At 37.9% G+C, this 114,443-nt stretch overlaps 6 protein-coding genes across 13 annotated transcripts; 5 read left to right on the forward strand and 1 right to left on the reverse strand.

The window, feature by feature from the left end:
- The first annotated feature begins 9,182 nt into the window (after positions 1-9,182).
- On the forward strand, positions 9,183-53,483 carry igf2bp1 (insulin-like growth factor 2 mRNA binding protein 1). Of its 2 annotated transcripts, none has more exons than XM_067460499.1 (15): positions 9,183-9,800; positions 11,006-11,066; positions 32,462-32,510; positions 34,559-34,610; positions 34,837-34,900; positions 35,535-35,825; positions 36,028-36,162; positions 39,906-40,028; positions 40,152-40,287; positions 40,399-40,521; positions 40,698-40,814; positions 43,450-43,524; positions 43,646-43,777; positions 45,975-46,088; positions 47,753-53,483. In XM_067460499.1, exons 1-15 carry the CDS (start codon positions 9,626-9,628, stop codon positions 47,897-47,899), a joined length of 1,794 nt encoding a protein of 597 aa, XP_067316600.1. In that variant the 5' UTR covers positions 9,183-9,625; the 3' UTR covers positions 47,900-53,483. The 2 variants fall into 2 exon arrangements, with proteins under 2 accessions (XP_067316600.1, XP_067316608.1); XM_067460507.1 differs by having other exon boundaries at positions 40,405-40,521.
- A 1,184-nt stretch (positions 53,484-54,667) lies between these two features.
- On the forward strand, positions 54,668-65,442 carry si:dkey-225f5.4 (ZW10 interactor). Of its 2 annotated transcripts, none has more exons than XM_067428845.1 (10): positions 54,668-54,715; positions 55,356-55,452; positions 56,774-56,897; positions 56,990-57,147; positions 57,355-57,411; positions 57,555-57,697; positions 58,196-58,361; positions 59,661-59,800; positions 64,447-64,609; positions 64,989-65,442. In XM_067428845.1, exons 1-10 carry the CDS (start codon positions 54,693-54,695, stop codon positions 65,052-65,054), a joined length of 1,137 nt encoding a protein of 378 aa, XP_067284946.1. In that variant the 5' UTR covers positions 54,668-54,692; the 3' UTR covers positions 65,055-65,442. The 2 variants fall into 2 exon arrangements, with proteins under 2 accessions (XP_067284946.1, XP_067284949.1); XM_067428848.1 differs by lacking the exon at positions 54,668-54,715 and adding an exon at positions 54,716-54,808 and having other exon boundaries at positions 64,989-65,441.
- A 1,918-nt stretch (positions 65,443-67,360) lies between these two features.
- Positions 67,361-75,288, reverse strand: nr1d1 (nuclear receptor subfamily 1, group d, member 1). Its single transcript, XM_067460517.1, has 8 exons — positions 74,426-75,288; positions 70,891-71,205; positions 70,717-70,805; positions 70,452-70,596; positions 69,484-70,187; positions 69,213-69,398; positions 68,905-69,115; positions 67,361-68,298 (listed from the first exon to the last, which is right to left on the reverse strand). Exons 1-8 carry the CDS (start codon positions 74,454-74,456, stop codon positions 68,102-68,104), a joined length of 1,878 nt encoding a protein of 625 aa, XP_067316618.1. The 5' UTR covers positions 74,457-75,288; the 3' UTR covers positions 67,361-68,101.
- Positions 75,289-84,620: 9,332 nt separating this feature from the next.
- Positions 84,621-87,459, forward strand: LOC137094676 (major histocompatibility complex class I-related gene protein). Of its 2 annotated transcripts, none has more exons than XM_067412414.1 (7): positions 84,621-84,827; positions 85,096-85,356; positions 85,835-86,107; positions 86,200-86,490; positions 86,569-86,687; positions 86,787-86,808; positions 86,894-87,459. In XM_067412414.1, the coding sequence occupies exons 1-7, from the start codon at positions 84,752-84,754 to the stop codon at positions 86,920-86,922; spliced, it is 1,071 nt and encodes a 356-aa protein (XP_067268515.1). In that variant the 5' UTR covers positions 84,621-84,751; the 3' UTR covers positions 86,923-87,459. The 2 variants fall into 2 exon arrangements, with proteins under 2 accessions (XP_067268515.1, XP_067268516.1); XM_067412415.1 differs by having other exon boundaries at positions 86,897-87,459.
- Positions 87,460-87,602: 143 nt separating this feature from the next.
- On the forward strand, positions 87,603-93,109 carry msl1a (MSL complex subunit 1a). Its single transcript, XM_067460525.1, has 9 exons — positions 87,603-87,736; positions 88,346-89,015; positions 89,174-89,367; positions 89,703-89,941; positions 90,045-90,109; positions 91,469-91,536; positions 91,625-91,749; positions 91,839-91,911; positions 91,994-93,109. Exons 2-9 carry the CDS (start codon positions 88,395-88,397, stop codon positions 92,082-92,084), a joined length of 1,476 nt encoding a protein of 491 aa, XP_067316626.1. The 5' UTR covers positions 87,603-87,736; positions 88,346-88,394; the 3' UTR covers positions 92,085-93,109.
- A 399-nt stretch (positions 93,110-93,508) lies between these two features.
- On the forward strand, positions 93,509-114,139 carry casc3 (casc3 exon junction complex subunit). 5 transcript variants are annotated; one of them, XM_067412442.1, is made up of 13 exons: positions 93,509-93,747; positions 94,611-94,635; positions 94,875-94,930; positions 96,731-96,925; positions 99,149-99,294; positions 99,429-99,605; positions 100,729-101,564; positions 101,646-101,707; positions 107,954-108,062; positions 108,206-108,322; positions 109,503-109,708; positions 110,701-110,899; positions 112,712-114,139. In XM_067412442.1, the coding sequence occupies exons 1-12, from the start codon at positions 93,562-93,564 to the stop codon at positions 110,857-110,859; spliced, it is 2,274 nt and encodes a 757-aa protein (XP_067268543.1). In that variant the 5' UTR covers positions 93,509-93,561; the 3' UTR covers positions 110,860-110,899; positions 112,712-114,139. The 5 variants fall into 5 exon arrangements, with proteins under 5 accessions (XP_067268543.1, XP_067268551.1, XP_067268528.1 ...); XM_067412450.1 differs by having other exon boundaries at positions 110,701-110,860; XM_067412427.1 differs by having other exon boundaries at positions 94,878-94,930; positions 110,738-110,899.
- Positions 114,140-114,443: the final 304 nt, after the last annotated feature.

Here is a 114,443-nt window from a genome sequence, read left to right on the forward strand (position 1 = left end):
TACATTTATAGTTAAGTACATTTTACTTGATACTGGCAAGTAATGTGTACTTGATATCACAGCAGTAAAATTTACAAAGAAAAATTGAGTGCAAATTGTTATTTACTTGTGTGTTTTACATTTTTGAAAAAAGTGGTTCTAGTAAGTAAATATTACTTAGAAATAGCCAGAGTAAAGATTACAAGCACATTTTGTGTGGAAAACGTTGCCCAATTTTTTTTTTAAAGTAAATGGCACTCCAAAAAAAAATTCAGTGCACAAGTCCTCATATTATAATGATTTCTGTGACACTGAAGACTGGAGTAATGATACCGAAAATCCAGCGTCACCATCACAATAATAAAATACATTTCAAAATATATTAAAATAGAAACTGGTTAATTGCAATAATATTTAATATTAAAATTTTAATGTATTTCTGATTAAATAAATGCAGCCTTGGTGCAAAATCCTTTTTTATCTTGATAGTTCACCCAAAAATGAAAATTCTGTCATCATTTAACATCATTGAACACAAAAAAAAAAATGTTCATAACAAAGCAAAGAGAGCAACCATTTACTACCATAGTAGGGAAAAATACTACGGTAGTGAATGTTTTTTCTGAATGTTTTTGTTACGAACATTCTTCCAAATATCTTTTTTTGTGTTCAGCAGAACAAAGAAACAATTTGAGGGTGAGTAAATGATGACAGAATATTTATTTTTGGGTGAACTATCCCTTTAATGGCCCAAACTTTTGAAAGGTAGTTGTTAGGAGCCCCTGCTCTTTCTCTTGTTTTGTCTTTCCTGTCTGAGGATAGCTGCAAATTGAATGGGGGCGGGGCCTGTTTTTTGTTTTGTTTTTTATTTTAAATCAGGCTCCACCACCCCCATTCAATTTGCAGCTATTTTTAGACAGGAAAGAGAAAACAAGAGAAAGAGCAGGGGCTCCTAACAGTAGTGTATTAAAGTGATGGTTAATATAACATGCCGTTTCATTTTAGTACTTAAGAAATATTTTAGAAATATGTGTCAATATTTCATCAGGTTTCAGTGTTTTTGGGTTTTTAGTTTTTTAATATTCCTTGCAATTAACTTTCAATCAGTTTTATGCGAAGTTTGTGAAAACAAAATTCACGTTCATATATTTCTAAAACATTTTTGTACTGACTATTTGGACAGTTGGATCTTGAGTTGATCTGTTTAGTGCACATCAGATCAAGACAAAAAAAATTACATTTAATTTTAAAATTACATTAAAAGTTTCAGGGCACAAAAATATTCCTCATGTTGTTTTAAAATACTGATACACACTGATACACAATTAATAATAATAAATAACCATTAAATGAGCACTTTTGATAATGTTAGTACAATCACGGTGTAATTGCTCATCTTAGGTCCACTGCTAAAGAATTGTTATCATTAGGGGGCAGTGGTACATAGGTTTTGTTTGTTTGTTTGTTTTTTGGGGGGTGTCTGAACTTATGATGATGCTTGGCTAAACAGTTAGATCTGTTTTTCTCAGGCAACTTTATATGAATCCTGAAGGTATATCAAAAAGTTATATCTCTGTTTGTAAATATTGTAGAATATATGTAATATAGTGCAGTAGAATATTGTTTAAAAAAATAATTGAGAACTGTCTCAGTGGTTTTAAATGTATGCTTGCTGTTTTTATATCCTCTTTCTTCTATACCAGAGAAGATATTAAAGACTTGACTATATGTGCAGCCTCAGATTAGACAAGCTGTTTGACAAAGTTTGTATGTAGTAAATATGATACAGAAAAGCATTAAAGAATTTTAGCTCTTCTTTTGAGGAAATATACCATAGTTACTACTCAGGTATATCTCTTGCTATATACTTGCGATTGTAAGTTGTCAAAAGATCTTTGGTTAACAGAAACAAGTTGTCTTTACAAGATTCGCTTGTAGACAACATGGACCTTCAGCCCTTAAACGAATTCCTTCGGGTTAAATTAGTTTCCATTCAAAAGTATAGCCACATAGGCTACTGTATGTTATCGTAATGGTCACTCATATTATTACTATATATCTTTCACTTATACATCATATCTGTGTTTGCCACATTAGAGCCTCGTGAATAGACTCATGAATAGAACCGCAGGGTTTATTCCCCCGACGTAAGTATATCACCACCATTCGAACTCCAGGGGAGGGGCAATGAAACTTAACGTTTCATGACTTCACTTTCTCAGTCCTGCGTAGTTTTTTAAGCAATCAGAAATTCCAATCAAACCAACCAATAGGCTAAAAAAAAACAAATCCATGCAATGCACCAATACAAAAGTTAAATAGGCTATGACAACAAAAACACTCGCGATGGGCGGAGAACTATGCACGCTTGTGACACAATAACAAACACCAGTTCTGTTAAAAAAGGAAGTTTTCAGAGGAAGTCATGAGGTTAGATATCGGGGTGTCTGTATGCTTTTTTATGCTAAATGAATTAGCGCGTTTAATTGTTTGTCCGATAAGATGGCGTTATCTAAACCACACTTTTGTATTGCTCTCAAAACTGTGAACAGTTTGAGTTTCACACTTTATTCATTGATTTACTGTCTAAGAACAAATAACTATCCACTTTAGAACATCAGATTCGTTTTATCTTCAGTCTTTCGTTATAGCAAACTGTTTATTGAATTCGTTCAATTATTATAAAGAGGTAAACATCTTGATTTTTGTAACAGATCCCTCGAAACATTTGGATAACTCGTTAAATACGCAGAACACAATTAAACAATTTAATTTGTCTTGTTTAGGTCTTTGCTAAGATAATTCAGTGTATCTTTTATTTAACTCAAAGTAGCCTATATATTTAAGTGTGCCATGTTAATCTCTTTTTTTGTTTGTTTAGTCTCATGTTTGTTTTCTTTAACGTGCTTCGAGTAGCCTAAATAACAAACTTAGCAATGGTGAAAAGATTCTGTAGCTATCTAATGTTTAGCATTGCTGGGAAATTATATAATAATTAATCACACAACGGCAATACATTGTTTCGTTTTACTTCGTTAGTGCAGTTGTTTTTCTGTTTTCTCGCGTTGAAAATATCACAGAACATTTTTTGAAGTACAATGTCTTTTGACAGTTCGCATTTGTAGCCTACACATGACCAAATAAATAAAATCAATACAGCCTGCACTAACTTTGAGCATCTGTTATGTGTAACTGTGGTGCAACACAACTGTCGTATCCAGATAACAAATTATGAATGAAATGTCTGTTAAACAATACAATTTTTGTATCGCACGTGACATTAGTCTGGCAAAAGTTTTAAGTTAACGAAATTCATTATGATTCGAAACCAAAGACGTATAACAGTATTTATCAGCCGTTTGGGATTTGCTCCCATGATGTAGCTGAAGAAAATGTCACTTGCTGTTGGCTGGAATTCTGATGCCATTAATTGCCTCATGATAAATTATTTCAGTTAATGGAGCTGCACGTGGTAGCTACATCTAGCCTAAATAACTGCAAGGAATAAATGATAATGCACGCTTTAAATTAACTTACAGCGAGCAAACAATTCTCCGAGTCTCTTTGAGATTGCATTATCTCAAAATGCCCACTTGGTGGAAGCAGCCACGTGCAAGTCATTGCTCTAGTGGGCATGATATAGGCTGCTTCAAACATCAACATCATATAGATATCGGTCTCGTCACATTTTTAAGTGTTTAACATAGCCTAATTCGTTTTTTAAGGATTGGATATGTCGATACATCAGCTATGGTATGAGACATACATATGAGAGCCAACCAAAACTTGTTTTGCAATGCTCGCTCGCTCGCTTTCTCGTCTCTCTCTCTCGCGCGCTACGCGGAAACCAGTCTCATTTGACATGTATTAAAGGGACAAAATTGATCGTTGTGTTCATATGCTCAGTACGGTATAATTTCTTCAGATTTAAGAAGAAAAACATACTTTGATAAACGTGAACTGAAACATAGGCTAAGTTATATGGACAAGGAAAATACAACAACTGCTGTTGAGGACCCTATAATCGTTCATAGTATTTTACGCACAGGGGTGTGTTATGTACGTCACCAGCTTAGAGACGAAACACTTTTCTGATTGGACACACCCTCCCTCCCTCTCCATTTTGTGGGAAATCGCGTATGCTATTAGCTTCAAGTTGCTGCTTATTAAAACTGCTTTGTTTTTTTGTCGTTACAAAACGGATATCGAATATTTAATGTATTATCTTCGAGAAGTCGTACACAATAGAGGAACTGATGATATGAATCAGTCAGGTACTTTAACAACAGCGTGTGCAATGAGCCTGATGATCATTCCCTTTCTTTCTTTCTTTCTTTCTTTCTTTCTTTCTTTCTTTCTTTCTTTCTTTCTTTCTTTCTTTCTTTCTTTCTTTCTTTCTTTCTTTCTGTATGAGTGTTAAGTCAAATTCACTCTGCTTTTAAATATGTTAACAAAACTATATTAAAAAATGAAGCTTGCATGATTAAAAATTGCAGTGGTATTTTTAATTGTGCAAATTGTTTATTTTAAAGGCGATTGTATTGTGCGTGTTATTACATAATTTAGCTTGTATGTTGTTCTATAAAGTATCTACTCTGTTTTAGTTCTTCCTATGGGCTTCAAATATGTTGTTGCACTCTTAACTTGTACACTGTGTATTTGTAAGAGAAAGATATATCTTATTTGACCAATCTTTATTTACTTATTTTACTGTGAGATTAGATTATAGTTAAATTTATATTAGATTAAAATAAACTAGAAACTTTATTGGGAGGGGCTGATTTAGGCTATCAAAGATACTTATTTTTTTAACATTGAGACTGCATGTAAAAGGATGTAAATCATTTGTAATAATTTGTGCTTGTAATTTAATGTAAATGAATTGTCTTTATTTATTTATTTGCATATTTTAAGTCACTTTTTGGGTTGGATAGCCTATGTTTCGCTTACTTTGCTGACATATCTTTTTAAAAAGACATCTAGTTCAGATGGGCTAGAACTGGGAACATTTCTACATGTATTTTTAGAAGAAAAAAAGGGAAGACTGTTTTAAACAATTAATTCTAAATTCACAATTTATAGACATGCAACAAAACTGGTTCAAGAGTTGGAAACAACACCTAAACATGCTGCTGGGGATTGCTTCATTGTGGCTTAGTGCTTAGATTAATAAGACTGGATTTACAGGGTTTTTACAAATCCAGATTATATTGTGTTATTGCCAAGACAGCAGAGAGGGTCTCACATAAATTGAGTGGCATCATGGGAAATGACAGAGCCAGTCATTCTCAGATTCCTTCAAGAGGGCAGAAATACCTCACTGTTATCACGTGTTTAAATAGTACAGTCTGCTTTCTAAAAAAATCTTAAAATATAAAACATTATTTGTATTATTCCAAGGTGTTCAGAGAGAAATCCAAAATATATAATTTGTATCAAAACGTTTTAGTTTTTTTTTATACTTTAAATCATATTTGACGCTGCTGTTTTTTAATATTTATTGTGCTGTCATGACTGCTTAAACCAAGACTGATATCAACAAGTTTTGATTACTTTTTATAACATTTATGTTCATATTTGTACAGCATACATTTATTTTAACTCAAAATGAAAAAATATTTTGTATCTACTTTTGTGTTTTTAAGTTTTAATTTTTCATTTAGGCTACAGTTTACAAATGTCATGACAACAAATGATTTATGTTAAGATACTATAGCTATATTTTCTATATTTTAGCTATTAAATGTTATTTAATATCTATTAGCATCCATTAGCATGGATTACAAAAGCAAGCAAGCAAGTAGTTTTCAGGGAAACCATGAATGAAGCAATGAAGTCTTAACTTCTTACACAGTTAGACGACCGTCTGCAAAAAAGTCTTCAGGTGATCATGTGAGTTGGGCAAATATTACAAATCTGCCCTTCCTGTGATATATATTTTTTTTACTTTGGGTTGTATAAAAAATGTTGAGACTAAATAAAATGAAAGTCATTTACATGCAAGAATTTTGTATTTCTGTCCCTAAACTGCATTTTCACACTAACACAAGCATTGGTTATAACTTTTTCATAGTTATTATGAAACATTTCTTACTTTTTTCTTTCTGTAAAAAGGCTTACATTACCACTGATAACATGAATCATAATGAACAGTCTACGATTTTCAGCTACAGTCTTTATCTTTCCATGTTTAAGACTGACATTGCCTCTGGTCTCACTGCAAAGGACGCTTTCCAAATATTAACTTTTTGAAAATGTCCTAACTTGCCTTACAAAGGCATGTTAGCCAACCAAATCAGACAACCATGGAGTATTTGTAGACAGACTTTAGTTACATTTAGAAGAAAGTAATGGGTGGTGTAGCATTTATTTAAGCTTTATTTATCTGTATCTATGTAGCTATAATTTCTGAAATAAATTTGTTGCACCACTCATTCCTTTATCTTAAAAGGAAATACAGTTACTAAATCGGTTATTATTCTTAGTCATTTTTGCTTCATCCAACCATGCTTTGTTGTTCCTCAGAGTAAGAACCGCAGACATTTTATGAGCAACTTTATGCAAGTGAAATCAAAGTACTGATCATACCATACCGTCAACTTCCTAAAATAATTGCTTAAGTCATTTATTGATTTTTTTTGTTTTGTTTTGTTGCATAAGTCATCTCCTCGTGATGCTGGCCACCTCTGGTAAAATCACCCACATCCTCAGTTGAACAGATTATGCAGTTCTACCCCTGTAGTATAATAGCCTATGTCAAGAGTGTGACTTAGGCCACTTTATTTTGCCTAAGTCAAAATACAGTGAGACTCAGGCAATTTTACAAGCTTTTCAAGATGGCAGCTGCACCAGGAAGATCTACAGTCTACTCAACCTCATAAGTTATTGGTTCAGTTTCTTGTGTTTTCCCAGAAACCTGAAAAAAATTAATCCGGCAATAATTTTAGGAAGGTGACAATATCTAAAACAGCGGTTATAAATAAAATGATTATTTTGTATAATAAACAGCATTTTGTAAAGAAATATCAAGGGACAGTTTTCATAGATGCACCATCAAACTCTAAGTCCCTGTTCTCCTGGATGAGCTCCATGCCTGTGGTCCCCCTCACTCAGAAAAGATGCCCTACCCCCACATCAGCCATTCCTGACCCCCCTCACAGTGTGTGGTCAGGTCACAATCTCAAATCTCAGAGTCCCTTTTAAACTCACAGGGGGTTGTATTGACATGCCAATTCTTTCACATGACCACAAAATGCCCCCTTTGCAACAATTTATTTACTGAGTGTAACATGACTGTGAAAAGAAATGCATATGCAATGTAATATATGATAACTCTGTCTGCAGTATTGCTTATATTGTTGCAATGAATAGAATATGGGTAACACATGGATTTGACCTATCAACTTTAAAGCTAACTCAAAAAAGCTTACCACAAAAAATACAGCTTCTAGCTGAGTTTACACAGATGCCATTAATACAGTGACCCCTTTAGTTAGTAGTTCTTCCTTGCATGTCATATGGTGTTGCAACAGAGACATCAACATGTCGGTGACGTGCAGCTGAATGCATAGTGATCAAAATTCACATAGGTCTGATAGACTGAAATATTGCCCTAAGGGACGATAAAGCGTTTCTGAATTGACGTGAATACAAATAGAGAATATAATAATCTGGGAAAACCTGCACGACGCATCCATATAGGTTATACATCGCAGAGAACCTCGAGATGCGTGCGCGTATCAGAGCATAGGCTTTATATTTACCCAGACAATAAAAAAACGATGATTAATAATTACAGACGTGTTGCACAGTTCATATATGCGTATAACTACGCCCTTTTTGTCAACTCATCGTAATCACCCTTGCGCCCAAGTTACTGAATGACGACGCCATTAGTGATTTAAACATGTGCGAAGCTCGGGGAACAGAGGAAATGGGGTTGACAAGGAATCTGCTCCTTATATCATTTGGCATGTTGGCCAAAATACTATTCATTGTGCAGCAGTTCAGAACCACTGTAGAGTGCCTGCGATAGCCTACGTGAATCATCCCTCATTCTTAATGGACGGGGAGCCATTTTCTCACAGTGAGCCGGTACTGCCGCCACGTGTACAATTTCAGAGACACGTAACAAAAGTAACCGCTTGAAAATCCCATCTGATTTGCGTTTAACTCATTTGAATGGGGATTTGAGGTCGGATTTTTCAGACCTGAGTATATAGCTGAAAAAAGCCTCGCGATAAAACATACACAAGGGTGTACAGACAATAGGCAGTGCAACAGTTGCTCACTTCCTGTTGGTAGGCGGTATCCTCGACACTAGGCCCTGCTGTCTCAACACCCCCCATTTTGAATGAGTTGTTGGACCTTCTCATGTCTTGGTTTGGCGCAACATGGAGGTGAGCACGAGAACTTTTGAGATCTCCGTGGAAATGTGTCTCTGGTCTCGGAGCTGACCTGTTTAAGCAAAACTGGATTCTGCGTTGCCCGCACGTCCAAGATCCGAAGAGCCGAAATAAAAAAGGATACAGTGTTTCAATAAAACCATGCATTTAATATGTGTGTTACTGCTTAGTAGGCTATTTACTCCACCTCAAAAATGTTTGCCATAAACTTTGGTTGTAAAACTACTCTAAGTAAATATTTTATTTCACCGCCCTGGTCGTGACCCACAGCTAACAATGTCATGTACATAAAGACTAGCCTATTGGTTTTAGTATTAGAAGTACGTGTTTCACTATAAACTTCTGTCACTTGCGTAAGACTGCTGACTGCAAAGAGGCAGCCGAGCAACATCACATTGGGGTTTTATTTGCCTATTCACAAAATGTAAAATTGCACTGAGCATTTTGTAGCCGATACTGTAGGCTACATTGTCTCAGTGGAATCTGCAGAAAAACAAACCTGAATGTTGAAACAAAACGTTAAAATAACACCAGAAAACACATGAGAACAACCGAAGTAGGTGTGTGCTAGTATGAATGTGTGCATGTCTGTATGCAATGCATGCAACGAATATACGGCGCAATGTACAGAGAATGTGCCTGTCTTTCCAAGCACAGCCAGCTTGAGAGAGAGGGAGCGCGCGCGCACGAGAGAGCTGAGGACCGGCCCCTTCTCTAGCTACTCTGAGACCACGTGGTTTCTTCTTTGCAAACAAAAAAAATTAGTAAATTCGACTCGGTTTTAGAGGCGGTGCCATCGCCAAGCGGTAGGATCTGTGTGACAGTGCAGGGTACAGCTTTAGGTTGAGGGGCAGCGAGAGGAAAGAATTTCTCCCGATCCCGCTATATTCTCGTACCACTATTCCATCGTAACAAACATCAGCTTAATTCTTCAAACTGTTATCATTTCTACAACGTGCTGGGAATTCGCGAAGGTTGCTACAGTGAAGAATATTTACCACTCGCCTGCAGGACTTAATCAGACTACAACGTTACTGTTAGTCGAACTTTCCCCTTTTTATTTTGGATTGTCTTGCAGTTTGATTTTTTTTTTTCCTCCACGTTTTTAATTCTAACCGGTTGACCTTTACATGCTTTCCTAATCTGCGGGTGTCTTAGTCATTTTTCAAAATTAAGAGCGTTTTGACGGAAAGTTTTATTTTCATTTCTATTTTTGGGGGGGAACGTTACAGTTTTTCACGATGAACAAGCTATACATTGGAAATCTCAATGAAAACGTGACCGCAGAAGACTTGGTTAAAACCTTTGACGATTACAAGATCCCATACTCTGGACAGTTTCTCATGAAAACTGGCTATGCGTTTGTTGATTGCCCGGACGACCAATGGGCAATGAAAGCGATTGAAACATTTTCTGGTGAGTAGGCTAAATTGATTTTAATGGGCCTTTCACCGGTTTTCTTTAATGACTTAAGCATTTTGGCTGTTTATCATTCAAATTCTACTGTTTTACTTAAGATTTCGGTATCATTGTGAAAGTGAATAATGCTTTACCCTTTTTTTTGCCATTTAAGTCAGTGCAAGGTACGGCTCTATAATGCAAAGGTGCCTGAGATAGTGAACTTTTTAAGTGCAAATACACTGAAAGCATTCATGCACACATCAACTACGACTTACTTTCTTTACTCTGACAGGATTAAAACGTGCTTGTATTCTACTTTGATAAATAACTACATTTAGCGTCAATGTGATTGCAAGCTGTAGGACGTAGTTCTCCTAAACTCAATCTTTAGGTTTAGTCCAACCTACCAGGCACAGAGCTATAGAATCAGGTTTTACCCCTCCCCCTTTTGGCTAATAAGCCAGTGGAGCTAAAATGAAACATGTTTTGTGAAGCCCCTGTTGAGTTAACAGGCACAATACTGAGGGTTACCTTCGGGTCTTTAATATACCCGACCATATAGCATTCATATATGCTATCTTAAACAATGCAATTTCACTACATCTGTCCTACTGACCACAAAATATGTCTCTCCTCGGTCCTCCACATATGTAGCATGTGACGTGTGCTCTATATAGCACGAAGGTCGCCATGCTGATAAGGATCCAGTTAAAACTATCAACCACATGAAGTCACGGTCAAGATTAATTCATCTTCAGCTGTTCTTTTCATCGCTGTATACCCCTTAGGTCTCAACTAGACTAATAGTGCACTAGCCTACACATATGGATTCTGTCACACAGTTAACGCGAATAGTTCTTGTAGCCTGAGCAGTGAACCTTGAAAGAGTCCTAAGAATTATGTCATTTAACAGTGCCATCTAAATATACAACAAAAATATTTGTTCAATTACTTTTTAATAAATAACAGGCCTAGCCTTTGTAACCCCCACACCTCGAAAGCTCGTTTAGGCCCATCGTAAAGCAAGTTATACAGTAAAAAACAGTTTCTCTTCACACAGGAAAGTATATTAAATCGTAGGCACACATTTAAATGTTAATTAAATGTAATGTTTTAGAGTTGACGCTGATCAAGGGCAATTTAAGTAAGATGGTGACATAATTTGTTAGTTGGTGTTAAAAAAATAGCAAAAAAATAAATAATTTGTTTCCCTTTTCCAGGTAAAGTGGAACTTCACGGCAAACGAATTGAGGTGGAACATTCTGTCCCTAAAAAGCAGAGGTATTTGCTTTCTCGTGAATCATTCAACAATTGTTTGCGTACTGTATGTAAGCTGAATGTATGTCGTGGCGGTGGTACAACTGTGTGGATACATTGTGGATATGTTTGGTTGAAACGGTTAAGTTGTTGATACTTTTTAGGAGTCTAGCTCTCTATACGAATATTCTTTGTTTTTCTTCATGTGATTAATGGTATAGGCTATGCTTGGATGTAGGTACAAGTGGCATATGCTCTTAGCTTTACACCACGTGCTGTTACATTCATAGTTACTACAGCGCTATAGCACTCGTCTGCTACGTTAGGTATGCGTGTATATTTGTCAAACATGTAACACTGGTCTCTGTCATTTCAGTCACTTGTTCACTGTTGATTAGGCTTTGGCCTACTGCAAGGCCTAGGCCTCGGTGCTTGATTCGTTGTAACGGTTCATGCTACATACATTTACTTTTCTAGTCCGCTGTGATTTAAAATCTGCTATTGCTTTGGAACTGCGTGGTTGTTAGTACTTTTGTACGGATATTTAAAGGATGGTGAAGCCGCTTCAGGTCAGTGCAGGAGAAACAAAGCGTAGCCTATGTTTCGTTAACTATACAGTTTTAAAGAATTGTTGCACAAATTATCATTTGTCCGCGTTTCTACCAATGGTTATGAGTAAATCTGAATATCAGAGTAGAGTTCTGCTGTTTGGAATTAAAATTATCGTCAGAAATGTAATTATTTATGCTCTGGGAGCTTGAATGGGGCGCAAAGACTGTTTATGTGGAACAAAAAGGTCTCCCTATTCGTCCCCACCCAACTCAGCTTTTTGTAATCGTCCAAACTACACCTGTTATAACCTAGCTGGCGTATAATTTGCGTGTGTAGTGTTTTAAAATCACGTGAAGACCATAATTTGTGCTAAATAATATAAATGAACAATTTGCTGTTAATGTTTAATTCGTTGTCTCATAGGCTATGTTTGGATACATTTGTGGTAGCTACAGTTTATACATTTACGTTGTTATGAGGGGCCGCTTTCTGAACAGTTGGACCAGCGCTTTGTTTGTGTTCCCCTGGTCTGAGCACTTTAGCTAAATCAGGCGTTTTGTGAGAGAACATATGCTTTGTAGTATATTACATTATGTAGCCTACAGTATTTTGTACTTGTGATGCAGACGCATGTGTCTCCAGACATATTCTGATGATAAATAATTATTAATGATTGTGCAATGGATATAATTATTTAAATATAGCCTACCTTAATAGCATATACGTTGTGATTAGTGTTGAGAGGCCAACCTTACACTGATAGTATGACACGTGGTCGCCATTAGAGTAACCAACGTCAGCAATTGAGAAAATGGCGTACAATGTAGCACTCTGTCGAAGGCTCCGTTTGAAAGCACTGAGGTATTCATACCAATGGGTGTAAACACATAGGCCTACATACGTATTCATGTAATAGCGCCATGTAAATGCGTTTACTAATCCGTGAGCTGATCCTCAATATAATTGAGTTAAAACACGTTTTGCTCATAAACTCCCATATTTTGCCATTTACGTTTATACCTAAGGGACTTTTTTCTCCCAGTGTGCGTGTGGTAATTTTAGAATTCGTATAGCCTGCTCTGGGTAGACGCTATATATGTGGTTCTTTTGATTTTTGAAAATTCCACGTAATCAGAACACACGCACTTACCACTGGTTTTGGAAAAAGAATGAGAAATGTTAATTAGAGTGGAACTGTTACTCGTCGCCATTTTGATAAAGGTCTTTGTGGGACTGGCCTCTGAGGTGCAGGACTTTAACAAGCAATGCACACCCCCAATTCAGCGTGTATGTCTCTTTGACCCTTTGTTATGGTGTGTTTTTATGTGCTGGTGAAAGTGTTGCTCTGACGTGTTTTTTCCTTTTTTGCTTACACATTTGTGCATTCACATGTGTTCATCTGCTAAGTTTCATTTATTGGTTTGGATAAGTGTGAATGCATGATAAGTAACACAATTTGGGGAGGGGTGGAGGGTCAGAGCAGCTCCTTTCCTGTTGTACACACCCCTTGCATTTGGTAACATGGGGTCTGTCTTCTTATGTAAGTGCTCATACATAAAATTAGAAATGCATTTTTTTAAAGACGTCTTAATGTTGCAAATCAACAAATAATACTTGTCAAAACACCAAGGCCACCAATAGCTGGTAATAAAAGCATTTTAATGTATGATGCAGGCAAGGGAGTTGTTGGTAAAACTGTTAAGTTAAATTTGAGCAAAGAATACAGTGAAGAAGACCATAGAGGGTGTAGTGAGTAAGCCATAATGTTTTGTGCATAGAGCTGTGTGGGCGGCTCCATGTCTCACGCCTTGAGTTTCTCCCTGCTTTATGTAATGTTGCATTGGTGTGACGGGGCCATTTGCAATGGCTTGATGGGCCACTTTTGAAGTTCTTTGGCGGTAGAGATTTAGAGACAAGAGGAAGAGCCACACCTTTATGACAATACCGGCCTGGTGTTAAAATTGTAACAATTGCACTTCCCCCTTCCCCCTTCTTCCAAATGCCACTATACATGATCCCTTTTCTTTGTAAGCACCCATATATCAAGATCCAGAAAGCAACATGGGCTTTGCTGCCTTTAAAAAAAAACCTGACAAATTTTGGCAATAGCACATTCTTTGTGTGCTAAATAATGCACAGAAGTAGTGCAAGACGCAAGAATGGTGCAGTTTCAAAAACCGTTGACCTGGAACTGCAACATAAATGTGTATTTTAAATCTTTTAATAAAACTAAAATAACTGAAAAAAGTGGACCCCCCCCCCCCCCAAAAAAAATGCTGGGGGAGGGGGGGGGGCATTTTCATTGATGAGAAGCTTGTAGAACTGTAAGTTTCTTTAGGTTTATTGATAAATAGTGAGGAAAGACCTGTTGAAGTGTATGCATAGCATTGGTAGGTTGTCCCTTTTGGGAGGTTTTGTCTTATGATATTCCATATTTGAATTGTTGATTAAAAAAGATTTTTCTTTCCAGTGCCTAATTTTGGAGAAAGCTACAGAATCACATTTACCATAGCCCATGTTTACAGTCACACCTTTGTTTAAATTGGTACAAAATATCTTTTTAAACAACAAAAAAATGGGATTGTTTACTGTCTTGCAGTTTGACAGTGCTGTAGTGCTGTTTTTTAAAATTAAATACAAAGTATGACAAATGCTTTGGTTGCTTACACTAGAGGAAAAAATACAGACTTACAGTAGGATATCTTCTCTTTGAAATAATAGCAGTTTTGTAAAAGAAACTCCTAAGTAAGGATTTGTGCATTTAAAGAAGCCACGTCTCACCAGACCTTTGCAAAGTGGATTCAGCGAGAAAGGAGGAAAAAAAAGAAAGCTTCGGATTAGAATCGAATCACAGCGTTTCGCCGGGTAAATAAACGAGCGTGTTGCCATTGCATGCTCGGGCAGTCTGAAGCCACACTTGCCTGCTCTGTCTTCTCTTTCCCTCACTCGTTCTCTCACTGGCTCCCTCCCTTCTTTTCTCTCTGTCCTTTTTTCTCCATCTCCGTTTGTGATCGTAGTACTACAGAAGGCAGGGGGAGGGGTTTTTACGGAGAAGGAGGTGCGACCAATCGGGGGCCAGGAACACCTGTGTGCAGTTTCTCAGAAGCCGTTGACGGTGCTGCACGCGAGGCAGCCTCGTTCTCATTCTTCCTCGCTCTCTCTCTCCCAGCAGCGTGCTTGCTTGCGTGCTGCTTTTTCCCTTTTCTTTTCCTGGCTTGCACTTATGTTCTGTCTGCTTCTTTCTTTTGCTCTTTCCCTCCCTTTGTCCCTCTGTATTGCATATGCTGTCTTTCTGTCGCAAGACATGCTTTTTTTTTGATTGATTCCCACATTTGCAGGGTTGCAGAACGTGCAGGCAAACAGTCCATGTCAGTTTGGTCATATGACGTCCTACTTGCAGGGCTTGCCTGAGCAGGAAGAGGGAGGAGAGGAGGAAAGAAGAGGAGATAAGAGGAGAAGAGGGGGTGGGGATTGAGGAGGGAATGCACAGCAGCACTTCCTTGTGGGCTTCCCTTTTTCTGCCGTTACAGAGAGCGATTATTCTCTCAAAACGGCTGATGTTTTGAAAAGAGAAAAGAAAGATGGGAGAGAGAATGAGGGACAAAGAGAAAAATGCCCATGGCACGTAGACATACTAAAAATGTGAAGGTTAAGTGTGTGTTGTGCCTTTAAGAGCACCCCTCCCATTTTAACCCCTTACCAATGTGTCCACTTCTCTCCCCCTTTCCCAGTTTTGAACCATCTGTGCTGTGTTATTTGAAAAGGATCGAAGTCCCTTTACCTCAGCTTTAGACTATTCATTCAGTAGCACAAGCATGCCCAAGGGCTTTTAGTCAGAAATTAAAACATTTTGTGTAAAGGGGTTAAAATAGGCAATTAAATTGAGTGTTTTTATTGAGAGATTTCTTTCAATAAGCATTTTTTGATGTGTGTAGTGCCTGTGTTAAGGAAGGATTTGGATAAATAGATTTAGTAAGAGCTGGTTCTTGTTCACTTTAAGGTCAAGAAACTAGCAATGGAGCATAAGAACATTTTCTTTCATAGTGTCCATTTGACAACATTTATTTATGACTAGGACTTCAGAAACCCTGTATCAGAGATGCATGTAACCGCAGAGTCTTGCTGTCACGAGGCAGCGTGAACAGGTGGAAGGGGCTTGGCTTGAAGTTCAAATCATTTGTTGGCGCCATTTTGCAGCATGGCTGCCCAAGTTGCTGTGGGACAGGTTTCAGGGTCTTGACTTATTCATATTAAGTTTTTTTTTGTACATTTAAAAAAATATATATGTAATGAATTATTTCATATTTGGAACAGAACTAGAGCATTTACATATTTATTTAAATGGTAAACACTGAATAAATTTGATTTCAGTAGGAGCAAATAAAAGTAGTTCACTTTGTGTTTGAACTGTTGACATTTCTCCAAAAATGGTACTATTTGTGCTTCTTGGCTAGGCTTGATGTTCTGAATAAGAATTAATTGTAAAACCTAACCTTTTTTTGTTTGTCTTGTTTTTTCATTTTTAGTTAGCTTTGTGGGTATTTCTATATGGACGGTCGGTGCACTGTGGCATTAAAGAGCAGTCTGGATACGCATGTGGCTCTGTATTTTTGTTTTTAGTGCGTGTGTGGGAGAGATGTGAGACTAGGGGTGTTTCCCAAAGGGGAAAAAAACTTCATGGTGGTTTAGCCCTCTGAAGTATGGGCCCCCTGTTTGACTGCCTTAACCCCCCACCCCCCCAATGACTCTTTATTTCTCTGTTGAACTGGCTGTTCCGAAGGCGTCGCCATCATAAACACTGGTGAAGGGGGGGTGCTCCTTGAACCTAAAATTCTTTACATTTTTCCTCCACCAACCCCCTCCCCAAAAATGAACCAATGAATGTGCATTGAGTGCCTGGGCTCATAGTACATATGATGTTGACACAAGCAACATGAACTTATTAATATTCAGTCAAGTTCTCATTGCATATTTAAATATATGCTCTGCTTTCATTAAGAGCTAAATAAATGAAGTGTGTTCTAAATTGGTTTTGTTGCACTGTAAACAATGAACCTATTTTGCACATTGTTCTTCTGCAGGATGTGTGTTAAAATGCTGCTGGCTTAAATTCCTGCGCTATTTGTGTTCCTGATTCTGCTTGGGTGAAACAAACTCATGCACAGCAATTCCAATTCTCGTTATTCTATTATTACGGCAATATTTTTATATTCAACCTGTCTATATGTTTAAATGATTACTGTGAAAACTTGGTTTTCCACTTTTTTTTGTGTGTGCTTCTGTTAGTTAACAGCAGTTCAAGAAATGTCTTCATCTCTCTTTAAAAGGGCGTCTCTCCTTTATTGACTCATTCATGTGCTTTTTTTGATGTTATATTAAGAGACAAATCACCCGGAGCAATCAGGATTTTTTTTTTTTTTTTTTTAAGTGTTACTCAAACATTGTCACACATTTATAGTAGCATTTAAAATAAGCTTGTGACATTTATATTTGAGTTCTAATTGTGTTATCTTCAGGCAACAGACAAAAAAAATTCTATCATGCATACTCCTAATAATAGCTTTACTCTTTTATTGAACTGACCAAGCAAATAATTGTTCATACCTATACATAATTATAAACTAAATTAATATCTTATAAGATTCCAATTGTTTTTGTACATTGCAATGTATTGGCAACAGAAAATTATTTAAAAGCCCTTTCTCTCTTGGTTTCATTAATAATTCAAAATTAGAAAAATCCCAGAAAATTAAAAAATGAGGATATGAGTCAAGTCCTACAGAATCACATTACTTCTGTATTAATCATCACAAGAGAGCACATATTAGAACAGGAAAAAATGTAGCTTATTTTCTCTTTAGCGACCATCTTTCCTCTGTCTTTGCACATATAAATAATGTATGTGTTTACATAATGTATGTATGCCATGTATATAATGTATGTTCTAAAGAGCTGTGTGCCAGTAAAACTATATTAATTTGATGCTGACCTGCCATTGCTAGCTGTTCACACCTGATGCACAGGATATTCTCTAATCTGAATTCTATTCTTGAAGTCAGCATGGAATGAAAATTCACTATTTTGTAATATTTAATAATATTCAATATTATTGTGAATGAGTCATCCATGCTTGTTTCATCTTTTCAAAATTTTAACAACTGGATTTTCCAGTGAAATGACGCTTCTCTCTGAAGACGGATGCTGAACTTCTCCAGTCATCTGCATGCTTGAGCTGCGTAGTTTGGAGTGCAACACCCACAACTCAAAATCCAGGCAACATCCCTGTCCTAGTTTTTGTATGTGATTTAAACCATAACACTCGTATGTATGGATCACAATGTGTAAAAAAAAAAGGGTCTGTCGCTACTTTATTGTTTGTCTGCTTTGAAATGGAATTAGCCCCATTTTTCGAATAGCCTGTGCAAAGTTATTAGGGAGGTCCATGTTGTTGTTATTGTTTTGTTTTTGTTGTAGTTAAATTATCAGTGTTAGAGCTGCAATCAAATGTTAATCTGAATGAACAGAAGTTTGCAGTTGTCCGACCCCCCCCCCCCCCATTTTGCTATCTACCAAAAAAAAAAAAAAAAAAATCACCATAGGTGTGTAAGCATGAAAGTGACAGAGAAACCTAAGGCTTGTTCACCCGTTTTCCTTCCGTGAGGCCACAAAGATCAGTCAACACTGTTCTTCTCTTCTTCTTTTTTTAATGCTATTTTCTCTCTCTTTCTCTCTATATCCCTCTTCCTCCCCCTCCCTTTCTTCCTCCACATTGCAATTCCCTCCTTAGTCTAAATCACTTAAAATGGAGCCTCTAGATCACATGGCCTCATAACAGGCATGTGCTGGTATGGTCATGCTATCCCCCCCTTTACACACACAAGCACACACTCACATGCATTTTAAAAGCGTAGAGAGGGGGAGGGTCGGCCAATACCCCCTCAGACTTACATACAAGTCATACCTTCCCCTTAATGCTGAAACATGCATTGAAGAGCGTATCCTGCTCAGGTGGAGAATTATATAATATTTGTGTGTATGTGTGACCTAATATTTTCAGATAAGCTGGCTGATAGTGTTTCTCATTTGGACATTGATGTGATATATTCAGCAAACTTTCAGTGGACTTTATGAAAACTCAGTGCAGTCAAATTTATAATTTTAGTGCAATCAAGCCATCCATTTAGATATAAATTTATACAGAGGGTGTTGTGAAAAAGAGCTGACCAGGAATTGATTTCAAATTTAAAGAAAATCTCTTGCAAAAAATTGCATTTGCTTTGTCGTTTTTTGTAGATTTGATGGCATGCCATGTTATTTTCTCTGTACAGATGGTTTAAAAAAATGCTGTTCTTTCTCCCCCTAGATTATCTCATAGTGTTTAATATATTAGTATAGTGTTTAGGAAATAAATTGTGGTCTCATGTTGAATTTGTTACTTTTTGTTAGCTTATAGTTTGGGCTTGTTTTATCATGACAACTTTGTTTGGATTTCACCAGTATTGAACTTGTTTTTTAACCCTTTTGGAGAAGAACACTCCCTCCAAAAAATAAAAACAGGTCTTAAACAAAGGAGATTTGTAATTATTAATGATTTATTAAATGGAAGAAGGGAGAGAGGAAAGGAAGACAGGTAAGAGTATAATGTTGTCAGTTACCCTAGAGGTTGACTTTTTTTCTTTTCTTCTTAGAGTTAGGTGAATTTTAAAAATCAGAGGCTGACGTCATTGCATTTTTTTTTTAACAAAAGAAGAAACAGCCTTTGAAATAAATACTTAATTGTTCCAATTCACATTTGCTAGATTTTCTTGAAATTGTGAAGGAAGTCAATTGTTTCATATTTGTGACTTGAATGGGAAAAAGTATTAGACATTATTATTTATTAAATAATTTAGAATAGTACTATATATGTAATATATAGTAGTTATATATAAAACTACTGTGTAAAGGTCCTCAGGGAAAATGGGATTTTTAGCGCTCATATGTATTCAAACAGCAGTAATAAAATACATTTTAAGACAACATTTCAGAGTCCTTCATTACTTGTTTTTAATTAAAATTGGTTTATTGCTATTTGGTTTATTCTATTGGTTTATTCCTATTTCATTTTAACTTAAGCTTAATGTTTAATTGTTTTAAATTGAACAGATCTGTGAAATTTATTTAAATTAAATGCATTGCAGTACAAAGTTTGAAGTGCATTCTAGTATTTTAAAGTATTGTTTCTAACAGTGCAACAATTGGAATAATTATGAGCAATAAATATTTTGTGAATTTAAAATATTTAATTTGTTGGACAATTTTAGATTTATCATAAATTATTATATAAAAAAGAACATTTTGATAATGCTAAGTTTAAACCACATTGATAGGAAGATAAAGAAAAGCAACCATTTGAATTTGATAATCAAATAACTTTATCAAAAGAAACACCTGGTCTGTCTTATGTGAGAGTTTTCTTTTTTCTTTCAATTGAAATGTTTATCATTTAGAGACTTTGAAATTAACTTAAACTTGCAAACAATGTCACTGTAATAATGAATGGTTTGTTTGTTTAAAGATGTTTATATATATATATATATATATATATATATATATATATATATATATATATATATATAGTCGCGAGGATTCAGTTTTAGCCCAAAAACAAGAAAGTTATAGTTTTATATATGATAGCCTTGCTCTCGATTAGCCTAAGTTTCCTGTAAACTGCACATTTTCGTTCATTTATAATAGCCTATCAAATTTTGGATCAAGAGAAATTTCTAGAGATGTGACAACATGTTGATGCGTGTTTGACTGACATGTTATGGAATAAATGACGAAATATGTAAACGTTGCTTTATGCGGGTCGAAAACGAGTAAGGCCTTGTGAAATAGCCTATAGAATGTATAAGATAATAGGCTTTCAGATTTTTCCAAAAACAGGTCATGCTAATTCACATTTGCAATCTTTTAGATACAGGCTACTTAGTTAGCCTACTCCCAGTGAGTAAAATTGTGACTTTCCAAATCTCGCTAGGCTATTCTAGACTACTTTGATTATTAAATGTTTATTTATATATAAATATAAAGGCCTATATATTACATTCGTAGTCTATATTTAAAAAAAAAAATCATAATTTCATATTAGCTAGCCTATAACGAAATCATTTATTTAAAATTATTGCCATGCATTTTATTTCGCGTTTTATGAGAACACTGTTCATTTTCTAATCTTTAGGCTACAGCAGAGCACGGTAAATCCATAGGCTCATTTAATAAACTTTGTTAAAGAGGACAGCACTGGAAGCAATGCCAATCGTGACAAAATCGTTATTAAACCGTGCTGAGTCAGGTGCACTGCATTGTGGCACTTATAGCGTGGATGCTCGGTTCTGTAAGAGACAGTTTCTGTTCCGTTACACACCCCCCATTTCCTCGTCAACGTGCAGCTCTGCTCTCCTCTTCTCGACCAACCCCCTCCGTTCCTCCGGGGTGGGCGGTACAGTGACTGTGCGCACCGCCTCTTTCACGACGCTGTAGTACTCTCGAGTAGCCCGGTGACTTTATGAATGAAGGCAGGTCTCCCCCTCACTGCCTGCGAGAAGCTGAAGCCACAGCGCGGCGTGCGTAAAGGGGAGTGATCCAGAAGCGCGAGCGTTTGCTTCTGCTGCACTGCAGGCTCAAAAACCCCCCTCACATTCGACATTATTTCGACATGGCTCCAATACATGCGTTGGTTGATGCAGTTTAACGGGGTATACAGTAGCTGCTTTATTATTGCATGAGCAAGTAGCTATAATATAATTAATATGCACGTTGATCTCTCTTTGCATTTACATAACAGCACCCACTACAACGCTACATTATAATGTAGGCCTATTTTCAAATGGGAGTATGGTGATTTCATCGAATACAATAGTAACTTTACAGCTAGCCTTTTTTAAATGGTTTTAGGTGCTTCGTAGAACTATCATACAAAACATAGGCGACACTTCTTCTCTGTTTTGTGCTTCTTTGTTTTGCAAATAGCATGCTTGCAACACATCACATTTCGCTCTGTGCTGACATATTCCGGCTCCTATATGTTGCCTATAGTTTTCTAGCACATTCTGCGCCTGCCCATGTGACATGAGATTCATTGTGGTAATTGGGCGTTGTCAGTGGAAAGATGGCTGAACGTAGCCTACACATGGTTGAGACGTATCCAGGCCCACGTCTCAACTAGAATTTCAGGCTGGTTTTGTGATAAGAGAATCAAATTAATATGTGTTGCTTCATTTTAACATCCTGACATATAGGCTACCTGTGCGCATTTGGGTAGGATAGCCTATTTATGTAGGCCTATTAGAAATAGAGTAGTTAAATCTGCTTTAACAAAATACCTTGTCTCGCCTCTAACGTAAGTTGCCTACTGTTGGCTATTCGCGATGTCTGTTCATATGAGAATGTTTTGTGATGATCTCACTTTTGGCTTGATTGAACAATTCAAAGTAATTTTATTTTTTATTGAAAATGTCTGGTTAAATTTAGTTCTAGCCTGGGTATGAAGTTTTTTTTTTATTATTATTAATGTATTATTAGGCTATAAACACGCTCTTTTGATGCAAAATATAGGCTACGTCGTAGTTGTCTGTAGCCCAAAACATTTTAGGAATTACCGGTAGGTAATAGGCTACATTTATTTATTTATTGGTTGAGATTTTTACCACTTTAATGTAAACCAGATAGTGTAGCCTATAATTAAATATGATCCAGAGAACTGCTTTACTAACTTATTTAGCTTACTGCTTTTAAAGTTTAGCCTATATTTCTTTCACTGCGTGCGTGTGCCGGTGAAACGGCATGATGAGACACTTAAACAATCAATTAACACGTGATTATTTGATTAAAAATAAGCATGTGTATTTTTTAAAAAGCAGCTCCAAGGTGACTTTTGAGTCTGAGCAAGCGTGTTTTGACGTGCAATCTGTCATTTCATTTCTTTCTAGCCTACACTTGGCTCTCATGAAATGCCGAACTTAGGAGACGAGGAGAGAAAGGCATGATTTTATACAGATTTTTAGGTAAATATTCAGTAGCCTACTGTAATGCCAGCCAGAGTTTATTTGGTTAATTTAAAACATTGTTTAACGTAGCCTACAGAAGTCCTCCGAATATTCATCCTGTTGTGTTTGCCTCGTTAGTTGAGCGTTATCTTAATTTATTCTCATTTTGTGTGATTAATCTTTGTAAATAATTGTGTTTAAATCTAATAATAATACAGATGTGTTTGGCCATTATGAGTTCAATGCATGTCTCTTCATTCAGTTTAGTCTGTTGTGCTGTCCCGTGTCAGGCAACTCCTGAATCACAAAATGGAGGCGCACAAACGCTTCCATCTTCTCCACGCTGAGTAGGACACAGCAGAGCAAAGCGTGAACTTTGACCCAAACTAAGGGCATATCGCCTTTGTAAACTAAATGGATCCCGAAGTTGTTACTCTTTACAATTGTTTCTCACATACCACCCACCGAACCAACCCCAACATGGGGGGAAATGCCTTTACATTGGGCATTTTTAGAAAGACGCTTGCTGGAGCGCTTTTGAATAGCCTACCAAAGATATGCTACGCACTGTTTACGTAAATATCATAAGTTGAGTAGCCTAACGGATTAGTTGCTACAATTGTGTTAGTATGTTCCACTAATAAAACATTTAGAGAATGCCTTATGTTATTGTTGATGATTTATGATTCAGACAACATCCCTTTTCAACAAGGCTCTTTTACCTGAGGGCCTTTTCTGTGAATTTTATTTTTATTATTATTTTTAAATTAGCAAGTTTGTCAGTTTCAAAAATTTAATATTTTCTTTTTAATGTCCTATAATCCCTTTCCTTTTAAAATAGCTGCATACCTCGGCATAATCTGCAGCCTCTTTGAAAAGTTCAATTGTTCGCTACTGACCCCAGTCCCCTGCCCTGCCCTATGGCTCTTTTTAAAGTCCCGGCCAAATATCTTTCCCCATCCACATTGGGGTCAAAGGTTGAGATGCAAGGTTGAGAACTACTTGCAGACCAAACTCTTTGTCGATGAAATCTCTCTCTCTCTCTCTCTCTCTCTCTCTCTCTCTCTCTCTCTCTCTCTCTCTCTCTCTCTCTCTCTCTCTCTCTCTCGCGCGCGCGCTCCCCCCCCCCCATGGCTCCTCGTCTCACTCAAATGGCCAGAGAGAGAGAGGATGACGAATGAGAGGGAGGGGTGTTTCACATGATAATGTGCAGGAAAGGACCTCAGGTTCTCTTCGCTTCACCCCCACCGGCTGCCGTTTCAGAGGCATTGCATTCCTCAGCTGAGCATGTCCCTCCCTGCATACTTTGACATGCTTTAAAATGTCCAGTAGACAGCAGAGTGGTTTTCATATACTAAAATCTATTTTTTTTATAAATAATGTGAAGATTGTATTGTCCTTTATTTTTAGCAGATTTAAATTGTTTTCCACATATATATATATATATATAATATATATATATATATATATATATATATATATATATATATATATATATATATATATATATATATATATATATATATATATATATATATATATGTATGTATGTATATGTTTAAATATTTGTTTAAAAATATATAGGCCTATATAATCTGCACCATGCAGGCAAAAAAGAACATGTAAGATCTTTGTAGAACATGTCCCATAAACTGAATCTTTTGCATGATTTCATTAGAGAAGCCTAAGCTTGATTAAACTTTGCTATACTATTTATGTATCATCACATTTTAGTTTTTCTCTCGCTTTCCTTTTTTAATCAGTGTGTGACTGCACCTTGAGAGTAATACAGTCTGGTATGGAGAATGAATCTTGTGATGTAATGAAAGCAGTTCCTTTTTGTTGTCTTGCCTTTACCTCCTTCATTGCTTGAAATATATTTCTATACTCCTGATTAATTTTATATATTTAATAGCAAAGCATTTGGCTGCCCTCTTGCTGCCACAACTGTTTAGATGCCTGTGTGTCAATTTAAAGTTTGAACTTAAAAGGTTAGTTCACCCAAAAATTAAAATTCTGTCTTTAATTACTTACCCTCATGTCGTTCGACACCCGTAAGACCTCCGTTCATCTTCTGAACACAAATTAAGATATTTTGTGTTGAAATCCGATGGCTCAGAAAGGTCTTCATTGACACCAATGTCATTTCCTCTCTCAAGACCCATAAAGGCACTAAAGACGTTGTTACAAAGTCGATCAGCGATCCGAATCCTGAATCAATACACTGAGTCATAACTGTTCAAATCTTTGTTTTGAAATCGGCCCATCACTATATAATTCGTTATTTATTTCTTTTTTGCTCACAAAACCTATTCTCGTCGCTTCATAAAATGATTGTAGAGCCGCTGTAGTGAGATGGGCTTTGTAACGACGTCTTTAGTGCCTTTTATGGGTCTTGAGAGAGGAAATGACATTGGTGTCAATGAAGACCTTTCTGAGCCATCGGATTTCAACACAAAATATCTTCATTTGTGTTCTGAAGATGAACGGAGGTCTTAAGGGTGTGGAACGACATGAGGGTAAGTAATTATTGGCAGGATTTAATTTTTTGGGTTAACTTAACTTTTAACAAATCTCGCTTCTCAGTTCTTTGTTTGTCAAAAATACACGTATTTTTCAGTCACTGGTCACTTTAGCGTGGACTGTGAAGTGTGTGTGTGTGTGTGTGTGTGTGTGTGTAACATACTCTGAACTACTCTTACTGCTCAGATGCAGTCTAAAATTTGTCTTATTAATTTATTACAATGCCAACATGCTCTTCTCTCCTGTTAAATTTGATTGGTTTGAATTGTTTTATATTCTTAGTAAAAAAAAACGTTGACATTGTAGAAACAGTATTTCTATTTGCATTTATTTATGATTGTATGTTTATAATGTCATTCATGTCCAGTTGCTTTTACTGGCTTCATATTCTGATTGTAATTTCCTGATTTAAAAAACCAAAACTTTTCGAGGACATTTTTTTAAAATTCTTTTTGAGCAGTTATTTATTTGAGGAGAGGAAAAAATAAATTTTCACAAAAAAATGCTCAGGTTTTAAGTTTTGATGGCTTAAGACACTGTGTCCACCACTGCCTTGCTATTGGCCATCACCAATGTTCAATGGCAAGAGGCACCTTTTAGAGGCAGGAGATTTATTTTTATTGCTTTCATTGTTATTCGACTGTATTGCTGGGACCGGCAGTAAGCAATATATTGCCCCCCTCACTCTTTTTTTCTGGTATGTTACGGGTTGCATCAGCATGTGTTGATTGCTAAGCTTCGGGAGTGACCTTTCACCTCTCGGAGGAATAGGGCAGGGGGGGGGGGGGGGGAGCATTGCGGTGAGGGGGTGGGAAGGCCTATCAGGTAATGCAGAGCAGAAAGCTCCACAGGGAGGAGTGTAGAAAGGGGGAATGAAAAACAGCAGTGAGAAGAAAGCAGGAAAAAGGGGGGATGGGATGTCTGTTATTTCTGGTAAAGTTGTCTCACCATCGCTGCTACTCTCTACACCACTTTGATTTATGGCTTAACCCTTGCTGTTTCATTCAGCGCCTCAAACCACCGCATCTGGTCCCCCCAGGCAAGAGAGTATCTCCAATGGTGGCTCGCACCTATCGTTGTGCAGCCAACAAACTGAACTCTGATCCTTGTCCTTAACTTCGTGAGGATGTTTTCATTGACTTGAGGAACCTCCTCGTCCATCTAGACCTTAAGCAGCTTACAACGTCCCTCCGTGGACTCGTTGTTACGCAAAGAGCGGGAAAGGGAGGTGTGTGGAACTTAGGATCCGCCCCTTCCCCTCCTACACTTACCCGCCATTTTCAGTGTTGGCTGCAGAGGCCTTGCTATACGAGGCTCCTCTGGCAGTTTACTGACTGAAGTTCTGTTTCATGTCATATCTCTGTTAAACCATAGTGTGCCATGTTGAAAAGAAGGTTTAGCATTGTATAATTTTAGTTATGGCTGTATATAATTGTTTTTTTTACATGCAATTTCATTATCTTAATGGCTCACTTCAGTGCCATAGAATATTATTTTCTACTTTCAGGAGAATTTCTGGTTAGATTTTTAAATGTTACTTAGTACAATACAATACAATAATAACATAATGTAAAATAAGATTTGCTTATTAAAAGAAAAAAAAGATTAGGTATAGCTAAAAAAGAAACCTTTAGTGCTGAAAAAAAATGTTAACCATTCTTGTTTGCACAATTTTAATTAGCCTATAGCAAAAAAAACAAAAAAAACAAAAAAAAACGCTTCTCTGTAATTATTTTTTCAATTTGTATGTGCAATCTGTAGCAAACATTTTTTGCAAACTATATAAACGTTTTGCAACCCTGCTGCTTCTCTTTTTCTTAGATGATTTGTTGAAGAAATATATTTAGTTTCTTTTTATATTTTATTGTTATTTGAATATAGAAAGAGTAAGTGTATATATATATGTGTGTGTGTGTGTGTGTGTGTGTGTGTGTGTGTGTGCGTGTGTGTGTGTGTGTGTGTGTATATATATATATATATTTTTTTAAATAATTTTTAATATATATTATCATAGATATAGATATTTTATAATTATTCTTTGAAAATTATTAAAACATTTGACTTTAAGAATATATACAATTCAGTGTCACAAGACATTGTTTTCAGACTGTGTTTTAAGCCTAAATTGGAGATTTTATTAGTCTTTCAGTGTTTTGTTTGAATTAAGTTAAATTGCTATGCATGTACCCCCCCCCCCCCCACACACACACACACACACCAGATGTGTTGCGAAGTTTCAAGCTTAGTTTAACTGGCCTCATATTAATCATATAATTTAGGTATTCATAATCAGCTGCTGTGTGTGTGTGTGTTTGTGTGTGTGTGTGTGTGTGCGTGTAGTAAATGAATGGCGGAGGAGGGGTTAGGGATGTAAGGGAAAGGGATTGTACATTTCTTTGGCCATAGTCGTCCTGTCCCCCCATTCTTATCTTGCTGCTTTTTTTTTTTTCATCAACTTCATCTCTGATTGGCTGAGGAGGAAATGGCTGAAAGCAAGACAGGAAGTTGCTCAATGAAGTTTGTGACTTCAAGGGGTGATTTAAAAAAATAATTGTATTTAAGTTTTTTTTACTTCCTGTGTGCTTAGTTTCCTTTTGGACCACTCACACGGTGGGCCTCGAAATGGTTAATTAATTAATGTTAGATCACTACATTTTTGCTTTAAGTGCCATAATTAATTGTCAATTAGGACTTGTTCTTGCACTTTGAAATGGAGACATTGACTTAAGTGTACACCTTTGTAAACTAGAAATCACATTAATCTTATGTTTTTTTCTGTTATCTCCTAAATTGTTAGTTTAAAAAAAATTACAGTTTCCTGTATTTAGTTCAAACCCTCTTGCATATCTTAAAATATTTCTTCCAGCTCCTTCCTCCAGGTAGTGTTTAAAAACATTCCCATACAGAAAAGGATTCCCATGTCTAAAGCTTTTAAACTGATTGCATGGTAAAGCTTACAGAGCAGACACAATTCAGTTTTTTAATGCAGTGTATCCGTTGAGACCGAATGGAGTGCGACGTTTAGGGAAGCACGTTTATTATCCTCGACAACTTCCATTTGTCTTTCAGATTTGTGTCTTTTCTTCTTTTTTGACAGGCCTACGCTCATCAAAAGTGGTTTGGTGGATTTTAGCTCTTTTACACAGACCTAGGTTTGCGTTGCACCTGTGTGGTGCTGGCGGTGTAGGAGTCTGCCTGTGTTGTTTAATGTCAGTGACACATTTGTTCTCTGCACTGTGCGGTTGTTTGTTTTAAATGTTGAGTATTGTGACTGAGTGTGTTTTGTATATGTGATCGGCTTATCACTAGATCATTTTTATAATTCTTTAAAAAAACATTCAGATTCCACGGTAAAATATATTGTAAATTATTATACAAACTACTCTTAAGGCGCATGTAAAAGATTGTGTGTGTGTGTTTGTGTGTGCGTGTGTGTTTGTGTGTATGAGAGATTCCAGGGATTCGGAATGTATTTGTGAATATAATATATAAAAAAATTTGTCTTCATCTGATTTAGAGAGCCCTGCTGATTTCCTCCAAGCCAACTGAGACTGGCCCATCATGCATCTGGATATGCTGGGTTTACTTGGCTATAGTTGTTATCTAAACAAAATGTAAAAAATCTGCATCGAGGCAAAAGTTAAAAAATATAATGTACGTTTATTGATGAGAAATATACACTAAACTTTTCATATTTTTAAATGAGTAATGTTGAATTCACATTTATTAAATAAATATAATGATGATATAAATATATTTAACAAAATATACAGCTGTAATATTTCAAATTCCATACATATAATCAAATCTAATATATATATTTGCTTAATATTTTTATTATAGAAACATGCATTTTTTTCCATGATTCTTTGAATAGAAAGTTCAAGAGAATACCTTTTATTTAAAATAAATAATTGTTGTAATGTCATCATGTTCTTTACTGTTTTTATCAATTAGATGCATCTTTGGTGTATATTTAAAAGTATTAACTTCTTACAATAAAAAAATAACTTACTGATCCCAAATTTTACAATAGTATGGTATGACCTCTTTTAGATAGTGAAGTAAGTGTGTTTGTGTGTTTAAGCATACTTGCGTGGTGTGGAGGAACTGAATGTGCTTAACTGTGTCAAGACGTATAGTTCTTTCCACTTGATGTTTTTTTTCTTCGATCATGTGATGCTGTGTGTGGAACGGATAGAGTTTTGCTAGGTGCTCTAGCTAGTATGTATTTCAGATCTTTTAACTAAAAGTCCAAACAATTTTGTATTAATTTGATATGATTATTTATTGATTAAACACACTGCTATACATCATTGCAAACTCCTGCTATAGTCTCTGGTGAATCTTATCTCAAGAAAAGTCAGGAACTCACCTCACCCTCAACCTTAAAAATTGTCTAAATGAGATGCGTAGTAGACCAAAAAACTTCAATTAAGGAAACACTTTTAAAAAACAGGCTGCACACTAACAATAAAGGGGAACCACCAAATGCAAGATAAAACCACTGCTTTAATGAAAAAGTGGCAAACGATTTGATCACATGACTGAAATGACAACAAAAAAAACTTCAGTAATGCACTGCTGATGATCTCCTATAGGAAATTACCACATACCAACCCTCACCCGTCCTTAACACATACACACACACACACCCTCCCCTAATGCTATCCGCTTGCCTATCGGGCCCTCACCTTTGACCTTTGTAGGGGGTGAATCTCTCTTCTTTTTCTTTTCTGTTCCTGTTATTTGATCTTTTTATTTGCATTTCTGTCATCTTTGTAGTGCTGTGTGATTGAACTTTTCTACGTTTCAATGCGTGTTGAGATTCCCATTTTAACAAGCCAAATCTAAACATAGATTTTTAATTTGCCACGCCATAAAATAGAGAGATCCCATGCAACTCTTTTTGGAGAATTTGAGCATGTTAACAGATTTGTGGTTCCTGTCCCATAATCCACTGCTCCGTGGCTGGGCATAAGGCCTGCTGCACTACAGGTCAATTGAGAAATGCAAAGTTGAAGCATGTTTTCGTCTTTAAACAATAGAAAAAGAGACCGAAAGGGGGTGTCGGCCCTCTTCGCCTCTTTCGTGTGGCTGTGATTTCCATGCCGCTGACCAATCAGAGTGGTCCGAGACTTGGTGGGACGTGACATGATGGTTTTAAATGGATTCAAAGGTTCCAAACAAGAGGGTTTGTTTTTCAGCGGTGGGGGTGGGGATGAAAAACTCTTTTGCGGGTGTGTGGTGAATGTGGGTGGGATGCGGAAGCGTCAGGTTGGGGGATGGGTTTGGGAACGATTTGATTGATCAGTGGAAGAGCGAACAGATTGGTGGTGTTTGTGTGGCCTTCGCCTTTTGTTAACATTTGGTGCACCTTTGTGTGCTTTCTGCTCTTAATTTACTTGAATCTCACTGGAAGCGATGCTGCTTTTATCCTGAAGGGTGAATGATCTTGGAAGCCAACAAAAGAAGAACGTGCATACTCTTATATCTCCAGCAAGTGCTTTAAGGCCTCCAGAAATCTGCATGGCCATTTCAAAATTGGACAATACATGATTTAATTTGGTTAAGTTTGGCCTGGCCACGCTCACATCTCTAAACCGTGTGGTGTGAAACGCCCTTGCAGGATTAATTTCCCCTTGATTGGCTGTTTTGCCCGCCATTTGCATGAAGGGAGTCAGTTGGCGCCATTTTGTCTACCGGTCAACCGGTGGGTGTCAACCTTGTAGAGTTCAGAGGTCTTTAGGGTCTCTGGTCTCAGTCACCAGAGCAGAGTTTCAGGCCCCTCCCAAATGACCCCTGGCACCCATTTTCCTTCTTCATCCTAAACATATGCATTGCATCAGAGGTTTGCTGATACGCCCTCTAGAGGTTCCAGAGTGCTACAGCTATGTGTAGGTTATCTGGATGACAGTCTCCTCTTAATCGTGCCATTGTTATGGTGATTGGGCAATGCCATGCTGCAGTTCTCAATAGGACTTTAGTTGATTCACTTTTTAAAAAATTATTATTATTTTTTTATTTTTATTTTTTTTATATATGTATATATTTTTTTCTTCTATTGATCGCATTGCTCTGACATTGCTTTAGTTATTTGCACTTCTTTCTTTTTTTCTCTCTCTCTTTCTCAACCAATGATTTTGGAAGCTTCCGGGGCAGCTGGCATTGAACTACATCAGTGTCTAGTTTCAATATACCCATTCAGTCTCTTCTCAGCCCCCCCCTCCCCCCCGTCCTCTGCCCATTCCCCCTCATTTCCACAAACGTCGCGCAGGACAGATGCTCCCAAGCATCTTCCCAATGTTTAATCTACCTAACTATAAATGATTTGAGATTCCAAATCACATTGGGTTATTGTCATTGACCTCACATGTTCTGTCCTGAATTTTGAGATGATACACAGTGTCAATTTAGTAAAATAAATTGCCATTCTAGAAATATGAAAATGTATAAACACAATTACCTTGCATGTGTGCTGCATACCATGTCGAAATTTTAAACCGATCCACAATAAATATTTATTTTTTCAGATTTAGTGCACCAAAGTGCTGCTTGGTTTAATTAAAAAATGCTAAATGCATGCATACTTTTTTATTATATATATTTTTAGTTTAGTTTTTGTAGTTCTTAAGTTTATTTTAGAGAATGTTTGTAGTTATCTGGTGCAACTTTCCAAAAACTTAATGTTCATGAATGAATATATGAATTATTAAAATGTGTACCTTGAAACCAGGTTCAAGGTTTTGTAAATTCATATGAATCCAATTAAAGTGTTCTAGACTAGATTTTTCCTTCATTATAAATATTTGTTTCCCTTTCTTAGGTTGATGTATTTAAAGTTGATCTATAAATGAAAAAAAAAATTAAGCACATAATTTGCAGGGTTAAAAAATATAACTTGATTTATAACGACTCGCTCTTACGGCATGTGAAAGGATGAAAGTATTAATGTCAGATCTAAAATTAAGTACCGTTCATGATACTGTTCAAGTTACTGTTCAGATGGATTTAATCCTGTTCTTACTTCGACTTTCTCCTTTCCACGCTTTTTTTGCCACATCATTTAGATGTAGACGAGACCGGGAGCTTTCTAAAACACAAGCCCCCAGCTTAAATCAGAATTTGGGTGTTGTTGAATCACCAGATGTCATTGGTGTAATTCGTTTTTTATGTGATTGCGGGTGTAATCTTGAGAGCAGTTATTGTTGAAAATGTCTGGCTGCGATTTTTATGGCACTTAATTCATCAAGCAAAGTTTGTGAGGGTAACCTTTTCTAAACCTCGTTTTTTTCTTAATTTCTCCCTCTACAGGACCAGAAAACTCCAGATCAGAAACATTCCACCACACCTACAGTGGGAGGTGAGTCCGGGTGTGTCCATGTCTGATCTGAAAGTAAGACCTTTTCAGGTTTTCTTAATCGACACTATGATGCTCTTCACCCAACTGTTTTGCCAAAAAGTGCCAGGGTGTCTCTTAAGTATGTTTTTCCAGACATGCATTAAAGTCTAATCCTAGAATAAATTGTGCGCTTCCTTGATTAATTCTTCTCCATTTTTAGTTGCAGACAGTATCTTAAGTTTGACCTAAAAACAGCATGCACAAAGTAAATGTCAAGTCGTTTCTGCAACACGCACGTCAACAAACAGAAATTGCAAAATTGTATTTTACATTGGTCAGACAAACTAATCTCACCGCAAATCAATGCTGCTGCTTTTTTTTCCTGCTGGTTGGGATGCTCAAACAAATCTGTGAAAACCAATCTGATGCCAACAAGATTTAAAAGGTGAAAAATATCCATTTGACAGAGGTTTTTACAGAGTAGTAACTAAAAGAGTTTTGTGGAAAATTAAGCTTTAAATGGCTCGTTGGACCCGTCTCTGCACATTCCGTTGGAATACGAGAAAGTATTTTTTAACATTTTCTCAAGAAGGTAAATGACTTGAGATGTTTTGTTTTCTGAGAAAACGTACCTTTAAAATGTCAAATTAGGTGAGTCGATGCTTAACACAAGAAAATCACTGTCTTTGCACATTCTGTTGGTATAGGAGAAAGTATTTCAATATCAACATTTTTTTTCAGCCTCTTCCAAAAAGAAAAACAGCCTTTTTAAAATGTTAATGTTCTTTACATGGACAGCTTCATCTTAATTATATAATCGTGATTATGTGCAATTTTGTCACTTTGTCACAAATTTCTGCAACATATTGATTTAATCTGACTCTGAATAGCAAAGTTTGAACTTTCCCTACATGTTCTGGCAAGGGCAGTACCCTGTGTTGGTTTAAGCTCCGAGTTTTATCCGTGTCATTCAGGTTAGGTGATCTGTGTGTGATTATGAGATTACACCATCAACATACAGTGTATGTGTATGTGTGTGGGTGTGGCACAGTGTGCTTTCTCCGCTGGTTGTTGTACTGCCTGACTGTTGTTCTTGCGGGGCGGGGTCTTTCTTGGCACGTCTCCAGCAGGCCCCACTTCTGCCAGCCACTTGTGCCAATGTCAACCACTAGGAGGCGAAACCCCGGTGCCGATCTGATGCCAACCGGGTTTGGTGTAGTTCAGTTTGGCAGATGTAAAGTTTGGTTATCATGCACAAAATTGCATACCTGATCCTTTTAGGTTGGGAAGAGTCCAGTTTTAATACGAGTTTGATCATTTCGGGGGTCCTGATGAATGAAAAAACATTTGAAACTACAGATAGTCTTTTTAACAAAGACAGCTTTTGGCTACACTCTTAAAAATAAAGTATACAAAAGAGGGGTTTCACAGAGATACCATAGAACCAATTTTAGTTCCCCAAAGAAACTGTCAATAAACAGACCTTTTTAAAAAAATGTAAAGAACTTTTTCCACTGTTCTTCAAGGAACTATAGATGTCAATAAAGAGCCTTTTGTTTTTAAGAGAGTAGCTTCATTAATCAAACTAGCTATATACTGGCTTTTAGAAAACAAGGCTGGTGTAAGGAATTTGAGTGTCTGTTTCTTGTGTGAACCCAATCAGTTAGAGCCTTCCTAAAAAACATTTAAATATATTTTTTAATTTTTATTTATTTATCCAGATGCATTAATAGAAAAACAGATGGAAAATTACTTAACATATTCAAGTGTGCACAGAAATAATCATGTTTTCCCTTTGAATTATGTTATGTTTTTCTTATTTTATTGACAGATATTTTTCCTGTTTTAAGCATAAACTCACTTAACATCTTTGGTCTTGTTTTCTTACACACACCCCCACACACACGTATTTAAGTAATTTTGCTTGCAAAAAACGTTTTGATTTTAAGAATATGTAAATATTTTTCTGGGAAACGAGACAAATACAGAGTAAGGAAATCATTCTTTGAAATGCATTCTTTTCTTTACCTTGCGTTCGTTTTGTTCTTTTTTTCTTTCTTTCATTGTAGGTTCTTGATGGTCTTCTTGCCCAGTATGGAACTGTTGAGAACTGTGAACAAGGTAATAATACATTAATACCATGAGTGTTATTTGTTTTGAATTATGGACATTGAAGGGAATGCTAATTAAATAATCCAACAATTTGTATTACTGTTGTGACATCACACTTGGAAATGTTGCCAATTCTTTTACAGTAGCAGTCATTTACACTCATTTACTTTCTCTCTCTCTCTCTCTCTCGCGCTCTCTCTCTCTCTCTCTCTCTGTTGTTATTTTTTTCTCATAGTGAACACAGAAAGTGAGACTGCAGTTGTAAACGTCACATATGGGACACGGGAGCAGGCTAGACAGTGAGTGCACTTTGCCCTACAACCTTAATTTAAAGCTGAAGTGTGTAGTTTTTCCACTAATGTAACCAAATGGAGTAGTTTTGTCAAATACAAGTCCCCTTCTGCCATTGGTTGGCCAAACAGATGGCCCCTCCCCAAACTCCGTTAATGGAAATAATGTTGGTCAGTGTAGGTTCTCAATGTTTTTAAAGCACAAGTTTATAAAAAAGAAAGAAAAAAAAGACTGTCTGTGCATTTTAGAATGGAATAAATAAAAAATATATATGCATTTCAGCTTTATAAATGACTAATCTTTGTGTAATATCAAAATAAACCACCACAAGGCACACGCCTTCTCATTGTGTTATTTTTTTTCTTGTTTGAGGCTGCCACCTACTGGTGATTCAGCTGTTTTGCATGCTTTATTCTGATTGGCTAAATGTGAGAGGTGTCAGCTTGGATTCTTTATTGGATTAAATCATAATGTTTCTTAATAACCTTTTAGGCAAATCACTTCTGTTGAGCAGTGAAATTATCCATATGATTTCATCTTTGTTAGCGTTCATCCACAACACAGCGACATTCTCTCCCAAGAGACTGTCAGTTATTATAAACCCTGCATTCATGCATATTATTCATGCCTTTCGTCCCAAAGAGCTATTCAGAAGCTCAACGGTTACCAATTTGAGAACAACGCCCTGCGTGTGTCGTACATCCCCGACGAGAACTCTGAGGTCGACTCTCAACGAGGCCCAGACAACGGCCGTCGTCCCGGATACGGTCCGCGTGGAAACTCCCGCCAGATGTCTCCTGGTTCGGGAATCCCCTCCAAACATCAGCATGCTGACATCCCTCTGAGGCTGCTGGTGCCCACGCAATATGTGGGTGCCATCATCGGGAAAGAGGGAGCCACCATACGTAACATCACCAAGCAGACTCAGAGCAAGTAAGTGATTGAGTGTGATTTTATGGTAAACATTATGGAATGGAACAGACTGTAATTCAGTTATAGTTCACACTCAAGCCGCTCCAAACCTGCATGATTTTTAAGATGTTTTTTTATTTTCCTTGTGCCTTTTGTACATTTTATTCACTGGTCATTGCATAACATTTACGACACCTCCCTCCCTTCTCCTCTGATCTCTTAGGATTGATGTGCATCGTAAAGAAAACGCAGGTGCCGCTGAAAAGCCCATAAGTATCCATTCTACCCCAGAGGGCTGTTCAGCTGCCTGCCGCATGATCCTTGAAATCATGAACCAGGAGGCCAAGGACACCAAAACGTGAGTGATAATGAAAAGTTTACACACTTAAGTCCAGATCGGTGATCTTTTTTTATTTATTTATTTTTACACATTTTTTTGATCAATTGATTAAGGGGGTCTGAACTGGCTTTATTTTTTGAGGTTTGAGGTCAACTTAGGATGTTCGTGTGGTTTTTACATTCAAAAACATCATAACTAATAAGTAATGAACTATTTTCTACCCTGGTTTTGATGGGTGTGCTGCACTGGAGACTCCCACGGCTAGGATTGGATAAGATTTGCCTATTTAAGGAGCTTCAGCTCTCCTGTCAGTTCACGTGGGAATTGTTTTGAAAGCATGTGGGAAAATGTCAACGGAATTGAATCGGCCACAGGGCTCGCAAAGTGTCTTTAACAAACAAACACAATGATTTATCTGTCATCCAACCACGATTGATTGGAATCTTATTTTTTTTTTATTACTTGGCCCGCCCAATCGGTGGATATAAGTACGTTGCAAACAGCATGATCAAAACTTCCGCGATTGTAAAAGCAGAATTTTTCCTTCAAATATCAAGTCAAGAGAGTGAACAGTGCACATCAAGAAAGGAATGTTATTTCATTGGGGTGTAACGATATATGGTTGAACTATATATTGTGATATAAAAATGTGACTATGTATCGTTAATGGAAACGGTATGATTAACGATACAGAGTTGTTTTATCCAAGGCTCAACTTGCTGTAGTAGGCCTATTTATAAGGTATAATTCACCCAAACACAAATTTAGAAATTGACCACAAATGTAAACTCTGGCAGCATGCGGTTTTCCTTTAACTTACAAACACAAATGAAGATATTCTTTATGAAACCTGAGGGATTTCTGTTCCTCCATTTGAAGTCCGTTATTCCTCTTAAACTTAAAAGATCCACAAAAAAAATCATAAAGAAAGGCATCGTAAAAATAACGAATTGAGTGTCTAATCCAAGTCTTCTGGAGAGACACAAATGATGGCTTATGATGAACAGATTTACAACGACGCACATACAGTAGTAAACACGGATGCTCAAACAAATGCGTGATGCACGAAAACAACACGAGAGTGAGTAAATGCAGAATTAAAATTCTTGGGTGAGCTAAACATTTACAGTTTGAGAGTGATCTTATTGACACGCTTTCTTGCAATTAGAACTGTGACGGATTGCATTGATCATCTGAAGCGCACTCGCTGTCGGCACATGCACTCTTCCAAGTCAAAGCGCAAACATCATTTAAATCACCAGATCGCATTTAGTTTTAGTAGTATGATTGTTCAAAGCACTGTAGGTGGTTTATATGTATAGCGCATTAATAGCGGGAGAGGCAGGACACTGTGAGCACAAGTGAATGCTGCCTGTATTGAAAGCGCAAGTAATGCGTGAGGGGAAAAATTAAGGTTTGCAGAGTTTCAGTGACATTATTACATTAAACGACTATATATAATGTTAAATATAATGTATAATGATGCAATGGGGGATTATTTGTGGGTCCTAATAATAATACAGAAATAATAATAATATTATTTAATAATAATAAAAAAGTTAACCTCTCTTGGCTTAAAATACCGGGATACACATCCTATTGTGAGGTCAGTATCGTGATATATACCGAATCGTGACGCGAGTGTATAGTTGCACCCCTATTATTTCACTATTTAAAGGAACCCCCAAACCCCTAAACACTTTTTTTGAGATGTAAACAGATATGTTTGGGCTGCACATCATTGAAAACACTAAGGGTACTCATTAATGTTATTCATATGTGAAAAAAGGTTGGGCTGCTGGGGACATGCTGACGTCGACCGCTCCGAACGATTCTCGATATATATTCATGACATAAAGCTCATTCAGTCCAATCACTGCACTATAGTATGCATACAAGATAATGCAGTTAATATGCATGAGACAGTCACTTCTGTCAGGCTCGTCTTCCATCATTATTGTGTTAGGGAAGTTTTGAAAGCAGAAAAGAAAAGTCAAGGAGGAAATTGAGGCGTTAAGCTGATGCGAAGTAAAGTAAGGGGCGCCGAGCGAGCTGTACCTGAGCGCTGTCTGTGGAAGCCTTTGCTACAAAGGCTCTGTAAAGTAAAATTAACTTGAGGAATCACACGCCGAACCTGTAAGCGTTAACTATCTAATTTATGTCAAGAGTGCCAAATAACCGATCTGTAGGCCAATGAACAATATTTTTGATGAAATATCAACAGGAATCAAAAGCCACCTTTTCGTTTTATTTGTGGTCATAGACATGCACTAACCGCATGTGTTCAGGCTCTTAGTGAAAGAGTGTGCATATTTGGACAAATATAGATTTAGCTGCCGAGTGACAGCGCGGATCGTCGCTCTGTGCTTCAGATGCGCAGTCGAGACTATGAAACCTCAAATCTCTTCGCTTTTACCCCGATCTAGAATTATGCTGCCTTCAGGTGCCATCGGAAATGTGATAATCCCGACTTCTGAAGTCGTGATTACGAAATCATTGCATTCAAGTTTCAAAATGTGAGGGCGTTCAATTGTGCAATTTTTACCTAGGAAACTCGTATTTACGATAATTCAGAGAGCGCCTGAAGGCAGCATTACACCTCTATCGCATTTGCTAGCATGTCTGTGGGTGGTTCATGTTCTCTTATCACGTCGGCGCATTGTTCATTTTGCCAAACGACATGCATTTTTGGACAAATATAGTTTAATTATCACGTTTGCAAAATAATTCGTCATACAGAATAACATTTATTGTAATTTCTCACTGAATGCTGATTTGAAGAGCTGAAAAACTTGCGATCTCTGCTGCACGCCACTTAATGTCTCATTTGCTCATTCGCTCATCTAATCTCTCTGTTGTAAACCATGCCATCGTGAACCAAGAACTTGTCTCAAAACCGCTGTAACTGCTGCTGTTGGTATCGCTAATCTTAATGCACCTAATGACACTCCCCTCTTTCCACACAATACCATCCCACCTTTTTTACAGTCGACCACTCCCCTTTTAAGAAGCCTGTTTAAATCGAAGGTGTGATAAAACACAGCTGCAGCAGGGGGTTTCATGACCCTTTAAGAAAGCCCATCGGCAGGTCTCTTGTTTACAAAAGAATCTGTGGTGAAATGATGAAACAAACGCACAATGTCTTCCCCACATGAGCTTGATAATCAATAAAGTTCATCCATGCATTCATATCATAATATTGGAATCCGAATTAAGCTTATGCGCTATGTTTATTGCTTAGAAGTTCGATCCGGTTTAGCTCCAGGTATGCCTATGTTATTTATCATGTGATTTTTTGTTTGTTTGTTTTTTTTGTTTTTTTTTCCAATTCATGACCCCTTTAAAACTGATATTTAAAATGCATATTTATTTTGAACTTCCTTTTCATCAAAGAACCCTGAAAAAAAAAAACGGTAACAGTTTCCACATAATTTAGCTGCACAACTGTTTTCAACATTGATAAGAAATCTTTCTTGAGCATCAAATCATATTAGAATGATTTCTGAAGGATCATGTGACACTGAAGACTGGAGTAATGATGCTGAAAAATCAACTTTGCCGTCACAGGAAAAAATTACACTTTTAAAGTGTAATATGTTTTACCTTATTACTGCTTTTTACTTTCAAAAACATTAAAAAAATCATACAGACTCCAATCTTGCAATTTCATTTTCCTTTAAACGTGCAGTTCTTTGTATTGTCACTGCTGGGTTATGTCTGCTCTCAGATCTTTATTAACAATCTTTATTCATTTCCGGTAGTGCTGATGAAGTGCCTCTGAAGGTTCTTGCTCACAACAACTTTGTTGGCCGTTTGATTGGTAAAGAGGGACGCAACCTGAAGAAAGTGGAACAAGACACTGATACCAAGATCACAATTTCACCGTAAGCAATGACAGGACACAATAAAAGAAAAGAAATTGGAGGAACCTGCCAGTGGCCTAATTTTATACTGAGCCGTCTTAACACGATTGGTATCGTTTATATTCTGAATGTCTCTCACTGCAGACTGCAGGATCTGACCCTTTATAACCCAGAGAGGACCATTACAGTGAAGGGCTCGATTGAAGCGTGCTGCCTGGCTGAACAAGAGATCATGAAGAAAGTGCGAGAGGCATATGACAATGATATCGCTGCCATGAATGTGAGTTTGTGTTAGAGCCAAAAATGTGCATTTTCTTGTAAGTGTAACTTACTTGGACAATAAACATGATTTTTTAAGCCTAATCTGAATCTACACTCCCTTTTCATCCAGCAACAGACTCACCTGATCCCTGGACTAAATCTGGGAGCCATTGGCCTCTTCCCGCCATCCTCTGCCATGCCGCCTCCTGCCCTCGGAAACTCTGTGCCTGGTCCTCCCTATGGCCCTATTGGGGTATGATCAATTTTCTCACTATTCATTACTTAAAAAAAGAAAAATCATAGATACTGGTGTCACATAACTAGGCTTCTGTGGCATCTTTATCTTATTATGGTCTGTTAACACAATTTTTTCAGGGTGTTTACCATATGTTGCGGTGTGATAGTAATTTGTTTTGTGTCTCCCTACAGGCCTCTGAACAGGAGACGGTCCACGTGTACATCCCAGCGCAAGCCGTGGGAGCCCTTATTGGCAAGAAGGGACAGCATATCAAGCAGCTAAGCCGTTTTGCTGGAGCGTCTATTAAGGTAACCTTTATGAAAATGCACTGCGGTTAAACACTTCGGGTTCCCATGCTTCCAGAAAAATTGTTAACTTGAACTCTCCTAATGCATTAAACTGTAAATACAACTTTTGCATTCCAGGGTCTACAGGTCCTTCTCAAAAAATTAGCATATTGTGATCAAGTTCATTATTTTCCATAATGTAATGATAAAAATTAAACTTTCATATATTTTAGATTCATTGCACACCAACTGAAATATTTCAGGTCTTTTATTTGATGATTTTGGCATACAGCTCCTGAAAACCAGAAATTCCTATCTCAAAAAATTAGCATAAAATGAAAAGCTTCTCTAAACGAGCTATTAACCTAATCATCTGAATCAACTAATAAACTCTAAACACCTGCAAAAGATTCCTGAGGCTTTTAAAAACTCCCAGCCTGGTTCATTACTCAAAACCGCAATCATGGGTAAGACTGCCGACCTGACTGCTGTCCAGAAGGCCATCATTGACACCCTCAAGCGAGAGGGTAAGACAGAGAAAGACATTTCTGAACGAATAGGCTGTTCCCAGAGTGCTGTATCAAGGCACCTCAGTGGGAAGTCTGTGGGAAGGAAAAAGTGTGGCAAAAAATGCTGCAAAATTAGAAGAATGACCAGACCCTGAGGAAGATTGTGGAGAGGGACCGATTCCAGACCTTGGGGGACCTGCGGAAGCAGTGGACTGAGTCTGGAGGAGAAACATCCAGAGCCACCGTGCACAGGCGTGTGCAGGAAATGGGCTACAGGTGCCGCATTCCCCAGGTCAAGACACTTTTGGGCTACAGAGAAGCAGCACTGGACTGTTGCTCAGTGGTCCAAAGTACTTTTTTCGGATGAAAGCAAATTTGGCATGTCATTCGGAAATCAAGGTGCCAGGGTCTGGAGGAAGACTGGGGAGAAGGAAATGCCAAAATGCCTGAAGTCCAGTGTCAAGTACCCACAGTCAGTGATGGTCTGGGGTGCCATGTCAGCTGCTGGTGTTGGTCCACTGTTTTTTCAAGGGCAGGGTCAATGCAGCTATCAGGAGATTTTGGAGCACTTCATGCTTCCATCTGCTGAAAAGCTTTATGGAGATGAAGATTTCGTTTTTCAGCACGACCTGGCACCTGCTCACAGTGCCAAAACCACTGGTAAATGGTTTACTGACCATGGTATTACTGTGCTCAACTCTCCTGACCTGAACCCCATAGAGAATCTGTGGGATATTGTGAAGAGAAAGCTGAGAGACGCAAGACCCAACACTCTGGATGAGCTTAAGGCCGCTATCGAAGCATCCTGGGCCTCCATAACACCTCAGCAGTGCCACAGGCTGATCGCCTCCATGCCACGCCGCATTGAAGCAGTCATTTCTGCAAAAGGACTCCTGACCAAGTATTGAATAACTGAACATAATTATTTGAAGGTAGACTTTTTTTGTATTAAAAACAATTTTCTTTTATTGGTCGGATGAAATATGCTAATTTTTTGAGATAGGAATTTTGGGTTTTCATGAGCTGTATGCCAAAATCATCAGTATTAAAACAATAAAAGACCTGAAATTTTTCAGTTGGTGTGCAATGAATCTAAAATATATGAAAGTTTAATTTTTATCATTACATTATGGAAAATAATTAACTTTATCACAATATGCTAATTTTTTGAGAAGAACCTGTATTTGAAAATATTATATGCATAATTTGATGTGTAAAGCAGTTTCCAAAAGCAAAAGGTGTAACAAATATTATTTATATATATATATATATATATATATATATATATATATATATATATATATATAAAAATGTGTGTGTAAAGTTTATAGTCATAAACTCTCTTCTTCTGTGAGGCGTGTTGCCTTGGTGGACAATGTACAACTGCCTTAGGGCAGAAATATGCTAATATAGGACATTCTGTCAGCAATCATGGGTGGAGTCAAAAAATCAGAAAATTTAAACAACTTGATTCATTGAGAGTGTTTAGGCTTTTTGGAGATAAAAAAGTAAAGAGTAAATGGATTTTTATCATTTAAGGGTGGTTGTGTCCACACACTGCAAAAACGCATTTATATGCAAAAACCATATAAAAGTTAATTTTACATCCGATAACCCATTAAAGATGTTGACCCACTTCTGGGTTAAAACGGACCTGAATCGAACCGGAGAAAGAGTTTTTTTTTTTTTTTTTTTTTTTTTTTTTTTTTCAAATATGAAAATGCATATAGTAATACTCACCCTCATGTCGTTTCAAACGCGTGGGAATGTTTTCTGTTTGTGAATGAATGTCTTTTTTAATTTAATGATTCATTCTTTTTACTTGGAGCTATTCAATGAACTCAACACACTCCTGTGAATTAATTTATGGCTTTAGGACTTGAAATTAAGTTGTGAGGACTACTTCTGTGGTATTTATTTTATGATACTTTTATGATACCTTTCAATATACACTTTAAGCTTAACGTTTGGGGTTTTTAAGATTTTTAGATGTTTTATAGTGTTATTATAGATGTATTATTTTAGATGTTTCTGAAAGCAGTATTTTAAGCTAAATGTATAAAAAATATTGAGGTTTATGTTCCCTTTTCCAGAAGGACATGGATGTGTCAAGCTAACTTGAACATCTCAAATGCATTTTTCCTTAGATTGCACCAGCAGAGGCTCCAGACTCGAAAATGCGAATGGTCATTGTTACCGGGCCTCCTGAGGCCCAATTCAAGGTTTGCATGAATGCATGGTTTGCAAAGTAATTTCAGAAAATATTTGGAGGAAATTTGTTGTCAGGAAGACCTTTAGTAGATACACAAGCCATTTAAGAAGCCCTATGTGTTTTGTGTTTAGGCTCAAGGCAGAATATATGGTAAACTGAAGGAGGAGAACTTCTTTGGCCCTAAAGAGGAGGTGAAGTTGGAGACACACATCAAAGTAGCAGCTGCAGCAGCAGGAAGGGTCATCGGAAAGGGTGGGAAAACTGTAAGTCATGCTTTATTAACATATTGCTGATAGATGTCAATGACTGTGTATATATATATATTCCTGTGATTGTCAAAGCCGGATTTTCAGCATTCAAAAAAACATTTATTATCATTATTAATGTTGAAACCAGTTTTGTTGGTTAATATTAGGAAGAATATGATATAAATCCTGTTCTTTTCTTTGCAAAATACAAATTTAAGTATTAAAAATATATAATTGTGAATTTAAATTATTATTGTCATTTTAAATTATTTAAAACATATATACAGTATGTCCAGAAAGTAATCACTTTGTACAATTTGTTTATGTTATAGCCTTATTTCAAAATAGATTAAATTATTTTCCTCAAAATTTTACAAACAATACCCCATTATGACAACAATGAAGGAAGTTTGTTTGAAATCTTTGCAAATTAAAAATGTAATTAAAAATTAAAACAATCACTTTGCTCGATGCTATGTTGAAGCACCTTTACAGCCTTTACAATTACAGCACATCTATTTTTGGGCAGTTTCTCCCATTCTTCTTTGCAGGACCTCTCATGCTCCATCAGGTTGGATGGGGAGTCTGGGTTCTGGCTGGGCCACTCAAGGACATTCATAGAGTTATCCTGTAGCCACTCCTTTGTTATCTTGGCTGTGTGGTTAGGGTCATTGTCCTGTTGGAAGATGAACCTTTGCCCCAGTCTGAGGTCCAGAGAGTTCTGGAGCAGGGTTTCATCAAGGATGTCTCTGTACATTGAATTTTTCATCTTTTCCTCGACTAGTCTCCCAGTTCCTGCCGCTGAAAAACATCCCCACAGCTTGATGCTGCCACCAACATGCTTCACTGTAGGAATGTCTTGGCCAGGTGATGAGCAGTGCCTGGTTTCCTCCAGACATGACACTTGCCATTCAGGCCAAACAGTTCAATCTTTGTTTCATCAGACCAGAGCGTTTTATTTCTCATGGGCTGAGAGTCCTTCAGGTGCCATTTGGCAAACTCCAGCCGGTGCCTTTTACTGAGGAGTGGTTTCCGTCTGGCCACTCTATCATGCAGTTCTGATTGAAGGAGTGCTGCAGAGATAGTTGCTCGATCTCTCAGTTTGGCCGAGAGGCCAGCTCTAGGAAGAGTCCTTGTGGACTTCAAACTTCTTCCATTTATGGATGATGGAGGCCACTGTGCTCACTGGGACCTTCAATGCTGCAGAAATGTGTCTGTACCTTTCCCCAAAAACTGTGCATCGATACAATCCTGTCTAGGAGGTCTACAGACAATTCCTTGGACTTCATGGCTTGGTTTGTGCCGACATGCACTGTTAACTGTGGGCCCTTATATAGACAGGTGTGTGCCTTTCCAAATCATGTCCAATCAACTGAATTTAACACAGGTGGACTCCAATCAAGTTGTAGAAACATCTCAAGGATGAGCAGTGGAAACACCTGAGCTCCTAAGAATTTTGATTTTCATGGCAAAGGCTGTGAATTCTAATGCCGCATTCCAGGCAGCCCGTAACCTGTGTTTTTCCAACTTTCAACCTTTGAAAGTGCCTTGGAACAGCAGTCAAACCCATAACTTCCCACCCCTGAACTCGTACTAGATTGATGTACTCCCAGTTACGAGCTCTGACGTCACATAGCCAGCAAAACAACAATGGCAGCCCCTATGGATGCGGTGTTTATGTCTTCTCTTGCCTTATGCACCTTTTTTCTCCTCTGTCTATTTGGCAATCTAAATGATTGTAAATGAGCAGCCCCGTAGGGTGGATTGTTTACATCTAGCTACCACAATTCCTTTGCGCCCAGGCAGTTTGGCGATACTTTGCCTGGAACGGTAGAAAATTATGTTGTGGTTAGATGTCGTGACTTACAGGCTCAAAAATCATGCCTGGAACTTAGCATTATGTACAAAACATATATATTAATTTTATTTAAATGTATTTTTTTTATATACATTTGCAAAGACTTCAAACAGACTTCCTTCATGTTGTCATCATGGGGTATTGTTTTATTATTTAATCAATTTAATCGATTTTGGAATAAGGCTGTAAGATAACAAAATGTGGAAAAAGTAGAGTGTTCTGAATACTTTCCAGATTATATATATACATATAAATTTATATGAGAACTATTAATAAAAACAATTAATGGAATGTGCTGGTCAAACCTATCCCACAAATTTCATTGATCCTCTGTGCTTAAATGACCCATTGTAGGTTAATGAACTGCAGAACCTCACCGCTGCTGAAGTAGTTGTTCCTCGAGAGCAAACCCCTGATGAACAAGACCAGGTCATCGTCAAAATCATCGGCCACTTTTACGCAAGTCAGGTGAGTTGCTAATCTTTCCGTATTATTATATAGAAGTAGACACCCAAAGAGCTTGGTTGACATTTCATTTGGCTAGAATGTCAAGGTACAATCACACCGAACGCAAATAGAGTGTCTGGAAAGGCGCGTTGAGGCGCATCTGGAGGTGCTGCGGCGCGATAGACGCTTTTCAAGAGGCGCGATGGATGTGATTCAGCCGCGAATTTGAAGCGAATTGAGCGTCTTGCGCGATACGTGCGAATGGTGCTTTTGTGTATTCACGCTTCTGAAGCGTCTTCGCCCGAGTTGAAAAACTTGAACTTTGGCGTCAATTTGCGCCGCGTTAACCAATGAGGAGCCTGCTTGCTGCTGTCACGTGGTAAAGTGACGTGATGAGAAACCCTGCATAATTAAAAAGTACTGTTATTTTGTCACTAAGTGTAATGTTAATGCTTTTTAGTTGGTAATGTAGTTGTTTAAAGCTAAAATATGTGGTTTACTTATAAAGACATTGCCTATTTAAAGGTTCCATTCTTTGTGTGTTTTTGAAGCTTTGATTATGTTTACAGTGTGCAATATAACAGGAGATCATGTTTTGCGTGTAAAAAAACAAAGTATTTTTCACACAATTTACTTTTCTGTACAGCGCTGTTTCCTCTGTCCTAAAAGCGGCCTGATGATTTCCTTGTTCTATGAAGTCCCTCCTTCAGAAATAAGTAATGAGTTCTGATTGGGCCAGCGCGTCCCGTGTTGTGATTGGACAGCAGCTTAGCGCACTTTGCCCGGAAAGGTCCCACCTCTTACCATAAAGGGGAGATGCTGAATGCAGGCTCTTCTCCATGTGGGAGAGCAACAAGACCACGCCCCCTTTTTTGTGTGTTCTTGTGGGCGGAGGTTTAGTCAACAAACGGTTCTAGTGACGTCATTACATCCCTGCACTTCCTGCTGTAGTCCAAACCCGCAGTTTGCTGTAGGCTTTGAAAGGGAACTTTTTTTAAATAAAATATCTCGCTTGGCATTAAACTTTGAGCTTTATAATTTTTACAGGTATTATTTATGCTCTAACAGCAACATTACACACTAACTAAAGTTTGAAAGATGGAATCGCGAAGAACGGGACCTTTAAAAAAACCCGGCGAAAGCAGCCTTTCCTCTGCCAGTCCTTCTGGCGTTTGCTGCTGGCTTGGATGTCTCTGTATTGGTTAAACATTATATATAATTCGTCTTGTTTACATCTAATGGTCGATCTGTGGTTTAATGAATCTATTGTTGCCTACCAAATCATTTTGACTAAGGGTAAAGTAAAGTTTCATAACTTTATATTTTTTAAGGATATAAAAATATACATGCAGTAAAGATCCAGGTAATGTCAATGCATTGGCTGTACCACAGTTGTGTGGCTGTTAATGCTTAATATTTTTTTTTTAATGAAAATTAAAAGAGGCAGAGTGGTGTTTTCACATTTCTCTTGGAGCGTCTTGAACGCGCATCTATTTCGCTTCAAATGCTCGATTTCTATGCGCACCCAATTCGCTGCAGACGTGCGGATGGAATTAAAATGTTCACGTGTCAATTTTGATGCTCTATTCGCGTCCGGTGTGAACGTAGCATTAATGGCAATGTTAAACATGGAAACATGGCACAACAGACAATGCTAAAATGCTGTTTTTTTGTTTCCTCTCTAGTTGGCACAGAGAAAGATCAGGGACATTTTGACACAAGTCAAGCAGCAGCAGAAAGGAGGTATGGGAGGCCAGCAGGGGCCCCATCCGCAGGGCGTGACTGAGCAAGGGTCCCCGCAGGGAGTGGCACAAGAACCCAGGAGGAAGTGAGAGGCCGGGGCCGCTACCCAGTCAGACGGACAGACAAATGGGAGGACAAACAAGCGGACTGACTGAGAGAGAAAGAGAGAGAGAGTGACTTACAGACCCAGTGGTAGACAGGGAGAAATGAGCAGAAAACTGAGAGGGTATTAAAAAGAGAACAAAAAAAAGACAAAAAAGAAATGCCTGAGAGAGAAAGAGGACAAAAGTTTAGTAAAAATGAACAAGAAAAAAAAGAGTGATTTTTCTAAAGAAGAGAGATAACTAGAAAACAGAGACCAGATGCCAGGCCAGGTGAAGTGACTGAGGATGGCGAGGAGGTCCGTGAGAGCGGAGCGCCCTCTGGTGGGAGCTTTTACACATAGCCGCTTTTTAGGAATAGGGGATAATGAGGTCCCGCAAAAGTGTGTATTCCTAAAGGATTTCAGCTACATTGGACTCTCAGCCATCAGCAGTCACTTCTAAACTTTAACTGTTTTTTTTTTTTTTTTAAATATAGAGATATATGTATAGAAATGTTTATTCAGAGGTATTATTAATGAAATGCAGTGAGGTAGAGATTGGAAAGAGAGAGAGAGAGCAGAGAATCAGTTTTAATTGATAAGTGGGCGTGGTCACCAATCAGGTGACGTCTCCCTACCGATCAGAGATGAGGGGAGGGGCCAAAGTTGTTAACACTGCTCTTGAAGCCCCCCACTCTAAACTGTGGGGGTGACGAGATAAAAAAAAAAAAGATTTAAAAAATGAGGTTGTAAATATAATCTTCATGACTTTGAGTTGAGATGCTGCACGTTTAACCGTCTGCAATCGCGTACCTGGTTTGAGAGGGTTTTGCCATTTTTCAGAGGCTTCCCTTTCAGGCTACGTGCCGTTTGGCCGGCGGGACGTGCGGCGAGAGTTCAGTAAGCGTGTGGGCTAAAGGTGACCTCTGCAGTTGTATTGCAGTGGCTCAGCTTTGACGTGCGGATGCCCAACAATCCCGCCCTAAACCACGCCGGCGATGATCGCTGCGGCGCCGCTCACACCAAAACGGCATATTTTATATATATTATATATATATGATATGTGAGTTAACCTGGCCCCTCATTGCATTGGAGCAGGCAGACAACAAAATGGAGCGTACCGTAATTTCAGAAAACAAGACCTAGAGCATCTTTTTTAAAAACTTGTTCGCTTTTAGCATTTTTAAAAAGCAGACGTCATCTGTAAACCTGGCCTTCAGTCGTATTGTTCTGTTTTTCCTGAGAATTAATATACTGTAAAAATATGCAGAGACCGAATCAAGTGAGGACAGTCGATCTGAATGCCAGGTTTGATTGACGGGGTACAGCCTCCACAAAACTGCCTTTAGGTCAAAGGTCAAGAACAGGCGACCGCAATATGGTTCCTGTGCTCTCTCTCTCTCGCCCTCTTTGTTCGACATTTGCCGATGAGGCTGGCCTTTCTCACTGAACCTAGAACAGATTAGATAAAATGAATTAAGAAAAAACAAAAAAACTACCTCAGGGTATTGTTACCTCAGTATTCCTAATTTCGTTATTTTTGATTCCCCCTCTCTTCCCCCCCCCCCCTTTTTTTTTTGCTTGCTGGTGTTTTATATAAAAGCTGATAGTCTTGAATATTTTATTTTTTTAAGGAAGAAATATTTTTAATTTTTTCCCGTTATTTTCTTTTTTTGGTATGCGTGAATGCGAGAGTGTAATTGAGGTTTTTCGAGCTCAGAAGGACTCCCAGGGAAAAAAATGAATTGTTTTGTGAGTCTAGCAGCCTTTAGGCCAGCCTGGGGGTCCTTGAAGAGTCACACTTGAAATCACTGGCCAATGGGACGTAGGACGGATATTACCATCTCTTACTGGTGCATAATGAATGTTGCCATACCACAGGAATTACATTTTGACGCTAATGCGTATGTTTGTTGTACAAGCTGACTGTAGAAAACAAAAAATGGCCTTTTTCCCTAAATTGTGCCATTTTATTTTTGCACCTGTGGTGTGATCTTGCTCATTCTGCACTGAAGGACTTTGACATCATTGGTTGGCTTACTTGAAAGGGCTTGACTTACTGGCCATGCTTGAAAAAGAGCATGTCGACCATCATCGGCCCAAAGACACCGAATGTGAACCATTTAACATCTTTTTCTTTTCTTTTTTCTCTTTTGGATGGAGTCTTGTCCTTCTCCATTGTCCTGTGCAAGTGTGCGTGAGAGTGTTTTCTAATTGAGTTTAAGTGTTAAATATTTTGTTGGGGAAGTGGTTTGGGTGTTTTAAAAAGGCAGAAAAATAGAAAAACACTCTATGGCCTCGGTCATACTCATTTTTTTAAACTGACTGAGAACAAAAGGTACCTTTTGAAAAACGGGAGCCAAAAAATCAGTACATCAATAAAATGAAAGCATTCACATCTCTCAAATTTAAACCTGTAAATAATTTGTTCAATGGAACAATCTGGGGGATAAATTGTTTGTATTTTTTTAGAATAAAATGCTAATTGGATAAAGGATGGAAAGACTTTTAACCGTTAAAGATGGATGGACACTGCCAGACCGCGTCCTTTTCAGGTTCCGTTTAGACATCTGCTAAGGGTTTGCCAGCATGTTCATGTGCTTTAACCGGTCAAGGTCTTTAATTTTGTTTTTGTTTTTTTTAAAAAGCTTCCCTTTTTCACACTAGATGACAGTCTTCTGTTTTCTGCTTGAGGATTAAACTTCTCAATGACCTGTTTTGATGGAGACTCAATACATACTGTTCTTCAGGCAGGAAAGAAGCGTCTGTCCTGTTCTAGCCCATAGATATCTGTCAGACACCAAGACACACTCACACACTTCTGCTCTGTTCAGACTGCAGCAGCTTTTTCGTTTGTTTTCTCTTTTTATTTTTGACAGCAAGCTTTATTTGGACATGACATCTGGTTGCGAACTGTTTCATCAATAAAAGACAAAAAAAAAAAAAAAAAAAAAAAATGTGAGCGAGAATTATTAACATAACAGCAGATCTCCAAGAACTAACATAGTTGTGACAAACAAAAAAAACCATACAAAAGAAAAAAAACACGAAATAGTAGATATGTTATTGTAATTGCATTTTTATTATTTTGTCTTTTTTATTATTAGCTACTTTTTGGGTGAAAGGTATAAGTGATGAGAGGGAGATGCCCTGGACAATGGTCCTGGTTTAAATGGACAGGTGGACATTTCGTAAAAGTTTTATATGTCACATTTGTACCCTTCTTTTCCCCTCCGTGTCCTTACCTTTCATCCCTTTACACCACTCGCTACCTTCATCCGCTCGTTTTTGGTTTTGCGTTAGTAGGATCCGATTCAAAAGAGGCATTGGCGAGCGACGTGTCGTTTCAGTTCTGGAAAAGAACGCCCTCTCTCACGCTGGCCTCGTCTGTGACCGTTTTTTCTCTGTTCAGTTCAGGCGTTTGACGTTGAATTTTTTGCAATTTATTATTTTTCTCAAATTGTATCCATTTCTTTAGTTTGGATTAGCTAGGATTCTCCTCGATCAGAGTTCTTATGCACAGACACCTCTTATACTGCTACTAGTTCATTTGAAATACTAACAAATTATTCATTCTTCATGTAATACCTGTGCCAAACTGGGGTTCTTTTTGTGTTTCGTTGTTGTACTCCAGAAAAAAGTAGCTAATTAACACTGTACGCAGTCAGGAGCGGATGCAGTGCCGTGTATTGGATACACGGTTCCCTGAGTACCGCGAGTCGACTTCCCGTTTGGCACTTGGAAATGTTTTCTTCTCTCCTTTTTGTTTCGAGGTCCTCCACACGTTGTTGTTGGTGGTGGCGAGGGCTTGAACAAGCAGTAGAGCCGTTTCGTTAGCATACTTGAGCTTGGGGGGGGGGGATAGTATGTTGTTTACTTATGCAATTCTGTGACGAGTCGTTTGTCACACGGACTGTTAAGTGTCCACTGGGAAAAGTTGCATTGCAGTGCATAGATTTACACGTAGACCACAGGTTGAAGCGCAGCTTAGTTGGGTGTGATTATCATATCGACGTTGCATGCCACTGTTGTATCTCACCGTGCTAGTTTCTGGCCTCTCCTTAAGGAAAACATTTGGGTGCTACAAATGACGACTCAAACCTCACATAACTAGGAACGCTACCTCAAGACTTAGCCATAAGATTGTTTTTATCAAGCAGACGAGAGCGAAAGTGCATGTTACATTTTACTTTTGAGTTTTAATTTATTTTTAGCTTTTCATGTCTGTAGACGTTTGGATAGAATAGTCTACAGCTTAGAGTTGGGACTGTTATTTCGAGGGCGAGGTGGCAGGACAGGGCAGGTGTGGTGTGATGGTTGCGCACAGGAGGAGGAACCTGTGAAATTCGGCTAGTGCACAATTAAGCGCAATTAGAATTCTCCCCACATCACGGCACAGATGTAACTATAGGCCAGCAATCAGAGCGACTGATGATACCTCTGGTAATGAAACACACAATGGTGCCTGTAGCGCTTTCTTTTTCTGTGTCCTTTCCCAACCTCGATGGCACCACACTACCTCCACGCCATGCAGCCTTGACCATAAGTACAATCCTTCCTGTTTAGAAGCCCTTTTCTCGCTGGCCTTAAAAACAGCTTCACTTTCTTTTTTCGTTGAAACTAGATTTAAATCGGCAATAAATTGGCACATTCTGCCCGGAGCTTCTACTAACATTCTGTCCTCCACCTGTTGTCCCATTTTATAATTTTTACGGTCCGAATCAAAAGGCCTGTAACCATGTGTTTTTAATTTTATTTCCTTTTCTTTCTTTCTTTTTTCTTTTTTTGTTGTTGTTGATCTACCTCTTAGAATAAAGACAAACAGATAGGACATGTCATAAATAAAATAAAAAGGACACAAAAAGTTAATTTTGAAAATGTTAAGCTTAATGAATCCATAATAATAATAATAAAATAATAAATGACTTAAGCAACTAGGTAGCAGCATCTACATATACTGATAGGAGTCTTTTACTTCCAAAGATGATTTTTCTTCATTTGTTTCTGAAATTGTTCAGGATTAATTTGAAAATGAAATAAATATGTGGGAGGGGAAATAACATAAACAATTTCACTATCCAGTCTCTTCTCCCCCACCCATCCCCCATTATTATTAAACTGACATTATTTTTAACTTGCAAATTCTTCATCTTTCTATTTGATTTATATTTCTGATGGCTTTTTTAAGAAATGACATAGGATTGTATCTCTTATGTTTGCAATAGAATCCGCTCTCTTTCTCTGTGAACCGCAACATAATAGTATCTTTTTCAGGCCACACGGAGCAGCATGATGTTGAAATCGTTTTCATTTTTATTGTTTCATTTCACTTGTAATGATGCAACAGGAGAGTGAAGGTCCGTTGAATTAAATAGGGCACATTTTAGGAGGATGAGAGAGGAAGGAGACTATCTTTATCAGACTACCTTTTATCCCTTCACCCTTCTTACAGCAGGTGCCACAGACATTATCGGGACTTTCAGCCTCTGCCTGCCTGATTTTATTTGATTCTCATCCTCAATTGTTTTAAACTCCTTGTAAAGAATACAGAGCATAGATATGAATGTGACAATAAAAGATGAGTAAACCGGTGTCCTCTTGTGAGTCAACTGTATTTGTGTGTGTTTGTTTACTTGGGATACAAAGTAGCCTATGTTGTAAAGCTGAATGAACTGTAGAGAGAGACAGTTTTGTCCATTTAAAGATTTAAATTACAGGATTACACTTAAATTCATACAAAAAGCTAATATTTTACAATTAATGTTAATGCCAAGGTTGGGGTATATAATTGACATAAATGCAGCTTATGCAGACCAGGATTTGTTGCAACTTATCTAAATGAGTCAAAGGTTCTGTTGCACAAATCTTTTCTATTATAGATTTTAGTTTCAAAAACCTCTTAAAAATCAATTTGACTGAATTCTGTTATCAAAATTCTTCTTTTTTTTCATAGTTGAGAAACATGATGGAGACTGAAGATAGATTTATGTGTTCTCAGAATACTGGTATTTTGTATTTTAAAAATTAAAAACATGTGATATATATATATATATATATATATATATATATATATATATATATATATATATATATATATATATATATATATATATATATATATATATATACCACCAAAAGGGCAAGTTGAAAAAAAATATAATAATGGTTATATTGTATAAATATGGCAAGGTTACCACTATAGGAGTTTAGCCATCCATTAATCTAAAATATTAGAATGCATTGATGTTAGAAAATGTAATATTCTTCGCAATAATAATGATAACTTCCGAAAGTTTTGCAATTTCTTGCAATGAAGATTTGAGCCTTCATCCAGGAATCATCTAAAATCTGCTCTTCTACTCTTTTGCAGTTTAATCGAGGAGTATAATTAATTATAAATATTTAAAGAGTAAAACATTTTTGCCCAGCATCTATACATTTAACTATTTTTTCAAGTTTATTCAGCTAAGAAATTGCAATAAGCGACTGAAATAAAACTGTTTGACTTTAGACTAAAAAACTTTAATGTAGGCCTGCACACGCATTAAAATTGTATTCCTTTAAAAGTCTATATTTAATGTAAAATACGTAGGCTAACACAACATTTAAAATATGAATTAGATTACGTAGGCTAATGTTTATGGCTAAAGTTTATAATGTTATGAATCTAACTGTTATTTGGCTGTAAATTCAAGTACGGCAAAAGGTTTCATTCATTGACAGGTGATTGGTTAACGTTTGTGACGGAGGCCTCACAGTTCTGACCAATCAGCGTTAGGCGGGTAAGTTTCAAAACACAAATGGCGACGGAACGAGCCGAAGCGTGAGTATTACAACAAACTATAAGGACAAACGACATTTATTACAACTATTGCTATCGTGTTTTATACTTTTAATGTAGCGTATACTAATGCTGGTAAGAAGCAAGGGTTTTCTGGTAAAGTTGTGAATGTGTGTGGGAAAAGCCCTGAAAATGTGTCTTCCTTACATAGTCACCGTTGTAATTGCACTTTTTAGATATTTTTGTTACAATGAAACGATGGCCACTTAATATTAACAATTGCCGTCATTACGTTTGTCCTGAAGCTTATTTAAACCATTTTTAAGCATTCAGGGTGTTACTGTTAAATCCAAACCACCCGTTCCGATAACTGTATCTTTGTTTGTGACAGCGTTAATGTAACATTGCTACGTAATTATTTAAAATACGCTGAGTACATTTCACAAGGTCATTTGAATGAAATAATTTCTTCATTATGTAAGACAATGGCCGTGAGTGTGACATCTCTAATTACACGCCCACTTCAGTTAATAGATTAATGCATACAGGGATTGTTTTTATTTTGTTTTAAGTTGTTTTGTGGCCAAAATGTCATTAGCTTACAATTTAAATGGGCTTAAACTGATGTTTTTAATGACAGAATTTATGAATGAATAAATTTTTTAAAAATCTCTGATTTCAGACTTCTGGAAAGGACTGACCCTTCCTCCTTGAAATCATGCAACACCACCGAACTGCAGGAAACAGGAGAGGGAGAAATTATGGCTCCTTATCTGATGGTAAAGATTTGTTCAAAAACGTCCCTTGTTCCTACATTATAAAAAACATACAAACAATAATATAGGAATTCCTTTAAAAGATACAATAACTATTGTTAACAATATCTAACATAATATTGCTTTTAAATTTGCTTTAAATCTTTTTATTTTTTTAATATTGCTGTATTTATTATCAATGATTTATCTGTGCGCATCATTATTTTGTTAAAGGATAAGTTCCTTTTGAAAAAGAAAATGACCCCATGGTTTACTCACCATCAAGCTGGCCTAGGAGTATATGACATTCTTCTTTCTGATGAACACAGTCAGAGTGAAATTAATAAATATCCTGACGTTTCCAAGCTTTATAAAGGCAGTGTACGGGGCTCGCAAGTTTGAATCTCAAAAAAGTGCATCCATTTATAATAAACGTACTCCACACGGCTCTGGGGGTTAATAAAGGCCTTCTAAAGTGAATCGATGTGTTTTTTTTAAGAAACATATCCATATTTACTTTACTTTATATAGTAAAATATCTAGCTTTCACCAGACCACCTTCCGCATTCAAGTTAAGTAAAAAAGTGTAACTGTAAACTTTAAATTTGGATATTGGATATTTTTATTAGAAAACTTGATAGATTTGCTTCAGATGAGATTTATTAACCTCCCCGTAGCCCTGTGGCGTACGTTTATGATGGATGCAATTTTTTAATAAATTTTTTTTAGCTTCAAACTCAAATTGCCAATATAAAGCTTGAAAGCTTCAGGATATTTATTAATATAACTCTGATTGTGTTCATCAGAAAGAATAGTCATATAAAACTAGCCCTTACGAAAGGAAAATATATTTACCAATATATTTTAAATATATTGTAAATGCATAGAATAATATATTGTATTGTATAATACAATATATTGGAAAATATAAATATTAAATCCCATATATGTGAATATATTGCCTAATGTATTACATGATATTTCCAATATACTGCAATATATTTTTGTTTCGTAAGGGAAGATGGCTAAATCATGGGGTTATTTTAATTTTAAATTGTACTAACCTTTTAATTCATGTCCCCCTGTGTTATCTTTATTCAAAATAACTTCCCCACCTTCTTGCAAAGACATCATCTCTGATGATGTGTTTACTGGTGTGAGGGCGGGGAAACCTGTCACTCACATGAGATCCACCGATAGCAAACCACATCCATCCAATTAATTCCAGATGGACAAAAATCTCACCTTAAATTCTTAAATCCTTGTTCGAGAAGCCATTTTACTTGCATGTACGTCACAACAGGAAAGAAAAGACTGTCACGACTGCATTTGTTTGTTTGCGTAGGACTGCAGGCGAAAACAGAAACACATATTCAGGCAGCTGTGTGTGGTGGACGACATGATCCAGCTGCTGGTAGGTCTGGAGTCAGTGGATCAGCTGCTGAATGAACCATGTCCCCAAAACCCAGGTAACACACACATCATGGATTATTGTACATTGACTGTTCATTGCTGCTATGCATGCAAAGCAGTGAAATGATGCCCTGATTTGGGTGCACAGGTAATGGAGCTCGTTCTGCATGGAAGACTTTAAAAGCAGAATATCAGGAGAGCGTTCAGGAGGTGGAAGGGCTGATCGGTGCTTTCCGGGTCCGCATGGAAGAGCTTCAGGGTAAACGGCAGAAACTGCAGACTCTACTGTCCACTCTGCAGATAAAGGTAGTCAGACATTTATTGTATCAATACATGAAGAAAAAGTCTTTTTAGCTGATTTATCAAACTATGTTTTGGATAACAAGCCGATTTTTATGCTGATTGTTGTTTTGTATTTAAACTCCAACAATGATAGAATTTGACCACTTTTATGATGCAGTTTTATTCAGCTATACATGGATGAGTATTGTACATGAAATCTTTCTCGTTCAGAAGGAGGAGTGCAAAGAGAAGGAGAGAATCACAGCTAAACAAAATCAGAGAGCTGAGGTAAGACATCCACTCAAGTTAGACTTCCTGGTGTGGCTAATTAGCTCCAATAATTTAAACTGTCATCTCCAAAAAGAAGTAAAAACAGATGTGGGACAAACTGCTTGAACCAACTAGCTTTTATTCTTTTTTCTCACGCACAGAAACAAATCTGCTTTCAGTTGGAGGATTCCCTCCAGGCAGCCCAGAACGCCTTGAATGTGTGTGATTTGCATCTGTCTAAGCTCAAGGATGAGGTTGAAAAACAGCAGGCTCAAATTAGTGACTGGACAATATTAAGAGACAGGTGAGTCTGTATGTAATAATAATAATTATAATAGATTTTATTTATAATGCACTTTTAGTTCTGAAGAATCTCAAAGTGCTACAAGGGAAAAATAACAAAAAATAATAACAAGTAAAAATATAGAATAATTAAAACAGTCAACACATAAAAACCTTTCTGAATAGAAAACTCTTAATTAATAATTAATAATTCATTACATTCATATAGCGCGTTTCTAGGCACTCAAAGTGCTTTACATAGAAGGGGGAATCTCCTCAATCACCACCAGTGTGCAGCATCCACCTGGATGATGCGAAGGCAGCCATATTGCGCCAGAACGCCCACCACACACCAGCTGATTGGTGGAGAGGAGACCGAGTGATGAAGCCAATCAGGATATGGGGATTGTTAGGAGGCAATGATGGACAGGGGCCATCACATTTCAGAGTGATGAGTTCTTGTAGATATGGTGGTGCATGCCCAGTGATGCATTTTTTGCATGTCTTTTTTGTCTCTCAGGCTGCAATCCTTGGTCACAGTGACTCACAGAAATATGCAGTACAGGCTGCTCTCGGTCACTCCCTCTGAGCTGTGCCTTGAGCTCTTGCCTCGTGCTGCTGAAAAATCACTTGAACCGCTGCATGTCTCCATCACCATGACAGCCAGTGACGAATTCCATCTTCAGGTACTGTGTCTTAGCATATATTTCCCTAAAGTGATGCTGAGAGCATTGATCCATGACATAAGTAACGAGCTGCCTGATTTTTAAGAGGAACTTGCTTCTTATAATGAAACATTTACTTTGTACATACACCCATACGTAGTGCTAATTAAAGGATCAGTTCACCCTAAAATGAAAATATCAAATTGATGCAACTAATAATTGTTCCAAACCTCATCTTCAGAACACAAATGAAGATCTTTTTTTTTTTTAATGAAATCTGAGAGCTTTCTGTCCCTCCATTGGCAGCTACGCAACTGGCACTTTGACACTTCAAAAAGTTCATAAAGAGATGTAAAATGAATCGATATGAATTGAGCGGCTTAGTCCAAATTTTCTGTAGAGACTCGATCAATTTATTTATATATATTTAGATTTTATTATTTTATTCACACAAACATTCATCAACTTGCACATCCATTTTGGTAAGCGGAAGCTCAAGCATGCTCAATGACGTTTGTTCTCGTGTGTCAAACAAGTTCGGATGAGCTTCTTTTGAATGTTTTCTGATCAATGTTTATATGTGAATGAAAGCATGAATTCAATCTGTTCAATGTAAAAATTGTATAGTCTCTTAAGAATTTTTTACTAAACTGCTCGATTCATATGGAGTACTTTTACAATGACAGTTGCGTAGTTATCAATGGAGGTTCAGAAAACTCTCAGATTTAATCAAAAAGATCTTCATTTGTGTCCAAAGATGAACATAAATCTTACAGGTTTGGAATGAAATGAAGGTGAGTAATAATAATGGCATTTTCATTTTTGGATTTTTGATAATTGTGTAAAAGAAATGATTATATATTATATCATTTGGATCTCATTTGAACTAATTTGAGGTCCAATTCAAACTTTTTTACACATTGTGAATATAATATAATTTGTAATGCTGTAATGTACAGCTGTTAAAAAAAAAAGCATCCTCGTCTAAAACAAAACAAAAAGAGGGTTTTTTAAACAATAAGACAATTTATCGATTGACAATTTTATTCACCGAGACTAAAATGTATTTATTTATTGAAAACATAAATTGCACAATAATCAAGAAAGATGTTAACAATTATTTTTACTTTTTTAAATTGAATGATAGTGATTGTATGGTAAAATTGGCCTAAATCTTCGTTTGTTTTTTCAGGTTTTAAAGCTAATATTTTACAAGAACTACATTTCTTTTGTTTTATCTGGTTTTATTACATATTTTGTATTACATATAGTATTTTGTTTCATTTCATTATTGTGACTGTACCTCTTTCCTGTCTATAGGTGTTTCAGGGAACCGCTGGCCTGGTAGAGGAGGTGGTGAACGGACCACTTAGGCAAGTGAGTGCCGCACTTGTGGAGGTGATGGAGCGGTACATAAGTCAAGGAGAGATGCTGTCTGAGATTCAGGCTCTTCATTCCAGGTGCATTTTCTTAAAGTATAATCACAATTTTCTTTTGTTTAAAATGTACTTGTTGTATATACACTCACCTAAAGGATTATTAGGAACACCTGTTCAATTCTTCAATAAAGGGTTAGTTCACCCGAAAATTAATGACATCCTTTTGTTGTTCCACACCCGTAACACCTCCGTTCATCTTCTGAACACAGTTTAAGACATTTGGTCTTTGATAAAGGTCCCTTACTGCCAATTGGGCATTGTTTAAATGCCACGGCCTACCTGAGCATTGTTTCTAACCATGTCCATCCCTTTATGACCACTATGTACCCATCCTCTGATGGCTACTTCCAGCAGGATAATGCACCATGTCACAAAGCTCAAATCATTTCAAACTGGTTTCTTGAACATGACAATGAGTTCACTGTACTAAAATGGCCCCCACAGTCACCAGATCTCAACCCAATAGAGCATCTTTGGGATGTGGAGGAACGGGAGCTTCGTGCCCTGGATGTGCATCCCACGAATCTCCATCAACTGCAAGATGCTATCCTATCAATATGGGCCAACATTTCTAAAGAATGCTTTCAGCACCTTGTTGAATCAATGACACGTAGAATTAAGGCAGTTAATAGTTATTAAGGCGAAAGGGCGTCAAACACGGTATTAGTATGGTGTTCCTAATAATCCTTTAGGTAAGTGTATTTTGTAAAGGTCCAATGATATCAGACACTGATAAAGAAAAAGGTTAATAACCCAGACACCATACAACTTATCCTCAAAATGTAACCTGTGAAATGTTGGGACAGTGTTCCTTTCTCAATACTGACCAACAGGCACGATTTGGTTTTATAGAATTATAAGAAACATGTAAAAGGATTTACTATTTATGCTAAACTCAGTTAGACTTTCTCGTTGTTGATGAACCGAGTTGTAAAAATTCCATCATAATACATTATCTTTGATTTAATTTTCATATTTTTAGTAAGACGTTTAATAGATTTGTTTTTGTTCATTTTTATTCTTTTAATCATGAACAAGAGAAATGATACATTTATTTATTAAGAGATTGTCCATCACTTCATGTTCAATACAACAGGAAGCAGCTGATGAATGTTTACCTACCCTTGGAGTGACAGTGGAGGCCACAAAAAAAAGCTTTTATACCTGAACAGGCTAATCTAAACAGTGCAACATTACAAAGTTTTATTACAATTAGATACAAATGTAAAACAACATAATGCATCCCTCAATGTTCTGCCTCAACAAAATCCAATTCAACCATCAGTTTTCACACTTTTGTGTGACAAAAAAGCCTTAACACACTGTACATTAAAGATTTATTGTTCACTTTAGATTCATTAAAGTAAAATGAGTTTTACACATGTGCTGAAATCAGTAAGCTTGCACTGCTCTTGCAGCTTTTGTCCATAATTAAAAAAGGAAAGAGCCATGCTCTCTTTTTGGTGGAACTCGTTTTTCATGAGACTGTTTAATATTTAATACTTCACCGTTACAAGATATATTGTTAAACCTAGAGATTTTGAATAAATATTAAACAGTACTAGCCTGACCCACATCAAGCTGTTTGGTCTGGAAACTCACCATTGGCAGGGCTCAATCTGAGGGGCGGGATGAACGGTCATCTTTCAAACTCCCTCTGCACACAATTGGATAGCGCTACAACCAACCAGAGCAACGAAGGTGACGCAGAGCTAGTTGACAGATTAAACTTTTGCCGTATCCAGTGGGCAAAACTCCGAACACATCTTCCCTTTTTAAGAATGATTTCAGTGCTGTTCTTTTCTCATAGAAAAAGTAAAAAGAAAAAGTAGCACGCAACTCTGCCGTCATTATGTTAAGCCCCGCCCACCGACTCTATACACAATGTGATTGGCCGGACCAGAGTTTGGTTTTTGCAGCTCAGACGTGTGTTGAGAGTTGCTCGTGGCAGATTAGATTTGCTCCCGCTAGGGTGCGTCTACATTTCTAGGCTAAAACAGTACTGGAAATATATATGCTTATATGAGCCTCTGACACTGTCTATCTGCTGGTTATAGTGGTAATTTATTTATTTTTTCTATCAAATGTTGTTTCTTACATCTTGAAACGTTCAGTTTTACAAATGGGCTCAATCTCAGAAAGATGAACACAATGTTTTTTTCATCATCACATTAAAAATAAAGTTTGAAGTGCTTGAAAAATATTGCATGTTGGGATCTAGTTAGGTACTGTATTTCTTATTTCAACGTTCCCATTAACTTCATCTTTATTACAATCCATAAAACTGGTTTGTTGGTAAAATTAGGTGTGTGGGATGACAACATTAAAATGTCAACCATTGATGGTTTTTGTGTATGCACAGCGAGTATAGAATGACTGTGAACAGTTCACCGGAAAAGCTGGCTTACCGAAAACTAGTAAATAAACATTCATATGGTCAATTGTCATTAGATTTTGCGTCTTTGCCTTGGACAGACGACTTCTCGTGGCAGTTTTAATTTTGTTCTGGAAGCTGAACATACTCTGCCAAACTGGAGCACACTTGCCACCAACTGGACAGAATGACAGATGGCCTTCACTAAAAGAAAAATGAAATCAATGACTGTCACTGAATATATTCATGTTTAATGTGACCTTTGGTGAGATTTATGATTCAGTGGCTTAATATACCATTAAAGTAACCAGAAAGACTTCAACATCATCTTTTATGATTTTATTGGTTCTCAGTTGCCAAGGAATGTTCTAATTTAAAGGGTTAGTTCACCCAAAAATTCAGTTTATGTAATTTAATGACTTGACCCTAACGTCGTTCTACACCCGTAAGACCTCTGTTCATCTTCTTAACACGGTTTAAGATGTTTTATATTTAGTTCGAGAGATTATGTCTCTCCATTGAAAATGTATATACACTATACTGTCACTTTCCAGAAGGACCAGGGGTCTCATTTATAAAACTTTGCGTAGATTTAGGTACAAAAGCTATATTTTGCGAACGCACAAAAAAATTCTGATTTCTAAAACCATGCCTACACCAGAACCTGCTCAAAAATCCCTTTATAAATCACAGCCAGCAGCAGATAGTGCGTACGTGCTTCTCCACCCTCGGTCTCCTCCTGAAATCCCCATATATGAAGGTTACAACGCCTAGTTTTACTATGCATGTCCTCATCTGCATATAATTTGCATGCATATTCCCATCCACGTGACTCCATGTTTAACACTGTCAAAGGTAAAAGACATTGAAAAATATTAGATACGGACTATAAATGCCATTTGTGCCTTACACATTAAACTGCTAAAAATCATTCAATATCCTTTTTTATGTTGTAGAATAAATATATCAAAATATCCATAAAAACAAAATTGTATAAAATACTTCTCAGGTATTTTTTTGTAAATAAAGTGTTTTTTTAATTTAAAATATTTCGTTAATTTTTAACACTTTAAATAAAATAAGTCACGCAGTTTTGCTGATAATGTCCCTGAATTAACTAATTCTCTCCTTATTCTGCCATTGGCGTAATTCTCCAACAGTGCCAGCAGTGCCATCATAAAGCATTACATAACCGGGTTACCGGAGACTGATCGTTAACACCTCGACAAAATCACAGAATTAATTCGTAGGTGAAATTGTTAGTGAACACATGCTACTTCATGACAGTTTTGTAATGAAGGGTAATAGTTAGGACTGATGAGATTGTGCTTCATGACTGTATTTGCAGACTTTGACATTTTATAAAATATATAGCCTGTATTAAAGTAAATATTTAGTTTTTACACTGTGTTGTGCAGTTCTCTAATAAAAGGGTATTTCATGCTATTCTGTCGGCGTTCACATGTAGTCGTGCCATCTCCTCCTGCACTCCTGTTTTGGACAATGTGACTGATTATTATTATATTTTTTTTTTAAATACATTTTGAATTCAGTTTGGATTTTACTAGATGTACTATATAGCCTAAAACAATCTGCACAAATAACACTGTTGGATTTAATCTTCATGATAATGTGGTTATAACTTATGAAATAGAGTGAAAATTAAATGTCAATAATTCTTATAATTGTTCTTTTCACATTTATTTTCTACAGTTCTAACTTCAGTTAGTTCACGACTTCACCATCTCTGTCGCCAATATGTGGTATCAGTTAGTTAATTAGAATCTCTGGAAGCATCAAAAATACATTTTGGTCCAAAAATATCAAAAACTATGACTTTATTCAGCATTGTCTTCTCCTCCGTATTTGTTTTTAATCCTCAAACAAAGATTCAACGGTTAAGAATTAGCGGATTGATCATGATTCGGATCGCATGTCAAACTGCTGAAATCACGTGACATTGGCGATCCGAATCATGAATCGATACGCTGATTCATTACCGTATGAATCTTTATTTGAGAAAGGCGGAAGAGAAGACAATGCTGAATAAAGTCGTAGTTTTTGTTATTTTTTGGACCAAAAATGTATTATCCTAAACTGTGTATTGAAGATGAACGGAGGTCTTACGGGTGTGGAACGACATTAGGGTAACCCATTAACCTTAAGTCATTAATGACATAAATTTAACTTTTGGGTGAACTAAACCTTTAAGTTATGGACCATATGTCAACATTACTAATTTACAGAAAAAAAGGAAAATCCTCTTATAGAATAATTTTGTTTTTTCCATCAGGTTTGCAATTGATTGGTGTCCTGCTAAAAAGCTTCTGATCTTTCTCAAGACTGCGACCACTGTATGTCACCTGAGGGTTGAGGAGGGTTACCCATCACACGGCCGAGCTACTCTCCTGTCTGTGAGAAAAGACGGCAATCTTTTTGATATCACCAATCTACAGGTAAAGAAGAGTGAAAAAAAGGTTTGGTTGCAATTTGCTGATCCATGCTTTTTATTTTTAAAAAGGTTTTCAAGTGTTTAAAAAAATAATAATAAAAAAATATCACTTCTTATTAATGAATAGATATCATGGGGAGTCGCACCTCATGACATTTTACAGTCTGACTATCCATGCTTTGTTAAACGAAACACTGTTTACCAAATTATTGCCAATCTATATGTTGTTTTTATGAATTTAATTTATGTTGTAATTAATTAATTACATATGAATTAATATGTATGAATTGCATTTTCCAAAATAATTGGTAAATCCCCGTTATACGGGGTCAGTATGTTTCCAGGTCAGATCCTTTATAAAATTCATAAGTGATTGTTTTCAGCCCCCAGAGCAACATCCTGTCCTGACAGAGTGGCTTGAGTTTCTCTCCTCCAATCCGAACATCTGACGTCACACAGTTTACTCCAGAGTTAGAAAGGAAGGTCTCCACCACGTATGTTATGTCCCGAGTCAGAGTCTATTACATTACACATGCACCATCTGCATTGTACAGTTCTAGTTGTATTGTTGATATATAAATGAATGTTTGTATTGTCTGTGTACGTATTGAGTTATAAAGTGCTTTCAGTCTTTATCCAACAATACAGACTGTTATTATTATTATTATTATTATTATACATTTATAATTATTATTTGCATGAAATTGCTCTTAACCCATAATCAGCATTTAAATTTGAGGATCATTACATGTTTTCTGGTAGAAAAGAGCTATGCGTTGTTCATTCAGTAATTGCAAGAGGTCTCATGACTCTCAGAAGTTTAAATGTTATGTTTATGTAAATAAAATGAGTCTAAAATGGCATCTAGTTTTCACTTCCCACTTTTACACTTTTACTACTCTTGTTTGTGAACACTAGAGGGCAGCACTTTATGTAAGTAGCACCACATGCACATTCCATCCACAGTCATCTGACATAACAGGTTAGGTAACAGTTTCAACTCAAGTTTGTTCTTCTGCTGCCTGGATAGGTGATCCTCCCTTTTTTTTAACTACACAACAGAATTGTGTAGAAAATTTTTCACTTTCGAAGTGTCGTTTATTTCCACTGCTGGCACTAACAGCTCCCATCACATTAGCTTCTGACCACACCTGAACTTATGAAACCAGATACAATTCAGTATTTTTTCCCCCTCATGGTTGTTCTCTGTATACTCTACTTGACACTTTGAGCATGACTCCACTTTCTGTACCAGTTATCCGCCCTCTGGCTGCACAACAGGAGCTGCTCTCATTGGGCAAATAAGATGTGAGGTTTGTTCTGGATTTGGCCAATAGGGAGCTGTGAAAGTGATTATGAGGGCACAATGACCCAGTTCTGGGTCCATGTGTGTAAAGAGCACATTCCATATTCTCTGCTCATTCTGGTGTCTGTAATGAGATGGACTAGACTCTATGCTGGGCTTTGGCAGTTGTCTTTGTGGATCAGATTCCATGTCTAACAGTGGAAACTATAACAGGTCTTGGCAAATATTGACTTGGCTTTCTGAGTTCTTTGTAATTACCTTGGTAAAAAAAAATGTTTGGTATCCCTTTACAATAAGGTTCATTAGTTAACATGAACTAATAATGAACTGTGCTTATAAAGCATTTATTTATCTGTTTTAATGTTAATTTCAACATTTACTAATACTGTACATTATTAAAGTATTGTTAACATTAGTTAATGCACTGTGAACTAACATGAACAAACAATGAACAGCTGTATTTTTATTAACTAACATTAACAAAGATTAACAAATACAGTAACAAATGTGCTGCTCATTGTTCGTTAAAATTGGTTAATAGCTTAACTAATGTTAACCAACGAAACCTTATTGTAAAGTGTTACCAATTGTTTGTATATAGCCTAAAAGATCTAATGCAGAATTGGCAGGATCTTGTCATTAGTATTTGCTATTTTGCTTGCGTAGCTAATTGAACCATACTATTTCAAATGTTCCTCCATTATTTATATAATTGCGGTTCCAACGTATGGGGTCTGTACATTTTATTTATTTTTTGACAGAAGTTTCGTATGCTCACCAAGGATACATTTCATAAAAAAATTAAATAAAAACCCCTTTATTTTACATACTAATATTGTTCTAATTTAATTTAATTTCCTCTGATGGTAAATTTGAGATGTCAGCAGCCTCCAGTCTTCATTGTCACACAATACTTCAGAAATCATTATCATTGTTTAAACGGCTGTGCTGCTTAATATATTTGTGCAAAAATTATTTTGATTAAATGGGATGTTAAAAAAAGTATTTATATGAAATGGATATCTTTTGTAACGTGTTAAATGTTTTTACTGTCACTTATGACAAATGTAATGTGTTCTTGCTAAGTAAAACTAAAGTGTTTTAAAAAAAATCAAACTGACTCAGTTTTAAACAGTATGTATTGATTTAATTCTCTATAGTCAGAAGACTCTACTGTCCGATTCAGTGGCAGCTCTTATGGAAAAGACTTGTCTTCTATCAGCTACCACTAGAGGACACAGCCTTAACTTTACTATATAGGACAGAAATTATATATTTTGCATATTACTCTTGATACTGAAAAGCAACTTGGTATAATGTTTTTATGCATTCATTATTTTACAATAAATGTGTTCACAGTACACAGATAAACCAAGATTTATTCAAAACAAAAGTAAAAATAAAAAAATTAAATCACATATCTTCTAAAAGAAAGACAACACACTGTACTTGTTTCATAAAATGGCTTTATGATGTAAAAGACACCTGAAATACATGTCTGAATGTGGTTCTATAATATGCATACACTCTACTTATATGTCTGTGCTTGTATATTTATATATCTGCATTGAGCATGTGAACTTTACAAAAAATATATATATTATACATTTTAAAACATTTAGAGTATGTATATCTTACATATATACAAATATTTTACAGTCACAGGGATGTGAATGCGTGAAGGTTCAAACCATGTACAGCTTGTCATTTGCATCATAGCTAAAATGGTTATTTCATCTCTGAGTGGGGGTGTAGCAGGATCCCAGGCCTGAGTATGAGGAGACGCTTGGTGTTCTGCTGCCGTTGTCTCGTCTCTGGAAGTGGCCTGGAGATCCTACTGACCTGGCTGTGACTGCTTGCGAGAGACATTTTTCACTTGTTCCCTATGTGGAAATGTGAGTGTTTTTGTCTGCTTCGTTATTACCACCCATTTCAAGTAAGCAATGAAATGTGGCTCAAAGACCCTTTTAAACGCCCTATATGGTTAGCTAGCCATAAATGCTACTGACCGAGCATTAGACACCAAGCATCCCTTCAAAATGTCTCAAGTGCTTTTAAGTGCCAAAGGCATTAGTTTGTTTTCTGGTTGGTTCTCTTGGAAAGGGTTCTAATGTTTGTACCCTTTTTTGTATTTCAGGCAACCAGCAGTGACCCACTTTAATTGGCTTTTCATGGCAGTGGTTTGCAACCTCAGGCATCAATGCGGAAAGAGAGCAGTTTCTCCGAGTGCATGTTATTCAGTGTGCGCAGGTCAGGAAGTTTGAGCAGCAGTTTGGTGAATCGGGAGGCGTCGCAAGGGCCGCTCTTGCTGATGAGGCTTCGGAGAGCCCGGATTAGACTTTCCTGAAGCATCTCCACTGAATTCACATTTTCAATGCCAGAACGGTCTGTACAACAGAAACAAATGAGGAGAGACAGAATTAATTAGTGGATCAAATTTAGGTACTTGCTATATGATATATATAGTGTCAATCCTTTAAAGGGGACGGTTGACCCAAACATGAAAATTCTGTCATCATTTATGCATTTCTTCTGGGGTTTTTTAAGGCCCCAGTTTTTATGTTTATACAATGAGTCAATGGGGTCTGATGTTGTTTTGTGCACCATTGACTTCAAATGTATAATTTTAAATATATCTTTTGTTTTACACAGAAGAAAGTCAGTCATGCTGTCATCATTATGATTTATCATTTTCATATAATTTACCCACCCTCATCTGATGATTTTTAAAACGCAACATAAGATCAAGTTAGAAGATCATATATATCTTTACAACACTTCCTATGGTTTAGTTTTGACTTGCCTTTACCTTTATAGCCTTTTTGAATCTTAAACTTGGACTTTCAAATTAAGGGACAGAAACCTCTTAAATTTTTGTTTTAAAGATTAAGCGAAGTCTTTTGGGTTTGCAACAACATAAAGTTGGGTAAATGATAACAGAGTTTTCTTTTTTTGTGGATTAATTCTCCCTTTAGCACTAATATGCAACCTACCTGCAGAAACCAGCACCACTGCAGTGAAGAGTCCCAGTTCTTCTGCTGAGAGCTCTAATGCGTTGAGTTTTTCACTGAAGTCAAACATGGTTCCCAACAAATCGCCCATGCCCATGCTTTTCAGGGCCTCCAATCTGTAGGTGGCACCTGAGATGAACGTTACAGTCTTCTCTTTTACATTAAACAGCGAGGAGAATCGTACCATGAGGACCTGCAGAAGAGATTCAAAAATAAAACAAACTTAGTAAAACCTAATTGCCATTGTGGCCTTTTATATTTGACGAAAGTCTGAAATGCTGTTGACTTACCTCAAATGTTCCGGCCTTCAGCAAAGTGACCTGGTCGTTTTGGGATAGAGTGCTAAACCCTGGGATGTGTTTGGCAAACTCCACCACCTCTCGCACTGCTGGGGTGAAGCTAAGAGAGAAGTCTTCCCAAATTTCCTGAGGTGTTTTGTTAGGGTCTGAATAAGGATGCATGTTCATTGGACAAGCCTGGAAAAAAAAGAAATTCGTTCAAAATCAAAAAGTTCACTTCTAAGTCTTCTAGAATATATCGTGTGTATAACAAAGGTCTTACCAGCAGAATCTCCTTGCGTTTTTTCCACGGACAGTTCTGACCCTGGGAGCTGCTGAACTCTTGACTGTGGTGGGCGCCATAGAGGTTACTGTTTGGAGATCGCTGGTCGTTGTTATTGTGCTGCTGATGTTGCACCTGGGAGGCCTGAAAATGGAGGCCGTTTTCTGGTGGTGCCTCGAAGTTGTTACAATGATGAGTGACATTATTATCATGGTGGTAGATTGTGTTGTGGCCATTGAGGTGATATCCAGCCATGCAGCGGTTGCTGCTTTGGTTGTCCAGCTCGCCGTTGTGAGGCAGCAGCGCAGGTCCTAACTTATCGTGGGCGTAGACGAAGGTCTCGCGGTGTGCCCGGGTTATGGCAGCGATGGTTTTGTCTACACCTGGGCTAGAGCACGGTGGTGGAGAAGAGGTAAGAGGCGGAGGGCTCTGAGCCGGTTGCACCGATGGGGTGGTTGGGGTTGATGGGGATGGTGCTACGGGCACTGCAGGGGGCTGGGGTTGCAGCGCCACTGTAAGGCCTGGGCAAGGAGATGAGGAAGAGGTGGATGGGGACAAAGAAGACGAGCATGGGGTGTTTGATGTGATGCTCGCCAGCTGGAATTCACTCTGAAGCTGGTTGTTCACCATGTTGTTCATGGCATTCTGCATCTCGGCCAGCATACGCTGCTTCTCACGTTTTGGGATACGGCCGAAACGGACAGCTGGGGATTAGGAAAGTAAAGAAAATGTCAAAAATGTATCATTTATGTTATATACCAATGTTCTATTTAGATATTTTTATGGATGTGTAAAATATTGGTACTTTATTGGATATTAGTTAATTATTTTAGTGCTTTTTTCCCCTTTTTACATTAACTTTTTAATAGCCATCATCTTTTAATAACAGTAATTTAATACATTTAATAACAGTCAGTATTGTAATATCAGTGCATCCCTAAACTTTTCATGGTTGTATGGACACTCACCATCTCGGGACATTCCCACAGACAGACACTTTTTGAAACGGCACTGCTGGCAACGGTTCCGGTTAATCCGCATAATGGTACAAGTTTCATTCTTCAGGCACTTTTTGTACTGGATGTTCTGCTGGATGCTGCGTCGAAAGAAACCCTGTGGACAATGCAGATAATGTAAATATAACTTTTCCCTCTTATTAAAAAAAAGAAAGAAAGAAAGCTTTAATTAAAAATGCGACATGTATTAAACTTTTGTAAATTGCTGTTTTCTTACCTTGCAGCCCTCACAGGCATGGACGCCGTAGTGAAAACCGGAAGCCACATCACCACACACTTTGCACAGCAGCACCATTCCATTCAGCTCTGGATAGATAGTCAGATATTATAATCATTCTCCTGGATATTGTGCTGCACATCAATCAGGTAAAGTGTGGTTCTTATCACTTACTAGTAAGGGTAGCGACTGATTTGTTGGGTGAATTGCGTGCACTTCCACCATCATCACGGCCTCTTGGGGATCCACCAGAGCATGATGAGCTTCCCTCCTCTCCTGATCCCGAACTCGAGCTGCTGCTGCTACTGCTGCTGCTGGTGTACATGCGTGAGGAATCATGGGATCCATTGGGGGATGGTGGGAATGAAGACCCAAAGCAGGGCTGCGTAAAGGACTGCAGGCTGCTGTTGGAATTCTCACTGTACATGGACACAGGGCTGGTCCGGTTGGGAGAGCCTCCACACGATCCGATGTATGATATCACCCCACCTAGTGGTGAAAAAGAAAAGCACACTTACTATATTGCTCTTAGTTCGGGCACGGTGCAAAAACAAAAAGTAAAAGAGGCCCACCGAGAGGGAGTTGAAAATATTCTTTTCTTTTTTTCCTCCTCCCTAAAACAGTCTTGTGGTTACATCCTCATTAAAAATGTTCCCATAAATACTTTTCTCCGTTACACAAGGAGTTTCACAGAAACAGGTGGCATTGTGGAAGCGAAGAGAATCTGTCCAAGTGGAAAATAGGGATACTTTCTAGGAACTGTTATTGTAAAGTGGATGGGGGACATTAAAAATGTTACAGTGACCACTCCTTTTTTCCAGAAATTGTCTCGGGGGGCTTTTTTTTTTTTGTTGTGGTTTACAGTTTCACTGACTCGTTAAGCCATGTGAGCAAGCCACATTTGACTCATGGTATTTCTGTGTATCAAATACACAACCCTGCAGGACGTGTTGGCAGCACATGCCTAGACATGTGCATTGATAAAAAAAAAACATTTACAACTCTGTTTTCATTTTCAACTTGTATCCTGCTCTTTAGTTTACCTTGTAAAACGCAAATCAGATAAGACTAGTCAACTTTGCTCTTGAGGAACTGTACTGTGTGCTGAAGTTTACACCTTGACATTGACTCTAGCATGTATACTGTTCCATAATGTCTGATAATTCCTGCTGCCTTTCCTAACCTTTTGTCCCCTGCAGTTAAACTCTGTTTCCTTCTGCACACCTAATCGCTGCGCTTGATAGAAATTTTTTTGGGTACTTCATGCCTTTAGTTTTTTCTCTTAAATGATACAGCCTTATTTGAGTGTGTTTGCGTGTGTATTACACTGCTTGGCCAACGTACACATGAATTGGCCTTAAATTAATTGAAGGTTTTGGGGATGTGCTGGATGAGACTTTACAGAGTGCTTGACTCTTGTATTGTCGATACAAGATCTTGAAGAAACTTTGATGCAACTCATGATGGAAATATCATCACAACATTTATTTCCATCAAGAGGTGTATCAATGTTTGGTCAAGATGTTGTATCAAAAATGCAAGAGTAAGTTGTGGATACCAAAGCAAGATTGCAAGTATAGTCTTTACAGCATTTTAAATGTCAAAGGCAAACCAGTTTGAGGTTACATAAGTGTGCACTAGCACAGAAGGTCAACAAGTCACTGTGTCAGGTGGAGCAACAACATGAACATGCTGTAAAAAATAAATAAATCAGGTCTCCAATTTAAAATTGTCTAGTGACTGATCACATCAAAAAAAAAATTAGTTGGCCAAATTGAAATTATGTCAATTAAATCGGATCGATTCACAGAAATTCAATTTGGCCAACAAATATTTTTAGATGTGATAAATCACTAGAAATTTTTCTTTTTTTCTTTCTTTTTTTTTTCTTTTACAGTGCATGTATTAAATTGTCCAATGCATGTTTACTAGACTGTTTTAGACTAGACTATCACAGTTCATTGTGGATGTTTCTGTTTTATGCTAGTTACATGGAAACAGTGTTTTTGGACCTTCACCCTGCTTATGTTCAAAAACCCGCTTCCATTAGCTCCTAATTGTTTTTAAATATAAACACTAAGACTTTCATAAACATTCTGTAAAAGGAAATACTTGTGTAAGCACAACAGGGGCGCGTGTGAGCCGTTCAGGCGTATCATTGGGGAAGCACGCCTCCCCTCCACGTGCGCCACACAAGGCCAGCCTTTCAACGAGACTCGGTACATTAGGCACGCCTCTCAAAACACCCCCGCTTTTTAAAACGTCTCACCATTCATTCACGGCACGCCCAGATGCAACGAGCAAGCCCCAGCACTTTACATTTAATACTACTGTGCTGTCAATGTTTACATCAGGTTCATCATATTTGTCCCTTAACCCACGAAGGTTAAAAGGTGAGAGATGTGTGAACCCGAAACCCCCCACCAATTCCAACACAGCTATGAATTAATATAAATATTTGCGGTAATGACCTATAAACAATTGGTTCTGAGAAGTGATACGAGAAGCAGAAAGCGAGCACAGCCATGTAGGATATACATTTGAACAGTGTTGCTATGGGCAACAGTCATTCTTCAAATAAATATTTGACTACTGAATGAACGACTGACCATTCACAATCGACCATTCCAGAGAGATAAGTCAGAATTTGCAGTCAGACATTCAATTAATCGGGATTTAAACACGAAACTTCCTAGTTATAGCGACAAATAAAACCAATTCTAAAAAAAATACACTTGAACATTTTCCTGTGGCATAAGCTAATAATTTAGCTTCATAATAAAATGTTTTTTTTTTTTTTTAATAAATATGTTTAAACACTTTAGTAACTATAACACTATATTTCCAGGAAATAGCCAAGCACGGGGATATTTTGTGACGCTGCATTCATGTCAGAGGGAGAAAGAAAAAAAACTGTTATGTTGAACTGGATCAATTTCATGTCCCAGTTTTGAAGTGAACACGGGTTAACGTGATGTCCAGCCCCGCGTTCACTGTGCGGTCCAATCGCAGCGCGCACATGGCTCACACTGCAGCGTCACACACGGGTTCGCGCTAGGAGGGCAGACACACCGCAAGGCGGAATTATGTAATGAGTGCCTGCGCTTACCAATGGCTGTAGGCGGAGAGAGGAGAATGAAAACAAAAAGCACATGGCTAGGCACGGCGGTCCATGTGAATCGAGTGAGGATTTTCGACGCTCGCCTGCATCACAGGGATGTCCGTACACCTGACTTTTTAGTTATGACCTAGTTCCCCGAAATTCATGAGAACACCGTGTCTTCTTAACCCGCTTTTGCATTTACATTCTATCTATATAGCGATTTTTTTTCTCACGCCAGATAGCTAGGCTACGATATAAACATGGAACATTATACATACTTGAACAGTCGTTTCACACATATGAAGGCACTTTTATCAAGGCATAATGAAGTATCTCGAAATGATTTGTAGCCAATGTCTTTAAACCTACTGTCGCGGTTATTTATTTCAGAAACATACGTTGTTAGGCTAAACATTAAACAAAACATATTTAAACATATAGCATATATTTATAGATGTGACGTTTCACCGCACTAATGATTATACATTTAGTTTGTGGTCTGTTTGCCTAACAGTCAGGGGTGTGTGGAACACATTTAGGCTATTAACATTCAATTTGATGATGATTAATAAGCAGAGGTGAACAAATCGCTAAAGCCAGGCTTACCTGTGTTGTTTGTGTCTACTGCTGTCGTCATGTTGAGCCCCAGTAAAGTTGTGCAGGTTTTCGACTATCTCCAAGGCAAACACCCAGAGAAGAGAAGCACTCTCTCTAGATGCACTTCTGTTTGTCTTTTTCTAATCACTTCTTCTTTACGATAAATTCATAACTGCCATGTAATGGCTCTCATGAAATCGCATAAAATATGTGCGCGTCTGCTAGATGTTGATAAAATATATTAAAACGCTGCGCAAAGACTTAAATGAAATGTTGTTCATTCAGTAAAAACGGTATCATAAGCTAGTGCGCCTGTCCTGTCACTCGCGCAAACTGTGTCGCTCTGAACTGTTCTGTCAAGTCGGCCCGGTTTTGCTTAAGCTGCCTCGTTCCAAAGAGCATGCTTGGATGAGACAAGCGCAGGCGCGCCTACTTCCCCACCGCTGCACGAGGCTTGAAATGTGTCCATGTGACCTCGACAAAAACCTCGTGGCCCAGTGACACAGTTTCTCCAGAACACATTTCTTTGCGAATTTTAAAAATCCCCGCGCACGTGCCTGCTTCAGTATCGGGAAATGTCTTTTAGTTGAAGAGTTTGAGATCGCCTGATGTCGAAGAGGAATCGATTGTATTACTGTAACTGCTTACGTTTTTACGCCTGAAATGTGGATTTGTATAAGGAGAATTTCGCAGTTCAAGGAATAGCCTATATAAACTCGTCCGCACTCCCTGTACATTTATTTCAAATGTGTGGGAAGATCTTTTCTCCCACTACTCTAACAATACAATAATACACAAATCAGGTAGGCTACTTGAGTAAAAGTAGTCCAGTAAAGTAAAGAAGTTTTAATGTAGGTTAGTCTAGATTAGTGCAGACATGCAATTTGTATTGATCTGCAAATAAGCAAACTTTTTATTTTATTAAAAAAAACATGGTAGGATACTTACTATCACGAATAGTCCTATAGGCTAGGCTACTAAGTTACAGATAATTCAAGTGTGCAAACTAGTGAAATTAAGAATGATATTAAAAAGAGATTAAAAATGAGGAAATCTGTATTGCTAACGTCATATGGGGCAAAGATGCATTCACTTTTTAAAATGGACGCTATACAAACATAGTCTGCATGGATATTAATATGCGTTTTTTGACCTACAATCGCCGTTCAAATCCGGATACGTCGAATCTGGCGATTTGTGAACCAATCAGGTAGCCTACGAATGGAAAAAATCGCATTTAGATCTTTTCACTTTGAAATAACATGGAACGATATGTTTTTAATGAAATGTAGTGGAGTAAAATTACGATATGCGTTGGAATGTGGTAAAAGTTTTCCAACATGATAAAGTAGGCTATTTCTGTCTTTTAAACGTCTCATGTTATATTTATATTTGACATAATAAAATCCATCAGTATTCTCACCTATGCAATACGTATTTTTGAGTGATCAGTATATTGTCTGCTGAAAAATATTTTGATTGCTATATTCCATATAGCAAAGCGAGTAGCCTACAGTATATCCGGGACATCACTATACATTACAGTAGAAAGTGGAAAATGTAGCAGACGAGGAGCCAACCAGGACCTAATATCATTATGACAAATGTATTTATTTACATGAAAACTGATTATTAAGATGTTTCTTGGTGACTTCCTTTCTGTGCGCAAAAGATGCTTTTACGCACTTGTGTTTCTGTTCAAACAGGTATTGAAGGGGACGCTGGGAATAACATAAAGACCAATTAAATGTGGACATATACGCATAATTATGCGTGTTTTAGGGCAGGTAAGCACAGGTAATTATAGCCTAGGCTACTATTGCTAAATACTGTAGCCTACTTATTAACTAAACCAGGATGTCTTGTGCTCATCACGTTTGCAACGCACCACCATAACGTGTTATTTTGGCACTTCATGTGCTTTTCAGCTATTGGGGCCATTTTAAGTTTATTTTCAAAAACAGCCATTCACCCCAAAAATATATTTCCATTGCGTCCCAGATAGAGCTTGTCCCTTAGAGGAAAACTGACCAGCTTTTGAAAGACCATTATCCTCTTGTCGGGGCTCCGGCAGGCACGTGCCTGAGAATAAAATCGTGCTGGTTTAGGAATAGATCTCGCAGCGATGAGCACAGTCACACCCGTAACATCACTTTTAGTGACCATGGCACAGCACGAGCCACTTGTTGCATTCACGTGAATCTCTCGGGCGCTTTATTGTAGGTATGATTAATCAATCAATCTCACCTGTAGGCTAGGCTATAAGTGGGTGACGCTGCACGTGACAAGCAACGCAGCGGTTGGAAAACGTAAACAAGATGATTCATTGGCGTGGCGAAGAGCTATTTGCGCCAAGTGTTGTCTGATGTGTGTGAACTGACCACGCCTGTTAGTTCTATTCTCGGTCCATGCATATCTTTACAGCAATTTTCTGAATATATGTGCTGGTTGTTTAGTCTATATCACGGGGATGGGATAATAACAGTGCCTCTGCAAAAGTGAGATGGTTAAGTTTTCGTCACGTTTGCACATCACGCTACCTGCACCAAACACCATGAGACCGGGCGCGCGCACACCACGTAATCGCATGAGTGGATTTAAAGCTGCGCACGCATAGACCCCGCGTCTCGCAGAAAAGGCACAACTGCGTTTGACACATCGCTGAGTTCACATGCAAAACCACTCCGTCCGTACACACACACACACACACACACACACACCTCACATGGAACGTACCGCTGTACTACCATAATCCGACCAGCAGGTCTGATGTATCTGGGTGAGTGCTAGAATTAAATGCAAAATAAGATGTACCAACTAAAAACTGTTAGGCCTACTTTTTTGGGGTGACATTATGTTAATGTTAGTAATCCTAATGTTCTATCTTTATTTTGGCTTTCAATAAGTCATGGACATGGTATGGTACTTTGATCCGTAATTTAGGCTATACGAAACCCACCTTTTATTCAAATTCCCTTGCATTGTAAATAACACCCATGTACATTATAGCCTAACTTGTATATTTTTTTTATTCACTCATTTTACTTTACTTTACTTTTACTTTTATTATCTGTATATTGTTGCTATCATTACGTCTGTGCCCTGAAAAACTTCTTTCATCAAGAAAAAAATCCTTAAGTAAACCTGGCAATATATTGCTGATTCTGGCACTGAAAGTTATACGCATTAAGAACTTACCATGCTTGATAGCTTAATGAATTTCAGATGAAGGTACTGCTATACCTTTTAAGGTACTAATTTGCACTCTTAAAGTACTGATATGTACCTTTTTGGGTACTAAAAATTTACCATTTAGGGGTTTTGTAGGGTGACAGCAGTTTACTTTTTTTCTGAGAGTAGGCTACTTCAAATAATAGGCAGATTCATAGTCCAAAGCCCGTTGGTGGTATAAGCTATATAAATGTAACGAATTAATGGTGTTGCTACCTTGCCAAAAACTATAGCAGCAAATTTCGGGATAGGCTGAACTTTATTTGAAGGTGTCATCGTTACAGTAATGTATAGTATTCAAGTATAGGCTACTGCATAATATTAATTAACAACGTAGGCCTATAGGGTTAGGGTTTGGTTAAGGAGTTGCATGTATTAATGTACATGTAGGCTATAGCTACATGTAACATATGTAGGCTACATCAACTATTATTAATATTTAACTACTAAGTTAATATTTTCTTGGCTACTTAATTCTAATATTATTTTCTTTCTTGTTGTTCGTTTTAAAATGAGGGTGACCCATTTAGCCTACTCTCCAGAAAGCACCACACCTTGTCAGCCGTGCATATTTTTGGCAATGATGATTTACAACGTGCAGGGTGATAGCCTAATCATCATTGGACTCAAGGCAGCGAAGCTCCGTGTATCTACTATTCAGCTTTTACTACTGTGTTATTTGTCTTGTGTGTTGTCTGGCGCAACAGCGCCCGTGCTCGACAACGTGAGGAAGTCTTTGCTTGGCGAACACGCATTAGCCTCTCATCATTGCGGTTTCCCTCCCTCTGGGAACACCAAAAGCGGCAGGACAGCCAAGATCTAAATATGTTGGTAAAACATTGATGCATGCCTTATAAATCAGCCACACAACGAATTCATTCAGGGCTGTTTTGATAGGGATTCTTGACACAGAACAGTTTCATCAATATGCCTATATATTCTAAAAAATAAACGTTTAATATAGCGTTTTACAAAATAACATGTTTTAATAGCCACAGCGTAAGCTAAGTAGCGCGTATTCACATAGGCTATTTGTTAGACGCTCGCGAAAGGGTTCATATGAGGAGGTATGGTTACCATAGCAACAGCGGGCTGCTCGTGCGCTTCCCTCAGGATCTGACTGAAATTGAACAAATAGCCTGTAGGCCTATGTAGCCATACACTCCTGGGCAGAAAAATAGCTAAATATTTAGAGGTGATTTAATGGTCTCAAACTTTTTAATCACAAGTAACTGGTCAGGAAATGAGCAAAAATGGCACAAATAGCCTAGTTATAGGCTAATAGCCTTCACCATTTTGCAGAAAACTTTTTTATTTCACAAGAGTCAGTGTTGTTTCACTCAATGTAATGGTTTCAAACTGTTCATTTGGGTTTAATGTGAGTCCAAAATAGCTATTGACAGCCTATGGGGTTGAAATCTGGACTCTGATGGACTTCTTGGTTGTCTTTGAAATTTGAGCAGGGGCATGGCCTTGATGAAAAATATCATCTGATCATTCTTCTCTAGAGTATTTTTAATTTTTTATATTTTAAATTAATTTACAGTAGCAGCAAAAGCCTCCCAACACTGACAGCTCTTTCCTCCGTGCTTATATGCATTTGTTATTATAGGCTATTTCTCATAGATTTTCAAAGACACAGATCTGGAGCATTATTTAACTCCTCTTTTATTGTGATCACCCCACATACAACTAGCCTATTCTGCCAAGAAAAAATAAAATGTTTTAATTGCTTAAATTAGCTAATTCCGTGAGCGATACCTAATTAGACAATTTAAGGTTTAGCCATTTTAGGCTTATCTTCTTCTTCTTTTTTGTTGTTGCTTAAACAAGATGAATAGCGCGTTAAAAATAAAATAAAATAATAAACAAATTCCCTGGAAACAAACACTGTATAGCTATGCATAACCCGGCTTTATCATAATTAAAATAAAGTTTTAAAATGCGAAGACTAAACTGCAGCATTATGAATGTAGGTCATTTTGAGCCGCCTCCTAACCTACTGTCCGCGTGACTCAATAAGTCTCAGCGACTGCATTGAGCGAGGGCGCTTTCTTTCTCACAGTTGCTCCTTTAATCACATATTCCTAAATAATGACTTCACTTGGAGTGATCCGGTGGTCGAGTTAATCCCTTTCTCACGAGGCTCATTTTAAGGCTGAAGTTCTTTGGTTCTGCTGAAAAGGCTTTCGACACATCGCCATATCATGATGAAAACACTTTTTTTAAAAATACAGCCTACTTTAAAGACCTACTTTAGACTTTTAGTATAGTTTAATAGCCACAGGAACGTCTTCAAACATCAACTTCATCACGAGGCTGGTTATGTGATTCGCCACAGTCTTCTCTGGCGTGCGTCTGGGCTTTACGATGGAAACGCTCGCGCTTGACTGTTCAATCCTCAAGCAAATATAATAAACGATATTCGAAACATCTCCCATGCATCCATCGATGCGGCACAGAAAGGCTTGCTTGCTTCCCTGTTCGCTGCAGTCGCAGGATCCCCGTGCGCCATGTGAGCTGTCCCGCACCCAGGACACGCACGCACAGGAGCGTGATAAGGGTGTGTCGTCACCGAATGTGCTGCTGCGGATGCGCGCGGTCACCAGGCTGCTCCACGTGCGGGGATGCTGTTACGACTTCAGCTTTGAAGTGGAACAGTAAAGTGGGCGTCAATCGGGCACTCTATTTCGTGGAAAGCGGGTAGTCTCGTTTATCCATTAACGTAAACATCTCAGCGGTCTAAGGGAAACAAAATCCGTGTAGCCTAATTGGGTTGTCTACTGGGGTCTATTTAAACGTGGATTCGTAGGCTACTGAAACACAGTAGTAGGCTAGGCTACTGTATTAACGTTAGAAATTATTTAACAATTAAAAAATTAATCTATGCTAGCCTATTCTTATAGGCTTTAAATTATTTCCATCTAAAAAAATGTTTTCTGTGGTGGACTCATAGTCCATGACTGGAGTCATAGTCACCAAGAAGCAGCCTACTGATACACGTGACAGTAAAACTTTGACCTTGCATCTACTGCTATGAATTTAGCCTACCTGTGGCCTTTCGCTCAGCAACTTTTTTTCTTTTTTGGTCTTTACATTCAAGTGGCTATGTAATTGCTGGCTGTATTAACTGATTAGGCTATACCAAAAATGACAAAATGAGTGGCTAAAATCAAAGTAGCTATAAGAAGTTTCAGTAAAAAAAAAAATTGGTTTTGATAAGGGTTCTCTGTGCTGTAAAGCTGGAAGAAAGGGGAGAGAGTGAGGACAAGAGACGCAAACAACATTTAGAAATCAAATTCTGAATAGTATTCTATAACATTATTATTATATATGGTGTAGTCAGACATGGGTAATATTTCAAGTAAATGTATTTTAAGTATGTATTTAATTACATTAGTGTATTTTGTTATTTATATTTTGCAGGTGTGGAAAAAATAAAATGTAGTTTGTAACAAAATATTTTGAAAGAGTGTATTAGGAGTAGGCCTATTTCAGTCACCATGCTTATGACCATAGTAAATGATTTTGCCATATTTTCGGTCTGATGTTGGCAATGGCACGAAAATCACGTGACACCCTTAACAGTTCTGGACCGGTTCTAGTTCACAGAGGTTGTGTGGCTATATCCAATGACACTGGCCTTGACCTTGCATTTTTTGCATTCGGGATATTGATAATTCTTATCATGATATAGGCTACTATATAGCTGCTATTCTTGGGATCTCAGAATGGCTTATCCACCGTTTTATTACCGTGTGAGAAGTTACAAATTAACATGGTCAAAAACACATTGTTTTTAACATTTTTACAAATGTGTACTTTACCCTACATATAATGAATCACAATCTTACTGTTTACACAGAGTCCTATTTGAGCACATGTTTGAGGTTCAGTGTTACACTTGTAGTATTGTGAATGACAATAGCACAAACATAGCAAAGAGTGCAATCTAGTGGAGAAGAATGATAATTACAGTTCAATCCCCCCACCCCACCCCAACATCTCAAACTACAAGTTCACAAGTATGTACACTCACCTAAAGGATTATTAGGAATACCATACTTATACTGTGTTTGACCCCCTTTCGGCTTCAGAACTGCCTTAATTCTACGTGGGATTAGATTCAAATTGATTTCAGGTGCTGAAAGCATTCTTCAGAAATGTTGGCCCATATTGATAGGAGAGCATCTTGCAGTTGATGGAGATTTGTGAGGCATCCAGGGCACGAAGCTCCCGTTCCTCCACATCCCAAAGATGCTCTACTGGGTTGAGATCTAGTGACTGTGGGGGCCATTTTATTACAGTGAACTCATTGTCATGTTCAAGAAACCAATTTGAAATGATTCGAGCTGTGTGACATGGTGCATTATCCTGCTGGAAGTATCCTGCTGGAAGGGTACATGGTGGTCATAAAGGGATTGACATGGCCCGGAAACAATGCTCAGGTAGGCCGTGGCATTTAAATAATGCCCAATTGGCACCAAGGGCCCTAAAGTATGCCAAGAAAATATCGCCCACTACACCATTACACCACCACCACTTGCATGGTAGCAAGACATGATGGTTCCATGCTCTCATTCTGTTTACGCCAAATTCGGACTCAACAGAAATCAAGACTCATCAGTCCGGGCAAAATTTTTCCAGTCTTCAACTGTCCAATTTTCGTGAGCTTGTGCAAATTGTAGCCTCTTTTTCCTATTTGTAGTGGAGATGAGTGGTACCCGGTGGGGTCTTCTGCTGTTGTAGCCCATCTGCCTCAAGGTTGTGTGTGTTGTGGCTACACAAATGCTTTGCTGCATACTTTGATTGTAACGAGTGGTTATTTCAGTCAAAGTTGCTCTTCTATCAGCTTGAATCAGTCGGCCCATTCTCCTCTGACCTCTAGCATCAACAAGGCATTTTCGCCCACAGGACTGCCGCATACTAGCCTAGAAATCTAGACGCACCCTAGCGGCAGCAAATTTAATCTGCCCGCAAGTGTCATCTAGGAACTCTCAATACCCTTCTGAGCTGTATTCCCCTCACTCTGGATGGGCCAATCACATCGTTTATAGACTCAGCGGGCAGGGCCATAATGACGATGGCTGAGTTGCGTTTGCGTGCTTCTAAACACAGAAACTGGTGAACGGCGGTCTTTTGAATCAGCTTTGACTGCGATTCTGGAAGACTTGGAGTTAAGCTTTTCTCTGAGAAAAGAACAAAGAACGGCACTGAAGTCATTCTTAAAAAGGGAAGATGTGTTCCGACCGGATACGGTGAATGTTTAATCTATCAACAAGCTCTGTTTCACCTTCGTTGCTCTGGTTGGTGATAGCGCTATCCTATCGCGTGCAGAGGGAGTTTGAAAGACAACCGTTTATCCCGCCCCTCGGATTGAGCCCTGTCTATGGTGAGTTTCCAGACCAAATATCTTGATGTGGGTCTGGCTTGTCAGGCTAGTCGCATACTGGATGTTTTTCCCTTTACACACTATTCTTTGTAAACCCTAGAAATGGTTGTGTGTGAAAATCCCAGTAACTGAGCAGATTGTGAGAAACTCAGACCAGGCCGTCTGGCACCCACAACATTGCCACGCTCAAAATTGCTTAAATAATCTTTCTTTCCCATTCTGACATTCAGTTTGGAGTTCAGGAGATTGTCTTGATCAGGACCCCACCCCTAAATGCATTGAAGCAACCGCCATTCGATTGGTTGATTAGATAATTGCATTAATGAAAAATTGAACAGGTGTTCCTCTTAATTCTTTAGGTGAGTGTATATATGATACTGTAAATTATTCCCCCAGTTTATAATTCCCAGTTACCCTCTCATCACTGGGCATCACAAGAACTCAACTTTGCTGGTTTTAATCTTACCTCATAGGTCTTTTAAGGTTAATGCATCCAAAGCACGTCAACTGGTCTCTGGGGTTCCTCGGGTACATTTCCTCTGCTATATCACTGGGACCCAGTATATAGGCCCATGCTAATAGTTCTACCATGCTGATGCCACAACTCTACTTTTTATTTCAACCAGATGCCCCAACGGTAGCTGCACAGATCTCCGACTGCCTGACAGACATCTCAGCATGGATACATCAACTACAGCTCAACCCAGCAAAGACAGATCTTCTTGTCAATTTCAGCCAGATAGGTTTATCAACAATAATGCCATCAAGTTCGGTCATCAAGTCTTCAGATAATTTGGACTAAACTGCTCAATTTGAAGTTTCACAATTTCTTTGTGCAGCTTTTGAAGCGTCAAAGTGTTAGTTGCATAGACTGTCAATGGAGGGTCAGAAATCTCTCAGATTTCATTAACAAAGCTTCATTGTTCTGAAGATGAAGGAAAGTATTTTGGTTTCCCTTACGAAACAAAAATATATTGCTGTATATTGGAAAATATCATGTAATACATTGGGCAATATATTCACATATATGGGATTTAATATTTATATTCTCCAATATATTTCAATATATTGAAAGGGGCTATCATTTGTATATTTTGTAATATATTACAGGAATATATATTATATTGTATAATACCATCAATATATTATTCCATGTATTTACAATATATTTTAATATATTTCGAGTAATATATTGGTAAATATATTTTCCTTTCGTAAGGGTTGGAAGACACAAGGGTGATTCATTAGTGACCTAACACTTTAACTGTCTCTAAAACCACTGCCAATATTTTAAGTACCTTCCAAGGTTCCACATTCAGAGATGCGAGGGCAAAATCTAAAAGATTGTAGTTGTTTCATTTTTTTTTTCCTTTACTTTTCTCTTTGTTTTGTAATTTGTTGTATTGTGAAACATGTGATGTGTTTTTCTGATGTAATATGTACGTTACGCTATTTCTTAATAAAGCATAAAAAGGTTCTAGGTAGACCCTATATGTTTTAGAATGCATTTGTTTTGCGTCCCCTAGTGGCCGCTGATTCGCGTGTTAAAACCACACCTCCAATGAATGAGCTGACCTCGTGACCAACAATGAGGAAGTATTGTTCCGATGGTGCTGAATTATAGCAAAGATTTGCCAGAATATTGCCATGAGAATCATGCTTATAATATTGTAATTTGTAATGTATTGTATTGGATTGTATTATAATATCTCATGCAAATCTTTAACCACATGATTTATTTAATATTTGCAGTGTGTATACTTTCAGCCCCTGTGTTTTCTGAATCAGGTAAGCAAGATAACTTAGGCTACAGTTTTACAGCACTATCCCCGAAGCACATATATTGATATTCTAATTTATTATTTAGTCTAACAATTATTATTATCTGTAGACTTGTTTGCATTCTCACCCTTTTAACCCTAGGTCTACATGTAGTTAATCAATATTACTCAGTAGCCTACTTGGCTACACTAAATGTATAATTACATTGTAACAAACCTATAAAATACAGTGTAACCAAAATCTCTCGTCTAAAATGTAACTCTCTCTCTCACAGGGTCACATTCGCTATGGGTCTTTGCTACATTTTTGACTGGAGACAGTTCAGTCTCATTTCCAGAGTTCACTGCAGTCATGAAGCTGGATGATATTGTCATCGGTCACTATAACACAGATGAGAGAAGTTTTGTCCCTGAGACAGCGGAAGAATCTGTTAATGTCACGGAGCAAATAACTATATCAACAGTCTGTAAAGGCATTCACGAGGGCATGAAAACCAAAGCATACTACTTAATTGATTACTTAAATTACACAAGAGGTAATTATGCTCCAATGGCTTTGTTATTCTCTCGAGAGTGCCTGGAAAAAAGTATTTCCATTCAGATCTGATTATTATGTGCATATCTATCAAAAGTCAGTAGAATTTTTCTTTAAAAAAATAATTAGCCTAACAGGCCTACTTTTATTTGATTAAAAGTATGCCTTTTTATTTTATTTATATTTTAAACATATTAAAATAGAAAACTGTTCTAATAATAATGTATAATTTTAATAATTTCTCACAATATTAGTGTTTTTACTGCATTTTTGGTAGTGTCAATGCAGCCTTGGTAAGCTTAAGAGCCTTCTTACTCTTACTTTTGATCAGTAGATAACCTTATTGTTCTACTGCACAATGTTGCCAGCTAAATTAAGTTCAGCTTTTTGGCACTTTTTGTTAATGTCATAACAAGGGGTGCCTGAATTCTGAATTCCTTCCTTTCTTATGTGCATCTGAGACACTATTTCTTCCCAAGGACTTCATGTGCAGCAGAGGCTGGTTGGATGTGAACTTATCCATGATGAGCCCGGCCGAATGATGACGCTGGAGGCCTTTAATAGCGAGAGTGGCTTTGAACGACGTTATAACGTTCATGGAGAACAAAACACTCACTGGAAATGGCCTGTCATAAAGAGTAGGGCACAGCTGGAGTATGATACATGGCTGTATGCCCACTTTTACCGCCCTTTGTGCATTAGCCAGCTTAGGAAATATCTAAAAAAGGAGAAGAAGCGTGTGATGGCAAGAGGTAGCTATCACAAGTGCACTCTTAATTTATTTGGATCAGAAAACATTAATTAAATGTTTCCTGCTTAATGTGTTTCACTCTTTCCCTGACAGTAAAGCCCAGAGTGAGAATGATTAAACGCATTTGTAGTGAGACGGGTGTAGTTCAGATGACCTGCCTGGCAACAGGTTTTTACCCACGTCACATTAATCTGACCCTTCTTCAAGACGGCCAGCCAGTTAATGAGGAGAGGGTCACGGGAGGAGAACTGCTGCCCAATGCTGATGGAACGTACCAGATGAGGAAGAGTGTGGAACTCAGTTTTGAAGAGCAAAGAGAGAGGCACTCCTACACATGCACTGTGACTCACCTTGGGCTGGATAACAAACTTGACATCAGTATAGGTATTAAATCGATAAGGCCAACTTTTACATATACAAACGCACACACACACACATGATTGATTGATTGATTTGTTGCAGAACCTGGTTCTGATCCTGTTATTGTGGTTCCCTCTGTACTACTGTTGCTGTTGCTGTGCATTTTTGGAGCTCTGGCTGCCTTTAAAGTATGGAGGAAGAGATTTACACAGCCTGAGCAGGTTTAGAATTACATTGTTTTATTAATACATAAACTTATATTTATATGGCCTAACTTCTGCTGGCCAGGCTTAATAATTGTATTTCTGTCTATATTGCAGGTCAGCTACATACCTGCTTCAGGTTTGTGTGACTAACTCAAGTTAACTAATTTCTTATTAAGTAAATATGTACATTTTTGATGTGTGATTTATTTTTCTCTCTTCAGCAGCTGACCAAACAACAGAACAAACATAGATGTGATGTCTGAAGAGGCACTAAATTATTTGTTCACATTTAAAGACTGAACACATTTTGTTTTTATAAAGTGACTGACCTGAAAGAAAAAAAAGATTTCATCAGTATTAAAAACCCTAAACATATATAACGATTCTGAGAGAGAGAGAGAGAGAGAGAGAGAGAGAGAGAGAGAGAGAGAGAGAGAGAGAGAGAGAGAGATATTGATTAAATATTATAAGAAAATATGTTTTAGACTAATAAAATTTATTTTTCTTACCAGTTTAAAGAAAAATATATATTTTTAATCTTCTTATCACACCCAGATTTGGTCTGTTATAGTATTGAATATTTCTGTATTTTTACAATATTTGTAAGTTTTACAAAAGTGATTTATATTAATAATGACATATAAGTGTCCACCCAACAGTATGTGCATGACTGTTTGTCAGCTAATCAAAACTCAGAATTTATTAATTCGCTAGTACAGCCTAATTTATTTGTGTGTTTGTAACTGTTCGAACTACTAATTTTGTGGATATAAACAAATATTTGTTATATTTTGTCTGTAAATTATTTATAAGCTCTCTCGGGTCATACTTTCACTGATATTGGCCGTGATTTTGCAATTTTTTAAAAACGGGATGTAAATCTGCTGTGCATCTCTGCATGATGTCATATAATGAAAACCAACCCAACCCAAAGCGCGCTCCGCCAAATGTTGTTCTGCACTTCTGCACCCGTCCAATCAGATCCCAAACGCACCGCGCGTGCGCACATTCAAACCATAGATTCAAACTAAATCGAAAAGTGAGCCAAAGGAGGAACGCAATAGGTGAGTTCGGGCGGGATCAGGACTATTTAAATACCATGCAAAATTGTATGAAACGATTTTATCGGTGGTAGCGCTATGCTCCCTATAGTATTTAAATATGCAGGATGATAGCATGATTTAAAATGGCGCCATCGTCCCTCTATTGCAGACGAGGCGAACTGCTGAAAATTAATGTCATTGTTTTGGTTGTAGATCTAAAATGGTGGACACTGCCTGTGTCCAGATAATTCCCCGTGCATTAAACAATCGACTAGGGTTTCGTTGTAGATTAAAAAAAAAACTCCATTCGCTAGCGTGTGAACAGTGGCTGGACGAATTCCTCCTCGAAGCAGTAACGTTAATGCATGGAGTGCATAGGTAACGTTAACGTTACCAATGCACATAGCTTATCTTGGCCATGGGGTTTTGTTTTTAGAAATATGACCACTCCTGGATATCAAGCAGAACTCAATTAAACCATATTAACCCTATATCATCGTATCCCTGTGTTTAAATTTTGTTTTGCAACTTATTTGCTAACTTGTCCAATTTAAGATTTCTTACCTCGCTGAGATGGTAGAAATGGTAAAATTCTGTAATAAACTCCTGTATTTTCTTATTTTCCACCAGAATGGCTATAGAAAGGTGAGTGTTGGTAAAATATCTCGAACAAGTTGCAATGACTATGCGATCCACTGTGTTCATGAGTGAAGGACACAGAGTGGACACAAGCCTCAGCAAGAAACCAGCAGGAGCCCATGAATCCCTGAAGAAGGAAAGTCTCAACATCGCCACCAACGTGCTGAGCACAATCCACAACAGTGTTAATCAAAAGCATCACTTACACAGTCAAGCAAAGATCAGCCAACAGAGCGTGTTGAGCTGCCCTGACCAATCTCCAGCAGGGAACCTCAGGCAGGAGGAGAACTGGGAGAAGCCGGGGGCCTTGACATTCCCGTCAACCAAGCAGATGGGGGCTGAAGGTTCCCCGGTCAAGAGCAAATCACTGTTTTGTCAGGCAAAGCACAACCACGTGGGGAAGATGGATCCTATGGTATCAAATGGCAGTAATCAGCAGAGAGATGGTGGGCAAATGGGGGCGGTCGTGGGGATCCCCTCGCCAGAGAACAGTCCCGATGGGATGCGTCGCAATGTGAGAAAAGGCTCAGGCCTGGTTGACACGCAGACCAGCTGCATCCGACAGATCCTGCTTCTCCAACTGGAATTGATTGAACAGCAGCAGAAGCAACTGCACAACAAGAGCAAAGAGATTGATGACCTCAAAGCTGAAAAAGAGATGGTACGCTAAAAATATTGCACTTTTTTTCTTCTACCTCTATGAAATGTTAATGTGGGCATCCTCATAGTTCCCATTTTTCTTATTTTGTATCACTTTTTTCACTTGTTCACCTGAACCTAATGCTTAATATACAGCCTAACACAGGTGTGTGTTTGTAGCTAATGGAACGAATCGAACGCATGGAGCGGCGGCTGCAGGCAGTGAAAAAAGATGGATCCCATTCTTCTCGGACTTCTCGCCGTAGGGAACCCGAGGGTGAGACCTCCGCCTCAGATGACGTCCAGCATTCTGAGGGGCGGACCCAAACCCCAAAGCAAATGCACTTTGGAAGAGGAGGAAAAAGCCTGAAAAGGTATGATCATCAATTTTCTCTTTTTGAAATATTTTAATAAGTTCCAAACCTGTATGACTTTCTTTCTTCTGCAGAACACAAAAGAAGATATTTTGAGGAATATTGGAAACCAAACCGTTTTGGTTACCTTTGACTTCAATTGTATGGACAAAAAAACACTGAGATATTTCTCAAAATATCTTATTTTACATGAGGGTGAGTAAATGATGACAGAATTTTCATTTTTGGGTGAACTATTCCTTTAAAATTTCTTCAAACCAATGTGCTGTAGCTAATGCAGTTCTTAGCATTTAATTGATATAACTAAATACATTCTAATATTTCCCCTCTTGAAGGAGGTTTCTTTTCCAAGACTCTCGGTTGGGTAGGTCACAGCGTGGGCAGCCCAGGTCACCACCACCACAGGAGGTCCTAGGTCTGAAAGAGGAACCCCAGGAAGAGATGGGGATTGAATTGTCTCATTCAGATGAACTGCCCTACCTGGCTACCACAGAGATGTACCTGTGCTGCTGGCATCAGCCGCCACCATCACCGTGGCGAGAATCCTCACCTGTACATGAAGACACAGTTGCAGGTGGGGGGAAATTCATGTAATCTCTCTGTTATGGACTTTAATTATATGTTGAATATAAAGTATATTAAAGGTGCTCAAATGAATCATTATTCTTTGTATGTAGTTCCATCATGGCGGGAGAGTATCTTGGAACCTTTGGGGCAGAAAGAGGCATCAGACATCCCTGAGGTTAGTAAGGACTGTGAGCACCTCAAGATGCAATGCCCCATTCAGTGACGCATAGGACTGCAAAAACATTACAATTTCCAGATAAAGTTGCGATTGCAATTTAAAATGCTTGTTCCAGGTTTACTGTACTTGTTTGTAGGGCTTTTAGGTTTGTTGAACTATAAAATAAAAATAGCATCACTTCTAGCAATAAAAGTAAAATAATTATATATTAAAATAAATAATATATTAAATGTATTTAATTTAGGGGTGTCCATGGTTAACCGATTGACCGATTAACCGTTAAAAATTGCGTAACCGAGTGAAACATTTTACTCGGTTAAGTGGCGTCAATGACGTGCTTTGAATTTAGTTGTAATATATGTTTGCACCTCTAGAGACCGCCAGAGCGCTGCCAGACATTTGTAATATCCACAAGAAGAAGTCATGACCAGCTTTCTAAGCGGGCAAAGAAAGCGTGGGAGCACTTTAAAAATGATAGTAACGGGGCAAAATGCAAGTATTGCAATGCAGTGCTTACCGCATTTTTCAGGCTATAAGTTGCTCCGGAGTATGAGTCGCATCAGTCAAAATATGCGTCATGAAGAGGAAAATAACAAACATCGCACTGGACTATAAGTCGCATTAGGGCAGAAGCAGAGCGCGAGCCGCGCGCGCTGTGCATGGAGCAGAAGAAAGAAAGTTTTAAGTGAGAAACTTGTGAATGACTAGAGAAAAGCAGACGTTACTTTAACTGTAATGAAGAAAACAAAAAAGCTAATCGCGGACTGAAAGCAAGATGGCCAGAGCTGAAGGGACGAGTCCACAGATGCTTGAACTCTCTGCCGGGAGAGGCTCAGCAGCCGCGCGAGTCAAACGCTGTCTGTGTGAATCATTCTCGGCTGCATATTTTACTAATGCCCTAATCATGCAGGCGCCCTCACCTCGCGGCCACTTGCATTGCTCGTGAACTGGAGCGCATCTCATCCTAATTTAACGAAACTCAGCGTACGCCTCGCAGACATGAAATAGATCTTAAGAAACTTGAAATGTCTTCTAACAATTTAAAACGAAAATAAATAGGCTATTCTCTGATTATGTAATCCATGATGTGCATTTCTCTATATAGGCGCGTTCACTACGGAGATGGTGGTCGTCAATTTATAAGCTAAAAATAACCCTGACGCACACTATGGTTAACCGAGTATTAACCGCTAAGGGCCTCGGTTAACGGTTAATGAAAAACTTGAAAACGTGCAGCCCTAATTTAATTACATTGCAGCCTTTTCCAATTGATAATAGCACTAAGCCGCATTGTGATTTCGGTTTTATTTCAATGAATCATTCAGCCCTAGTAATGCATTTAAATCCTCTGTGCAGTGTCTAGATGATAACGTCTTTCTGAAGAGACATTCAAAGCTCGAACTGGATGAGAAGAGGAGAAAGAGGTGTGCTTCTTTTGTACTTCTATTTAGTGTCTAGTAGATGAGAGCATTGTTAATCTATTTATCCTTTCATCTCATTTCTCTTTTTCAGGTGGGATATCCAGCGTATTCGGGAGCAGAGGATGTTTCAACGTCTGCAGCAGAGGATGAACAGAAGGAAGGTCATTCAGGAAAGTGAACCAGAGCTGCTTTCCTTCTATCCAAACCCTGAAGATGGTATGTCAGCAGATGGATTTTTTCCCCCATGTCTGTTGAAGGTATTTGGTCCACTCTTTTAATATGCTTATTTCTGTATATTTCCTAAGTGATGTCTATTATGGTGACACCCTTTTTGCCAGTGGTGGCTTTTGGAAGACCTCTTCCCAACCTGAAACAGCAGTAAGTAAAATTAGTGTATTTTGTCATGTGGAAGGATTTAATTGCAATATATACAAGTTATTCTATCACTGTATTTCTACAGAAACTTTGACTTGCCCTGGTTGGATGAGCGTAGTCGATGTCGAGCAGAGGTGACCAAGAAACGGACGCCTCATCGGACATGTCGCAAATAAAACCATCACAAAGAAGCAGCTGCATTTGTACCATCCTGTGCGCTGTAGCAAATCTTGTCCTTGTGGTCTTATCTCTCATACTAACCTAGATTGCACTTTGGATATTCTGAAGCAGATTGAAGGGTGAATTGTTTTTGGATCTCCCTTAAGTCTCATGCCTTGGTATCCATGAGAAAATGTGTTTTGCTCTGTAATGTTTGAAAAACAAGCTCTCCCAACCACACACCATGATCATGATGCTGAATGTAACACTTCAGTGTTCACGACCAAAGCTTACACTAACACATAAAAAAAAATCTAAACTGTACATGCTGCATTTTTGTTGATTGTATGCAAGTTCTCTCGGTCACATGAAGGAAGAAAAGTTGTGAAAACCAGTTATAGGTGCATTTGTTGTAATATAAGATTTTGTTCAAAGAAAATGTGTAAGATACTTGAGGCTAAAGAAATTTTATAAAATATTAAGTCATATTATGGATGTGCTGTGTCTTCATATCTTTTGTTTTTAATGATTCATTGTTCTGAATGCTAAATTAAAGAATTCTAATTGACCTTTATGTTTTGCTTGAACAAAGTGTATCAGAATGGGATGCAACTGGGAGCCACTGGAATGAAATCAGAAGGGTTTTTTACAGACATTCTTTTAGTTTAAGAACCTCCACTGAACTTCTTTTTTAAAAGATTGCTGTTCTTTAGGCAATACATCATAAAGACGGATACATCTTTTTTCACCAAAATTTAATATGCTCAGCTGCAGGGTCTTTGTTCAAAATGCTAAATTATGATGCAAACAAATTACATCATTGCAGCTGTCATCAGTTTTAATAGTATTAACCGTGTGTGGGAAATATAAAAGGTAAATCTTTCCTTATAAAAAAGACTGGCAAGTTTTGTATTTGTAAAAACCATATATTACTAAATGGTAACCAAAATTGTGTCCTGTGGTGCTCCAATGAACTTCAAAGAGCACAATGGTACCTTTACAAAATAGTATTTTATATAAACCTTTCTCAGGGAAAAAAAGAGGCTACTTAAAATGTACTATGTCCACATCAAGGCAGTGCAGTGTTTTTTATTTACCTTGGAAGATGTACTGAATTATCACAATTTTTGTGAGTCTTGATACTTCAATGTACTCAAAATAAATGGTATTTTACTCCTTAAAAGCGGTATAAATTAGTAAATATTCCTCTAAATACTCCTCTAAAAAGCGGTATGAATTAGTAAATATTCACAATGAGTGGAAAACAGTGATATGGTTTTAGACTTAGAGGCGCATTCATACAATGTTTGTTATTACAGCCCGTGGGTTCACAAAAACGAAACCGCGCAGAATGAATTTCTCATTCGTCTGAAACCTACCCATTCCACTCGCACGACTCGCGCGCGTCTCCTCTGACGCACAAGAGGATATGACGAACTTATGAGCCCCCACAATTCCCCGCGCAGATCCGCTTTCCCTTCCTTGAGAGTTAAGATGGCGGACCGGCGGCGACGGAGACGGCGCGCCTCTCAGGACAGCGAGGAGGAGGACGAATCCGCTTCGGGCTCCGAGAGCGAGAGATCTTCCTCGGCCAGCCGGAAGCCTCGCGCGAGAGAACCCGAGCCGGTCGAAACACCAGTGGAGCGCGTCGCCACCAAAAGAGACGATGAGTCGGAGTGTGTGAGTGTGTGGCTATAAATCTGCTTTTATAATCAGGGCCGATCTGAGTGTGTGCGGGTTGTAGCGTTTCAAACGGTCTAAACGCTTTTAAGTATGACTTGAGGCGTCATATAAATGTGACGTTTGATGTGTTGTGGGGTTTTCGTCTCCAGCTCTTGATATTGATGTTGTGTAACATGCGCCTATTACTAGTTATTTTATAGGTTTCCTGTACAATCCCTGATGTGTCTGTGGTTCTGCTTGGTGTCTGTTTGTTTTTATTTGTATGTTGACCGTAAAATTACGAGCTTTCCATCATTGAACCCAGTGGTTCTCCATCCTGGTCCTGGAGGTTGCCTTGCCCTGCACATTTTGGATGTGTCCTCTATCTTAGACCCCCAACTGCTCACTAAACAGGTTCCCTAAACTGAAGGGTGTGTGTCACAGTTTAAGTAGACCCCTGAGATGTCTAGTACACTGGGGGACCTCCAGGAATAGGGCTAAGAAACACTGATCAATTTAACCTGATGCTTGGGCAAAGGTGAAGTAGTTATTGCGTGTAATGGCAGATACATCTGCCATTAGACATCTGGTTCGCTAGACATTTAGGGTTTTGATAAGCAAACTGGATGACATTTGAGGTTCCTAGATGCTTGACATCTGATCCTCTCTGACTGCTGTTCTGCCACGAGAGGAGAGAAAGATCTGATGACCACAAAGAGGAACTTCAGCATTGTTTTTGTGAATTATCAAGTTTGCCTTCCTTGATTGTTTGTTTAAGATCAGGAATTCTCGGGTTGGACATGTAGACGAGGCTTTTTTTTATTTAAGTGTACTTTGATTGGCTGTAGTGTATATTTGACTCTGATCTCTTTCCTTTTCAGGAAAGTGAAGATGGTGTTGGTGAAGGTGAGTGTACCTCTTTCACTTTTGTCTTCTTTTTGCTGCTGTATTTTTTGTGATTTCAGTTTTGATGCCAAGCTCACAAGTTTCAAATTATGCTTGCAGTCCAGTAGGCTCATGAATATGTGATTTCATGTTAAATGGTTATGAACTGTCACTCTTGGTCTAGTCTAGTTCTGTAGTCGTACGCTATTTGCTCTCAGAAATGAACAGACTTGCTGAAATGGCTGACTTCTTTTCTTCAGCAGTGCTATCAGACTATGACAGCGCTGATCTGGAGGAGAATGGATCGCACACGGAGGTAAGTCTCTATGGCAACACAGTTTAGGGAACTTGTTGGGAATCAATCAGTTCTGTAAAAGACAAAGCCGGGATGAATCGGTAAATTTCCAGACTGCGTATCTGTCGTTGTGTGAGAGCCCTACCCTTTTCTTTGTGGAGAATATGGATTTGAGTGTGATTATAGCTTAATTTAGTCGCTTTAAACGTGACGCTAGAAATTGACCTGCGTAATTTATAATTTAGAAGAGACTCCGCTGGGGAGATTGTTGTAAGCGTTACATGTGGTTTGCTCATCTCTCGTGCCATTATGAATACTGCCAATGCCCGAGCCCCATGCTGTCAGTGCATCTGTAGTCCTCATCTAATTTTAGTAGACCCGGCTGGTATGATGCACCATCATCCACACTTTTAGCTACTCATCCTCCTTATGCAAGTAGTTTTTAGATGATTGCAGGACCTTTTATCAGGTAATATAGGCATATCAGAGGGTGCTCATGCTCATTGGTTGTGAGGTTGTGGCACCTGCAGAGTGGAAATGGATGGCGCTCTCCGCTCCGTCTGGGCTGCCTTGGATGCTGATGTTCGTTTCACTTTGTTTGGTGTCCTAGCAACTCTTTCCTATCGTTCAGCCCTACATAAAGCTGTCTTTCATTCACTGCAGACTAACACAATCTGCCTGGTTTCAGTATGCTATGTTTAGGAGAGTTTTCTGAAGTGGAACAATCATGACAATTTTTTTTATTAATTTTTTTTCATTGGTCGTGTTTTTGTTTTTTATTTGATTTACTAAATTATAAAAACATACACACTATCTGTATTGACCTCCCCTATTCTTGATTTAGTAAAATAAATTGATGCTAATAATTTTATATTTTCAGTGTTCATTTTAATTTTTGTTTTGTAAATTTTTGTAATTTTATATATATATATATATATATATATATATATATATATATATATATATATATATATATATATATATAAAATTCTCTTAGTTTTTCATTTGATATTTATATTTTATATCCTAGTAATATGCATACTAAGTAAATAGTTAATAGTGAGAATTGGACCCTAAATTAAAGTGTTACCAATTTTTTTCCCAAAATATGCTGATATTTTTATTCTGTTATACTTTATTTTAAGGTGTGCTTGATAAAGTGTAATCACAATAAGAATGGAGTAATGTTACTTGACAATGTGTGCTTTAGATTTAGTTGCTTGTAATTATAATGCATGATTTACTGCGAGTACATATAACATAAGTTCATGTAATATGTAACAAGCACACTTTGAAAAACTGTTACCATTTGTTCTTGCTTTTTTCTAGCTTTCTGTTTTAAAAAATAGTTTGAATGTGCCTTAAAGGGATCGTTCACCCCAAAACTAAAATTAGCCCATGATTTACTCACACTCAAGTCATCCCAGGTGTATATGACATTCTTATTGCAGACGAATAAAATCAATTATATTAAAGTCTGGGATAATCCAAGCTTTATAATAGCAGGTAATTGCTGCTATGTTTATGAAGTCCATAAAAAAGAACTGCTCCACATGGCTCCGGGGTTAATAGAGGCTTTCTGAAGTGTAATAAAAATATCAAAATTTAAAACTTTATAAAGTAAAGTTCCAGCCAATCCGTGGAAAAGTGTTGAAAGTGCCTTCTTGCTGTTCAAGATGCTTACATCTGAAAAGTGTACCTGGTAGCGTAAGCCTTTGGAACTGCAAAGGAACTTTCAACACTTTTTCCATAAATTGTGTTTTCATTTTGCTTTGTGTTTCCTGACCTGAGAACTTTATTTGACATTTGTGTTCCTCTCAGGGAGGAGAAGATGAGGAGGAAGGAGAGCATTTCAGTGAAGACGAGGCCTCGCGTCCGGCTGTAGAACCGAAGCCCGCTGCAGAGGCCCCGACAGAAGAGCTTGTTGAAGCGGAGGAGAGAGATGAAGAGGTCAAGGAAGTTAAAACCGATGAGAAAGGGAATTTAGCTGGGGAGCGACAGAGTGGAGATGGACAGGTATGGAAGAACAGAGCATCTTTTTGTAAGGTATATATTGTTTTATAAACAATATATGTTGAGGCAATACTGCTTATGTTTATATACAGTAACCTAGTGGAGGAGACAGAGTGAGCTGCTGTGTGGAATAGGAATGTCATGGTACCAAAATCCCAGTAGTCAGTACCAATATCATTAAAATGTTATGGTTCTTGGGACCAATTTCGTTACCAGCAAAATCTGTTGGAACTATTTTATTTAACGGTTTGATAAAAATGCTAAATAAATTCAATGAGTTTATTTAGGATGGTGATATAAGTAGATAATTCACAAACATTTAAATGCTACATGTTTAAAAGTAAACATTGTTTATAAAAAAGATCAAGTGAAAAATAAGCAACCCACTATGCACTCCTATTAATAATTATTAGTGTTATTACATTGAGAAGTAGCATAATATAATGTATAACAGTAGAATAGTATATTTATATAATACAACCCTCTACAATGTGATTAAATCACTCACATATGTGAGTAAATCGCCACTCTGGGCGACTAAATAATATCTATCTTTAGCAATTGGCTAATAAATGCTTAGATTTTAGACACCAGTGTGTTTGTTAGAGGCTAAGAATAAGTTTTGCATAGATATATTTCCACTTGTTGAACACTCTTTCAGTTCAGCTCAACGGATGCGGCGTTCCTTTATCTGATGTACCGTAAACTCTGGTGTGAAGGCGCACAACTCACTGTCACTCTGCAGAGAGTGCGTTTTCTCACTGAAAAACGCAAAGACAGAGTCTTAAATAATATTCAAATGTACATGTGTATCGAGTTCTACATCTATATTATATATCGAGATTATTTTAAATATATACATACATACATACATACGTGTATGTATCTATATATAAAATTATATATATATATATATATATATATATATATATATATATATATATATATATATATATATATATATATATATATATATATATATATATAAAAATTGTGTACAAATACACATGCATATATATTAAAAAAATATTTGCAATAATTATTTATATAATTTTATATATATATATATATATATATATATATATATATATATATATATATATATATATATATATATATAAATAATTATTGCAAATATTTTTTTGGAACTGCAAAGGAGTGTATATATGTGTGTGTGTGTGTGTGTATATATATATATATATATATATATATATATATATATATATATATATATATATATATATATATATATATATACGTACATACATACATACATACATACATACATACATACATACATACATACATACACACACACACACACACACACACACACACACACACACACACACACACACACACACACACACACACACACACACGTGTATTCAAATATACATGAATTTCTACATTTTATATATAATCAATAGCATTGTGGGCCATGTAGTGCTGTTGTGTGAGTCCTGCTTCATGGACTTTTCCCAATCCTGCTCCCCTCTGTCTCCAACCTTACTTCCTGTTTAGCTACTTTCCTATCCAAATAAAAGGCAAAATACAAAATCTTTAGACTGTAACATACTTGTTAGCAGTTGAATTTTAAACCAATTTGTCAGAACAAGTTTAAATATGGTCGGAAAAATCTGTTGGGAAGTCTGGAAATTTGAGTCTGGAAAAGTATGGAATTTTGAAATTAAAATTGTGTAGGAACCCTGGATTACATTTAATTGATATATTGTTTTAACCAACCTCTACCCTAAACATTCCCATTGGTAACTCTGTTGAAATATTTCAACTAATTTAAGTAATTACATTTAAAATGGCCGTGCCTGTTTTCCAACTTCCTATAAGTTGGAAAAAGCTCGGGTCGGGTGTCCCCTGTTGAAGTACAGTTGGCTATATGGTGCTCACAAAACTACAAAATTAGAGTCCTAGAAATGCAGTCCTAAAAGTGCTGCATCTGGTATTGCAGGCAGAAAATATTGTAAAATGCTGGGCGTCGCGGTCAGATGCCGAATGGTGCTGCCAGTATGCGTACACTCATAAAAAAGGCTTCTCTATGAGGTGCTGTACTTGCGTGCGTTTTGCTAAAATATTTGTTTTTGGCCATGAAATGTGCCATGTGTGTATTTTTTTTATGATAGTAGTAACTTAATCTAACTGCTACACTGATGTTCTTAATTGTAAATAACTTTAAAGCCAAAACTTAAGACTCCTAAATGATTACAGGAAAGCACAGAGGACCCTGAGAATAAATCAGGAAGTAAAGGCCAGAAGCTGGATGATGATGAGGACAGGAAGAATCCAGCCTACATCCCCCGAAAAGGCCTTTTCTTCGAGCACGATGTGAGAGGCCAGGCTACAGAGGAGGAGAGGTGAAAGACCACTTCATTACAATAAAATCATATTTTAATGAATGAAATGAGTTGAATGAGTTTCTAGTGTGGAATCTGACAAAAAAAATGTGGTTCGTAATGCTCTCTTTTTCTATGCACCCATCTGTCACCAGGCCCAAAGGCAGACACAGGAAGTTGTGGAAGGACGAGGGCAGGTGGGAACACGACAAGTTCCGTGAAGAGGAGCAGGCGCCAAAATCTCGCGAAGAGCTTATTGCTCTTTACGGTTATGACATCCGCAACGGCACAGGGCCAAGTGACGGACGATCATACCGCTCCCGAAAACCCAGGTGAGGTTTATTTGCCATTTAAATGAAATTTGTTTATTTCTTTGCCATTTGGTGGCATTGGTAAAATGTATCTGTTTAGTTTTAGTACTTAGGAATGCATGTATTATGTATTAGTGATACAAATATTTAAAGAAGGACGAAGGGACAAACTCCCCACTTAACAATAAAAACAAAAGAAAAAAAACATCACACAGTAACTTATTAAAAGAAAATGGGTACAAAAAAATGTTTTATTACCGTAAGTCTCTCTGGAAAAAATGCGTCTTGAAGAGGAAAAAAACATATATAAGTCGCACTGGACTATAAGTTGAATTAGGGCAGAGCGGGAGCCGCCCGCGCATGCAAGCACCCACTCCCGTGCACTCGCTCGTGCCCGCTCACTGTAAATAACCGAGCAGAAGTGAGTGATAAACTTGTAAGGGACTGGCGAAAAGCAAAGGGTACTTTAACTGTAATGAAGAAAAAGAAGAAAGCTACTTGCGGACTGAAAGCAAGATGGCCAGAGCTGAAGGAACGAGTCCACAGACGCTTGAACTCTCTGCCGGGAGAGGCTCAGCCATGCGAGACGAACGCTGTGTAAATCGTTCTCGGCTGCATATTTTAATGCAGTTTGTATTTTGCAGAGTAAGATTTTCTTTATGGGGGCATTTTGTTTGTGTTCAGTCTTTCTAAGTTGTTGTCTTGTAATATTAGGCTACAGGAGCAGCATAGAGCGCATTCTCGCGGCTATATGTTTATTCTTGTCAGTCAGTTTGAATTAAATTTGATATATAAGTCGCAGGACCAGCCAAACTATGAAAAAAAGTGTGACTTATAGTCTGGAAAATACGGTAATTAATTGTCAAAAAGGAAGCATGTCATTTTTTAGCTTCAGGTTGACCCCTAGGCCCCAACAGCCCATTCAGTTAAATATATAAATGATTTAAAAACTAAGCATATAATAGATGTATTCTAGATTAATTTATAACGGTTTTTATATATATATATATATATATATATATATATATATATATATATAAAATTAAATTAAATTAAGAACTCTTCTCTCTTAAAGATTTTTTTTTTTTTTTAAAGAACTTAATTGTATTACCTATCATTCAAATATCTCCATGTTTCATTGTAGACATTCTGGTTCACCCAGTCGGGAGCCTAGGCGTCACCGTGATGGAGAGAAGTCTGTGCGTACAACATGGCAGGGGCCTCCACCTGGCCACCGCAACACCCCTCAGTCTGTTACCCTACAGTCAGGTCCTCCTCCTGCTTCCCTTCCAGCACCCAAACCCCCCGGGCGACCCTTGACTCAGCCTCCCCAGCGCAGCTTCCAGGGCAGTCGAGCCTCGTCTGCCCCCCACAGGACAGAAGGTAGAGGACACCTGAAGCCCAGTCTAGACGGTCCGCCACCTCGAGGCGTGCGGCCACAGCCTGGAGAGGGTGAAAGGGGCCCGAGGCTCAGGGGCCGTGGCTCCTATGCTGCCCACGCTGACCGTAGCCCAGGCGTGGTGGTGGAGGACATCCGCAGTGAGGAAGAAGAGGAAGAGGGTGAGATTCCAACAGCCACAACTACATACACCGCTCACCACTACAAGACAGAAAGGGAAAGGGTTCCATCACCACGAAAGCAAGATCCAGGCCCTCTGATGGAAGGGGGCAGCGCAGCTGGTCAGGTGCGAGAATCGTCTCCACCTCAGGAGCGGCCGGTGGAGAAGAAATCGTACTCGCTTGGGCGGAGGGCAACACGAACGCGACCATCTGATCTCAGTAAGCAGGCGTCGTTAGATGAAACCTCGCCCACAGTCCAGCAAACCCCAGCAACTGCAAAGAGCGAGTCGTGGCAAGAGCAAAGTGATGCAGGGACACAAGGTGGACTAACAGGGCTCGACCAGGACCTGGCCCGCCTCAGCCTAGCAGGGCAGAACTGGACCCAAAACCCATCCTCCTACCTGCAGGCTGAGATGAGAGGTAATCACTTTTTGTGTAATTGTTTTACAACCATTTTTAAGAAGAGTGGTTTTACATTTCCAGCATGTTTGTGCTTAACAGGCATCCGTGGTTCCATGCACATGGCGGGAGGTCCTCCGCAGTACGGAAACATGGAGGATATAGTAAGTCAGCTGGTCCATCAATAATTGCCTTCATACTCTTCAGACTCTTTATAAGTGACAAAATGTAGAATATTAATTTTCCACAATTTACAATTCTATTATATTGTCGAAATGCATGTTATATATCTTATTGTGAACAATTGATCTGTGTACCATATTTTCTGTAATTATAGTTAGCATTTTTTAATCATCTAATGGGTCCTGCACACTGTGCAATTTTTCAAAATCCTTTGCGAATGTCCCTTGTCAGACTGTACGAACATGATCGCCATGTCACACTGTAAGATCTCAGTTGACATTAATGTCAGACTGCACAATAGTGAAGGCGCGCTAAAAACGGACGCGCGCAAGAAAACTCACCCGGAGTTCATATCATCAATGAATGACGCGTTCAGTGACAGTGAGCTGCATTACACGCGGGACTGAAATGCTGGCTACAAATAAATTTCTAGCTCTCGTTTTGGTCATAGTTTGTCTTGAAAAACCGAGATATTTGACTGTTGTCGTAGGAGAAGTCACACTGCAGGATTCTGTGCCAAATCTTCTGACACTGCCAGAATTTCGTCTGAGGTAAAATTTGATCGCAGAGCTCATTAATCGGCGGCCGGTGAACATGTCAAACTAACGACCAAAGACGTCAGATTTTAGCCTAGGATCTGAGGAATCTTTTAGGATTTCCTAAATTTGTCTCAGACGGCCAAATCGTGGCCAAAATCGCACAGTGTGCACCCGGCTTAAAGGTGCTGTTATTTGCATTCCAATGTAATGGATGTATATACAATATACACACACATACAGGTCCTTCTCAAAAAATTAGCATATTGTGATAAAGTTCATTATTTTCCATAAATTAAACTTTCATATATTTTAGATTCATTGCACACAAACTGAAATATTTCAGGTCTTTTATTGTTTTAATACTGATGACTTTGGCATACAAAATTTTGGCAAACCCAAAAATCTAAAAAAATTAGCATATTTCATCCGACCAATAAAAGAAAAGTGTTTTTAATACAAAAAAAGTCAACCTTCAAATCATTATGTTCAGTTATGCACTCAATACTTGGTGACAGAATTGACTGCTTCAATGCGGTGTGGCATGGAGGCAATCAGCCTGTGGCACTGCTGAGGTGTTATGGAGGCCCAGGATGCTTCGATAGCGGCCTTAAGCTCATCCAGAGTGTTGGGTCTTGCGTCTCTCAGCTTTCTCTTCACAATATCCCACAGATTCTCTATGGGGTTCAGGTCAGGAGATTTGAGCTCAGTGATACCATGGTCAGTAAACCATTTACCAGTGGTTTTGGCACTGTGAGCAGGTGCCAGCTCCCTCTCTCGCCCTTGCTGCGGATAACGGTTTAAATGAACAAACTTTGAGTGCTGATCAAGAGTTTTGTGCAAGCAATTTAGGGTCGCGAGACTCGCGACTCTTGTCCCAAATATAGCAGGCTTCATTCAGTGATTAAAACTAGGGATGCACCGAATCCAGGATTCGGGTTCGGATTCGGCCGAATATTGGGCTTTTTGACTGGGTTCGGTTTCTGTCGAACTTTAGAATTTTTTTCCACCGAACCCGCTTGCACTACGCAATACTGGTTGAACATGATGCCGCGGTTGATTATGGCAACGTGTTTACTAGGTGGACTGTTCGAATGCAGTAGGCTGTGAGAAAGTGAAAATGGAACTTGTGAACAGAAAATGTGTTGTTTGGCAGTACTTTCAGTCACAAGAAGGCAATTCAAGTCGAGCTATATGTTCAATTTGCAATGCCGATTTGTCTCGTGGTGGCAATAACCCTAAACAATAGCCGCTGGATTTCCGGTTCGCGAACAAATCGTTCTTTTTAGTGATCCATTCGAACCAGTTCACCAAATCGGACTGAATTGTTCTAAACGGCTCGCGTCTCAAATCAGCGCTGATTTTACAAGTTACTATAGTTACTCACTTTCTGACATGAGTGACAGTCCCTCAGACTAGAAATAAACTAATATTTTGAAGTATATGTTGTAACTCCAACAGTTCACTGAACTGAGACATGTTTTGCTGTGAGAACCGGTGAGCTGAGATACTGCATGCGTGATAGCGTCGTCTTGAACAGAACTGTTTCTCTCGGAGTGGGATGGCTGCTATTTCTCTCGGAAAACTGATGCTGATAATATATGAGCACGGGTGAACCAAGGATTTGTGTAAGTTTATGTTTTGTCAATGTAAGTTTATTTAATCTGTGTAAAAGATCAGTGTTTGCACGACAGTGGCTGTATTGAGTGCTTTTGCAAAACATGAATTAAAAAACGTATCCAAGATGATGATGATGACAATAATAATTATTACTATACTAAGTTTTGATTACAAATACTTTTATATGAATGTGTTTGAATGTATTTTCATCCGCCGAGATGATATAAATGACTACAGACAGCAATACGGCAGTGTCATCCTTTTAAAATTAAATTAAAAATACACCGCTGTGGACGTTGTTTATGTCATTAATGTGTTTACTGTGATAATGGACTGAGGATGTGAGTTGGTTTCGGATTCGGCAGAATATTAACTAGTGGATTCGGTATTCGGCCGAACCTCAAAAATCTGGATTCGGTGCATCCCTAATTAAAACAAATATCATTAATATAAATTGAAGTTTTATAGTATATGGAGCGCTCCGAGCGAGCTCTGCTGTGGTAAACATGGAGCTTTTCCTTGACATGGTAAATAATCACAGCAGTGAAAGCAGTGGATTTATCCTTTATTCATGCAATATCTCTTCAGTCAGTACAGTAGCCTACACTTTAGAAATGCTTCTGTTTAACGTTAAATAAAATGAGGCATGGTATGCTAACTGTATCTTGCATAGCTTGCATGTAACTTTATCTCGCGGCTCAACAAGTTTACCTCCTACCGACCAAAATCCAACGTACGTGCAGACATTTTTAGATTATGGAGTTAATATCTCTTTCTCTGCTGCAGTTGAGTTGAGCTCTGCACTTTCTGCCATCTTCACTGCAAGACACGTCCACTTTCAGCAGTGACAGTGCAACTCCTGCTGTGACCTGTCCCTGAACCCCCATGAACACGCTCGCACAGCAGACAGCCACGCCTCTACTACCGCGGTGGGGGATTTTTTTCCGCTTTTTAAAAAAAAAAATGGAATATTAATTTTCATATTCGAAATTCGTTTTTTTTTTTTAAACTATTCGAATGTATATTTGAATTTAGAATATTCGTTGACAGCCCTACTCTGGATGTTTCTACTCCAGACTCAGTCCACTGCTTCCGTAGGGCCCCCAAGGTCTGGAATCGGTCCTTCTCCACAATCTTCCTCAGGGTCCGGTCACCTCTTCTCGTTGTGCAGTGTTTTTTGCCACACTTTTTCCTTCCCACAGACTTCCCACTGAGGTGCCTTGATACAGCACTCTGGGAACAGCCTATTCGTTCAGAAATGTCTTTCTGTGTCTTAACCTCTCGCTTGAGGGTGTCAATGATGGCCTTCTGGACAGCAGTCAGGTCGGCAGTCTTACCCATGATTGCAGTTTTGAGTAATGAACCAGGCTGGGAGTTTTTAAAAGCATCAGGAATAACAGGAAAGTTATTAGTTGATTCAGATGATTAGGTTAATAGCTCGTGTAGAGAACCTTTTCATGATATGCTTATTTTTTGAGAGCTGTATGCTAAAATCATCAGTATTAAAACAATAAAAAACCTGAAATATTTCAGTTGGTGTGCAATAAATCTAAAATATATGAAAGTTAGATTTTTTTTTAATCATTACATTATCTAAAATAATGAACTTTATCACAATATGCTAATTTTTTGAGAAGGACCTGTATATATGTGTGTGTGTGTGTGTATATGTATGTATGTATGTATGTATATGTATATGTGTGTGTGTGTATATATATATATATATATATATATATATATATATATATATATATATATATATATATATATATATATATATATATATATATATATATATATATATATATATATATATATATATATATGCTATTAAAGGAACTCTGGTGAAAAATGAACCTAGGAGTAATTAACAGATGGTTACCGAGTAGAACGTTCTCTGGGATGCGTTTTCATGAAAATCGATAGTAAAGAGTCTTATCTCTAAAAACAGATTAGCTTATACAGGGTATCCGTGGGGTCTTGAAAAGTATTAAAAGGTGATAAATCAATTTTGGGAAAATTAAGACCCTTATAAAGTTTTAAAAAGTCTTATCACAGCTTTATAAAGTCTTACATTTTGAAAGTATTTTGTCTCCAAAAAGTATTTATGAATATATTTATTTTCATCCCCATAAGTATTAAAAAAACAATGGGGCGCTCAGTCTGAGATCGGATCGGAGTGGATATGACCAGTCGTTTTCTCCGTCATCACTCGCGTGAAAACGCGCTGTGAGACTCGCGCGCTCTGTGAGAAGATCTGACGCTGTGCATCATCCGAGAGCATGCAAATATTGAGTTCTCTTTCAAGTCTTGCGCTTAAACTGACAAACTCACACAAGAAGTATGTCAACATGTCCGTTTTGATGAGTATCCTAGCAGACATAGTCTGAATATATGCCTTAAGTGAACTGTATAGTATGCACAGTCGAGAAAGATGAGCATATCCCTGGATCAGGTCTTAAAGGCGCAGTAGCCTTTACTGCTGCCTGAGTGATGTCCTTATATTTAGTTTGACATTAAACAATGCTCTTGATTAAATAGCTTTTGTAAGTTTAATAAGGATTAATCTTTCATTTAAACAGTTAAATATGCAGTTATTTTACATTTGATTACTTTATTCAATTTCTGTCCCTTTCTGCAGGCCATTAGGCATGTGCATTATTACTTAATGTACGCATGAGTGAGGGCGAGTTAAACATTTTAGTTTGAATTTTATTTTTCGGTTTTTGGCTTTGGTTTCTTCATTTTTGGTGTCGGCCAAGAATTTTGATTTCGGTGCATCCCTACTGACAATGTTCTGCTCGGTATTTTCATCAACACACTTCAGAAGATGCCAAAACTAAGTTTCATTTTTGGGACTAAAAACCTAAAACTGGAAGCCATAAAAGACCACGAATCATCCAAATGCCTCATCCAGGTAAAAAAAAATTGCAGAGTCCTTTAATGAAATGTATATCAGTTCATGTTTTGTGTGTGTATAAGCAAATGTCAGTATTTCAGAACAGCGGTGTTGAGCATGTATACGGTTGATGGGTAAAGTATTCTTGAGTGCATTATAAAAAAAAAAATTAATTGTTAATAAATTATTATTTACGATATTTTAAAGTGTCCATGATAACAATATCGTGCATATTCATTATCATGATAAATCGCATTATCGAAAATCGGCACGTCTAGCAGTTACACATTGTCAGTTAAAAACAAAAAAGTGGCTGGTAAAAACATTGAGTGGTGGACTTTGAAAAAAGTTAATTTCCATCCCTGGCGAGCGCTGTCTACGGGTGATGTCATGTATTTTGCGAAATGCGCAGTTAGGTAATGTGTCGCCCTCCATACGTCGCGAAAACAGATATGCAATATAAACTATACAAAATTGGCCTACGATAGAGATTTTAAGTCTACATTCGACTACAACTTTTTATTAAAGGTTTGTTGCCGATTAGAATTTGAAGTGCGATGAGGTCTTAAAATATTTTGAGAAGGTCTTTAAAAAGTCTTAAAAAGGTATTGAAATTAACTTCAGGATTCCTGCATATACCCTGTTATAAATTATTATATTAGGAATTAAGTTTGTGAAATCTAATTACATGGAATTGCATGAATTATACCTGTTTATTAAAATATATGGTTGACTAACTACAAGGGAAGAAGGTGTCCCATATGAGATTTCAAGTCACAGTTCATCACTTAGCACAGCGTTCGTGGCTCGACTGGCCAAGACTGTTTTCCAAGATGACTACTGTCTGTAAACGCGTAATGCACTGTGTTTATAAGTGTCTTCTTATTAAACTGTTTTACACTTACAAAGTTCTCAATGCTTCGGTTTGCATGTAGGGACCCTCATTATGCTACCGTGTTAGTGTGAGGCTATTTTGAGCCTTGTTAGTGGTATTAACCTAAATCTTTCCCTCACCATGATTTTTGTATAGTCGTTTTAATGTGTGCGGAATGTTTAATTAAATAGGGATTCATTAAAGTCTAATATTTATTATTTTTAAAATATAAAAACGGATGCTGATTTGGAGAGATGAAATACAGCCTTGAATTTCACCAGTTATTTCTTGTTTTCAGGGTGTCGGTGGTGGCCGGGCTAAGCGGTATTCATCACAGCGCCAGAGGCCAGTTCCTGAGCCGGCGCCCATGCACATAGGAGTCATGGAGGGCCACTATTATGAACCTAGTGAGTGCAGTACTCCTTTTGATTTTAAATTAAATGGGTCATGTGTGTCCTTAATTCACCTACTAAATATATTACTTATTTCGTCATTTTTATTTTTATGGTGATCATACATGCAAGATATTGACTATAATTTCTTCGTGCAGTGTCTTTCCAGGGACCAATCTACACACATGGGGACAGTCCAGCACCCCTGCCCCCTCAAGGCATGCTTGTTCAACCCGAGATGCACCTGCCTCACCCCACTCACCCTGGACACCCAGGTGAGAGATGTGAACATCTGCTTAAAGTTCACTCTTGGCTAAATGCATGTTTTTGGTCTTACTGGGTATGATTAGTCCATGCATGTTTTTTCTTGATTTATTGCCATTTTTACTTAATTTTTATTTAAAGCGTCAAAATGTTTTGGAGGTCTCCTACAACAGGTTTACGTGCATCTAAGGTCAAAAAACAGTTTCATGTTCTCATAATATAGATTGCACATCACCACATTGTTTAATAATTCTCAAACGACTCAAAACATGAATCAATCTCTAAATCCCTCCTTTACGCCTACTCTGCTCTGTTTGGTCAGATGGCCCAGTCTGTTGTGATTTGGCATTTCGAAAACAAACGCCCTTTACCATTACTGAACTCCAGCTCCGTACGGAAGTTTGCTTAAGCTCAGCGACTGTACACACTGTAAAGGTAGTAACTACGACATCTATTTTACATCCATCCCAGCCAGTCCGAATCGATGATGAAACATTGGAAGAACTAGTTATTCAACCCAAACCTTGAGCAGGACGTACTGAGGTACATTGAGATGTTTCAACTATAATTCCTCACCATCAGCATTAACAAATGTGGTTACATCAGCAAACCTGTGTGTTTCTAATTTACTGTGGCGCACATGCAGGAACTGTATCAAAGTGCATACGTTAGCTCAGCACTAACGTGATCTTGCTCCATCCTTTATCTTTATTCAAAGCAGTAAGAATGACAGACAATCTGAGTTTTAGGTGATACTGCAGCCCAGAGATGATTTTTAGTAAGACCGTAATAACTTAAATTAGCCTGTTAGCCACACACATACACAATATAAACACATTGTAGAGCAGAGCGTGTTCTCGACATGGTGCTATCCAGCATCTGCTGCAGTGTTTGAGGGGGTTTCTGTGTTTCCCTGGTGTCTGCGAGCGCAGTGACGTGTGTGGACAAGAAAAATGCTAATGTTTCGTCTTGAAGTCACAACTATTTGTTTAATTGACTCAGTCGACTCTTACTTTTCAGAGACAATAACTTTTATGTATGCTGCACTTTCAGATTTAAAACTTTGTAGGATGTTTTCATTCACCTAGAACTATGTTACACATTACAGTCCATAGTTGGGGCACTTTTAATGCCCTAAAAGAAAATTGTGTAATTTCAACATTAACGTTTCAAATATTTTCTGTGCTTCAGGCTTGCATCCGCACCAGTCGGGAGGGCCCATGCCCAATCCGGCTCTTTACGCTGCCCCACCTGTTTCTTTGTCACCTGGGCAACCGCCTCCACAGCAGCTGCTACCCCCACCCTTCTACCCTCCACCAGGTGTCATGACCTTTGGAAACACCAATTACCCGTACCCAGCTGGAGCTACGTTACCTCCAATGTACCCCAACCCCCAGGTGAGCCTGTTTGACTGTAAATAAGTGTTATTTGCGTTCTGTGGTCAGTGCTGGGTGGATTACTTGCAAACTGTAGTACATTACAGAATACAAATTACAAGATGACAATTGTAGTTAATCTATTACACGTTTTAAGTAATATAATCAGACTACTTTTGGATTGGTTTTAGATTACTTTTCACAATGATATGAATAGGCTAATATTGTACCATATTTATACAAAATGCAAAGAGAAAGAAAATGTATTCCACTCTGTATTAAGAATATGAAGTGCATTAAACATAACATTGTTTCACAAACTGGGATTTAAGGAACTGCAGGGGTATGGCTGCAGCTATCAATTCTTTTTGTAATCGATTAATCTAGCACGATAAATATTACTTTTTTCTTTATTAAAGGGCAATGCTAAATATATTTGTTTTCTTTTAAAAAAAAATTAGTTTTATTGCTGAAATATATGTATATTATATGCAAATATATTTCAAATTGCTTTAAAAAGGTAAACGTTATTAAATCTAAAACTAAACCTACACCCAGTAAACCAAAATAATACCTAAGCAATAATACCTAAACATTTGTATTTTTGTTCAAATTAACTTTTATGTTTCAGCTTCAGCTCAGGCATGACATAGCCTAAGCATATATCATGTCTTATGGAGGCTTTGTGGCTTTTGTAAGAAGCTAAAAATATTGGACAGGAAGGACTATTTAAATAAGAACTAGAGTAGAGATGGGAATAGTAGAGATGCGCGGATCAGCTCTAACGTCTCCGGATCCGCTGTTAAAAAACAAACCATCCATCCGCACCTGATCGCCACAAATTCTCATGTAGGATTATTTTATCAATAAAAAGTAACTGTAGTCTGATCATGATTGTTTTAAAACGTCATCCAATTACAGTCATTTATATTTGTCTAATTACCCAATCCAGATTTCATTTAGTCAGTTACTACCCAGCACTGCCTGTGACACTCCACTAGTAAGTATCTCAGGATTTTTGTGCATCTCTGCATGCTTGTCTCTCTCCAGGCACAGTCCCAGGTCTACGGTGGCGTGACGTACTACGACACGATGCAGCAGCAAGCTCAACCCAAACGCTCCCCGCCCCGTCGTTCCTCTCATCCTGTTACAGTCAGGCCTCCCCCTCCTGAGGTAACGGCATATTACATTCAGCCAGGAGAGATCAATCAGGTGATTTTTCTAATAGAGGATGCACAAAACATTGCTAGCATATTGGTTGCCTGCTGATATTATAGTTTGTTCAGTATTGGATATTTAACTATAGATGTTAATTTACCTTGACCTTCATTTAATTATCTAACACTCCTTTAAAGTTGATCTTTTAAAAATACTTGCAACTATAGATTGTAAAATGCAAATCTTTAAATGAACGTAGGTTTTTCATACTGTACATTATAATCTTGTGATGTCTAAATTTGTAGCATTTCAAATGATTTTAAGTTGGTGTGTTTAATTTATTTAGGCCAAATACTGTATAATTTTATTAATGGCCATTTATATGTGGGCAAATGCATTTCTTTCTCAGTGCATGCAGTTTTCATTTGGGAGTGCTTTGCCTGTGCTTCCCCATAATATAGTCCCAAGTCAATATCTGCCTAGGAACTCACCTAGTCTTAATCTGCATCGCTAGCCTGACGTGGTCACACTCAATTCTAGTCAGAAAATGAGTCTGAAACTGCTCCATTGGGCTGTGATTATAAGGCATGTTTCAACTGAAGCAGGAAAGACCTCAATTGGATAGACCTACAACCAATCAGAGCAACAGAGCGACACATTGCATTAGTTGCATTAGCAAATGTCAACAGAGCTCAACTTGCCTGTGTTGCCAAGTCTGCAAGACCCCCCCCCCCCCCCCCCCCACACACACACACACACAAACACACAGACACGTAGCTATGCGCAGATATACAGGATAGGTTTTTCATACTGTACTTTATAATCTTATAATGCCGTTTTAATGTACGACCTAGAGGCAATCACCCTCTACTTCGCGTCGGGCGGTTCTTCGCCTCTACGCCGTGCATTAAAATCGTTTAATGCATGGCTAGCCGTGGATTATCCCTTACTTCTGACATACTCCAGTTAATTGAGCGTCAGCAACGCAGCAAAAATAGGCTCGGCACCGAAACCCCCGCTTCACTGCTGCTCACGCGCTCCTCCTGGTCTGAATGCACTCACTGATTAACGTGGGAAAAATACACACTTAAGACCTGCACACATCTATACAGACACACATCCAATTTTACTTTCACTTTAGACATAACTGACTGTGTTTGTTAACCTTGTGTGTATTTGACAGTATTAGCGCAGTGGGATTACTTAGTCCAGTAATCACGCTCTGAAAAGCATAAGTACTTGTTTAACCGGCAAGGCTTTAAAACGCATTCGAATAATGAACTTTCGTGATTGCGAATAACTATAGTGTCCCGTGATCGTCACTCTACCACTAATGTGTGATATCACACACCCCACCCACACCACAGATTTGAGAGATGGTGTGGCGCACTGGCCCTGCAGCTTCATGTCACCGTTGAAGTGATATCTGACCAGCATTGCAAGCATGATTAAACACCCCCTAATTCAGTGATTGGATCGTGATGGGATATTTACTTACATCATGCGGAGACTCACGGGGCACACACAAACAGAGCCAATTCGGAAATGAACAAAATGTACGAAAATGAATCGGTTAAATGCAGAACCTCTTCACAAGTGTGTATTAAACCGTGGATATCACACCAAACGGTTCAATGTTGTATTGAGAAGTGGCATCCGTCCTACATACACACACACAGGGCGAGGGAAATAAGACCACAGGGGCCTAAAGCTCAGAAAGGGTGACGCATTGAAGAAATTACTAATCTGTTGACTGACTTATTCTTTTCTGTGAATGATAAAAAGTGTCGCCAGTTTACATTACATTTCTGCAATGGTATTATATTAATATCTGATTTTGTGTTTTGATCTTATTCTGTCCATCAGGACCAGAGCAGAAAGGCTGCAGAGGAAATCCGCTCCTAGCCGCCGGGGGGGCGAGGAGCCCACGTGTCAGGACCAGCACCGCTTTTGTATAAATTGAATTCCCCATTTAGGTTTTATCTTTGTCATTTTATTTGATCTTTGCCTTGCTTGGTTTCACTGTCTTCATCCGAGGTTCTGTTTGCAGGTTGTTCCTTCCTTTTGTACTTTAATTCGTAACCAGCTAAATGGTTTACTGTTGTTCTGCTATCCAGCTAGGAATTAATTATGCAGTCCTAAACAGCGAGACATTTTTTTTCCTGTATCCCTAATGTCTCTGCTGACAGACTAATTGAAATCGTACGAGGCGGATGGACTTTTGATTCAAGTGTTTCGTAGATTTTTCTTTTAAATCGTCTTTTGCTCTGTTGTGCAAATGTTTTTATTGGAAAGGAGAAAAGCACTACGACAAACTTGAGTACGTGAAACGATGGACCCGCGTTTTTGATTCTAATCCAGGGGTTAAGCTGTAGTCTGAAATCAGCCGCAGTCGCACACCTTCAAATGCACAAAAGTCCTTTTCGCTCGTTTGTCCGTTTGAGACCACTGTATCATTCTGACTGCTTTACCTGCTGTGATGGTGCTAGTCCCACTTCAAACCGGGCCTAAACCCCTCAAACCTCCTCTTTCCCGGTCTGTCTGGCTGTCCCATGTCTCTAACATTGTACTGTTGAATTCAATACTGTAATTCTATTAAAGCGAACCGTTAACCTTGCCAGATACCGACCTACTTGACAGTGGAACTCGCTTGATTAGCTTTCTATAGTAAGTGTACATATTAAAGTATATTGAAGCCAGTGGTTTAACGAATAATACTAAGAACTAGTCATTTATGAAATGCTGTCAATATGAACAAAGCAAGCAGGGAAACCTAGCCAAGCCTCTTTCACTTTGAATTTAATATCAAAAATGAATTTGCAGTTATTCATTGTTTTTCTTTTTATAAATAGTTTTGGTTGCAATTGTTTTCTTTGAGGCACACTGTACAGGCATGCATGGTTTTATAGATATATTTCTTTGTGAAAGCAATTCTAGATGGCAACTTTGGCTGTGAGCTGTTATTCTTTGCCCCACTGTGGGAGTGCTATGGATGCATCTTTTCCCTTTACGATTGTTTCCCAAAATTAAACCTAACAGTATAACTGAGATGTCGTCTTTCCCAGTGTTGTTTAGACATGGCTCGTTAAAGACTATTAGAAGATGTTGTATTACGTTCTATGCCTTAAAGAGTTCATTGGTTTGACATATCCGTTTTTGTTTGATTAGACCTGACAACACTGTGAGGGCTTGTATGTTTCATAGATGTATGAATAATATTAAATGTTTCATTTTTGCAATTTGTTTTGTGGAGCAATGTCAGGAGATGAAATTAAACAAGAACTGAATATAACATTTGACTTGTCCTTGCTTTTTAGTTTTTTTTAAATGGGTATTGGAAGTTTTTTTTTTTTTTTTAATTATTATTATCAGGGGGTGCTCTACATATTGTATACCACATTGGCTTTGTAGAAAAAGTTTAATTTAGCAGCATCTGAAATTGTATATGTAGTTATGTATACTTATTTCCTCTAATGTTTCACTGTTAGATATAATATTTTGCAAATCTTAACATATCATTTTCATAATATTTCAAAAATATAATCGTTTTGAATTCTACAAGTATTTTATATATTTGGACAATAGCTGTACAATTTTA

This window comes from Pseudorasbora parva, chromosome 2 (genome assembly GCF_024679245.1).
Source record: "Pseudorasbora parva isolate DD20220531a chromosome 2, ASM2467924v1, whole genome shotgun sequence".
Classification (NCBI taxonomy): Eukaryota; Metazoa; Chordata; class Actinopteri; order Cypriniformes; family Gobionidae; genus Pseudorasbora; species Pseudorasbora parva.

Bases quoted from the DNA above. Each gene is read 5' to 3' on its own strand.
- msl1a (XM_067460525.1), top strand. From the start codon at position 88,395: ATGACTATGCGATCCACTGTGTTCATGAGTGAAGGACACAGAGTGGAC. The intron at 91,750-91,838 runs GTATGTCAGCAG...ATATTTCCTAAG, and splicing joins CTATCCAAACCCTGAAGATG to TGATGTCTATTATGGTGACA. The intron at 91,912-91,993 runs GTAAGTAAAATT...GTATTTCTACAG, and splicing joins CTTCCCAACCTGAAACAGCA to AAACTTTGACTTGCCCTGGT.
- casc3 (XM_067412419.1), top strand. From the start codon at position 93,562: ATGGCGGACCGGCGGCGACGGAGACGGCGCGCCTCTCAGGACAGCGAG. The intron at 108,323-109,502 runs GTGAGAGATGTG...TCTGTGCTTCAG, and splicing joins CACTCACCCTGGACACCCAG to GCTTGCATCCGCACCAGTCG. The intron at 109,709-110,737 runs GTGAGCCTGTTT...GTCTCTCTCCAG, and splicing joins CAATGTACCCCAACCCCCAG to GCACAGTCCCAGGTCTACGG.
- nr1d1 (XM_067460517.1), bottom strand. From the start codon at position 74,456: ATGACGACAGCAGTAGACACAAACAACACAG. The intron at 71,206-74,425 runs GTAAGCCTGGCT...TTTCACCACTAG, and splicing joins AGTAGACACAAACAACACAG to GTGGGGTGATATCATACATC. The intron at 68,299-68,904 runs GTAGGTTGCATA...TCTGTTGTACAG, and splicing joins AGTGGTGCTGGTTTCTGCAG to ACCGTTCTGGCATTGAAAAT.
- LOC137094676 (XM_067412414.1), top strand. From the start codon at position 84,752: ATGCAAATCTTTAACCACATGATTTATTTAATATTTGCAGTGTGTATA. The intron at 86,688-86,786 runs GTTTAGAATTAC...TCTATATTGCAG, and splicing joins GATTTACACAGCCTGAGCAG to GTCAGCTACATACCTGCTTC. The intron at 86,809-86,893 runs GTTTGTGTGACT...TTCTCTCTTCAG, and splicing joins CAGCTACATACCTGCTTCAG to CAGCTGACCAAACAACAGAA.
- igf2bp1 (XM_067460499.1), top strand. From the start codon at position 9,626: ATGAACAAGCTATACATTGGAAATCTCAATGAAAACGTGACCGCAGAA. The intron at 34,901-35,534 runs GTGAGTGCACTT...TTCGTCCCAAAG, and splicing joins ACACGGGAGCAGGCTAGACA to AGCTATTCAGAAGCTCAACG. The intron at 36,163-39,905 runs GTGAGTGATAAT...CATTTCCGGTAG, and splicing joins GAGGCCAAGGACACCAAAAC to TGCTGATGAAGTGCCTCTGA.
- si:dkey-225f5.4 (XM_067428845.1), top strand. From the start codon at position 54,693: ATGGCGACGGAACGAGCCGAAGC. The intron at 54,716-55,355 runs GTGAGTATTACA...CTCTGATTTCAG, and splicing joins GCGACGGAACGAGCCGAAGC to ACTTCTGGAAAGGACTGACC. The intron at 64,610-64,988 runs GTAAAGAAGAGT...GATTGTTTTCAG, and splicing joins TTGATATCACCAATCTACAG to CCCCCAGAGCAACATCCTGT.